This window comes from Tyto alba, unplaced genomic scaffold (genome assembly GCF_018691265.1).
Source record: "Tyto alba isolate M040663 unplaced genomic scaffold, T.alba_DEE_v4.0 Super-Scaffold_38, whole genome shotgun sequence".
Lineage (NCBI taxonomy): Eukaryota > Metazoa > Chordata > Aves > Strigiformes > Tytonidae > Tyto > Tyto alba.
This window is the reverse complement of record NW_024881313.1, coordinates 37,996,265-38,140,443: the sequence shown is the minus strand read 5'-3', so window position 1 is coordinate 38,140,443 and position 144,179 is coordinate 37,996,265. Positions and strand designations below refer to the sequence as shown.

Below are 144,179 nucleotides of genomic sequence, written 5' to 3'. Positions count from 1 at the left end.
TGCCTTGTGCCTGGGCTAAACAGACCTTTCCCAAAGAATTTATGGGGGGAGCTAGTGTGGCTCAATCCTGATGAAGAGTTTAGATGGACCCTCATATTTTGGGAACCAGGTGAGTTTAATAAAATATCAGTGGGTCATTCCAAGCCATCTGACCTAATACTAGAGAAGCATCCCAAACCCTTTTCACTTATGACAATAGCTGTAGCCTTATTGTTTGTTCCAAGTGTTTTCTGGGGCCCCTTTGCGCTGTCAGACCACACAAGGCATAAGGCTAGGCAGCATATTGCTTAGACAGCTGGATGGCATCAACAGCATCCCTGAGCTGTCTTCACAGTGTCTACAGTGCCACCAGAATAAGTCATGATGAAGAAGTCTAACCCTGCATGAAATAGAGCATCCCCTGCTCTCCATGGATTAAGACTTTTTTATTCACTGCCCAAGCTTTTCAGAAATGGGCAGAAAAATTCATGTATTGTCACGTGTAGGATTGAAGAACTGACTCCTGGATCTCATCCTGGTACAGCTTTGAATCTATATGATATTGATATCCATACAGTTTATTTATATCTATATATTCATAGCTACATTTATTTATATTTATATTTATGTTTATATTTATGTTTATGTTTATTTACATTTACATTTACATCTACATTTATACTTATATTCTATTTATACTTGTATATGTAACTTATATTTCAATTTAAATTTATATGTGTATTTATCTACTTTTAGCAGCAAATAGTTCACAGTCCCAGGGATCCCAGCTTTGTTCAGCCTTGCAGGCAGTGCAGTGAATCATTCTACCCTTCTGCAATGCCTCCTTTCTTTTAGGCTCTCCTCAAGGCAGAAAAAGCATGTAAATGAATGGGTCTGGTTTGTAGTTTGTTTATTTGTTTTGCACCTCTGAGGCAGCATGAGCAGGCAGATATGGGAGTATTTGTTCCTTAACCACCTTCTTGGGATTGTCAAACTCACGTTTTTTAACTCAGGGTTAAATCCAGCAAAATGGGCCGGAAGAGAGAGATGAAATGTTTATTCAGATCCTCCGAGTAATACCTGCAACTCAATCAAGGTCCTTGAGTTTGGAAATACTGGCCTGAGTACTTCCAAATTCCAGTTTCTCCTCTCCCTGCACCCTCCTGGTTCAGTGCATGGACAGACTGTGCTCCCAGCATCGTTGGGCAGCTCCTCAAATGTCCGTCTCCTTTTTGCACATACAAATGTGCAGTCCCAGCTCTTATTTATTGCATATTGGTCCAACAGAGACAGGTATCTTTCTAGCATTGCCTAACTTTTGTAGGTTTGACTTTGCAACTTGAAAAGCGGTTTTGAAAAGCAGTGATTGCAGTGGGTAATATCATAGCCTATAAAAAGAAGAAGATGGAGAAACCAGAACCACCATCCAGAGGCATCAATCACCCTTCAGGCTTTAATTCCTCTTCTGCAGCAGGGCTAGGAATCCCTCAAATAAACAGACTGCAAGATTAAGGAAGAAAAAGCTGCCCTTGTTATTGGAACTTGCCCAACCAGAGCAGAAACACGTTCTCTCAAAAAACATTAGTCTCAAGAGGAAAACTAGGATTGAAAATAATGTCTAGCCCACATTGTTCAATTTATGAGCAAAAGAGGAAAACGAGGTGAGTATAGTGTAAAGTAGTGATACCTGTTGTATTTTTATTAAAAGATTTGGGGCATATTTGCAGGCTTACACTTAGACAGCTTTATGGGACAACTATGTTAAGAGAAGAGTTTCTCAGCTTCATCTATATTAAGGGGAGAGAAAGAGCCATGCCCAAGCAGTGGTTCAGAACAAGAATAATTTAGGATCTCTGCAGTGTTTCCTGGTATTGTCCCTTTTCTGCTCTCAGCCTTACTTCCATGACCAAGATATTTTTTGGCAGTGGGGGAGAAATGGGATAACACACTGTGGTGGTGAACGTGGTATACTGGGTGCCGAGCGAAAGAGACTGGGAAGGCTTATTTTCTCCTGTGCTTTAAAAACCAGTCAGGCTTGACAGTCTCTGCTCCTGCCAAATACTGATGTGGATCTGTTTATGAGGTTTTCAGGTGGATTAGGTGCTAATCATTAATGAAGTATCATAAAACTGGCACAATCTAGTTATTTATAACTCCAAAAATCCTTTTTATGAAACTGCACTTCTCTCATGTATACACCTTAAAGCTTGTGTTAGCACTGTAAAAGCTTAATCCAGTAGTCAGAGAAATAAATTGAAAGACTTGTTTTGACCTCAGAAGGAGGTGTAGAAAGGTGGAGATGGATGAGGTGAAGCCTGGCACAAATAGAGACAACACTCATACCAGTGTCAAACAAAATGAGAAAGGTCTTCATGAGGTCTCTGTGTGTTCCTTCAGTGCTGGAAAATCCTTTCTCATGTCAACAGACCACCTCAGAAGTTCGTTGATTTAACCACAAAGCACTAAACTAGCGTTAGTCACAGCTGTAGACTCATCTGTAATAGTGACCTTTGGCCTGTCACAAGGGGATCCTTCCCAAGGCATAACAAGACTTTCCTCCTGGAGTGGTTGAAGGTCTAGCCCAAAGCCACTGGGGAAAATTTGCTGCTTTTTACTGTCACCAGCAAATGTTGGAACATGGATCAAAATGTTTGATTTGTCCAATAGCTGACCTTGGAGGGTTTGGATGACTTGCATCTTGAGGGCTGACATTTTCACCGAGATTCACTTCTCTTAATTTCAGGAGTTGACAGTATTGGTGATCACATCAGAGCTAATTACTTCAGGCTACCTTTATAATCACTGAGAGGAATAGGCCATGTTAACACATAGCTTATTGACCTTAAAATTAGATTAATTGCTCTAAAACTTCTTATTTCTCTCCACTTTCTGTGAAGGCAGCTTTGAGTGACTTGCTCAGATGTAGATCTTACTCCTGACTTCAATGACCTCTACTGCTCTTCCTCCCTTCCTGCCCAGAAGTCCTTGTACCCTCTTCCTACACAGAGCCCAACTCACCTAGGAGCAGTGGCTTCAATCCTTATGGATGTGTCATCAAGCTTGGCTTCTGACTGCCTGTCCCTTGGGCAGCAACCATCCCTCGTGGCTCCCTGGAAGTCTCAGATAACCTAGAACATCATGAATCCTACAGTTGGGACCAGAATAATGACAAGAATATTGAACTTTTTCAATCTCCACCAGTTATGGACTTACAGAAGTGTTACTGTGAAACTGGTGTCTGACACTGTGATGGTTCAGAGACATTGGCATGAAGATTCATGAGGGTGATTTTCTTAACTGTTGCAGGATCAGAGCCTGGACAGACTCCTTGGAGAGAAAACTCTTCCCAAAACTGGTCCTGCATTCCCAAATCTCTTGAAGCACCTACTCTTATTAAATCTTTCATGTGTGTAGTTGATGTGTCCTGGTTGAATGCTACAAAATGGATGTTACAAAAAGATGTTTCTCCTGGGCCATACTGACCAAGATCACTGGAGTTTCTGTCTCATCTTGAGGTGTGGGGTATGACTGGCTTCTGAGGATCATCTGCAAGTTTTTCAAAAATATTTCCCTGCCACTGTGAATGCTTCTTACTTTTTTTCCTATTAATGTTATAGTATTTTATTATCTTTTCCCAGAAGCCTTAAGTTAGTGACAGATTTTGGGAACTATCCATAGCATACAGCACGTGAGGACTTTGTGGAAAAGAACATGTATGTGATGGCTGTCCACGGTCATGGGAAACTAGACACCAGGCTACACACAATTGTCACTGATTTTAAATTCTCATACCCAAATGACACCTCTGATATTTTACAAAACAGTGCAGATCTCAGACACGTCTGTGCTCCTTGGTTCCAGAGCTTCCTGAAGGTGAAAGCCCAGCCCAACACGAAGTCTGGCAGGCTGGTGTGCAGCTGATGGTAAGCCCGTGTAGGTACTCTATGAGTAAGCACCTCTAAGGAGTGGCACTGGGTTGAGCTGGTCACGTATTACAGCCACTTCTAAGACAATCCCATTAAATTCCCAGCAAAAGCAGTAGACAGCAGCCCATTAACTTGTGACCGTCTATTTAAATTATAGATCAGCAGAATAAAAGTCATGGTCAATCTTGACAGATTTTATTGGCAGAAGTTAAATGCATTGGGACCCTGTCACTAACTCAGTGTGTAGACAATCAGTATCTACTGAATAATAATTGTGACAATGAATAAGTGTCATTCTTCAGATAACTTCACATTTATAATCATACACGACACTGGAGTTAGTAAGATCAGGCATACTATGAGACATCACCAACCCAGTAGGACCTTATTTGGGTATCAGATTTATCCCTGCTTGTAAATCCTTTGAAGTCCAGTATCACTTCATTAATGATGAACAGTCTGTCATTCACAAAGTGTGGAGGGGACATGAGGAAGAGCAGATGAAATAGCTCTGAGCTCCATACTCATACAAAATTCTGCTACAGGTTGAAGGGTTGAAAATGAGCAGAACACTCATCCAACTTAATATCTTATAATTGCAGATAACTAGATTTTAACGGTCTAGAGAGATGCCTGAATAACCTGAAAATATTATTTTTCTCCATAGTACACAGCCCAAATATGCTCTAATGTCATTCAACACACTCGAAGTATTCTCATGCTGCCTTTAAATGCAGTGAGTTGGTCTGTTTTAAATATGTATCTGAAAATGTCAGTCATCCTGGAGGAATTCCGTTTCTGTCATTTATGTCTTGTAGCAGAGGGATGGCTAAACTGACCTCTCCACATCTAATCCAACTCTGTTTTCAAAGACCCCAAACCACAGATGTGAACAAGCATTTCTGAGGCATTTTTCAAGGCAGAAATTTTCTTCTTGTATAGAGTACCAGGTATGATTTAAGGCATATTTTGAGGTTTCAAAAGAAGGGTACAAATTAGTGAGGCCTGCCAGTACCCAAACCTGAGCAATTTGCGAATCACTGCTGTCCTGTGAACTAATCCAGGAGAGGTGTTTATTGTCAGAAATAAAAAATTCATTAGGACAGAATCAGCTCTTAGTACCGGAAGGGAACTTTTCACAACTGCCTTGCTCTTTATTTGTTTATTGCTTTGCCTCACCCCGCATTAATAGCCTGGTTGCCTTTGTTTTAAGCTTCCCCTCTACCTGTTGGGAAACAGGTGCTGAGAGAAAAAGAATTTTACCTGAAAGATTCAGGGTGATTTTTCACCCAGGGCAATATTTCTGTTGTCATTTTCTCTTTAGGAATCAGTGCAAAATGTCTGTTTGTTGTTGCATGTATTAGGAAAGGAGGAAAGTTCCCAGCATTAGGGGAAAGCTTAGACTTCAACAGCCTTCAAACAGAGAAGGCCAAAAGACTTAATATAAATGTGTCATTCTGAGATTTCTCTCTTTTTTTTTTTTTTTTTTTTTTTTTTTTTTTTTTTTTTTTTTCTGTTAAAAGTTTCTACACTATAGCTTATGCATTCTAAGGGATATTATAAAAATGTAGATTCATTCTGCCACTTGTCATCTAGGCTGTCATTCATCTCCCAAACCAAAGATATAAAAAGTTGATGGTTCCCATATAGCTGAAAACTCCTTGACTTACTGGGATAGCTGATGCACAGGAATATCAGTTCAAGGAGTTTTGTCCAAAGTGACTGAAGGTTGGAGAAAGTTTCTGAAAGGAAAATATTTTTTTTTTTTTAATTAATATTTGCTATTGTTGCTGGGGTTTGTAAGTCAAGGTGTCCAAAGCTCACTTTGAGGTTAGGAGAGGACGTTGGTTACCCAGCCTAGTAAGAAGCTAGAGGTACCATGAAAACAAATAGGCATATGAAAAAGCAAATGTGGAAAAAACACTTATTGTCCATTGTACCTACTTACTTACCTGATAAAAGAGGAAAACTAACAAGAATGATGGATCTAATTTATTAACATTTTACTAAAGAAATAACACTTTGGTGGGGTGGTACCAACATGAAAGATACCTCTCCTTGCTCTAGAAAATAGGCTAAACCTGGTTCTACCAGGACTATTGACAGTTGAGAAGAGCTAGAAAGGACTGTCATGTGCAAGATCTCAACTCAACTTGTGTAACACAGAGTTACAGAGAAAACAAAATTACAGTGGTAAGAGTGAGAATGACTCCTCCATTGAAAAGGAACAGGTGAATTTCAATAATAAAGTTTTTAGATCCCAAAAGGTACTTGGAGAAGTGCAACATTTATTCTGAGGGGATGAAGAACAGGAGGAGGACTTGTATGTTTCTAATGTTGTTTTCTGGAACCCATAAGGTGTGTCTGCCTCTTTGAGAAAGTAAATTGAAATGCACATCTTTGGGAAAGTCAGGAATCAGCATGTTGATGTGTACATGCTGCTTAGCATGAATGCTACAGCATTATAGAGGCCTAATATAACTGACATACCCATGTGTGGAGTGAAAAATCCTTTTGGTGTGGTGCCATAAAATGGAGTGGTAGGGCTTATCGCAACAGAGCTGATTCTCTGCTTGTCATGATCTCTTTCTTCACCTTAATTTGCCTTCTAGTCAGGAAAAATCTGCTATTGAATGCTTTATTTCAATAAAACTCTCCCATTCTGTCCAATTAAGTAACCTAAAAATGATGGCTTTGCATGTCCCTATGTGCCTAGATCATTCTAGTCTCTGTGGATCAGAAGGCCTTATTATTAATGGATATAAACTCAATTAATAACAAAGCCTTCAAATGCACCTTTACAACTGTCCCAGGAGTAGTAACACTTTGTTTCTCAGTCTGAACCAGGTATTGCATAGGGTTCAGGGAAATTAAAAAAAAAAAAACAAACAAAACAAAACAAAACCCAAAACACACCCTATAAAAAGCTATCTGATATGTTTGCACATTAGGTCATATTTATGCAAGCTGCCATGACTTAGACAAATGGTCTCATTTGTCCAGGTGTTTGCACAGAAAACAACGTTGGTCTGGACAGCCAGCAGAAATGTTCCTTTATGTTGGTGACTGAAACAGAAAAAATAAAAATAGCTTTTTGCTGCAAACACACACCCACTCTTGGTTATCTCAGAGGTGAATGGTGATCTATGAACGGCTATTTACAGACCCTGTATTTTTGCTTGGTAGACAAATATCTAACATTTCCAAAGATGCTGTGAAAGGGTGAAACATGGTTGACCTTTTACAACTTTGATTGGGAGCATGCTCTATATTTGGAGTGTCTTGTAATTCTTTTTTTCCATTAGATTTCAAGCTTAGCGTTACTAGCAGCTATGATTCAACCACTGCTTGCTACCACTGGGTCAAGACTTCAACAGCAGCACTCTTTGGATTTCTGCATGATCTAGAAGTTGATCTATATGCCACCAGTCACCAGGAAACTGGAAAGAATGTAATCTCAAGTGTTTGACTTCCAATTTTTTTTTTTGGGTGTGTGTTTGTGGAAATGTTCTTGGAAGGCAGTATGGAAGAACTTCCTCTTGCAAAATCAGAAAGTTTATCCGTAAGGACACAAGGTGTCCTGGGCCATTTCTCTTAGGGGTAGGGAATGAGTCCTTGACCCTTCGATTTAGTAGCACAGACTCAAGCATGATGATGATGGCACTGGTAAGGTTGCACACTCAGCTTCTTCCTCAGCAGGAGTACATTTCCCCATATGTTCTTCCCTCTTTGGCATCCCACAGCTTTGTGGACACCATGCAGTTACACCTTGTGGTGTTTTATTGGAGTCCAGAGATGGTTTGGAGAAACGTCATCAGCACTGACGTGGGCTGCTGAGAGGAGAAAGGGCAGCAGGGATAGGCAAAGCAGGACGATGGCCTTTGTTGTTATCTAAGGACATCTGCTGCTTAAGGTGATTGACTCTTTTGCACACTGTGTTCCTGAGCCAGGAGAAAAACTCCCAGCAACAAATCCTTCTATAGAAGGAAGTCCTCATCTGGCTTTGGTATTTTGAGCGTGATGACTTGACTATGCAAAGTCCCAATGTCTGAGAGCAGCCACTTCCCTCCCTCTCACACTGTCTTTTGTGATTATGGGCAGTGATGTAATGTGCAAGAGTGTTTGCATCCTCCTTAAGAGTAACACTATTGAAAACAGAACATGGGAAAAAATACAATTCTAGTGCTGTCACTTAAGTTATTTGATAACAATAAGCAAGGAAAGAAAATTAATACATTCCTAGGTTACCAGCTGCAGATATCACAGTCCAACTCAAACTGAAGGGGATGAGAGGGGCTCTGAAAACTGTGACAAAAAAGCAGTTGGTAGTGGTTAACTATTCCCTGTCCCATCAGGAGCAAGTAGCACTTGTTATTAGTTACTTTTTCAACACAGTCTTTCAGAAGAAGCAAAAAAAAAATGGTTTTAGACTTAGTGAAGAAACTAAAGGCTGTTCCTTCATGTCTAGGAAGAAGGAGGCAGTGGAAAATGTGGATGGAATCTGTAGCTGTGTGAACGTCCTAAAAGCCATAGGTCTTGGCTATATCTTGGCTATGGCCCTGTTTCTCCCAGATTGGCAGCTTTATCCAGAGTTTGAGGTATGTTTTTTCTCTTTGCGAGCTTGGAAACCATAGTGTTTCCCTTGGACTGTACTGACTTGTCCCTTGTCACTACCAATAAATTATGATTCAGACCAACATATTCTGCACCCACAGAAAAAAGACTCCTTGTTATGTGGGTCTTGTAGTCATGATAAATCAAGATATACACCAGTGGATGAATTTCCCTGTCCTAGTATTAGACATTGCCACTGCTGACATTGCCAGCTGAAATAGTCCCAGTAAACCCTTTATATTCAAGGCAAGAAAGAGGAACTTCAGGTTAGATTTTCAGCTGTGTAAACACAGTCTTGAAGAGTAGATGCTGCGGGATTTTCTTCCAGGAGTACAGTTGTCCTTACAAAGCGATTGGTATGTGATGTAAGTCCTGTGTTACATCTGTTCTCATGTAGATGTCTACAACACTGTGAGGGCCTCATGAGCATCAGACACCACAGAGTCCTGCTAATGTGTAATTAATCTGATGTAATTTAGCTGTCTACTTGAGATGAAATTATTATATTGCTGGTGCATTGCTTATATTGACCAAATCTCCAGTGACTATAAAGAGAGCTTTGCTATAAAATTGCAATCCAGGAAATCAAAACAACATTATTTCAGCTTCAATAGATTAATAGTAAAGTTGGAATTTGGGTCTGGGAAGTTTGCTATTCTTAACCAGTTTCACAGACCCTGAGGTAAGCTGCTTCAGTTTTTGGTGGCCATGAAATTAATACATGAAAAAGTGCCCCAATATAACTACATTTGAGAGTAAGCAGAGAGAAACACAGATCTCTTACCACACGTGCAGAAGGAAAAACAAAGCAAAGGTCTGATCTGTTGTTTGTTCCATCCTGCTCAGAAGAGGGAGACAAATGACTTAGATTTGTAAATCCCCAACAGAGTGGACAACAGAGAGATGAGTCTCAAAGTCCATACATAAACATTTTCTGGTTTCCCACAATGTATTAATTTGATACATGATAATTGATTAAGTATATAACAAATTATGGCAAGCGGTATGATATGTCTTGTGTTACTTAATGATAACGAGGAAAGGGGGGAAAAGAGAAGTCAGAGATAGAGATGGGGTTAGAAATAGAGATCACCAGTCTGAGTTTCTGCATTGGTCCCACCAATGAGGGTGCGAGGATGCACCCATCTTCCTTATGTCACTTCACTTACCCTTGTCCCTCCTCAATTTATGCTCACTTTCCTTGGGTCCCTCCCATAAGTCAACCTACATATATATCTATTACAGGTATGGGAAGGAGTAAGGCGCTTCATGGGATGATATAATTAGCATGATCTTGTTAATCTTCATTAGCAGAGTCAAGGGTGTCAACTTTAATATGCATTTTGTGGATAATGAAGCAAAGGTCATTCACCAGACAGGTGGCCCTTGAGACTTCTTCACAAGATGCACCAGAGCAGAGCCGTCCTGCCTTCACGGGACTCCCTCCCCCAGCCCCATCCTGTGCCAATCAGGCTGCCTTATCAGCTCCAGACTCCACATTATTCACCCCGTGACTATAGTTTCATTACTTGCGAGTGTTTGAGACATTCCTCATCTCCCCATCTCGGAGAGCTTCCTACCCCCCATCTCTTACCATTGTTTATGCTTCCCTCAGGCTGCTCCTCTCAGTCCTTGTTTTGGGGAGTTACAAGTCGCCCCTTACAGTTGTTCCTCTCATCTGGAGGGTAAACCTGACATTTCTATCTGCCAATAGCAATTTATTGTGAAGCAGACCCTCAGGGAAGGTTTCTCCATGCTAAATCAACTAGAAAAAGAAATGAACCTTGTGTTACAACCAAATAAGAAACTTAATCACAGTCTACATGTCAGGGTGCATAAATAATTTAAGTATATGCAGCTGCAATTTCAATATATTAAGCCAAAACCTCCCAAATAGCCCCATGAAAAACAAAAATTAATACTCTGTTAGTAAAGAAACATTATATTCTAGTGCAGGTTTGTTCTCGTTTGATCTTTGGGGAGAGAAAGAACTTTTTATGACCTACAAAGAAAATTACTGTCTTAACAATTATTCGGTGGTTATTCTATCCCAGCTAATATCTCTTTACTGTAGTCATGGTCAAATTCACTCTCTGCTGAACCCACATTGTCCAAAAAATTATTCTAAAGAGTATTGTCAGTGAGCAAAGGCCAGAAGTTTTAGGCACATTACTGGAGATAGATAGAAAATATTTTCTCTACTTTTTTTTTAAAAAAAAAAAAAAACTCTGGATTTGTATTTTATTTAAAAATAGTGAGCTTCACTAAGTGCTAATGTAGGAAGGGTAATTATGTTCTTAACAACAGCAATGTCCTTTCTAGCCATAAGTATATTTTAGTATTATAATACTCAAGGTTTCCATAGGCAGTGGTCACCAAAAGATTATTACAAGAACTTGTATTCAATATTAATATAGAACAGAAACAAAAAACAATTATATTTATATTTTTAAGGAAAGAATATTGGATATACTGCGAGGCGTACAGGTGCGTATTTCAAGCAAAATGATAATTGTTACTACTTTCTTCCTCTAGCTTTGAACTGAAATGTGTTTGTGTAGCACCTTCCTCTTCATCATCATATAATTTTATTGGAATTTCCTCCCAAAATACACATTTTTCTTCACAAGAGCTTGTTACTAATTTTTGTATTCAATGATTTGACAGGAACCAGAACACCTGTGTCTCAGAAGGTCAAGGACAGCTTTGGATGCTGGTGATCCATCCATTCATTGAACGTCCAGGTTCCCCTTGGCAATGCCTCTCTAGTCATCACCTTAGACCTTTGCAGAGCAGTTCACATCCATCGGGAATATCGAAGTCCTTTCTTTGGAGTTTGTATGCAATGCATTCTGGGAGAGAAAGTCTTTGCATGGTAGACATTTTATCCATTTCAAACAGAAGAATTGGTAATTTCAATGTCTGTTCTGTCTTTTAGCTTCCAAAGTCCTACATCAGACAATCTGGGGTTATTTGAGTGTATTATGTCTCAGTTGCCTCATTTAATCTGCTGCACCTGGACAGATGAATTTCCCCCTAAACTGAATTAAATGCATTGACAGGAGCTCCCTAGAAAGGAGTTCAAATGGGTGGGTCTGACATTAACAATTACATAATAGACACATAAAACCAAGTGAGAGGAATTTCACCCAGAAAGTCAATACTACAATAACAATTGCTTTTTGCTTTCTGTTTACAAAGCTGACAATAGTTTTTCACACTCTGGCCCACTTAACAGAGAGAAAACAGTGATGCTCTATGTGCAATGAAATGTAGTTTTTTAACTTTTTGTCTCCACAGGGAGGTGGGTTTTGTGGAGGGAGATGTTGAAGGGAAAGTTTTTCCACATTTGATGGTTAAATTCAACCTGCAGTTGAATGGAGTCTGTCAAATGCATTCTCCTGGATGATGCTAGGAATTTGTACCTGCCCTGTTAAGATTATATAAAGAAAGCAAACCGACTTAACTGAAGTGCTCACATCTGAGGAGGTCAGAACAGCTTTAAATAGGAGTTCAAAATAAATGGGAGTTCAGAGTAATGGGAATCTGCATTGTCCACCTCACCAAGTTGCACTGTATTATTTTTAATTTACTTTTATTTTGGTTCCCAAGAAGAAAAAACTTCGATAATGAGTTTTTGCGGCCAGATTCTCTGTACAATAGTGAGGACTCTGCCCATTTATCTTCATTGCTGAAATGCTTCATACCTGTGTGTCATACTACACTTCACCAGCACTTTGCAAGTCTTTTGCTTTTTCAAGTACTTGTTTTTCTTCTGACAAGAGATATGTTCTAGCTGAGTGTGTGTGATTCACTTGGAACCTGTCTCAAATCCTCCCTAGAAATTTCTCCTCTGCTGGAATAATTACTACTTTACTCTTTGACTTAGTAATACCTAAAAAGCTTTTCCACTGTGAACAGGCCATAGCACTTCTGATAATATTGAATCTGAAGAATTTAACCCTTGTTCAAGGCTTGAGCAACTTCCAGAATGAGAATATTACTGTGGATCTGAGCAGCTCTCAAAAGAATTTTCCACTAATTTACATTCTGCAGTGTAATGAGATTGGCATTTGAATCATGAGAGTTGCTGAATTATATATATCTTCTGATGATGTTAGGAAAGGTGCCATTTGACTCATATCACTGCTTAGTTCCACAGATGCAACCCTTGTGCTTCTAATCTGACACAAAAATTATGTGTGTTACAAACTATATACAAATTAATCATCATGTACACAGAAGAAGTGAATTGATGGAGTAGGATATTGCAGCAACCAGAATTAATTTTGAGCAACAGTTTGGAACCGTTGCCCATGTAGAAAGATCATTGTAATAAACTAACTCTGCTAAGCCTTCCAATAAGTTTAATTTTACTTACAGGTTGCCACCTTAGACAGTTGAGGTTACTAACCTAGCCCATACAATATTCTGAGAGTTTGGCCCAGACTCCAGCTCTTTGGGTTGTGCTGTTTTGTATTACATTATGCTTTGTTTCAATTTCTTAAGTTTTTCCTAGTTTGAATAAATGTCTAATTTGAGTTGTGAATTAGACAAACCTCTTATGTCCTACATAAGGAAAGAATACTGTACATCTAAAAGATATACTATTCGCAAAATCTGCCGAAACAGAACCCAAGTCTTCAGGCTGGTGGTTAGAACTGACCAGGCTAGGAAAAGGATGGGAGAACATGAGCACATAACCCTCATTTTCTTCCAATTTTAGAAAGTCATAACAGTGCAACTGGAAAGAACTGAGGGATTTAAAATTATTCTGTTTAATACTTTAGTAAATAAATTAGTCTCGTTCAACTATACTCGGTGTAAAAGGACACGATCTTGAAGATCCAAGCTCTTATTCTCACTCTACCTAGTTGCTCTGGCTGTAAAGTGAGTTAGTGAAAGGGAGGCTGTTCTGTCTTTTCTTCTTTATTTGTGAGTGCATTTGAGTTTATCGTTTATTTATTTATTTATTTATTTATTTACAAATAATTTCAAATGACAGAAATGAAATGATCCATTTCATATCACAGTTTACATTTTTTTTTTTTTTTTAATGGTATTTTTATCTTTCTCTTTTCGGGGGAAAAATGCATAGCAAGTTTGTTTTAACATTTTGTTTAAAATAAACTACAGTTGTTTGTTTTTTTTTTCTTCAAAATAAACCATGGATTTTTTTTTCCTTCCCTTCACTCCTCAACAGCCAAAAAAATGCAATCAGTTATTCATACAAGCCCTGATAACCAATCCAACTGATGAATGCCAAAGCTTTCCTCTGAGATAGGGGGAGCTGGTGAGAGCCCAGAATTGAGGTGTACTCTATAATTTTGACTCCAAGCTTTATCGCTGTCCAGCTCTGGCCACAACAACAGTAATCCTCTCAGAAACTGCTGGTGCCTGGCCAGTAATGGAAGCAAGAAAGGTAAAAAACGCCCAGTCTTCTTCCACAGGTCAGATAAATGACTGTGATTATAAATAACCTTCTAATTTACAAACAGATCCTTGGAAATGTGACCATCATGAACCAAGAGAGGGGTGAGGTCAGACTCAGGCAAGAGGACAAGGCCAGCCAGGGTCTGGCAGCCGGAGGACCAGGCTGAGTAACTTCAACTCGTGCTTATTGCTGCCTCAGGGAGAGTTCTGCGAGCTGTGAGATGTGTGCCGACCTCCTCCCGTCACAGACCAACACATTTGGCATTTTTCTGGAAAGCTGGAACTGCTCCCAAGGAACCTTCTGTTTAGACTCCTATCTATGAGCTAAATGGGGCATAAGGAGAGAGGGACGGAGTTTAGCAGAGAACTCGATCACACAGGCACTGACTTGATGGGAAATACAGGATGGGATGCAACGAAATGCAGCACCCAGTCCAAACCAGAAACTGCATTACAAGCATAAATTTATTACACATAATAAATTTCTTCATCACTCCAGACTGAAGCCATGTTTCTATCAGTTCCCCCTATTTTTTAGATCAGAACAGATAAGATGTAATGTAATATTATGTCTTCTAACTGCTTTATGCCAATGAGCTCAGAGTTAAGCAGCTGATAAGAAACAGCCATTGGTTAGGCATCCCAGGGAAGTAAATCTGTAAGGGTTGGAGGAGGCAGATTCTTGGCAGCAGTGGCCAACTCAGTATGTGGGTCTTGTTGCTGGTATTTCCCTTCCTTTGTAAAATAAGATTCACATGTAGATTCAGGTAAAAAATGACAATGGGGTGCAACCAGTTATCAGGACCTGCCAGAAGGAAGGGGAAGATGTACAAATATGTGGGTGTTGGTATGACATGGTTCTACCTTAGCTTTCTTCACATCGCGTATTGGCATCACTGTTCTTTAAAATCCACTGCCCAGCTCCCACCCACACTGCTCAATTTTAAGGAATTTTGTGTCACCTGCTGGAAAGGTGGAGAATGCTTCAGAGCCAATGACATGCTTGCAGAGCTCAATCATGTGACATCTTGGCTAGAGACCCTGCTTTGAATCTCCTTTCTTCTTGATTTGGAGCTGATATTACGTAACAGGACTCCTGTTTGTCACATCTAACTATCAAGGTATTTAAGTTTTGGGTTGAAGTAATGGTCCTCTTAGTTTGGACAATGAAGTGTGCTTTAGAGTGTCTTGGTCTTGGTTCCCCAACAAGCACACCAACCCTCAGGCTTACAAGTCAGACGTTGTTTTCCTTTCTTTCCCTCCTTCTGTCCCAGTCAATGTGCAATAATTAGGTAGAGTTGCTCTGAAAACCAAAAGCAGGTTTCAGCATGTTCTCTTAGGCTGTGTGTGATAAGGGTTCAAGGAACAGTGGAGATATTTCCAAGAGGAGAGGTTCAATCAATAGTGTGATGGGGCAGGGATGGGCTCTAGGAGAGGGGTCATCACTGAGCACCATAAAGGGGGACCTAATGCCATATACACAAAACTCTTGCCTTCTCTGATCTTTGTCTGCAAGGCCAATTTGGTTCTGAGAATGCTACTACGTGGGAAATAGCTGTTTTGAGATCACGTTTGAACTCACCTGGTGCTGTTCATATGATCCAACAAAATGTTAAACATATAGGGAGTTATGGCAGAAGGAATGATTCCTCTGCAAGCGTCTGTCAGCATCGGCAGAGGTTTTAAGGCTTTAACAGTGTATGGTATTACAGCAGTGATGCAGTGACTAGGCTCTTTGTGCTGCACTCCTTTGTGATCCTTTGGACAATCCAGAGTCTTTCTGAGCTTGTCTGAGAGCATCCGGACTCTTTCTGCTGATTGCATTGAGTCACAGTTCAAACTTTATATCCCCAGTGGGAGGGAGAGAATGCAACTGGTTGCATGTGGAGTGAAGATAATTTAACTCCTAACATTGATGCACTACATGGGAAATTGCTTTAATACCACGGAGATCACAAAAGTCCTCATCCTGGTATTTTGTCATGGAAACCACAAGGGATCAATGGAAAAGGATGCCATTAACCATTTTTAACCATGACTCTTTCTTGCAGAGAATGATGTTTTTTCAATCTTAAAAAGTCCCTTCACCAGTGAATTTACACAAAGAAGCTCTAAAAGCCAAACTCAAAAATTTGTAGATATATGTGTTCACATGTTCTATCTAATTCAGAATAATGGCGTGTGTCTAAGGAAAGCAGTGATATGCTCATTGTAAACCAAGAGGGATGGCTCTTGCACAGAGGACACAGAGTAGGGATTGGAAACGGTTGGGTTGATTTTTGATTCAGACCTCTTAGGCAGCCTTCATCAAAGCCACTTACACTAATTAATTTCTGGGCAGTGATTGGTGTTCCTCATATGGAAGACATTTTTTTGGCAGTATGTGATTGTCATCACCTCTATAGACACAGAATAAATGCAATTGGTTGATATTCCCTTTCCCTAGCCTTTGTAACCTGTTTTTCTTATTTCTGATTTAATCCACAGAGGGATCCAGTGAAAGTCAGTATGCAACAGCTCTGTTTCTCAGAATGGCTCAGAGCATTAGATCCTTTTATTTTAAATGAAAATGTTTAATCCATGCAGAAAAGAGTGACATATATAGAATAGTAATCCCGAGCTGTTGGTATGGCCTGCATCAGTAGTGTGAACTGTGGGAGTAAATCAGTTTGAAAAGGGGGTGAGCTGTGGAACTGGCCCTATGGACAAGAAAAATCTCGTTGACCTCTCACTGCCATCTATTCTCATCGCCTAATATTCATGTACATTAAATAATGAGTCTTTTACGTGAATAATTACTGTTCACTTGTAGTTGCCTGCTGGGCATTTCTCCAACACAGAGGCAGGCTCATGCTTAGTTCTGAGCCATAAAGACCTGAAAAGACAGCTCTACTGAACTGGGCACACAGACATGGTGCAGGGACAGATGCAGCACCCATGGGAAAGCTGCAAAACTAAGGTCACCGTGTGAGGCTCAGGAGGTATCTGGTCACCTGGCAGGGTGGGAGAGCTGCCAGGGATGAGCACACAGTCCCCGCAGGCTGAGCACGACTGCTGTGTCTGCTGCTCCAGGGACCAGCGTGCAAGATGCCAGCACTTGGCACACATGGTGTGTCCAGGAGGCAGAGACGGACCCGAGCTTTGCCGCACCACCAGCTCCATGCTGGGCAGTGGGAATGGAAATGAAGAGTGTTAAGTCTCATCAGCCCTATTGAGCAATTCTGTGCCTGAAAGAAGTATTAATTTAAATGGCTGGTTAATGATTTGGAAATCAACTAGCAGAGATTTGTAGGCTTTGCAAAATCCATGTGCAAACATGAGCCCATTTCTTTCCATGGAGAGAGTTACTTTCAGCCCAGAGAGTATGTGAAGAGATTTAAATAGTCAATTTTGTACTCCACATTGAAAAGATCCAATGAACTCTGCATTTCTGAAAACCAAGGCATTCCTTTTGAGCTGGATAAACACACTCAGAGGACTACCTTAACCTATGTCGCAAGGCAAATTAAAGTAACAACCAAGCAGCAGGCTGCTTAACCCCAGACCCATCTGTTGTGCTTCCTTTTACACCTGCAAGTCGTTAATTACCCACCCACATAATTATTGCTACAGTCAGCTATAACATGGCATGTACAGTGACGGTGTGCACGTACACTACTGAGGTGGCTGGGTCGATGGTCTAGCTGTAAGAGCTGCAGGCAGGATGTTCTCACGATGCTCAGATTATTAATTTACACCACCAGTGCTGCAGAATCATCTGGCTGTGACAAGTCCAAGTCAAACCACTGCCTTGAGCTGGAAACTACACTGTAAGATGCCCTTGGTCATTATATGTGCCAGAAGTTGCAGAGAGCACTGGATGGCAGCTGTCTTGGGCATCTCATGGGTAAAGCATTTTCGTTTCTCGTAGCACGGTGGGATTTCTGCAGGTGAAATGGACCCATTGCGTCTGCTCTCGAAAACCTGCTCACAGGTTCTCCTACCACATGGCCTGGACGACTGGCAGTCTGAGTGTATTCAGTCCTGAAGGGAATGAGAACAAACATGGGTTTTCATATATTTTGGGGTTTTCCTGTTCTTGGAGGGTGGTTATGAACTGCTACGGTCTGTGATGTAAAAGACAGACCTTAACTTTGGTCTGTCCATCCAGGGTTCTGGGGGCATTCTCACGAGGATAAATTTGAATGGCACAGTATAGTGAGACAGTTGGAAGATATTCCAGCATCCAACCCCACATGCAACAATCAACACATGCATATGTGTGTGCATGGCTGTATGTACCTACAAATACAGGTAGCATTTAACATCTCTTGATCATGGCGAAAGAACCACAGTGTGTTTGTAATTGCATGATTAATACCTCCATGCACAAGCTCTACCTCCAAAAAAACATTGCATCCAGCCACCTTGCTCATGCACTGGTGTTGCCTTCATTGTGGAGGTTTTGGGTCTTGTACTGATTCTTCTGCTGGCACAGATGTTCTCAAAGGAAGTCTCCCATTTTGAGAGCAATTTCGTCTATCTGGCTAACATTACAAAGTCTGAGATCATTATGCCTAACTCTAGACAACCACCTTACCAGCTCACTACCTCCTTCTTAGCCTTTCCTCCTCTGTCTGTGTCTTCTTCAGGACTGAGAAAAATAAATTAAAATATCAGGTGGAACATCTTAGACACAATGTCTTCACAATGGTTTTATTGCTTGTTTTCAGCATTGTCAACCACAGAGAAGAAACTCCCCTGACACAAGGAGATGAACCAAATACAAAGGAAAAAAATAGCCAATTCATTGCATATGTACAGTCAGAACAAAATAAATAACATCAGGCAAAAGGCCAAGAAACAAGGCGGAGAGTTCACCTGTGCTGAGCAAGCAGGCCTGTTCTCACTGGCATGAAGAATACAACACAAGCACCTAGGTACACAAAAGTCCACAGAGACAGTGATTCTCTGTTTACAGCCAGTTTTCATCACTCTTTGCTATCAAAGTCTATTTACAGGAGGGTAGAGCAGAGGTGCTTACAGTTTGAGTGAAAAGAGTCAGTTGGCACCAGCTACTGAACTACAGCTTGAGGTGTTTGAAACAGAGTCTGAAAAATGCACTTTTAAATTCAAAAGTGCCTTTTCAAACTTGAGGATCAAAAATGTTGCTTTTTTTAAAAAAAAAAAAAAAAGTGCTATTCAGATCTTCTCTACATACAAATGTACAATATCCACAGAACCAGGGTATAAAACACTAGTGCTCTGCTGATGTCCATCTGTGTGTCCTAAAGGCCTGGCCTTTAGAACCCATATGGGCATTATTTCCCTTACAGACCTGTTATGTAGTTTCCAGTCCCAATGTTTGTTGTCTTCACTGTGATTTCACAGTATGCTAGAAGTAACCAGGGTCTCAAACCCAGGGTTCTTCAGTAGATAGCGCAACACCATGCAAGCAAACAAGGAGTTAGGACATTCAGATGGTAGGACGTGGAAGAGATAGTTGGTGGACCCAGGAAATTCTTAATTCCTAAAAGCCATAGTTTACAACTGTACAGATCGCCAGGGGAAATAACAAGATCAGTCATTGTAATATACCTCATTAGACTGGTAAGTAAATACTGGGTTTGGAGACAGGGTGAAAAGTTGACTGACTGAAAGAAAATAGATGGAAATCTATGCTGTTGTGGATTTGGGGACATTTGACTCCATGTACTGGTTTGGGACTTAATTATTTTCCCTAGTATACCAGTTTAGTTCCAGAATGATACCAGCAGAGTCATGCCAGACTGATATGGGTATATATGAGGCCAAGAGCTTGGCCTCCTGCTCTTCAAGGGTCATCTACAAGCATTACCGTCCTTGCCACCATAAGAATTGGGGTGTGAAAAGCGCGGAGTTGCATCGCGAGTCAGGGAGCTCAGGACCACAGTCCCGGTCTCCAAGAGTTTGGCACATTCACTGGTGCAGAGATGCCTCGGGAGGAAGCAGAGGGCTGTGCTTGGGCTGTGTCAACACCCCCGTCGAGATCCTTTCTTCAGCCGAACGCCCCACCTGAGAGCAGAGAGGTTGGGACACAGCAGGGAGGAAGCATGCTTTACGTGGGCTTTGGTGTTAAACCGAGATTTATCTTCCAGAGAAGAAACGTTGCTTCTCAGTCTCCTTGCTCCCGACACCGCGTGGATCTCCATGGGCCATTTATCAAACCAGGTTGAATTTGTGCGGACAGAATAAAATAAGCTTCACAAAGACACATATTGGCATTTCCAAGTTTGGGAGATTCCCTTTTCGTCTGCAAATATTTCATATTCCCTGCAGAAACCCACTGGGTTTTGCCTTGTTTAAACACTGTGGTGAAGGTGGAAGGAATAGAGAGAAAATAATCCCACCAAACCCCTCTAATCCCTGACATGGAGCCAAGTGATGTTCACTCCTGAGCTTCATTTGGAACTTCATTTTGCTTTTTAAAAACCACTGGCAGTATTTTGTGAATCAGCAGGTGCATCTCTCTTTGAAAGAATTTCCATCAGATTGGAGCAGAGATTTGGTTTTAATTCCTTTGCTCGCACAGAGCTGTGACACACACACCACCCTGCCTCATTGCTTCTGAGCTGAACAGGAACCAACTGGGATACTGAGAAAGAAGTAAATCTGCTGATTAGTTAATGCACAAAACATTAATTCTCCAGTAACATCTTCCTTGAGAAAAATACAACTGCTTCCTATGCAAAAAGATTAAAATAAAATGAAATAAAATGAAATAAAATAAAATAAAATAAAATAAAATAAAATAAAATAAAATAAAATAAAATAAAATAAAATAAAATAAAATAAAATAAAATAAAATAAAATAAAATAAAATAAAATAAAATAAAATAAAATAAAATAATTCAGGTGATTTTTCTCCCAGGCTTTTTTGGAATCCCTTTTTCATGCCCTAACTACAGTAGCAATGCTGCTACATATGTAACTCTGATTTTAAAAACTAATTTCAAGTTAATGCCCTGAAATCCTGAAACAGTCTAGAATTTCTTTACTGCTCATTTTAAACCCTAAACATGGTCATATTCTAATTTCTTGCTGCTTATGAGAGCGCCTCAGAGCAACATAGGTCCCAGCTGAATAGAAATAACTATAGTCTAATGTTAGAATTGAACTTTGTACCTCCAGACCTTCAGAAAATAATTTAATTTTTATATTTTAATTGTTCTATATTTATTAATAATTGTTTAATAGTTTAATCACTGAAATATAGAGTGACTAATTAACAGGAGGGGTTTGATGTCTCACTGGTATAAAAAGGGAGTAAACAGTTTCAGGCTGAAGATAAAGAAATCATTCAAAAGGCAAATTCCAGTTTCATGCTGGTGCAATTCAGGAGTCACTGAAGTGAACTGATCGGTGCAAGCGGGATCAGAATTTGGCCTCATTTCTGTATAAAGTTTTGGAATCTAAATTTGTGATCCTCAAGCATATCTAAAAGCCTAACACATCCAGGTATGCCTCGCAATCTCATTTTGCAGAAAATTAACGCCGTTGCCTTCACTGGCGTCATTCCTGTCTTACACCGGGGTTGAGGGGGCCAGAGTGATGCTTTGTGAGCAACAGTGGCAGGCCTGAGCGCTGCCCTGTGTGTCGGCACAACGCAGCCTGGGTGGTCATCTGAGGTCCTTGAACTCCGTTTTATTGATGAGCAGGATGAAAAACAGAGTAGAGGAGGCCGTTACCGGGTTAAATTCCTGCACTAAGCCACTTAAACAAGGGCCTGACCCCAATGTCATCGTTCACTCGATTGCTCATGCCCCCAGAGTGAAGAGCTCTGATTTCACCACTGACTCCTCTGTTCTGAAATATGAGGCCAACGCAGCTGGGCTGGCAGCTCTGCACTGCCTGCATCACTAATACTGCCATGCCTGTCACTGCAGGTATATTCAGCACATTCATTTAATCTCTCAAACACCCTTGACAGCATAATGGCAGTGTGGCTGCACGTTCAGTGATGAAATAATTGCAAGTAGGATGCCTGGGGGCACTGTTCCTGGCATGCTAACGTAGTCAACATTTTTTGAAGGAGCCCCTCAGTTTAAGTCGCATCCTATCTTCAAGTTCCCATGCAGAATAGCCTGGTGGCACATCTCAAGGGTACACAGAAGCCCCTGTGGCATCAGTAAATAACCAGCCAAATTTTTCCCTGTCATGTCTCTAAAAGGCAAGCCTATTCCTGCTGCCTTTGGCATATGGTTGATGCTGGCACAGGTTAGAAGAGGGCTGAAATGGAAAAGAAGCTGTAAATACAAAGCAGAAGGTCCCTCCTGCAAATAGAATTACAAGCATAGGGAAGAACAACAGTGAAAATACACAGGGTTCCTCACTGCTCATGGTTCAGACACAGATCTTCTACCCCAGCAAGGCTGCCTGAAACAGATGGGAAGGTTCTTCCTCACATCTCACAAAGGAGGTTGCTAGCAATGGTGCTCCACTGGTGCTCAGCAACTCTGTGTTCAAATTCCTCCTTCACTCGTCTGGGACCTGGGATGTGAGTTCATACCTTAGGCACCTCGGTGGATGCATTAACAAGATCAGGCAGCGCTCCTCTGCAGCCCACCAGTTTTGTTGGGCATAAATAGCTACCATGATCGATCCCCAGGAATCAGCTCTTTAGCTGAATTTAGCTCTTTAACACCTCTTCAGGTTGAATGACTTCACAGCCTGATGAATCAAACCTTTCCCAGGCTGACGTTGCTTCCAAACTGAACCAGTGAGAGGAAGCATTCTTCACCAAGTGGAACAACTTGTAAGCCGAGAGAGAGATTTCCCCTGCTTCTTCTGGGCTCCCTTGCAGCTAGCCATTCACCCGGTGAAACGCAGACCTAGGTCAGATCCTTGCTTTGAACCCGGCCCAGGAGAAGAATTGGTGGTACTGGTGGGACTTCTCCAGTATCTTGTGTGTGAGTCCTAATCCAGGTCTGAAAGCACTCACCAGAGCAGCACCAACATCAAACACAAAGAGGGTCCTTGCCTCCGAGAACCTCATGGAGATTTCAATGAGGACCTTGTTCCTGGGGTGTCAGAGCATAGGGGCTGCAGTGCAAGCAACACTGGGACATTTTAAACATCCTCTTGGTTTCTCTGGATTTTGGGAAATTGGAGAGCTGCTAAGGGAGGATTTTGATGATCATATGGTACGTCAGTGTTGGATTCTAAGTGCTAATGGTATGGTTTCCATGTCGTGTAGCCATAACAAAGATGCCTTGCACCTGGATAGCCTGAGGTCTCATCAGCACTTTAATTCCAGGACCATGGAGTTCATTATGACTATCTTCACAATATCTACTTATCCTCTTAGGTTTTGCAAGCTAGGTAGCCATGGCTACACTGTGACAGTGTCTGAGCTAGCTCACTGACAATGCATGTCTGCATGTCTACCCTTCATGGCAGTTATATCAGATAATCTCATGCCCCTGAGTGACTTCATCCCTCTATACGCTGTCCTCAGTCCTACAAGTGGGGAAATACTGTGGAAGCATCAAGCTCAGATGATACCAGGTATAGCTCTGGGGAGGGTTATGGCATGGAAAAACCACACTCTCGGAACTAGAGAAAGGAACTGGATGTCCAGATCTGCACCTTCTCCTCCTGGGCTCAGTGTGGTTTGTTGGCAGTGAATCACTGATGCTTAAGGCAGGCAAACAAGCAAGCAAAACAAACCCCAAACCTAGCAAGTTAAAGATGAACTACATTTCATTATGAAGAAAAAGAAGTCCAGGTGCTGTCAGTACCTGGTGGATAAGTTGAGGTCTCTGAACTCTGAAAGATGAGCCCACCTTCCTTTCCACGTACGTGCCTTGGTGACCCAGCCTCCTTCATGAGGACAGTGCTGTGACATGTTACAGCAGGATGACAGCAGCCCAACTGCCAAGTGTACACATGAACTGGGCAGGCATTTCCCACCCCCAGTCTAAAACTGGTGCAAACCCCTTTGATGAGGTTGGGTGGGACACAAACACGAGCATCCCCATCCTTCTGCTGTCTGTCTTCTGACTGAGGTTGGGGCTGTGGGGATTGCCTTAAATGCAGTGCCTGGGAGCGTGAGCTGAATGGAGTGCCCTGCGAGCCACCAGCCTGGCATGTTTGGGCAGGATTTGGTTTCACGCCTCTTCTTCACTCCTCCACCAAGAAAAGTAAAGAAAAAAATAACTAGTCCTTTGGTTTTAACAGGATCTATGTGTGTTCTTCAAATAGGGATTGCCCCTATATGGAAGTTAATAGGCCTTCAGGAAATAAGTAAAATACACATGCACATCTTAAAGATCTAACAATGCCTTCATCATAGGATGAAAGCTCCCTGCAAAAGCTGAGGAAGAAATCAATTTAATAGCTCCTTCACTCCTTCCTGACTCCCGGAGTGCCAGTTACGTGCTGAGACAACCTTGTTCTGATGAAAGCAATTTTGCTTGCTGCTGTGACGCTAATTTTTTCATCTGGAGAGTGGCTCCTTATGGCAGGTCTGATTCAATTAAGAATTACAGGATTCTACATCTCCCTTTCTTGGCAGTGCATGCTAAGCAAGTGCAAACGAATTACAGACCAATTGTTTTCCCCTGATCCTTAATGATCCTGGGTGCGTTAATGCACCAAGATCTATGGGTGAACTTAAAAAGAATGAAAAACACAGCCATGCTCTGCTTTTGGCATCTGTACCTGTTTTTTATACATGAAAATCGAGTTTCCTGTTCATTGAAAACAACCAAACAAAACACACTGTCGTGAATGCAGCGCGTATTCCTTCTCAGCGACCTGCTTTTCCAGAGGGCACCCAAGGGTGCTTGGAAAGCTTTTGCTAACCAGGATGGTGGGCAATTATCAGTGGGGCACCCTCCGAGGGGCCTTCCTGGTGCTGCAGCTTCATCTTCACACGTGTAAAATGCAGAGGCATGGGCCGTGTGCTGGCCTCTCCCCTTCCTGCTCATGTTCCTCCTGTCCCTTCTCCCTGACTGTCTTTGGTGCCTTATCACCACCTCTTACCAACAGGACTTTTGGCACATTCATATGGTTGGCATTTTTTTTTCCTGCTTTTTGCCTCTCTCTCTCTCCTTTACTGGCTCATTTTTTTTTAAAAAGTGCAATTTATCTGTTTCAGAGATGCCGGTTCTGGTAAAGCCACCAGGGACTCAGGCTCTCCCCTCCCTTACCCCCCATACTTCATTATTTATGACACATCAGGATCTCCCAGTCTCTCCTCAAGTGACTGGGACCTTTACTCATAGTTATCACCCCTGAGGGCTTGAAACTTAAGAGTGAAAGGTCTGAAAAGAGGGAGAGGAAAAGTATTTCTCTGCCTCTTGGCTTGTCTGATCTTGTTCTGGATGCCAGTGGCTTTTCCAGTTTTGTGTCCTCTGTTGGCTCATGCGGAGCATGTAATTTCACAAGGATTTGCCATCACATTGCCGATTCCTGGAGATCCTTCTGTGTCTCAGTTTCTCTCTTGGATGCTCAGTGCTTGGAGAGCCTCTCCCCATCACACCAGAGAGAATTCGGCCTGGAAGCCAGAGCACCGGCGTGTCTTTGGTGAGCACTTGGTCAGCATGGAGATCTGGGTGCTGAAGTTAGTGCCGTTGCTGCCTAAGGAAGGGTGGTGATATTTCATGTCCGAGCCCAGGAACCGCTCCAGATGCCACCTCCGCCACTTTCGCTTGAGCTCAGCTTGGACCTAGGTGGTGGAAAGACAAGCAATTCAGCAGAGGGGAGCGTTTTCTATTGCTCTGACTTGATTGTGTGAGCAGCCATGGGCAACCCACCTACCGAGGGGCCAAGAATTATTTTATAAAGGTCACTAAACTCAACCTGGCCAGAACAGAACTCTTAAGCCACAGAGAAGAGAGGTGACACTCCAGAAAGTAAACTACTAGAGCAAAAATCCATGAGCTTCAGCAGAAAGGTGAGCATAGGGAATTTCTTATCTGACACAGTGAAGGTGCCAGACAACTTTAATGGCAACATTTTCTACACTGTGTGAATATAATTAAAGTTTTTTTTCGCTGGCTTGTTCTTGTCCAAATACAAATGATTTAACTATATCTTGTTTGTAAAGCTGTCAATACAGCTGTGCTTTTTTGATAGAAGCTACTTGTTCCACCTCAGGGAGTTCACAGACAACTCTGGTTTACACTGTCCAGATTCAAACATGAACAAATCTGGCCACCATCCCTGTCCCCTCCTGCAGCCTTCCAGTCCAAATTTTTAGATAACAGTATGAATTAGAGAAAGCAGCTGTGTCTGAGGGTCTCTGGGATCAGAAAGCACAGGAACAGCACAACACCAGGATGCAAACCCCAGGACTGGAAACGTGTGAAGATCAATGCCTGTAAGGTAGCAACATGTTTACCTGGCACTGATTTGTGCCCAGCAAGTCATGTCAATGCCTATGTAAGTTTTGGATCATTAATAAGTTTGTGTGGTACTGCCTTGCTCCATGAAGGCTTATTGGCAAAGGTCTCTGCTGGAACCGGGCTATCTGCCCTGCATGCCACTGCATGATGTACACATGGCATCAGCATGGCTGAAAGCAGCATCAGAGCTGTAAGAGAGCAAATTGTGATTCTGGACACTCTTCCTCTCCCTTGGAAGCTGGAACACAAACCCAGATCACAGCTGCTTCTTTCCTGTCCGTGCTGAGTTTATTGAGCTGAAAGTGCTCCAGCTGACAGCAGCGCCAAGTTTTTAGCTGCTCACACCTACTTGGTAGCCTTCAAGATATGGGTTTAATCAGTCTCTGTTGAATTTCTTATGGGTAGATGGAGCATGGTACAAAAATATCACTGCACTAACAAGCCTCCATCTTGGCAGCGGGCCTGATTCTGTGGAGGATTCACTGAGTCACTAAGCATGAGTAGGGCTTAGAAGATGGGCTTTATCCTTCTCTGCTGAAGGTAGTCCTTTTGAACTAGGGTTTATTAAAGGTCACATGGGAGTTCTGCTGATGCTGTCTCATGAGTAAAGGAAAGATTCAGCAGCAGCAATACTACAGTGCTCACAAAAGTCCTACTATGTTTATTAATTGTGATGGAAACTGTCAGGAAAATGGTTGAGTTGTTTTTGAGCGAGCGATTTGACTTGGATGCTTCCCCCCCCAATATGGTAACATCAGGAATGGGACACTTCTCAAGCCACTCTCCACAAGCATTCAATTTGTCTTAGTTGTAAACATTAACCAAACAATACTGTTGATCTTACCTCCCCATTCAGAAAACAGTACAGAACAGCCACCACAAATCCCTAGGAGAAAGGACAGAACAGGTTTTTAGCACCTCTCAAACTCACTGCAGTCTTGGAGAAAGGGAGCACTACTGGGGGACTGCTTAGTGCCCCTTAGAAACCACTTGATTGCATTTTCCCTATAAAAGGAGCAGGAGAAGATTGGTTAAGGTACCTTGCAGTAGATGTATGACTGTGAGTTCAAAGATTGCTCCAGAGTGGTGTTTAAAGCCATCAGCAGTCAGCTCAGCTCTAAGGGGCACCTGGTCATTCAAACTGGGGCATTAGAGGCAACTGGATGGGATAGACCCAACTTTCCTGCTTGGTCTTATCAGCTGAAACTGGGGAGATCTAAACAAGCTCACTAGAACATCATCAGGGTCAGTATGACCGCAGTATAGGGCTAAACTATTCATTTCCCATCCTCCCTGCAGCGACACCTAATTTTTGAGAATCTCAGCTTCCACTGAAAAAAAAGTAAACCAAACTTATCTCTAGCCCTTATGGTTGCACACACTAAAGGAGTGAGTGTAGATCCACTTATCTCTCAAAGGAGAGACGCCAGATGTGATGATGATGTAGACAGGGATGTTAACTCATTCACCACTGAACAAAGCATGCCACTGATGCATGTACGGTACATGGTGATGGACAGATCCTGCTTGCAGGCTGTGAGAACACAAAGTGGCTAGAGCTGATTAATGGACGGATGCAATTGGATGAAATATATAAATAAGTGCTTCTTTTAATGCAACAGCAGGGTCAAGGTTAACAGCCCAGCACTGGAACTGACTGAAGTGAAGTGTGTGGGAGGGTCTAAAAAGCAAACTTCATCAGGGCTTCCTAAAGATTAACGTGGAGGACAGCCCCCTTTTCCATCCTCGTGGGAAACCTGCCTCCTATGCCAATGAACAGGAATCCTGTTTGCGCAAGATCTACAGGCAGGACTTGGCTTATTAACAGAGGGGAAAGTTCATGCAAGTCAGCTGGTTGAAGTCAGGCTAGGCTCCTGTTAGTGGCCAGAAAGACACTCCTCCCAAAGGTGATTTATCTCATCTTACACCATGTCAATAATATATAAACTGAACTCAGGTGCTCATTTTTCTTCTTTACGTACAAAAACCCCAGGGCCACTAACTTACAGAGGTACATTTTCTTTTCAGGTGCTTAAAATGAGGAGAGAGGATCTCCTGCTGGAATTCCAGGTGGCAAAATGCAAAATTATCTTCCATCCTGACGGAGTGAATTGCTTTTTCCCCAAAGGTGTAACAGCATTATTGGGCACGACCAGGAAAACCCCAAGTCCCACGTTTGCTTATTCTCTTGTTAAGCTTGTTATACCTCTCCCTGTTGACAGACTTGGTGACCGACTGGTGGCCCAAAGGGTGGCTTACCTGGAATGACCCAACCACAAGCTCAAAGACCAGCTTAACTTCTGCTTTGAAATTGTCAGGGAAGAAAGCAAACATGATGTAGTGAATTCCAAAGAGAGGGATCAGCAGCAAGGTGGACTTGGCCAGCCTCCTGTTGGAAAGACAACCATGAATCAGGAGAGAGGGAAGAGGAGCTAAAGGGTTGGTTGATGGGGAATCCTGCATCTGAGCCCTATGCAACCCTGAAAATTTTAATTTGCTGCAGTACATATTTGCTGATTACCTGGATCATGATGGTGTAACCTGTATCATGCATGTTACGTGCCTTTGTTTGCCCTTAGGAGATGTGATATGGACCACTTACCTTGAGGTCCTGGGAACATCCAGCCTTTCAACAGAAGCCTTGAGCGAGGCAGCATCAGGAGGCTGCCTTCACCCAGAGGGAAGAAGTGTCTGGGGTACAGAAAAAAGGAGGGTGTTGAGATAGCTCCTGACAGCCCACCCTCCTCAGGATCCCTCTGACAACCTGGGCTGGGATGCAGTGACACGTGGAGGTGGACCCTCAGCTGGGCACAGTCATGTGGAGGCAGCTCTAACCAAGGACCGTGCTGAGAGCACTTCCACAGGCTTGCTTTCCTCCTCATTAGCAGCTCTCATATAAATATATATGTGCCTTCAGCTAAGGGAGAGTGATCAGCCCCAGATTTTTTTCTCCTTGGCCTGCAGATGGCTGGTGATTTCAGATGTGGTGACAACATAAAATGTGACATCTTTATTCCTAGAAACTTCAATGGAGGTATTTCTTTCTCCCTTCCCTCTTCTTCCCCTCCCACCAGAGATCTTTTTTCATCTCCACAAGCTAAATCATCATCTAGCTCTGACTTTGTTTGCTTGGGATTTCTGAAAATTACAGCTTCTGGGAGACAAATGGTATGTTTAGCTCAGAATAATGACAGGCTATCGCACAATGAATATCTCCAAAGGAGGGGGATGAACAGTATTAGTGCTTAATGGCATCAGGCTGGGTAATCAGAGGTCTAATTAGGAAGAGATGATAATTTATTAAATATAATCACTATTAAAATATAGCTGATGGAAATAAAATGGATTCAAGGGCCTAAGGATGCTTATGGCGGTTTTAGCTTCCTTGGTCACCCATACCCTCCTGTGTCCTCTCAGAAGCTTCTGGACGAATTGAAGCTACAGCTGGGATGTTGGAAATACTTGTTCTTCCATCTGCAAACCCTTCATCTCCAAAGTCTCATCAGGCTCAGTCCCCTCAGACCATCTTCATTTATTTGCCATCTGCATAAACCCACTGGGAGGGCTAACATGCCAGCTTTATGCAGATGATGCTCATCACTGTACCTCCCAGCAGACCTTTCTGGCTTTCTTGGGGCCGAGCCCTAAACCAGTTTGACATTAAGGCTGTGGTTGGAGGCTATGGTTCCTCAGGGAATACATTCTGGCTGAAAGGTAGATGGGTGCGACTCATTCCAGGCAAAATGAGTGCCTGTAGGAAGCCAAGGAACTTTCCAGGAATTTGCCTTTCCCACCACATCCCTCACTAGCAAGGCATATCCCTGCTCAGAGGGAGCAGATACAAAATCTGAGTCCTCTTGGATGTCTTGCTCTGCCACTGCCACTGGTGACCATCAGGGCACCATGTTACTTGCTCTTAGAAGCAGCTCTGGCCAGCGTGTGCCACACTAGTATGACCCCGTCCTAATTCCCCTAGCTCCTGATACATGAGAGAGAAACTCATTTCCTAAGTAGATCACAGTTCAGTGAATATCAACACTGGCTTTGCAGAAATTTCTTCTCTCTCCCCAGTCTTTCAGGAACAGTCAACTTAGAGGAGATCGATGCAATGCTATCTTCGTGTACCTTATTCATAGAGACACTGTTGGCAACCTCCCACAGATTAGAAAATTTTATCTTATCATTACAGACAACAGCAGTGCATCGGTTATAGCATTTTCCTTCCTGGCTGGAGTGTGGCAATGAAAAGGGCATAAACGCCAAGCCTTAGGAGCCCCCTCCTCCAGTTTGCACAGCACCCCAAACCAGTCTCTTGCTCCCAGCACTGAGCTTCCCCAGAATACTGAGCGACGTTTTAGATCTCAGTTTGGCTTCAAGGCAAGGGCCCTATGGTCTAGCCCTGTGATATTTAAAAGACTTCCCCCCTAAACACTGCAATGGGGAACATAATCTTCACCAGTCATGGTGTAATTTCTCCCAGGAAGCTAAAACCTGGCTGTGCAGGAGGGAAGAACTGCTTGGGAGATTGTCCAAAGCTGGTTAAAGCTACCTGCTGGAGGCCATGGCTTCTCCAAAAACCCAATTACTTCCACTCCCAGCACAGGGTGCCCTTCTTACACCTACCCTCTCTGACAGATACACATGGTGGCAGGTAATTTAGGGAAACCACATCTCCACCAGCCTGCACTGAACCTACTACTCTCCTTGGGAGAGAATAAGAGTGAACCAACATTTTAGTCATACTCCTTAAATGCATCATGGAAAAGTTACCCAGAAAACTTTGATGATAATATTGATCTGTGAACATGTACAGAATAGAAAGGCATGAATTTTGCTCAAGATTTCTGTTGCAGAAAACAACTTCTATCTGCCTGAACTATTGCTGTGCCACTCTTGCATATGTCTCTCTCATTTCCAGAAAACTGTTTTGGGAGACTTGTCTTCACAATTTCCAATACATTAAAGCCCAGTTCACTGTCTGTAGCATTAATGAGTGAGTCAGCAGTGCACCTGAACTTCCAGCCTGCAGCTAAACTGAAACCAGCTAGAATTGAACAATACTGTCAACTGTTTTTTATCAGATAAACAAGAGAAGGAGGGAGAAATGCAAATGAGGGATCCCTGATGTTAGTTTAAAACATTTTTCTCAGAATTTGGCAGGAGGAACCCACACATATCATTAGCAGCATTTTTTTGCTAAGACCTCTCACGTCCTACAGTCAAAACCCCTGAAGCCAGCAGCAGCATTTCAGGTAATGAGAATGATATGTAAAAGGATCCAGGTACCTACAATTGCAGATCACATGCTTAATGGCATTTATAAAAGGGTCTGGACCCCAGATGTCTCGACAGATAACTAACCATTAAAAACTTAAGACCACACCGAGAACTGCCCTTGGTGGGATTCAGGCTTCAGGCTGGGACACTTAATAATAATTTTCATAGGAAAGTGTGGTGCCTCATGTCCCACTTCAGTCAGTTCAGTCAGCGGAGATTTCCAGATGCCCCAGAGAATCTGGCTGGTGGACAGCTGCCACTGTATAAGGCCACAAGTCTCCCATAGTCCTGGGTCCTATGTGCTAGGTCCAGGCAAGTATCTCAAATGTCAGAAAGCATCTTATATGGTTTGGACACCTGTAAGTGAGCAACTGATTCATGCCCTAATGGAACTGAGATGTTTTTCTAGGTGAGGAACTGTAGATGTGAAGATCATTTGTACTTCAGCAGTACCTCTCATGTGACAGGCCAATGTGGGGAAGTCCATGTTACTGTCTGGCTGTGCTATGTTTGTTTACAAGGCAAAGAGAGCTTTCCTGGAAGCTCCTACTTCACTGGAAAATGTGAAATAAAAATCCCTGAACCCAAAGCTCAGCATGACCTCTGAGGTAGTCTGGGCATAACCCTTCCGATGCGTGTTGGCAGAACTTCTACTGAGATGAATGGGAGCCAACTGCTCCAGGCTGCCACTTAGTACTAGAACATATTTCAATATGCTGATTTAATCTATGTACCTGGCCAAAGCTGTTGCAATCCTGGGGGTAAAAAGATACAATGCCCAATTGGAAATATATAAAGAGAGGTGATAAAAAGCATGGGGTCTGGTAATGTTGATGTGCTATGATGAAAGAAAAAAAGGTAATTGGCTTTGGCTGCTGCAGGGAGAAGTTAAGGTCAAATACGGGATCTTCCTTTCATAAATCTGAGAATCTCTTGAGGCAGATGAAATGCATAATTTACCATCACTAGAGAGAAAGACTCGGAGTCACGGCTGATCAGTATTTAATGACCATATTGATATTGTCCTCTATCTTGCAGAAGGATGAACTGAGTTCAGATTCTTCAAGGTACCTAAGTGCACCTCTTACAAAGACAAAGATTTATGAGCAGTGACTATGTAGACACTGGATATTTTCCTTTTCTGTTCTTTTCTAGGAATCATTTAATAAATATCTAGGATAGGTGATGTGCTGAGCCAGAACAGTGGCAAGAGTCAAAAATAAGCCAGTCTGAACTTTTATTTTATTTGCTTTGAAGCCAGAATAAATCCATGCAGACAGGAAGATTTCTTGCAGTCAGAATACTGCAACTAAGACTAGTTTTGTCCACTGAGAGAGATGCTGATCACACTTGCATGTTGTTCGTTATAAAAACCTCATTAATGTCAACTTTATATTCCTGGAATAAAAGCATTGCTTCGAGCAAAACTTCTCAGACAGTGCTACTTCTCAACAGTGAAGAGAAATGCATTGACTAAATCCAGTATAGTTTAGGGGTCTTCTTTAAGACAAGGAAAACCTGCCATAGATTCTACTTGAATGCACTAATTTTCTAGGTGTCTCCTTTGAAAACAGGAACTGAAAGTAACTAGGTCAGAAAAAAAAGCCCAAATACTGTGGAAAGGTACTCTTTGTTATCAGGGTCTCTCTGCCTTCAGAATCAAATAAATATTGAACATACAAAGAAAAAGCCTATTTTGTTTCATAATCATTACTGTTGCTCTCACTTGATGGTTAATCCCAGGAGAGAACCTTCTCACTTGTCTGTTCAAACTGACGTAAAACATGCCCAGCTGTTTTAGCAAAGGCCCCATTTCCTGATTTCTGATCAGTTTTAATTGATTAACAAATACTTGATGCTAATCAGTGCAGACAGATGCAATAACGAAACTAACAGCCAAACAGGTTTCCCAAAAAACTTACAATATGGTTGAAAAAGTCTTGAACTTACGAATATTGGCTGGTTTCATTGTGTCCAACATCTGGGGAATGCAACTTCTGGACTAAGATACGGATGATGCAAATGAAGAGAATGAAGTTCACCTGTTGGGTTGAGGAGAAAGGAAACAGAGAGAGAAATAAAAAATTAGCATTTTTCTCTGGTGAAAAGAGCTGATCATTAGAGGGGAATTCCTTTCACTGCAATATTTTTGTCATGGAGCAAGCTGTCGTTAAAAAGGCATGAGCAGAGAACCCCACTCTGGGAGCACATAGTAAACCGACACAGGATGGCAGCCATCTTGGGCCTGACATCAGCCTGCTTGGGACTTTGTGTCATACATCCCAAGTATGATGATGTCAAACCCATAGAGCACAGCTATGCACGACGTCCTGCTGCGCGGGGGAGTGCCGACGACAGGGTGGGAAAAGAGCCTTGGGAGTTAGCGGAGCGACGGACGTCAAAGCCCTCGGGAGACGGTGACATGGGACCGGCTGCTGAGCATGTCAAAGACTGAGGCGGTGAGCCAAGGAAACCAAAACAAAACACAAAGCAGTATCCACTCAAGCAGGCCCCTACTCAATGCTATCGGGCATGTCTTCTCTGTAGAGAAGCTGGAGACCTTGTATAGCAAGGGATAGACCTCACTGACACAGTAGAAAACATTCTCTGCTAGGATGTTAGACCAGAGGAGTCTAGCTAATACCTACATTTTAGATGGTGCTTTTCGCTCAAAAAATCTCAAAGTGCTCCACCAACACACTCAAGCAATGTTAACCTTTTTTAATTGCAAAGGTGTAGCGATAGGCACGGCAATTTCTTAAAGGCATGTAGTAGATAGCATGAGTAGAATGCAAATCTACTTGCTTCTGAGGTCCTATCCATGGAATCACACTGTTATTCATGCAGTATATACAACAGAAAAGCGATGACAGATTTCTGTGGACTTAGTTTAGATTTAGTTTGGCACACAACCTCCTTTCATGGCCAGCAAATTCACAGATGATTCTGAATTTTAGGGACTCGATGGCTGGAAGGGATTGTGTTAACCAGCCAATATGATTTCCTGCAAAAACAGATTGTAACACTTCCTCCAACAATACCTACATTTATCTCAACAACAGGTGAGTAAAGTAGACTGAAGCACACCTCTCAATTAGACAGTCTTTTTTCAGAAGCTATCAGTGTGTGGAAATGAATTGTATTTCTTGGTTATGATGCATCGCTTAATCACTTTTTATCTATTCCATGCCATTTATCATAGTTTCTGCTGACATTTATTTGCTTATAAAAATGGTTTGCGTCTGACTTAGTGGCAAGTAAAATTTATCAGTTCAAAACAGTATTATCTAGATCAATTACTCTAATGAGCATTGATGGCGCACAAGTTGCAGCACTGGAGGTAAGATTAGAGCAGATAAATACTGACTGTGTTGGCTTGTAGTGGTCAAGAGCAAATATGGACACAGGGCAGTGATGAGTCAGGTGGAGTATGACTTACATGCTTAACACAGTCTTAGCATTCCACGGTAGAAGATATGGCTATCAGGTTATTGGAGAAGTTGTTTAGTTTATTTATCATCCTAGAGTATATTAAAAGGCACTTGATCTGTCCTCAGTGCTTAATATCTTATAATCTTGTATAAGTATTTCTTCCTTCCACTGAGAACTATGCTTTATTCCCATAGACTGAAGAAAATGTTACATTCCTCCCTGAAGAAACCTGTTGTTCATCAGATAGTGATTATCATGCCCTTCCTTTGTGCCAGATTTATATGATATCTACAGAAGGAAAATCAGAAATTGCTGGGTAAATTTTCTTTGGCATTGAGGAAATTTATTGGCCAAAAGAAAATACAGACTCACTGATCCGAGGAGAACAGGGTGTATTTCTTTACCAAAAGGTTATCTTGGGAATGGAAAATACTATCTATAGCTTTATATGATGATATAAATATTTTGAGATGTGTCATCTAAGCATTGCATTTCTTTTCAGTGAGGTGAATAGAGTAAGATGTAATTATTCAAACTGTTTCAGTTTGAAATCCCTGTATGACAAATTCTGCAGAAAAAAAAGGCTTCTTGTAAAGGTCATAATGTATGTGAAATAAGAAGAATGTATGTCTAAGAAAAGATTTCTGTTTAAAAAAGATATATTTGGTTTGATTTCTGTTGCATTATTTTTCTTCCTTTCCCACATACGTGCCTTCAGTTAAGAAAACTCAAAGCTAAGTTTAACTCAAGTTCATTTTATTTCAAGTTTTGGCTTGATACCTGACAGAGAAAACACGTAATATGAAAATCCAAAGAAAGAAGTCAAGCACTTCTGTTGGTTTATCTGGAAATTAGCTAGGCTTCTCAAGAACTTAATTTCAAAACACATAGCTGGAATCCAACTTTGTACTGGATGCTATAATAAGAGGCAAGTATCTGGGGGAATTCATCTAACTTCTTTGCATCTAGGTAGAAATTTATGGTAGGACTCATCCCATTTTACTTTATAGTGCTGACATCCAGAACTGAACAAGTCATCCTGGGCTCTGCATATGGTCAGCTCAGAGAAGCAAAAACATCCATGGAACAATTAATCTGATTGAATTTAGATATCCACTGATTCATTAGACAAGATGAGCCTTTCCTGGATCTCTAACCATGTTTCTCAACCTCTTCTGGCTACACACACCCATGGCTACTGCACCAGAGTGCCCAGGGTGACTTGCCAAGATGAAGGAGGTGGTCAGAGTTAAATCAAATGAGCTCCACCATGTTTGTTTAGACACTCAAGCTCTTCCCATGGTCAATGCTTAACGGTAAAGATGTTTATCCAGGGGGTGAGCTTCCTCATCCCAAGACAGACATTCAATATACAGCGGGATTTTACCTGTCAATGCATTCTCCATGGACATTTACAGAACACTTCTCAACGCCCCTTCACCCCCCACACTTAGTATTAAAGATGGCTTTGCAGCCAGCAGAATGTGATGATACTTTACCAAAATAGACACCAAAATAGGAGTTTTAATGATCCACCAGAATGGGGATTCCACTATTTCCTCCCAGCACCTACAAAGAAACAAAACCAGACTTAAAACATCAAGCAAAGCAAACAAGCAGCTATGTAACCTTCTCAGATGCTTGGTTTCCCTGAGTGTTAGTGACGGCTATGCTAGGTTATATGAAGAGAACTAAACCTGGTGTGCATGAACTGGGAAGGGCTGAAGACTTGCTTTGCAGCAGCTCTGAGCACTGGTAGGTAGCAGTTACCACAGATATAGTGATGTGAGCTCTTTTCCCCTTGGGAATGGAATGGGCTGGAGGATGTTATCTCAGCGTTAATGTGGGGGAGGATGGTGACTCACTTTTTTTCTCCTATGCTGAGGTCTGCTACAATGAAATGTGATCAAACACCACAGATTCAAGAGGCCTCCAATGTCATCCACCATCATGGATGGGGTTCTGTTAAGCACAGAGCAATTGGCAGCATCAGAAGAATAAAACCCACGTGCCCATCTTAACAAAATGATAACCTAGGGTGGGATTAGTCCGACTAAATGTAGGCAGCTGCATCTGAGCTACGGATCTAGCCAGACAAGTCCATAGGGTCCAGGGTGATGATTTATTTCATCCTGAAGTCAGAATTCTCTGCAAACCACACCACTCACCTAGGTCACCTGGAACTATATTTTAAAACCAACAAGGAAATGACAGAATAGGAATGATGTGGAGATGAATAACGCTGCTTGGGGCACATTTATCTGCAGACCTACACAAAAGTCAGGTGATCGAAAGTGCATTTTTAGGAAAGATTTCATGGAAATTGGTCTGCATTGATGTCTGAAATAGATTAGTGGAAGCCATCGTAGACAATTTCACATGGATTTGGTTCATCTCATTCAAAATGTTGACAGCGCAAGTAATGGTAGATGAAGAAAGGCACTTTTAGGGCACAGTTCCTGAGAACTATTTTAGGATGAAAAGAATTGCATTCCAAGGATTACACTGACTAAATCTCCACCAACTATAAAAGCAGACTAGAGCGAATTGCTCAGATACAGATGCTTATACTTAGGTGCATGCTGCCCTTTCATTTAGAATTAAAGTGTCCCTAATTATGTCTAGTGCACTTCATTTTTAAAATAAATTCAGGCAATCTGAATGAAGGTCACTTTAATTTGGAGTTAGAATGTTTAAATAGAGGCTTAATGTTGTTTAACCAATCTTACATAATTAGGTTTTATTTAATCTGGATTAATTACCTGTAATTTTTCTCTGCAGGTAATTTTAGTATGCCCAAAAAATCTATGTTAGGTATTAGCATATCCTGTAAATTCACACTGTTTCACTTGGCACAAAAATGTAAAGCTTTAAAGCCTCCAGAAAATGCAAAGAAGCCTGTATTTTTATTAAGAATTGCTGGAGCTGAGTGTGAATATATAGTAAGAAGAATTGGTATTCAGACTGGTTAAATGCTTTGGTCTCTACCTCATTGTAGAGGCTATTTATTAACAGAGTAAATAAGGTCAGTTTTATGCAGATAGAGTAAAACCGTAAAAGAAGTCAGTAGCCCTCAGGAAATGTGTTAGCATGACTATAAATCAAAAATGCAATGAGAAATCTGAGCTGCTTTTCTTACTGAAATAAGGACAAATAAGGACACATTTGGAGTGGGAGAATGCATGGGACAAAATTGAGTTAACCATACACTGCAAATGCGAAAAGCGAGGGCATGCACAGTGAGTACATAATAAGCACCTGTTTCCGTAACTCTCTGGAGTGTTTTCTCATATAAGCCTTTCCAATTACCATAGTTTGACTCCTTGAGTATAAACATGAAGGAGGATTGCAGGATCAGATCCTGTTTACTTGCATATATCCTTGGATAGCTGATATCTGCCTCATTTATTTAGCTGCATTCTATCTGCTTCTTATATAAAATATCAAAGGGCTACTAGGTTAAAGAGGATGAAGAACAGATCCTAAGATCTGCCTGAGGAAAAGAAAAGAAAAGAGTTTTTAGACTTTTTCTGTGAGAGAGCTAATGGGTGTGCTTGTTAACTATCTGCTGCATGAGCATATTTAGAGTCAATTCTGCAGGATGAAAAACTCTGCTCTGAGCACGGGGCAGCTGCTCAGCTGGTATTTTTGTTACATGTAGGATCACACGGCCAAATGTGACCATCAGGGGCTGTCACAAATCCCCTGCAAATATGCTGACCAAGGGATTGGGAAACAAAGAGGGTGAGTGACTGGCCTAAGTTGACATAAACCGCGTGTCTTCAAGGAGACCCTGGAGCGTCTCCTGGTTCATGGTGGCAGGGGAAATCCCCGCTCTGCTCTGACTGCTGTTGGGATTTGGGCAGGATGGCTGGGTTACCAAAACTGCAGGGTTTTCCTCGGTCTTCCTTGGAGACAAAGGAAGGAAGAATTATAAAGGAAAGGTAATCGAGTCCACAGGCTTACCCAACATCAAAAAAGTAAATCCTGACAATAGTCCAAGCAGTGATGAACACAGAGGGGGCACCTGGCAAGAGAAGAGACGGTATTACTGTCAGAAATCATTACCAATGTTTTCGGGGCTGTTCTCCCCCACTCTTCATCCCTCCTGAGTGACTGAGGTGATGCCTTTCCTCAAGAGTGTGCAAATGCTTCCCATTTCCAATGCTCACGTGCCAAACAAGCAAAACATTGCCTTTCTCTCCCACTGGCCATGTAAGATGACTTTCCTGCAACTGCTCCCTAGCAGATTTATCATCCTGTTGTAGTGCTTACAAAAAGACTTCTGATGGTGAAATGTAAGGAATAGGAATCACTTAAGACATTTACAGTGTGGACACCTGTATCTAAGCCTGTCACCACAGGGTCTCTATAACATAAGTGGAGAGAAATATGTACTTGTAACACACAGCTCATCTGAACTACTTTATATGTTTGCTCTAGGACAAGAAATATACTCTTGGATGCCCTTGACTGTATTTCCTGGATCTCCACTGACTACAAAGGGAGCCCGGAGTCACAAGTTCACATGTAGATGTCTGGCCAGATGAACCTGCCTCTGCTCCTCACTGCATGATCTTCTGCCTGACTAGGGTGGTCTTGTTCCATCCTTGTGGTGCCCCTTTTCTGTCTCTTGTCTTTGATTAGCTTTAGATTGGCAATACTCCAGGAACGACAGACATGTCGCTTTGTTCTGTGTTAGTCGCAGTATTGCGTATTCTTTGTTACTGGTGATTTCAGAGTGCAATGGTAATAAAACCAGTAAGAACCGTAATGAGTGTGTCCAAATTATTAATTCCTGCATGATTCACTTCAGTTCCATCACTGATGCTCTTGCAAGTGATGGATGGCTGAAAGGCCAAAAGATCCTTCAAGCACCTGTCATTTTCTTCAATTGCCCTTCCTCACCCAAGCAACCTCAGAATACATTACAAGTGCATAAGATTTCCTTTGATTTAAAATAATTTGCTTTATACATTTTTCTTTAAGAGCTGCCAGCTCTACTGTGATGAAAGAAAGGGTACCTATGCACAAGGCAGGTTTAAAGAATCTGACTTGATTAACTGCATCTGAAACAAGGCCTGCTAACATCATCTCTTCTTATTCTTATAGAGCAGAGAACTGTCTGTTCTGCAGTGTGAACCCAAGCGTAACTCCTGTCACTTTCAATGGAAGTTACTCTATGGCTAACTGATCAAATTCTGAGTACAGGCATACCCCTGTACATGACACAGTTTTATTTTTTATTGCTTTTCAAGATTCTTCCCCGCTCTAATTATTTCTCAGTTTCAGCTATTGAGAGGATGCAGTAGAAAGCTGTTTTGCTTACTTACACATAACTCTTCAGCTAAATGGCTTAAAGGAGAAAAGAGATCTCTCCTCTTTGGAGAAGGAAAAGAAGTTGATCTGATAGGATTAATTTGCATAAGTCAACAATTCAGCTCTGAGTTACGTTGTGAAGAGTTTAATTCTGTTTTCCTTGGCATCTTCTTATTTATTTTATTTTATTTTATTTTATTTTATTTTATTTTATTTTATTTTATTTTATTTTATTTTATTTTATTTTATTTTATTTTATTTTATTTTATTTTATTTTATTTTATTTTAATTTATTTTAATTTAATTTAATTTAATTTAATTTAATTTAATTTAATTTTATGTATTTGGGACTAGATCCACATTAAAGCAGGAGAAATTACAAGTGCAGTAAACAGAAGGTTATCAGCATTAGCACACGGGTGATGGGACCCCAGGGTAGTTAGCTGGCCTGAGTTCAGTAAGACAAGGAGAGAGTGACAGACTGCAGTGTTTGGTTCAGTCCAGGAGTTCTAATTTGTTGGGATCCATCCTTACAAGTTAAGGTCAGTGCATGATATCCACTTTGGAACCCCAGTCAGGATCAAAGGACTAAATGACTGTAAAGGTGATGAGGAGTTTCAGGCCCACAGTCCTTAAAGACACTGAGGTGCTCAACTACCAATTAACTTACCACAAAGTTCTTCAATACCTTTAAAGATTGAGGCCAATGCTGTTAAACTCCTCTGGCCATCACTTGATCTTGCTCATAACTGCACTAATAATTCTTGGCATCCAGGTAACATGCATACTACATCTCTGCCCTATCTGAGCCCCTAGGTTTGTGGATTAAATTGTTAAAAATGCCTGCCAGCATCACGTCCTGGCATTCAGTTTTGAGAAGATGCGTACCCCAGCCGATCAAGATGTACCACCAAAAGTACTTCCTCTCTGAAAAGAAGGAGATGACCAGCAGGGTGTGAAGATACAGCCCCTCCACCAGAAGCCAGAAGAAGTTGGCCATGACGCAGTACTGGAAGAAAACCATCATGGCTTTGCAGCCTACCTGGAAGAGAAGAAACGAACAGTGGTGAACTGCAGCATGTTTCCATAGTAAAACACACTGAATTACCAGTAAACCTTGCTCTGCATGTATCTTTTTTTTTGCAGCAGCTGAAGCCCTTATGGAATGAGCTCTATGGTAAAAAGCTGAAAGCCTGACCAAGCTTGCTTGGGGTGGACATGCTTGACACATTAACCCTTGCATGGAGACTACAGTGGTCATCCTTGAGAGAGCTGGCTCAGGTCTGGATGCTGTCTGTGAGCCTGGAGATGCACTTCAGCTTGGAAACTCTGCTGAGCAGTGACAAACTGATAGGCTGGACCATGATCCCTACCAGCATGGTGCTGCTCTCTGTAGGTTTGAGATGTACTTCTGTGGGAAGTTGGCTTAGTGGCAGAGTGGATTCCAGAAGGTCCTGGCCCGATGTGCAGTCACCAGCCTCTCTGCTCTGCCAGGTGTGGGTTCGTGGGGCTGAGCTGTGAAGCAAACCATTGCACTGGTTCAGAAGAACCCTCTAAAAAGGCACTACTTTGAACTGAGACCAACTCAGTGACTGGTTTGTGGTGTCATCCAACAAACACTTGGTTCAGCAGTATGGAAGTGATCTGCACTAGAGAGTAAACAGGAAGGCGTGGGAATTTCTTATGCTGTTTTTGACACTAAAGTCAGTATCTTGAGGAAAAACACTCTGAGTGACATGGCATCATGGTGCCCCCCACCATACTCTGTGGGGCTGCCTGTTAGTATTACCTGGTTCCCTAAACCCGAAGAAATGAAGCCTCTGACTTGAACAAACTTATTCCCTAGGATTAAAAAAAAAATAATAATAAAAAAAATCTGTGTTAATTAGCTCTTGAAAGCAAAGTGCTGTTGTAATCACTCCATGGCCTGGTAGGCATTGCAAAAGCTGAAGGAGTTTGAGATGGGTTTGAAGAAAGGCAAGTCTATGAAGAATTGTGAATACTGAGTTAGGAAAATACGGACTGGGATAGATATTTTTAAAATAAAGTATACGGAAGAGAAGCAGGGTAAACTAATGAGGATAGATAGATTTGATTGCATTGGAAGGGAAGAGATTTGAAAAGCAAAGAGGATTGGTTTTCTTCAGGAAATGAATGATTAAACACAGTAACTTGCTGTGTGAAGATTTTAGTGCAGTACAGGTAATCAGAACAGTCACCTTACAAAAGAAACAAAATGGGAAATTTCTCTCTGACACTTAGGGGCCAAACACACTGCAAAACACCTGAAGGTAGAAATCAGTTGCCTAAAGAAGTATGTCAGCCTTGGCCACTTTCCCAGGATGTGATGGAGCCATGTCCAGCTGCACCTTTACAAGAGGTCATTGGTTGCATCAGTACACACATTTATGCCGTCTAAGCATCCTACAAATGTTGATTTAGCAATAGCCTCATTGCCTTCAGTGAGTCTGCTTGGGTAATACCCTGCAAGAGCATGAGAATCTGGCTGCTAGCACTTTCTGGTTAGCTACTCCTCCCTGGTGCTCTGCACATGCAATGTGTTGAATTTAGGGCAATAATTGATTTTCATGAGTGACAAGCTCACACTTCCCCCCTCTGTTCCCCTCTCCTGCTGAAAACAGTAGCTATGAAACACACTGGTTAAAACGAGAAGTGTGGAAAGTGTTTTCTTGATGTTTTGGAGAGAGACTTGTCCCCATCGATTGCTCAAAATTAATTCAATCCTTCCCTAGCACCCACCAGAATATCACACTGGGGTCCTTCATGGGCTCCTGCTAATCAATTTATATGCACATCAGCTCCCTCCTGTGAGGCAGATGGCACAAGCAGAGACTTGCTGCAGGGTGATGATGGGGGAAAGGTGGGGGCAGAGCAGAATTAACTCCCAGGGAGGGAAGGTGACACGGAGCTGAGCTGACAAGGGCTGGGGATGCAGCAGCGTCCTCCCTACAGCATCCCTATGCTCTTTGTTCCTCCCTGCTATTGTGTGCATATGGCTGTGTGACACTGCCACACCTCATTGCTTCTGCCCAAAGCCTGAGTGCCTGCTTGGTGTGTCTACGGCCAGTGGGTATTTGCTGGTGTGAGTGTACTCAGCCCTACGGGGGCTACTGAGTTCTTTTATGGTTTCACTCTGTCAGTATTTGGCCCTAATTCAGCAGCTCGCAGGCGAGACACGAGGTTTAAGGGAGCAGTTTTGATGCACCTCAACCACATCCTCCTCAAACGTGGTTTTTCTTTGGGGACTGAACATTGGGGAATCCTTTCTGGATGGTTGCACTGAAGTTATGGCAGAGGCATGAGGGAAGAGCACATCACAAGGAACTGCAATACTTTACGGGAACAGGGAAGGCTGCTCACAGAAAGTGCATGTTGACTTCTGCTTAAGAGAGGGTCACAGGCAGGGATCCCCAGCCTGAGTTTGCAGAGCTACTGCTGTCACAGAGGGGAAGCTGTGCTGAGCTAAGGCTCTGGCAGCAGAAGGACCAGGTCTGGGTCAATCACTTTTTCCCCCAGTAGTGGCAACTAATGATTTTGTGGTAGTCTCTGGCCCTCCCTCCTTCCCTCCCATGGTTGTGGCCTTGAGGTGGATCACGTACATGGGCAGCAGCTGGGTTTTGGCAACTTCTCTGAAGGACCTGTAGCAAATTGATTCTTTGCTCCATGCTGAGGGATATTTGGCTATTTGAGCCGTTACTACCACCCCAGGCATTTCTTGTTTTACCTGGAGAAAAGGTATTTTTATGCATCATTTTGAGCAGATAGTAATAACACATTGCAGCCAGGGATCCCCTGCAGCATGGGGATGTCCTGCACTGGAACAGATCTGGATGCACTGTTCTGTCTTACAAATTAAATCATGGCATATACTCACTGCCTGGGTTTCTTGCTACTGCTGCCTAAGCCTGGTAAGTTTAAACCAGACCAGATATTTTTATGAGAGATGCAGTTTCGCTGTTGAATTAAGTGTTGTTCTTCCACCGAATCCTCTTGGTCAGCCAACTCAGTGACACATTTGGAAAACAGCCCTTCCTGGCTTTTGAGAGACCTTATTACACGCAGCACTTCGTAATGGGTCTCTTACCTTCATGATCGATCGGATTCAGCCTCAGAACGGCTGTTATAGTGCTGGGAAATAAAATCCACGTTTATATGAGATGCTTTACTCTTTAGATGACAGATACTAGGCAGAGATGAGCTATTATATCTCACAGAAGACTTTTTTCATAAAGAGCAGACCTCACGATGTGTCAATGTTGAAAGAATAATACAGGCTATGTTTAGAAAAGACATTTTCAGCAGGAAAAGCAGCATTACAGCACTGCTTTTTCTATTCTCTCCCCTTCCACTGTCTCATTTACAACAGTTTATTTCCCCACCTTCCTTCAGGGATCTTGCCCTGCGCATGTCCACACGAGATGTTGCAGTGAGCTGGCTTCCTTGGCTTTGCGGATGGCACATCTACCCAAGAGGCTCCTCTCCTTCTCCTCTTTGGGACTGTATTAGACATGGGTTATTTGCTTTTCCCGCGAAGGTCCCCTCCCTTTCCACATGTGCTGCCGATGACTAACCACTGACATGGATTCTGCCTGCAGCCAGTGAGGGATATAAATCTCTTTGACGCAAACAAAAACTTCCGTGATTCTCTTTAAATTTCTCATAGTCAATAAGAAAATTTAATTTTGATTGTTGTAGAAGTTTACTTGAGGATGAGATGAAGGATGTCTTCGACCTCCTGTATGGGCCAACCTTCCCTTGCTTCAGTGCGCCCTACCACCTATGCTGTAAGCATCTACATTTATGACTGTTTAATCTGAAAAGAAGACACTGCACAAGATTCACCTGCTCAGAAGTAGACTGCTAGTGTCATCTTGGGCACTGTCAGGTATTGTGTTGAGCTTTCAGCTGTTGCTACAGAAGGATGTGGATTTCCTGTGCAGAACTTTGGGATATTCACAGGCATTTTAAGGAGTATGAGATGCCCGTGGTCAGATGGTAGAAGTTTGCCCTTTATGGAGAATCACTGTTGAGCTAGCAAGACAGGGAAAAAATGTACATATTGCATTGTACTACTGTCCTCAAGGGCTGTTTTCCTCAAATGTTTAAAATAATTCCTGTTATTTTTTACTTTAGGTGGATATTCACACCTGCACCAAGTGGATGAAAAATACTGTCTTGCTGGTCATGGAGTATTTATCATTCCCTGAACACAGTGTGAATGTCTACTTTCTGGATATGAACCAGGACTATGGCTCACAAGGAAATTACTTCATTTCAAAATGAGAGGCATTTATTGCCCTCAGAGACAGATCTGTCCTGAGCATACACCTATTTATTGTCTAACAAGGCAATAGAGTAGGCAGAAGACACTGCATTTGCTTTGAAAGAGAAGGGGGCTCCTTGTAGTCATTTTAGGGCAAATATTTAACGAGCTGTTGATACTAAGGAATGTATGCCGTCCTTTTAAAAAGGAGATGGGTGAGTAGGGATGAAGCACATTGCTGGTTAGAAAGCTGGTGTGATGTTGAAATGTGATTAGTTGAGAAGCTGGGAAAAAATTTTAGGGTGTCAATAGTAGGTCAAGTTCAGAGCATTATGGAATGGGGGTAAAAGCAATGGAGCTGCCCACAGCCAGCATGCAGCACACATACATGTGCTAGGGCTGCTGTGAAAACACAGCCCGCTTTATCAGATCATGGGAAGAATGCACTCAAGATGCAACCAGACTTTCTGAGAGAGAAATAAGAAGGGACATAAGGGTGGGAAAAAACAAGACTGAGCAATAATCCTACTAGGCTTCTGCCCGTGCTTAGTACTTTATACTTTCAAATAATGTTAGACTTGAGAAAAACATCTTTCCCACAAAACTGAGGTAGTGACCAGGTGACCCACCTAGAAAAATTCAGTTCAGATGCTGGAGGCAGTAATTAAGTCAGAGCTGAATCTGTTATTGCATTAAATACACATATGTCATACTCCTCAGTGATAATAACTCTGCTTGAGGTATCCCTGTTCATTAATAACTGCTAAGGATTGTCAGTCTTGACCAGCTGCTGAATTTCTCTAGCTCATTATAAGCAGCTTAGTTGGACAGGAGTTGGTCTGAGGTTTTGAGGGAGGTAGACACACACAACTAGCCCATGAGCATCCATGTGAATGCAACAAAAGTCTACAAAAAAAGGTCAGTCAACTCCACAGAAATGCTGTGGTGCGTCGCAGAGTATCGCTGCACTAACACAAGTCTCCCTTGTTTTTTTTTTTTTTTTTTTTTTTTTTTTTTTTTTTATTGGGGATGTGGTGTTACAGGTTTAGAACTTGGGTCAAAGAAGGATTTAGATCAAAGAATTATAAAGGGGCACTTGAGTAATTGATCATGCTCCCACCCTACCCATCATAGCTGTCCTGGGAGTACATTGTGATGTAAACAGTCTGCCTGAGTCTTATTGCCCCAATCACAGGAATCCCCATCATGAGTCCTGACCTGCCCCTCCCCATGTATGACCTCTCCTGTACATGGACGCAAGTCCTGTGCAGACCCTGTGTCCCCCCTTGAACCCTTAGACTCTGCGGCTTTCTGTGTTGTGGAAGGTTTGTGGCAGGGCACCAGGACGTATTTAAGTCACCTTAAAGATATATTTAAGACATCACATGCAATCCTGGGCAATGCTGCAGCTCCTGGCATTATTTATGAAGTTGGGACAGTGCCTTCAGCCCAGAACCCAGTGCTTTTGTAAAAAGTATGGGCTCAGATTTGCCTCAATAAATTATGAAACCTGGAGGCCTCAAACTCCCCGTCAAGGTACGTAGGTCCTTTTATCTGGGCTACCATCACTGATGAAGGAGGAAGAGATTTACACAGAGATTTCTGCAGGCCTCTTCAACAGAAGACAGATGAAAGCTCATTTTCTCAGTGACAGATTTATCCAGCACTTTTATTTTATGTTGCCCAGAAGACATGACCTATCTGAAGGGCTAGATGCTGAGTGACTTGTGCTGAATTTGCCCACAGCAAGAGCTGCTCTTCTCCCCATCTCTGTTAAGAAGGCTTCCTCAATCTTATTTAAAAGCTTTTTCTAGATCCCACCCATAATCTTGTTGATGGGGCACACCTGGAAGATGGGGTAACAATCACTGCCTGCTTTGGAGATGACAAAATTAAGGTCATAAAGCTAAGGGACTGGCCAAACCCTACATCTCCATAATTATAATGACATTTTAGACATTCATCTCATAACCATAACTGAATTCAGGAGTCTCACTCGAGCTGATTCCCACTTGACATGTCTAAATCAGACTGAATCTCATCCCAGCTTTTTTTCTGTTGAGATGCCCATCTTAGCCAAAGTATAATTAATTTGTAATGATGATGCAATAACCAAATAATTACTCTGCTTGTAAGATTACACAGTATGATTTCTTTCCCATCTCACTATCGTGGCACTGGAATTCATACAACTGACAAATTCCCAATAATTTTATAACCTAAATATTGTACAACACTGTTCATAGCTATGCACTGTCCATTAATTTCTGTGCATGTTGTATGGAGATGACAGGATAGATTTAGTTTCCAAATACATGGTTTTGTTTTTCATAGGGTATTTCTCTCTGCTTTTAACTTTCCTTTTATTATATAGAATTGTTTAGGTTGGAAAAGACCTTTAAGATCATCCACTCCAACCATTAACCTAGCACAGCCAAATCCACCACTAAATCATGTCCCTAAGCACCACATCTACATATCTTTTAAATATCTCCAGGGACGGTGACTCAACCACTTCTATAGGCAGCTTTTTCCAGTACTTGACAACCCTTTTGGTGAAGAAATTTTTCCCAATATTCAATCTAAACCTCTCCTGGAGTAACTTGAGGACATTTCTTCTTGTCTTATTACTTGTTACCTGGGAGAAGAGACCAACACCCACCTCACTACAACTTCCTTTCAGGCACTTGTAGAGTGATGAGATCTCCTGTCAGCCTCCTTTTCTCCAGGCTAAACAACCCCAGTTTCCTCAGCTGCTCCTCCTAAGACTTGTGCTTTAGACCCTTCACCAGCTTTGCTGCCCTTCTTTGGACACGCTCCAGCACTTCAATGCCTTTCTTAAGACTTATTCTTATAAGGAGTAAGACTTATTTATTATAAGGTTGGTTACTCTCTAAGAGAGAAAAAAAACGTTGACGGGAGGATTGGATATACTGTACTTGCTCAGGTATTACTGCCTGTTTTAAGAAAGGAAGGGTGAGGGTATTCAATGAGCTTTTCCCTAGAAAGATGTTGCCCAAGCCAGTATTGTTTAATGGAAACAAAAAAAAAAATCTTCTCTTGTCCACTTAAATGGGGATTTTTGTTCCAACTAGAGACTATAACAGCTTTTTTTTTACAAGTCACCTTCAAAGGGAGAAGAGAGGTAGTTTTTTAGTAGTGTTTTGATCCTGGCTTGGACCTCTCTTGAGGAGGTGGCTTAGATACAAGGTTGTACCTTTACAGCCTCAGGCTATTTCTTGTCTCATTTCCATGCTCAAGGCTATTTGCTTTAATGTATCATCTTTTCAATACTTAGTTGGCTTTGACAGATGAGTGGAAAAGTTTGCCATATCCATGCTCCTGCAAGAGAAACTGAAGTAGAGAAGACATTTCCAGAAGTTCACTTGTCAAACTGAAAATGTGAATATCGGTTTGTTATCTCAGCCTTCTGCTACTGTGTCTAGTCTTCTTCAGAAACAATTTGGCTACACAGTGTAAAGGTTTGACCCTACAGAGGCCAATGGCAAAGCCCCTGCTGACTTCAACATGGCTTTGTGCTGGAGGCTTAATTTGCAGAAATTCGGCACCATGTTAATGGAAATTGTTGACAGAAATAAAACAGCTTTTTACTGGGTGATTCTGTTCCTCCAAAAATGAGCCCTTAGGTCAAACCAATTTGCTGAGCCACCAAAAAAAGAAAAAAAGAAAAAAGGGAAAGACAGAGAAAAAGTGTTAACTTCCCCTTAGCACATTCAACCTTTTGTGTAACAACAGAAAAAAAAAAATAAAAACAAAGAAACAAGACTGCCTGGCAAAAGGCCATCACTTTTATTTCTTCCCTCATTTTAATTGCAGCTGTAGACTAAATTCAAACAGGTTACCAATAAAAAAGCCCCACAAGGTTTATGTTCTACCATGAAAGGGAACTAAGGTCTAGTTAAACAAGAAATCTCCTAAAACAACGGGTGCCTTTGACTTTTTCCTTCCTTTTCTATCATGGAGTCTGACAAGCAAATAATTTAAAATGATAAATTGCTACACTAATGGGTGACTTCAAATTTTCCTGGAAAATGCATGGAAATTTTGGATGTTGAGGACGTAACACTATCTATGAATAAAGAAATTTGACTAAAGAAACTCTTAAAATGCCATCGTGATAGAAACAAGGAGGCTTATGATTGAGGCACGTAGTCTTCAGTTTGTGAGGGCCTAAGTTGTCAAGTTCAAAGCCTTTGTTAAAGCAATTTCTCATCTAGCAGGAATTATAACAAAGAAAAGACCTTCATGGGAATAATAATCTTATGTCTTGATGATGAACCCTTCAGCTCCTGCTGTCCTTAGTGGCTTCAACTGTAAATCGACCCTATAGAAAGTATGGCAGATAGATCAACGTAACTGAATTCACGGTCACCATCTATCTCAGGCACAAGGATAAGAGGCCTCAAACACACATCTTCCCTGTTAACATGCTGCTCTGCATCAATGGTGCCCCAGAAATATTATGCAAGAGTGCTCTTAAGCCTTGGCAATAGCAAATTAATTCAATTTATCTTAACTCGCTGTCCTCTAGGTCACAATGCATTACATTTTCATGTGCCCATCATTGCCTAAGAGCACACACTGGAATACTTACTCCATGTCAGCTGTCACTGGGCAATCTATTAAGCCATTATAACCTGGATTTGTGTCTGAGCTTGTTGATTTGTTACCGCTTCCGTAAAGCAGAAATGGTATTTCTACACTGATGAACTGTGCTGTACAGCCATTCCCACATACACATACACTACTCCAGCAAGCTAATTCTTGCCTGCTCCCATCAAGACTGTGGAAGGATGAAGACATTAGGAAGCAGCTATTTGGCTCAATCTACATCTCTTTTTCCTGCGCCACCACGTCCACTTGCACCAAGGCTGGACCACTACTAAACTTGGATAGGGTATTATTTCTCTGGTTAGAGCATCATTTCTCTAGCAATAGCTCAATCTATATGGACCTCAAAGTCCCATGAGATAACCTTGGCCTTTCTTTGTGCTTTCACCTCTTTAATGCCAACTGAAAGCCAGTTGAAAATGGCAAGACATTTAAAAGTCTCTCTCTGCTAAGTTACATGAGACAACTTCTATTTTATGTACATGCAACACAGCAAAACATGGCAAGGTCAGACCCTGCACTTGCAGAAACCTTGCGAACTCTATTAAAATAAATGGAGCTGTACCAGTTTACAACAACAAAAAAATGTGGCCCACATGACTGCACTTTCTGCCTTGCCCACTTCCTAAGCAAGCTTCCTCAAATACAATGGTATCTGTTGAATTCATCAGGAAGCTCGTATGTATGCTTTTCCTCACAAGAAAAGAAGCAAGTTTAAGCCCCGTAACTGTGATCCTCAAGGCTATTTAAGCGTTTCTCTTCTGCTGATTTTAACAGGGGTTATGTAACTGTCAGTCTTTGAGGGACTTGGACTTTCTATTTTGTCTCTTAGGAATACTCGTTTGATTTTTGGGGGCAGTCTTGTAAGTATTTCTAAGATGGTGATTAGCTCTAGCTGGTCTAGCCGCTGAGTCAGATGACTCAGAGTTGAGTTTAGATGTAAAAATAGAACATCCCAAACCTCTTATTTATAGCCTCTCATTACTTCACACACCCTTCATTCACTGAACTTGCTTCGAAATCCTTAATATAACTCTGACACTGATTTTTGAAAGCTGAGGCTTTTTTTTTTATTATTTTATTTTTTACTTTTTGGTAATATTTTCACTGTTAGGGCCTCTGCTAATTAAGGAATGTAGCTGTAGCCTCTTTGTCTCTTCTTGTCTCCCCATTCTCTCTCCATTTTTTGGTCCTTTCTAGAAGTGTCTCAATACCTTCAGTGAAGAGAATCTTAAAGTTCTGGTGTGATATTTGAAAGAGAATTGGCAAACATACAATACCTCCATTCCTTCCTCTTGTTTTTTTTTCTGTTGTTTTTTTTTTTACTTCTTTGTATCATTTATGGGAGATTTCTCTAGTTGCTTTTTTTTTCCTTCCCCTCTGTCATTTGTTTTGCTGTAAAATTTATATTGTAGCAGTGATTGGCAGATATGGGTATATCAGCAGATATGGGGATAATATTCCATAGCAGTTGTTTGGCAGATGCAAATCTCTTTATCTAACCTGATGGTAAAAATGTAGACCAAGGAGATGGGTGTGTTATATTTGTGTTGTGACAGCAACATCATAGAGAACTTCAGAGGAATCGTAAGTAGAAACCAAACACTGTCAGAAATCTCAGAAAGAAGAACTGAAGCCAGTCCATTGCAACACCCTTCTTTTGAAGCCAACAGGAACCATTTGGCTGGGTTTCACAGGAATTTGTGGACAGGGTGAGGTGGTGCAGCTCAGACATGAGTGGAGGAGCACAGTGAGAAACTTACACTTCACGTGAGCAGTGATTTTCTCTTGTGATACTTCTTGGGATGAAGAACAAATCTGGCTACTACCTTTTAGGTGGGAAGAGTGAGGGTCTCCTTCACTCTACATAGATGATCAAAACAAGGTGAATCTCATTTCACATTGGGCCTCATTTCCATGGCAAGACAGGCTGTAAAGCATTTCCTTATCTCAGACCTTTGTTCCTGGCTGGTCCCATTGAACTCAGTGGATGGGGTACAATTCTTCAGGAATGGGCTGAGCTACTGAAAAAGTGTCAGTTGATGTATTTACACTTTTTGGGGACTGACCCAACTCCAATCACAGTCAAGGGAAAGATTCACATTGTCTTCAGACAGAGTTCTGCCAGGCTCTTCCCCTCAAGCCAGTCAGCCAAAGTTCAGGAGATGCTGGTCTGTGCTGCTGAGAAGAGCTCACCCTTCCTCTGTGTAGGTGGGAATAGACGTCTTTCCCAGAGGATGTGACCCAATGAAAGGGCTGAGTCTCTAATATTTGTTTCACTTTTACACAAGTGCATAGAAAGGCTTCTAGCCTTCCATTTCTTCAGCAACCTGCATATCTGGGGACTCCCACATGAGGCAGAGAATACGGGTCCGAGCAGCCTCAGTGCAGGGTGCACTGTACGAGAAAATGTGTTTGTCTTCAACTTCTATATATAAAATTCATTTAGAGGCCTGTAGCTGTTATCAAATTGCCCTGAGGAAGGTCATATAAAAACCCACAATTTTTCACACTGAAACTATAAGGTACGTGTGTATGTTCACAGTTGCGGAAAGTCCCACCCTCCTTTGAAAAGAATAATTTTTTGTTGGAATTTGATTGTCTTACTGGAATGCAAAAGGAAAAAGATAAATGATCTAGTCTCCCTTGGCAGAATTATCTGCAAAAGCAAATTTGCAGAGCTCAGAAAAAGTCAGCCTGAATTCAGTCTGTAGAACCTGATCTTTGTTTATATCAAACTGTCAAATTCTTTGTCTTCAGCTAGGCTGAAAATGTAAGTGGTTCGTCATTATGCTATTACATGATATTACAGTAATGAAACTATATCAAAACCTATCCATAAAACCACAAAAAAATCAAACGGAACGACAATTGAAGTGTTCAGTTCAATCCTTCTACCAGGTTTGCTGTTCTGGCTACTGTGTTTCACCGAGTGTTCTCCAGGGACAGAAGGAAAGGGGTAGATAAAGCGTGGGAATGCAAGGACAGAAGGTCACAATGCCTAAGAAAACTAATGTGAAAAACTAAAACTTGTAAGGAGGTCTCTTGTGTCTGGCAGTGAAAAAAATCCCCAGAAGAAGAACCTATTCTGAACAAATCAAAATGAATAGTTAATGAAGTCAGAGTGGGTGATTTCACAGACCCCTCGTGGCCTGATCATCTCTACACCTGAGTGCTTAAAGCCCAGATTGACTAACACACTTGAGTATGTGCCTATTTTTAAGCAATTTAAGCCAACATGATGATTCAGTTACACATAATTACAGACATACTTTATGACTGAAGGCATGAAAGAGAGAGAAAGTGGTTTTCGTCTACTAATGACTGTAGGCACTGTGGCTATGTGGCTATCAGACTCCTCTGCTACCCCGCTAGAAAATTCAAGGTCCCTTCAGTGCTTTGCTTCCCACTGGAAAATCCCACAGTGGGCTTTTGGAGGGTCAGTCCTCTCTGAAGGTCAGTCTACGTGCTTTTACGTGAGCCAAGGGACCCCATCATGCCTAAGAATAAGGCTAATTAATTTGGGCAGATGGGGAGAGGAGAAGGGTGCGAGGGACATTTGTAAAGCTACTGCTGCTGAGTTACCTTGGTGTGGAACAAAGGGCTTGGGCCCCCTTGCACAGGTCCTGGGATCAATGATCATTTAAGCTTGCTACATTTAATTATGAAAACAAGCATTTCTTGCCAACTCAGCCATGAAAACAGGCTGAATTTTTCACCCAAGCAGCAAGACTTTTCATTCCCTCAGGAGTGGGTTTATCAAGAAAGGACCAGGGAATTCAAGGAGGTTATGGGTGCCACACATCACTCTGTAAACATCACCCAGTGCATGGTGCATGTTCTGGCTCACAGAGCGGCTCAGTGATGCTCATCACATGTATTTTGGCTGCATTGGCCCTGAAATGCTTACTGCTGCATTCTCAGGCTCTGTGAGCTATAGAAACATGCAACAAACTTAATTTTTCAGGGTGTTCATGTTGAACAAAATGGTAATCCAAAACTATTTGAGTTTAAAACAGCATAGAGTTAACACTGCAACTGAGGTTTCCCACACTAGGTAAAATGAAGGAAAAATGCTATTGTGGCAAAATCTATGAATATTTTTTTTTCAATTACATATACACTTACATGTAGTGGAGTTCCTACTTGATGGGACCACTGACACGTTGGTGGAGAGCTTAAAATATTTTTCTGTGGATGGTGCATAAAACATAATTTTAAGTCTTCTTACTGCAACAGGTAATGCCAATTCAGGAATTTGATCCCTTCATCAGAAATTCTGGGGGGGACACGTCTCTGTTCATTTGGATTTTATAGGCCTGAATTTGTTCTGGAAGTGGGGGTGCCTTTATCCTTTCTTTCCTTAAAGGACCTAAGTACAGTACTTTCTCTTCTAATAGAACACTGTTACTGCTTTGGTTTTACCCTCTCCTAAAACAGCATAGTGGTGAGAGCATTCAGTAAATTGAACTGTTTGTTCAAATCTCGCCTCAGACTGAATAAGCTCAAGGCCCTCTCTAGCCATTATACACAAAACAGTAAATTGTGTATGAACTAGTACTCAGGTCTCCCAAGCCAAAACTTTATCCTGCAATTTCAAACCACAAACAAACCAATTAATTAACCTAAATCAAGTCAACCTAACCCACATAAACAGAATGGATTTTATAACTATTTTTGCAAACAGAATAATATTAGGAGAGGCATTTAGACTGCATTTCATGTAGATATTTTTTCCCTATGACCTAAAGTGTTGTCCAAAATGCTGAGTCAAGATGGGTGCAGATTTTGCAAGGGGTATGCTTAGCCTGGTGTGGTGAAGACAGATTGGTTCCACATATTTTTATAACCCTTGTGTATCATCCAGCCATTCAGCCTGAGCTGGCCTTTAATAGGTAAATCTTCTGATGGGAAGAAACACACACAATGGTGGTAGCCATGGGTCTGCTTGAAAGCACATTGGCTTCCAGAAGCTGCAGATTCTGCAGGACAAAGTCCTGTATTTATACACCAAAGTGTTTCTGGATGGATGGTTGAAGCAAACGCTTCTCACACAGCTTTCTGCAGTCGTGCCTCAGTCACAACCCAGTGTTGAGTCCCCCAGGGGAAAGAGGTTAGTTCAAACTCCATGGAACATTGGGTTCTTGGCTCCTCTGCCAGTTAGCACCAGCAGTTATCTGTGGCAGCAGACACCAGGCAATAGTTTATTCCAGTTTATACATCATTCCAACCATTCACGGACCTTCACAATAAAACCCCCTTGCTAAAGAACCACAGAGGGGAAAAAAAACCCAGAGGGTCACTGCAACAGGAACGTGTCGTGCTACAGACAGTTCTTGGGAAAAAGCTGGTATCAACTGAGAGATGTTTAAGCAGAAAGGTCATTATAACAGCAGGGACAGGACTCAGGGTAAGGACACAGAAAAGCCAGAAGTCAAGGAAGAAATTGGGTGGATGGAAGAGAAGAGAGTCCTTTTCTGGTGCTGTATGACATAAAAAAACAGGTCCAGAAGCTATCTGCTGGACTGTTGTGCCCAGTCCCCTGCTATTACCAGCAAGCAGTTCACCTAACATTATGAATTTATTATGGAGGGTTGCTTTTTGGGTTCTTTTTTTTTTTTTTTTTTTTTTTTTGGATGACTTCTGGTTGCATCTCTTTAATTTGGTGATTTCAATTACCTGCCTAAATTTATTCATGACTAGTGTCCTCTTACGTCAATATGGCCTTTAGATAAACAGCTCTTTTCTCTCCTTACTGTTTGATCCAGATGATAACACAGAGTTTGAAAGTGAAAAAAAAAATATCCCAACTCCTTTATTCCCCTAATTTTTCATCTCAGTGAGGAAATCTTACAGTTGAAGACAGCTAGCATGGGATACAGATCCAGACGAAAAATAGACAATGATGCCTACACAGAGATTTCCTGCCTAAACTCCTGCAGAGATCTGGTCACTGCAATCAGTGGAGCCCAGAGAGTCATCCAAATGCAGGTGCCCTCTTCAAAGCAAAGTGAGCAGCTCTCCAGACTCCAGTGACTGTATTAATTAGAGCTCAACTGACTATGGTTGCCCTTTACTCACGTGGCTCATGTATAGGTCCTTACCCCATAGATACCAAAAGTTAGTTACATGAATCTGGATCTGACTCCCACCCTCACTGAAGGGACAGTTTTTTTTGATCATTAAACACAGGACTGCAAGTCTCCTTTGACCAGGATATCCAATAAATTAGAATGGGACTGAGAGATGGACACAGGACTGACAGGAGCCCAGTTCTTGTAGAGCCCCAGTTATGGGTTTGACCTTAGAAGGGACCAGATGCCTCTAAACTTTTGACCCTGCTAATTTATTTTATGCCTTTTCCATACAAATTAAACTGGAGTAATCATTTTTTTTTTTGTTTTTGTTTTTGTTTTTTTCAAATTAGAAAAAAAATCTAAATTGTCCCAAAGTACTGTCTTACATGCATTTGCAAGGTAATTTTTGGCTCATTGTTTAAGAGGGGAAACAGAATAAGGTGGAATCTTCAATGTGCATGGCTACTTACTGAACTCACGAAGCAGTGTTCAGATTCTCCGCTTTCAAAAAGGATAACATCTTTTATGAAGACTGCGATGGCTCTCATTATGAAGGACATGAAGAGGTGCATATGAATATAATTCCGAGTACAGTGTAGTTTTCTGTTGGGAAAAATGAAACAACATTTCTGAATATCAAGCCTTCTCTAAAACATTATTTATCTATTTGCATGTTTCTTCTGTCAAGATATAAACTTACAATTAAACATCAGAAATCCTGAGACAGACTATGTTCTGATGTAAATCACCGCAAATCCACATAAGCCTTTTTAAATCCACAAAACATGTGGCACTCCATACATCTGCAGCAGTGTTGCTGCTTTTCCAATTCTCAGAAAAAAAGGTCAAATACAAAATGACAGAAAACAGGTCCATCACACTGCTCTCCACTGGAAAAGAAATGCTTTTGACTGAGCAAACTGTGCTCATGATAAAGGTCTGTTTTCTACAAAATGTTTGTACTGCAATAATTCCTTTCAAAGTGAAATGTTTCTTCAGGAAGAGAAATAAATTAGCAGTTGATTAAAAATTAACACATATTACAGGCTTTCTGGAGCAATATGATCTACATTTTCACTTACAAATGACTAGTTATCAATGATATGGAGAAGAACACCAGGGTTTTTCTGTGCCTTGCCTTCTAATATTTTGAAGATGAATTCTGATCAAGTAGGTCTTTTTTTCGAGTGCGACTATACATCAGCTAAAGTGAAAGGCCTAACACTCTGGAAATGGGTACTTTGTACAGTCATCAGAACCACAACAGACCTCACTCAGCAACGTGATCAAATTACCACCTCTTAATGAGTCACTGTGCATTGGCAAAATTTATGCGCTTAATCTCTGATGACAGCAAGCTAATGTGACCGAGCTGAGTCCTCTGTACTTGCAAGCAAAGGCAAGTCAAATTACGCTGCTTCCGACAAATGAAGAGCGTGAAACCCGACGGTTTCACCAGCTTGGCTGGCACCTTGTACCTTGCTGAGATGAGATAATTCGCATGTGTGTCTGATTCACTCTTTCCTTATAAGAGGAGTGGAGAGAGCGTGTGCTGAGAAGTGCAAAGATCCTGAAGGGTGAGGCCAGTCTTGGTATAAGTGTGAGAGTTACCCTAGAACATATGCTGCTTCCTACAGCTTTCTTTGGGGGTGATGTCTGGATCAGACTGTCATAAATTGGGCAATGATGTAATACATTTCAGGGATGCCACTGAAGAGTGGCATGAGAAGATGGAATCACATCTAGAAGATTTTTCCATCTCACGGAGGTTTGCTTTTCACTGTTCTCCCTATACATAAACAATATTATAGTAGAAGATTACCTTATATGCAAACTTCTTCATTGGAGGTACCTAAATTTAGATGACTGAATCTATTATAAACAATAAAGACTGAGGATTAATTAATTTGCTGCAATCTAGGCATCTAATGTCATCTGATATTCTGTAATCTGCCCATAAATCCATAAGGGCCTCGGTCTCCTGAAGGTCCTGCATTGTATCTGCTACCCTTGTGCCCACCTCAGAAGCTCCAGCAAGTCTAAAATGGCTCTGGGTGTCTATGTCTTCCCATAGAGCTAGAGCAGGAAGAGTTTCTGGAATAGAATTTGGGAGGTAGTTTTGGGGTATGATTCACATGTATCATTTTGAATACCTACTTTAGTAGAAATGTATCATTCCATAGCATCCATATATATCATGCTGACTAGGTCTCTGTGAACTATATTATGGGATAATGGAATTTAATACAGAGATCCGTTATGTAACAATCTATATTTAGCATGATGACTACCACCTAAATAATTGGATTGGAGTTATAACTCTCACACAGAGGCCAAAAATCACATACCAGTGGTACCCAAAGACGGAGGAACTTTCCTCCCCTGTCCAACTGAGCCTCAGCAAAAGTCTTTTGCATCCATCTGTAACACTCGTAGCCTATAACTTAAACAGCCACTATGTCCTTTGAGTCATCCCTTGCCTGTGCCATTTTTGTTCATGGTCTTACCTGAAAAGACATAAAATGATCATAGCAGCCGTGAGAGCAATGAGCGACAAGGTATGTCCAATGGTGTAGCCGGTCTTGACTGTGCCATAGAATGCCGTTTGCTAATGTGAAGGAAAGAAACAAAACAGGTCTTTCAAAGAGCTGCCACATGCATTCCTAAATACACCACCACTGAGCTTTTACTGACTTCCTTAGTGAGACAAGGAAATCATCCTACTCCATTCTCTTAAAATAATCTCCAACTCCTTCACCCTTTAAATTCACATCCAGTAGAGCAAATGACTCAAATACCACTGGTGTGAATAAGAGCAATGTGTCCGATTGCAGTAGAGCTTGGACCACTCCAAACCCAGGTTAAAATTACACAAGAGAAAAGTTCATGCAGGAAGGAGTCTGATTTGACACTTGCAGCAACAGTTGCACATTCTTTGGAACAAGAATGACTAATGGTCAGTTAAACAGCGCATTGACTTGTTAGCTCTGAAGTGCTGAATATGATGAGCTTCGTCTTATTAAGGAAGTTTGACAACAGAACTGGTCTGGAAATCAGTTTGCTTTTGTGGAACCTAGATATTGTGTTTCAGCAAGCAAAAACTTAAAACGTTCTCATTGACATCACAGATATGTTAATTCAGGAATATGTATTAAGCTGGAAATTAGTTCACAGCTTTTCTCTTTTACAGCATACAGAGGGAATATCTGAGCATAGGGCATCATGGGACATAAATCCAACAGGGAATCCTGGTCTAAATAAAATGGGGAGGTAAGGCAACAAAAATCCAGCTCTCCTAAGGATCTCCAGCAACACACTAAATCAATGTTTTGATTTTCAGCTTAAAAAAAGGACAAAAGATCAGTTGGCATTTGGACATCTGTTTTATCAATGACAAATCCAAGTTTTTACAAGAATCTAACTCAGTTTGTGGACAATCTTATTTTTCCAGGCCTTGATTGACCCTCCTCTGCCCTTCTTATTGTCATTTTCTATAAAAAACCCAAGCAACCAAAACCGCAAAGAGCAGTTTAGGCAGAAAATCCAAACCCAACCTTGTTTGGGAAAACACTCTTTAATAACAGCAAGAGTTGACATTTTTATATGCTATTTTCATAGGCCTTGACAACTACTAGGTACTTTACAGAACCAGTGAGGCTGAGATGAGTAGTAATCCTCTAGCATTTGCACAAGCCAGCATGGAGGGATGTTAAAACAAGACAGAGCTTTCAGAGAGTGCAGAGGTTACACTGATTGTATCTATATTCCTTCTTAGACCACAGATCTCAGAGATGGCTAAAAGCACAGTGTCTTTACAGCCCATTCAATGAATCCAAGTGATCTAAGAGCTTTAGGTCATCAATTCTGAATATGTAATTCACAGCAAGGGTTTCAGGCCATTTTATCTACCCAATCTTGCCCATATGATGCCAGCAGGCTGATGTGGTGATGGGAGTCTACCCAGTACGGTATAGTCATACCTAAGCCTCGCTCATCTGTACTGCATGGAAGGACTTGCACTGAAGTAAGGAACAGTGAAGGTTCCACCTTTCTACCCCACTGCTGCAGATTCCACCCAAAGCTATCTAAATACAGCCTTGTCCCCAGTCTTGTTTGAATTTGGGCTCCCAAAGGCAGCTGAGACTTTTCCAATAAAAGCAGTCAACTTCCTTCACGCTGATTGCGTCTTTCTCTCATTATCTAGTTTCTTCCTTGGTGGCATCAGAGCAGAAGTGTTCCAAGAAAGACCTGGCTAGCAGAAGGAGGGAGCTTGTGGCAGGGGACTGAGTTTGAGGAAGAGGTTGTGCCACACTATATTTAGAGAGGCAGAGAAATGGGAGAAAGGAAATTAAGAGATATCATAGGAGATGTCAGTAGTGGAGTGGTGGATGGAAACTCTCCAGTGAAAATACAGGTATAGGTTTTTGCTTCTTAGAGTTATTGAGACAGTTATGCACAGAAAGATCTTGGTGATATTCAACAAGCAATTTCCTGCCCCTATATTTTACGATGACCTGTCTACAGAGATGGCTCTGCATTCAGCTTTAATGCAGCATGTGGGATCATCTCTGTTCTGGAAAGAGCACATAATGACTTCTCACTCTTCATTTGCACTTGCTAATGACAATCACTTCCTATTGTACCGATATCAAAACAGAGAATTTGACCCAAGATCATAAATGGAATTGGAATTTTACTCAGAGCTGATTACTAAAATATGCTTGTTAGAAAAAAAAGAGGGATTTAGAGAAGTGAAGGAAATGCATGCCAAGACCCCTGGGTTCTAACTATAGACCTAGACTGATTTACAGAATGAAATTAGGTGATTTTATCATTCTCTCTGATTTCTAAAAATCTCTGCTTAATTTCACAGAAATGTGATAAGAAATAGTACACAAGGTAGATGCTAAACTGAGATGATCTGTGAATTATCTTCCTCAGTTTCTGTTCAGTGACCTGTACATTTGTCCCTTGGTAACTGAGATTAGGATGTGAAACATCCACTTTTGTAAGAGAAAAAGAACAGAAATACTGATATCAAGTCTTTCAGTAGCCCTGCAACCAAACATGGTTTAGGTTCATGTCAACTAAAGTCATCTGTGCTCCCTCTAGAGTAAATGCAAAGAGGTCACTTTGGGGAGAAATGTGGGGTGAACTGACCTCTGGAGGTGTCTATTTTCTTCACCATCTTTAGACAGAGCCTGTGGGGACACCCCGGGTGGCCCCTCTCTGACCAGATGGAGGCACACAAGGGAGAAGTTTTGCAGCACGTCTGACAATGGGACAGCAAAGCAACCCTCCAAGTTGCTAACACCTGGGTTTTAAAGGTCAGATTGGAGAAAGGATCATTATCACTGCAAAGATCACGAGCGCACAGCTTTGGTGCCTACATCACCTGCTTCTTAAGGACTGACAGAATTTACAACTAAAATCTTACACACAGCTCTCATTTATTTTTCATATTTTTCTTGATGTTTCTGACTTGAGACCAGTAGGCATTAAAAAGTGCAAGAAATGCTTTAACCATGGAAGGTTATCAGTCTGTTCTGGATCTCATGTCCCATACAGTCTGATGTTCTTTTTTTTTCCATTCCCTTTACTTTTTCCTCCCCAAGCTGACAGCCAATTCAACAACAACAAAAATCTATTCTTCACAAGCTAGTACTGCATGTTCACTCCCCTTCAGCCACCTTTCACATAAATTAGACTTAAACAGCATGACAAAACTGCGGAAATTGAGAGAAAATAATTAAGAAAGAATTAAAAGAGCACAATACATGTTCTCTAGGTAACGCGGCACTCTGGCAACACGGCAATCCATTGGGTCACCAAAGCATGTCCCAGGAATTCCCAAATCCCCTTTGCAGCTAGAACATAAGCCAGAGCTCTCGATGGAGGACCTTCCCAGGGCAGACCCGTAACAATGACTTTCGCAATGTGCAACTGGTGCCACACAGCTCCATCTGAGAAACGGGACACTTGAGGATGTGAAGTGGTGGCTGACCTTAAAGGCAGACCAATACTCTCTTTAGTAGAGCCCTGAAATTATTTGTGCAACTTTCCCTTTGCTATTTTTTGTATTCTGTCACTATTAAGGCTGGCTCAGTTCTGTTCAGATTCTCTGTTAACACTTTGAGTGCCTTGGTAATGTGTGACCTTACACAAAAACCTCTCACCATATGTATTTATTCATTATTAAGATTCCTATGTCCAACATTCACAAACACTGACACGTGTCATAAACAGTAAAAACCCATGGGCATAGGTTTAATATAAATATATGATTGCAATGAAATATAATTATTTTATAGAATAAGCTCTTTCTTGTTGGCTATGGGACAGCTATAGGTGACTAGTTTAGATCAGATGTTGAACTTTTAGTTAGGTGAGGTGAACCTTGCTTCTAACAACATTTGTTACCCTTTTTAGACTTAACCCTTCATGTCTCAGCATGCAGCAAATCAATAACAAAGTCCTTCCTCTGTAATGATAATACTCTATAAAGCTAATTATAACTATGTCAGTGATTATTAATTTACATATAGGCAGTATCCCAGAACGTTAACAAAATTCATTGCATGAAAATTTGTTTGTTCCCTACAGTTTTTTAGATCTTTAGCTGGTTGAGATCAGCAGAGCAGCACTAATGGCAAGTGAGCTATATCCTTTTATCCCTTTTGATCTTTTGATGCTTATGCTGGCCTAGAAATACTGGAATCAACATATATACTTAAGGATAAATAAAAATACGGAGGGCTTGTTTCAAAGTTGAAAATGGAAAATCAAGCACCTAAAGTTGTATGTGGGCATCACAGAGACAATGGTCTGATCTCCTCGGGTGCTGATTTCCTGCCCTGCCCCTGGAAATCAAAGGGAGGACCGTCTCTTTTTCCAGATATTTGATCTCAGCTTCCAAGGATCCTCAGGAGGATCCTTCCTTCTTGAAGAATCAGAGTGAGAATGGAAAAAATTGAGCGTGGGAAAATCATGTGATTCTGATATGGATCTCTGGTAAATTTTGATGTCTACCCATCCAGGCTTACAAACCTCTTCCCCTGGAGTGCTGTTGGAATCATATCCACAAGCTACGGCATATGGCGCAGGGTACACATCTGTCCAGCCCTGGCTTGTACAATTCCTGGTCACGTTCCCTGGAAGAAAAGAGGAAACTATGATTTAAAAAGAAATGTTCAGATTGCTGTTAAAGAAAAGTCTGCCTTTTATTGATTCAAATGCCAGAGCACATTTCTTGTAACACTTAGAGTAAAATTCTCATACTTCTCTGTTATGAAGTGTTCATATTAAACAGAACACATAAATGGGAGAGACCCATTGGGTAAGAGCTCAGACCTCAAAACCAAGTACATTTTAATACTGAGGTGCTCAAAAAACACCTCTTCTAATGGTAGCATAATGGCAGTTGTACCCGCACTTTTGGTTGTTGGCACTGCACCAATATTGTTTGAGAGCGTTATTGTCATATTGCCTTTGTTCCTGGAAAATTTTTCATCTATACAGAGCAGTGTAGTTATGTCTTTCACTTCACTTGTGAGAAGTCAAAATAGGGATGAAGTGCTGACTTCACGTTATGCAGGTAAGGTCAGAGGTCTGGGAACTGAATGAAGACCTCAAAACTCAGACCTTGCCTACAGGATGAGCCCTGATCAAATGTGATTCCTGGGAAATCTACTGCACTCTTGTTTGAGAACCAAGCACCTCAGAATTTGGCTGTGAGGGGAGAAAAACCAGACACTGACAACCTGTATTGCCTGTTTTAACATGTATACTCAAAGGCAGGAAGATTTCCTGGACTCTTAAGCAAGTTGAATGCCTAGGGCCTCCAACTAGCTAAAAAAAGCCTTGATTAATATAAGGACGTCTTTCTCCTTCAGCCAAAACCAACAAAACTGTGAAGTTTTCATGCCTCTCTGGTACTTTGCATTTCCCAGTCCATCCGGGATTCTAAGGGGGCTGTCCAGTGCAAAGCATTTCCCACTTTGTAAGACATTGCTATTTTATGTCCCAGTTGGGCCTCAAACCCACACTGGCTAGGGGCTGTCCAGACATTAAACAAGCAAAAGAAGGACAGACCAATAATCTTTACTCTAAATGGTTCATAGTGTAAACGGCCAAGATGGATCTTTGTCAGAAGGAAATGACAAAGAAGCAATACATCCAACAGTACACTGCAAATTCCCCCATCACACACTCTGATACTGGTCCCTACCCTGTCCATCTCATGTGAATCCCATCACTGTGGCATTCCTTTAGGTGTCAAAGAATCATGGAATCATAGGAAGGTTTGGGTTGGAAGGGACCTTAAAGATCACCCAGTCCCAACCCCCCTGCCATGGGCAGGGCCCCCTTCCCCCAGCCCAGGGTGCTCCCAGCCCCGTCCAACCTGGCCTTGAACCCTTCCAGGGAGGGGGCACCCACAGCTTCTCTGGGCACCATGGGCCAGTTCCTCACAACCCACACAAGGAAGAGAATTTCTTCCTTATATCTAATCTAAATCTGCCCTCTTTCAGTTTAAAGCCATTACCGCTTGTCTTATCGCTACATGCCCTTGTAAAATGTCCCTCACTTATCACACAAAACTGTCTGCCATCCCCAACTGGAAAGCTGGTACAATAAACCATAATGAACAAACAGTAGTCAAAACTTGCTTCTTAGATGAAGAATTACATTAGTGAAACTCAAAAGCTTTGAAAAAATTTCCAACAATGGGGTTCTTTGCACACAGGAATAATACAACTTCTGCAAAAAGGATCAAATCAATTAAGCAGCTATGAGTCATGAAAATATTCAAGTATCACCTCCAGTAATTTCTGACAATTGAGTCATCTGAACATCTTCCTAACCATAGATCCGTCTTGCACTGAAATCAGCAGCAGTCTATACCATGGCTTAAGTCACTTCTTGAATCCCTGTGACAGGTGGATTTTGACACTAAAACATGCTCCTGTAATTTGTCTTTACAACAGATCTATACTCCATGGAGGCTCTGGTGCCTTTGTTCATTTTAACAGCTGCTCCAAAAGAAGTTAACTTTAGCACAGCTTGGTGGGTTGCTGTTCCCCAGGCTTTTCCTGCACAGTCATTGTTTGCATTTCTTTTTACCAGGGTTCATATTGGGATCATAAGAGATCTTGTGCAAACAAATCAAGGATATGATTGTTCAGTATTTTTTTTTTAGATGTTATTTAATTTCTGTTATTTCTTCCTCATTACAATGAATCCCATTATCTGAACTTCTCTGCTTCCTATTTCCTGCTCAAAACTCCTCCCCTCTGTTTGAAGATGCCTTTAGCTTTCACAGTGGTTTTGATTCTTTGCTTCTTATTCTCAGTGAACTATAGGGGTGCTTCTTTCATCTTAATTTTCTTATATTTCTCCTATCTCTTCTTTTTAAGTGCACTTCCTCACAATTGTTTGATTCGTTTGTAATTCTTCTCACTGCTCTCAAGAATACTTTCAAATGTTGTCTATAATGCTTTAGCAGATGTGGAATCTAAGATAGAGGGAAGCACAATGATATAGCATCACTGAGATTAAAAAATAATAAAAATGCCCCTGATTTTAGGGAAACTCACTTCCCAGAGAAGTTTTTCTACCACCCTTTGCTGCTCATGTCACTTCTTGATGTGCAAATTCACATACATGATGTGATACAACAAACCTTTCTAATAACTCTCATGTTCTGTACTAGATGTCTGGGAGGTGCAAAAAGTACAAGGGTAGAATATATAGATTTTACTACACTACAATTTTGGCTCAAGTGATGGATGATGTCCCCCCTTGGAGCAAACAACTTTTCTAATTACTATTACTTACCATATTACTTTCTGTACTGAAAATGAACATAAAATTTGGAAAAGCACCTCACAAGTTTAGTTCTTACTCAGAGGTTTACAGGCAGCAAACTTTAGACCGAAGTATTAAACTGAGATTTTTAGGCTACAAGGTTAAATCTCAGCTCTCCCACAGACCTCCAGTGAAACTACAGCCAGTTCTTGTGATCTTCCTGGACCTAAGTTTCCCTATCAGTAGTAGGACTCTGGTAATAAAGTCTGATCTTCTGTCAGTGAGGAGGCAAAGGTTCAAAGCACAGAAATGTTATATGCTGTTTTCCAGAACAGTTTCCCATTAACTTGTGTTTCTCACTACTTTGTGCAACACAAAGTCTCCCTAGAATGAAGTACACTGAAGCTGCAAAATATAAGTGGCAGTATCAGAGAAGACAGAGCTTCTGGACTTGGAAATGGTATCTCCAGCCTTTGAAAGCTCACAAGGGTTCCCAAACTTTCCCATTTCCTATCAGACTGAAGCTAAAACTTTTTAAATCATGTTGCTGGAGAATTAATGAGAATGGACACCAGGGGTTCATAACTCAGTAACACATAATTAGCAATGCACAGAGGAGGAGATTCACTGAGAGCTGGAAAGCGCCCTACTGACAGTAGGTTTGTGCTCTAGGTTCTCTATGTTGTGGAAAAAGGAGGTTCAAGTCCCTGCTATGAACAGTCCCCTCGATAGGGTGATATTAGTTAACAGCCATGAAATAATCAGTCTTTTGTGAGGTTTGTATTTAATTTTGATTGGAAATGTTACAACTGTCAAACTGGTGCGTCTACTCCTAAAAGCCACATCCGTTTTGATGAGTTGAGGTTTCTCATTAAAAAAAAAAACAACCAACCAGCCAACCAACCAACCAAAAAAAAACCAAAACAAAACAACAAAAAAAGTTTCATTTGAAAAAGCCACAATGAACTCTCATTTACGATAGCAATAACTTCATAACATGTCTTACCAGAACTCAACTTCCTGCTTTCTCAGGATCACAGAATGATTGAGTTTGGAAGGGACCTCTGGATATCATCTGATACAATTCTGCTGCTCAAGCAGGGCCACCTAGAGCTGGTTGCTCAGGAGCATGTCCAGATGGGTTTTGAATATCCTTGGAAACCTCCAAGGATAGAGACTGTACAACCTCTCTGGGCAATCTGCACAGTAAAAAAGTGTTTCCTTATGTTCAGACAGAGTCTCCTGTGTTTCAGTTTGGCCATGGTTAGAAAACGCAAAGGCAATTTGAAAGTGCAAGGGGAATCTCATTACTTCAGAAGTGCATTTGTGAGCAGGAGTCCTGAGTGTAACAGAAGTCCTCTCCTGGGTGCTGTCAGGAGCACAGAACAAAGTCCCTGGTTCCTATTTCAGGTGTGCACAACCCCTGCAGAAGCATCAGGTGTTTGGTCCTATGAAGACGGGATATTGTTTATGGGATGATGCTCCTGGTGCTGCAGTGACATACTGCTCTCCAGCTCATCCAAGGAGGCTGCGTATGGTGAAGAGGAGATAAGGTAACTAGGCTAATCCGTTTTCACTGTAGTGTAAAGTGAAATCTCTCAATGGCTGCCAAAGGTGTAAATCATGAATGTTGGGCGCTATCCTGGCTCAGTAGATGCCCAATAATTGCTAAGGTGCAATAACTTGATTGTGTATGTGAGTCCTGAGCAAAGCATCACAGGGAGACAATTAGAGGGATCTCAGCACCTCGCTCTTTCACTGCTCTCTTCTCTCTTTGCAGCTATCAGGACAAAGGAGTTTAAAGATGAGGCTTTAAAGGGAACAAGGTGGTGACCTTTTCATAAGGCTCCCTGCCAGGTAGGAGGGGATGGATGTACAAAGGGAGCAAAACAACAGTGCAGAAATTAAAGGAAAAAAAAAAAAGTCAGTTCTCTAGAGGTGGCAAATATAATGTGCAGAGGTAATCCTTACACAAGCTAAAGAAACTATAGCTATTGCTGGAAAACCAGGATGGGAAATTCAGCAGTCAGCCTTCCAAAAGTATGCTGTGGTATAAAAGCCACTGCTTACAGAAGGGAATTACAAGAGTAAATATGAGGCTAGACCTTTGGCTCATTTATATCAGTGTTTATGACAGTCAATACATAGAACACTATTGAAAGTCAAGGGGTGAAGCTGCAGGCCTGAATAACCAGTTTGCGGGAAGTTTTACTGCAACAGTGCCTTAAACGCTCCCACACAGCATGACAGGTCACAACTGTTTAACCAAAACACCACATTTCTTGGTCCAGCCCAAAACATGAGCTCTGCCTCTTTGCAGATGTACTGACCATGGAAGAGCAAAGGTGTTAGTGGCTTCAGGTCAAGCCCTGGTGAGATCAACAGGGTCTTTCCCGAGCTCAACACCAGCCAGTCTGCATCACGCTAAACGCTGCCCAACTGCAAAGTTAAGAAGACAGGATAGGCAAGGCAATTTAAACTGCTGTATGTATAATAAATATATGTATAATAAAACATGGCTCTTCCTCATGCGCTACCTCTGCCTGTATTCCTTGAAAATCTGCTTGCAGTGTGCCGTGGTGATTAATGATCAGGTACACGAAGCATGAGGAGAGACTGTATTCCTCCACACACTTTTGCATCTTTCTAGTATCATGTCTGCTGTAGGGCAGGACTTTGCCATCTGGCCCAACAGCTGCTCCTGGTTTAAGCAAATGCTTCTTTAGAGTTCATGAAGCCCTCTCTAATTTCCTAATCTGCATGGTTTGATGGCACGTCTATTATGGAAATGGAATTGATGGTTGGAAGCAATTACCCAAATGCTCGCATCTTTCCTTCTGATTAGCTTGTGCGGTTGTACAAAATCTGGTACATGGCTCTCACCTATCCTAAGCGGCTTTTTCTCACTTGCAGGGTGATTGTCTGCTCGGGGTAGAAAAGACAGAGGGAAGGAAATTCCTCTCAGCGACAACAAGCAGGACTGGCTAAATTCTGAGACAAGTTTTGGTTAAAAACCTTTTTAGCATTAGTAAATAAAATTAGTAAAATAAAAAAACCCTAAGACCTGTAAACTCATGATCGAAATGTCAAAGTATTCCTGGTTTTAATTCAGTTTTTACTAATTGTTTTAATTCGATTTCTTCTGAGGAAAGAAGCATTCTCCTCTTCTCTTCCTATCCCACACCACTTTTATCTTTTTTAGTTGGATTGACAAGTAACAATGAGTTGACAGTATTGATACAGATCAGGAGACAAGGAGGATGTTTTTGTCTTTACCCTCTGCCTTTTTTTCCCCCCTGTTGGGTGAAGAACTGTTGGTTAAGCAGCTTAATGACTTTATGGCTTTGCATCCTGTATATCCTGGTGATGGTGGAAATGACTTCTCATCTCCCTCAAATGGAGGTTGCATATGATCTAGTGTTCCACACATTTAACCATTAAATTTATCTTATTCCTATCCTCTGATTTTTTCTTACCTCTTTATAATAATTCTGATAGCTCTTTATACTTTTGGCTTTCACTTGTACCTTCCAGGTCTATCAGAGCTACCATTTCTTTATATGTTGTATAAAAACATACCTCCACGTGCTTATTTTAGACCTACTGATGGACAATTTCTTTTAGTACCCCTTGTCTAATACACCATGAAACAATCATTGCCCACCTACTTTCTCCACAACATTTGTGACTGTTTACCTCTGATTTACACTCTTTCAATTCACATTTTTCTAGATGGACGAGCATTCATCTAGCTACTCTAGTTGTACAATACCTTCATTCATACATTTTTGCAATTATAGTGGCCCTACTCTCCTTTGGATGTGAATCTCCCACTACCACCTGACGGACCTGCTCAGTCGCACCTTCCATGAGGTCTTCTGGCCTTGATCTTCGTGCCTCCACTGCCCAAATAACCCAGAGGGTTGACTCCAGGTCTTCTTCCTCTGCCTCCAGGATCCTCATAGACCTGTACAAGGTGTCTAACTCTGCTCTGCAGTGAATATTTATTTTCATCACTGTTCCTTGGGAGAAATGGAGAGACGTTGTTCTACAGCAAAACACTGCACACACAATTTATTAATTGGGATAGACTGTATGGAACAAGAACAAACATATGCAAAACTTCTAATTCAATTTCCTGGTTTATAAATGTATTTGGGAATGATGTGGAAGAGATATGCATCAAAATGACTTGCAGATTGGGTTATACCAACCAGTAAAGGGCCTAGTAGAGGAATGCCATGATTTATTCATGACATATTGAAAAAGAAGTGAGGAGTTAGTGGAACCAAGATAAAACCAGAACATTTTCTTTATAAAAGGTGTTTGATCTGGGTAGGAGTTAAACACTGAACAGGTGAACAGAATAAACGCAGAGATATAACTGTATTCCAAGCAATTTGTTGCCTATGTCTAGCTCTTAAAGGTTTTTCTGTTTCTTAATTTCTTTTTGCCTCTTATCTGTTTCAAATATACACTTCAGACTCAGAAACATGTCTGAAATTTTGTGTCACAGGTGAGGTTTTAGCTCTTTGATCTTAGTGGAGTAAAACCTCTTACTGGCTTTTAATGGGAGCCTGAATTCATACAAAGAGATGTAAGCTCAGTCACTGCTAAGAGGTGTTTGCTTTTGTCTCCCTCTTGCTTCTCTTGCCCTTTTCTGTAATAGCTTCTAAAGGAGAGGAAGGTCTGCTCTGAGTAGCAATCTGTCCTGATTCTCTGTCATCGTATTTCATGGTCAGAAATTGATTTTTTCAAGCAGAAGCTATTAAAGAAATGACAGGTCTTATCATTTACTCTTCTTGAGATGCTGCTGAGCCCACTGGAACATCTCTAGTTCCGTTTTTATTAGTGATCTGTCCTACTGTTACTGGGAAACACCCTGGACTTTCAGGCTGCTATAGCTTGCACTAAACTGGAAGCTTAAGTGGTTAGATCTGGGAGAAACTTGTGGGGTAAGTCATAACAAGGTATTTTCCAGACTTGCTTTATCTGCCTCAGTCATGATCTCACAAGATCATTCTTTCAGTACAATATCTGCTTAGTGTTTCATGCTATTTCATATTTTCAGTATTTCATAATTTCATGCCATAGTATAACCTGTGGCATGGTGTCAGCACATCACATCACAGACACAGCCTTCAGTTTCCTCATTTGTTCTTTTTCACTTCACTTGGTCTGCAGTTACTGCCGCCACATCTCTGGGGTCTTGAAGCTTACTGCATCCTGGATTTTGAGAAATACTCCATTTTCTCTTATCTTCCTTTCCCCTTCCTGCACATTACATTTCTAAGTGTGAAGATTGTGATCCTTAATAAATACAGATAATTTCTCCCTTCTTATCATCACATGTTCCCCTGAATTAGGCATCTTTTGTAAACTGTTTCCTCACAGTAGAAGAACTGTCAAACTCTAGGACAAATTTCTCAATAGATCTCTTGACACTGCAATCATAGTAAATCAGGAAATATTTACAATATCCACATTTCTGCATAAGCGGAGGTATAGCAACCCTACAAGCCATGGGCTGTTAGTGGGCTTTAAACCAAAGACCTCCACACAGTGTGCGCTGTTATTGCTGGAAATGCATGACCTGGAGAGTTTTGTAGGATGCCAGAGAGGTTCAGCTAGTGCTCACAAAACCTTCTCAGCACTAGACTTCCAGGGAAGTGGGGCACATGCATTGTGACACCTCCGTTGTAAACAAAACTCAAAGGTCTAAAGCAAAACCAAGGTTTAAATACGCTACATATCTGGAAAGCGACCTGTTTATTTACACCCACACACGTTGCTGGAGCTGGCTACCACGAAAGGTGCACTCTGAAATGTGAATGTAAAACCAACACTGATCTGTGGAAATGCGGTCACCCAACGCTGTTTTCTGCCTTGGACCTGCTGTTGTCCATGACAAATGAGAAAAATTAACAACAAACAGGGCTGGAGGATGCCTTGATAGGCACAATGAGGAGGAGCGTTGGCTGGCTTGTTTCATTTTCTGTAACTTCAGGGTGGGCTGGGGAAATAATTGACACAGTTCCATGTAAATAAGGAGGTTTCCTGGCAATTCTGCCTTTGTGATATGAAGACACATTTGGAGAGCAGAGCACCTGAGCAGGTGGAGGGGTCTCAGTGAACAAACCTCCATAACAGATGTACTCAACTTCTTGTTTCCCTTTAAATGAGCATTGCAGTAAATAAATAGTGGATCTGGTTCATTTTTGTGTTCTTGATGGTAGTGATAATGCCTTCTGCTTATCTATTGCTATCTGCTCATTCCTCTCCTCATTTTATTCATTTTTCATTCCAGTTTCAAAAGCAATATAGAATAAAGAAGGAAAAAAAATGAGGAAAAGAATGCTGGCTCAAGAGAGAGAGATTAAGATCTTTTTCAAGTAAATGAGAATAATTTTTGGAGCTAGGGGAAATAAATGTGATTCTGCATTTTTGTTTGTTTTCATCTACTCATTACATGTCTCTTTTGCATGAGCAAAGGGTTGGGATTCATCTCACCTAACTTTTGCCACGGAAATGTAGGAAGTGTAGTCTACACTGTCAGGTTCCCTGTAGAGGCTGTATCAGACATCCAAAGGTCATCTCATCCCTTCCTAAGAAATGTAATGGGATAACTCATGTCCAGAAAGTGCTTGAGGGAGAAATTAGACAAGGCGTTTAGATTAGATGCTTAATGTTAGGCGCCCACATTTCAGTGGAAGGAGTCTCATCCGTATTTTTAACTAACCAAAAAGAAAGGCAGAATACCAGCTCCCTGGAGCCCCTCTCCATGTCCTACTTACAAATTTCATTTGACTATGCCAGGACATGGCTATACACTGCTCCAGGACTCACTCTGAGCCAAGAGGGACTCAAGTGTGTTTGGAGAGTTCCACACAGAGCATGTGAGGACCCCGCAAGTTTCGCAGGTGGCATCAGTGGAGCTACTTGCAGTAGTCTATTTAACTACTTGCTTCAATGAGGGGCTCATTCGCATGTTATTTCATGGGGAGCTCTTCCTTTTGCTCTGTGCAGAGGTGTAGAGTTGTGTGTGTGTGCCAGAACTGGAAGGGGTGGGGGAGCAGTGATAGTTGGGTACTGCTTCAGCCTGAACCATTAGGACCTGGATGTTAACAGTAAATGACATTGATCCAATGAATTTGACTTGATTGCCCCCGTCCTAATGAAGTTGGATAATGCTACAAAGGATTAGTCAATGTCTTTCAAAGTGAATATATATAGAGAGGGTGTCATTTCCAAGTCTATCTTAAAAAAATTAGATGACAGAATTAGACCTTTGCTGCCCATCAAACTGAATTTGCCAAAAGGCCATCAGTCAGAGGCTAGGAATGACACGAACCATGTTTTGTGTGTATGTGCTCACAACAACTGAAATGTACGCAGGATCAAATGGTAGTTAAAATAGCTTTGGGCACAACATCAAAAAAGAGAATGACAAAAGTCAAAAGTCAAACAAAAGCTCTTGATTTATATTTGTTGAATTTAAATGTAACACAGAGAGAAAGATATCTTTAAAATTCAAAGAAAAAGCTATCTGACAGAAGAGAAGAGTATGAATGTGCAAGTTTAAAATGTTAAAGGGGACATAAAATAACGAAATAAATAGAAAGATGTCATCTTCATGATGGATTATGATTTAAAATATCCACAATAACATAACAAGATACATGTTTTCCCAGGTAAGTCTTAGGGTTCTGCTTATGCAGAAAAGGGCTTGTTTAATGATTTTAGGTCAGATTCTGAATGCTAATACTGGTACAAACTTCAGTTACTCCAGGTTTAAAAGACTGTAAACTCAGAGAAAAACTTGTCTTCAAGTTCTTTAGGTATCAGACAATATTTGCATATGATTTGCAATGATATTAAATGCACAAGTGATATAGATACATCTGAAAATTTTATCTATGTGTCTGTGGATAAGCAGATTTGGTCCACCTATAGCTGAGATCCTGAGCGTCTGTTCTGAATTACTCCACTGAATTCCCTCCACAAACAGTGGGGAAATCACAGGCTGATTCAAACCCCAGAGAAACACTTCCAGGACATATGGGATGTGCCTCTCTGTTTACTGCAGGAAAAAACCCATATATCTGGCTAGATTTAATATTGAGTTTTCATAAGGCTAACGTTAGATGATACTGACCTGATTACCTGAACAGTGTAGACAGAAAGGAGTAAAGCTGAAATCAATGGAAACTCCATCTTGATTAACAAACAATCTTGTTTATATTCAGGAGTTTATGAATCCCTTGAGCAGATTGAATCATCTTTCTCACAAAGCCAATCCTAGTTGCCATGTAGAAGAAGGAAAGCTTGCTGTTTTCATGAATCAATGCTGATAAATATCCCTATCATTTCAAAATTTATATTTAAGAGAAAAGACTGCAAACCTAAAGACCTAGTTTTGCTCTGCACAAATATGTACTTTAGAGGTGACACACAATCCACCTGCCAATTTTTGTAGCTGGCATTAGCCATGGGAGTCTGGTTACATGACTCTCATCCCACCCTAATTCCTGCCTGAAGAACTGCACAAAACCTTTCTGAATGAGCACCGTGGAAATCAGTTTAACAAACTGTGAGTGCATGTAAAAGCTGTCAACAAGAAGCACAGCTAGATCCATGCTCGTTCTAAGACTCCAGGTAGCCAGTAAAAGCACCACCTCCATGGATATCTAAAGCCAAATACGACTTGGTGGATTTACTTCTCAGCATGTAGGATTTGGGACTGCCAAACAGGACAAAGAGCAGCAGCTTGAAGACAGGAAATGTCCTAAGGCACACAGACAGCTTTCTTAGCAATGACATTCAAAGAAGGGGGCATAATTTTGCTGAGACAACTCAAGATTCACCTGAGATTGGTATTTAAAGTCTTGGTGTTTGTTGAGTATTGGCATAAATTACTAATTTCCCTCCTTGATTTCACTCTTGCAATGGGGACTCTCACATTTCATGTTACTAAACTATGCAAGTGTCACTAAGCCACAATCTTCCATCTTCTAGTCATCATATCTTCTAGTATAGTGAGCTTTTTATTTACCAGAATATCTATCTTCCAGAGCTTCAGTTTATCTTTGTCATTTACATGCAACAGGGGGAGACTAAAAAGCAGGAGTAATATATTTGGAAACTACTGTAGGAAGTGGCGAGTCATCTCCTACCCTCTTGTACTCTGGAGGAACAAGAGTATCCTTGGAGAAGCTGCCCTGCTCCAGTGGCTCAGTTTATCTCAGGGGCCTTCCAAGTACTAACGCTGACCCAAGGATCCGACTGGCACAAGGCATGATTGAGGAATGATCATGTCCAGTATTTGAAGACGTGGAAAATTAAATGCTTTAGGTGAGCAATCGAATTGGTATTGGCCCAATTTGTCATCTATGACATATTGGGCAAATTTCCATACAGGTTTCCTGACTGCTTCCTTGCATTACCTCTTTTTCTTTATTCGTGCATGAATGTCACAATAGCTCTGAGAATTTCTGCTGTCTTCTTGTGATATAGTTTTAGAATTTCAATCCATGGGAGCAGGTTATGTCTAAATGCAATAGGAGGATGGCAGGGCATGAACCAGGACTGGATGGTCATGCCAGCCAAACTCTCTGACAGCTTCCTGCCCACATAAAAATGCACTGATGACAACGCCTGTTCCAGATAGCACTGTCACAGTTTGACTACACCTGTGAAGTTGTGCACTCTCCACCCGTCTAGCAAAATTATAAATTCATAGTTCAGGATCCCTCAATGCCAACAAGTTCTAGTTCCTTGCATCACTCACGCCCAGTGTTTGGCAGAGTATTTCTAACACCAGGAAATTGTTGGTGCTTGGTGTGAAAATTATGAAGGCGAACGAAACAAGTAAGGGGATGAAGACATTATGCACTGGAGAATGGGGGGAAATCAGGAACTTGTGGAGTAGGGGAGGGAAGATACGGCTGAAGCTACAGTGCTATCTTATAACAGTGCTGGTATTGTTTCAATGCACTTGACCAAAACTGAAGGATTTTGAATTGAACAGGGAAGCTGCCATGCCTGGAAGTCCACTCTAGAAGTTGCACTATTCACTTGCAGAGGATTAGGATACAGATATCTCTGTTCTATATGGGTTGAAAATAGGACTATACCAGAATTAATGATGAATTGCAGTCCTTGCAGTCAGTAAGCCCACTAAGCATAAGGAAGAGAAGTGGAGCAGGAAAGAGAAGTAAAATGCATTTATGAGGGGAAAGGTAAACAGAAGTGAATTTAGAGCACCAGAGGAAAAAAGATGTTTGGCAAGTCTGAAACTCAGAAGGATCTCACCTCGTTGAGTGGGATTCCAGAGGTTGGTTATTCCCATCCCCGCCCCTTTAAGTCAATTAATTTCATAGTTGAAGCTTAAAACTTGTCAGTGCTAATTTTTACTGTTTAACTTGTACATGATGGACAACTTTTGGAGAAACTGCGGGAAACAAATCCATATTATTACAAATATAATCTTCCGCGTATTGAAAGCAAGTGGGAACGCTCTGGTCAAGCAATAGCAAGTAATGCACTTTAATAATGAAAGGTGCCAAAAATATTTTCATCTATCTCCTTCACACGGTACTGACGAATGTCATGAAATAATTAAAAACTTCTGGATATGTGAATGGCATAAAAATTTAATGTCATATGACATCAGGACTATGCTAGGCATTTTAAGGTTTCTAAATGCCACGATATTTTATCCTTTATTTACCATGAGATAGGATATTAGTCATTTCAAGAGCATATTCTCCATTAGGCAGGAAAATCACATTAACTCTTTGTTTCCCAGCATTTCACCCTTTTCCTGCTATAAATACAAAAAAGATTTTCTCCTGCTCACAACTTGGTATAAGCTTTCATGTTCCTGCAAAAGGATCAAAGAGTAAGACATAAACATTAACCAGATGATTGATTTCCTTGAAAGCTATTCAATGATACTCACTACTACAAAGGAGGAACTGCTTCACAAACTTTAACGGCATTAATTTTGCAACAAATCCTCTAACACAAGTGGCAATCTTATGCTCCCTTTATTTAAGCCCATATTTGCTTTTCACATTTGTATACGACTGTACAAAGTGCATAGCTCAGAGAAAATCAAAGACGTTGTTTCTGCTTTGGAAATGGCATTGGTTTCTCTGTTTACAGAAGGAGATGCTAGCATCTATGCTCTGAAAAGGTGGGGTTCACCATACTGTAAGACATTCACCTCTTCTTCCAGAGTCACTCTACAATCATTCTATTGTAAAAGGAGAGAAATATGTGGTTTATTGATATTATTCAACTCATGCTGAATACAAAGACTAAAAGTCAGCTGAGCTGCCCCTCTAAGGAGCCTATTTCTCAGCACTGATTTTAAAAGATGCTCAGAGACAGGTTTACATATGGAAAACTAAAATCCGTTGATAATAATGCCATTCCAGGTTAGAAACTGGTTTCCGAAATAGAGGTATCATAGCACCAATTCAGGAACCCTCATGGATTTCTTAGATTTCCCAGAGTATTTCAAACGGCTCTGGATGCTTCAGTTTAGGGAACTGAATGGAGCCCTCAGTGCTTACTGTGTAGGTGCCTACTGGCGAGCTTAGTGCCTGCATTTCTACTGCTCTCAACAGAAAATGCATCAATACAACAAATGGCATCCAAAGAGGTATTCAGGTTCCTACATACAATTGTCTGTTGATGGCACTGACTAGATTACTGTTGACATTAGTGGTTCCTAGACACCTATCTCATACAGACACACCTGCATTAGAAACAGCAGAAATTAAAAAGTGCTGAATCTACTTTCTCTGACAAAGCAATTCACTCTGTGCTTTAGCATACTAAGAGAGGAGAAATAGGTATTTTCACGGTGCTGTTCATCTGATCTCTTTAAGTGGCTGATTTATGAGGAGATGCATCACGCCCTAGCCATCACTGACCAAACCAGCCAGCTCTCCAGTGACTGGAATCCCTGGATGACAGATGCAGAAAACGACATTTAACCAGAAGTAATCACCAAAGCAATGTGAAATCCCCCTAGAAGGCTGCTGACATTGCCAGCTGCAAGGCTCGATGACATTTGCTGAGCTCACTGTTCGCTGAACAGCACAAATGCCAGCAGCCACGCTACAACATGGGCAAGCAGGGAAGGGTCATGGGTTGACTTGTGTTTGAGTCTCTTTCTTGGCCTGACACACTGAGATAAGTGCACAGAGAGCCCAAGTGATGCTCCGACTGCTCTTGGTGGAGTCTGAGCTTCTCCCAGAATAAGAACCATTCACGTGCCTAAGCATAAGTCTTTTGTGACATCCAATGACACATGAACTATGGAGGAACTGCACCTTTCTGCAGGTGAACCAGGAGACCAGCTGAGATGTCCTAGAACATCCCAGAGAGGAGCAGATGTCCTTGAATAGGCAAGTTTATTGAGACTCATAAGCCTAGCTTAGCACACAAGTAAAGACTTTCATTAGCTTAAGTTCAGCACAACCATAATGAGATAGATATATATGTATATATCATATATATACACAAACATATATATGTGTAGGTATATAATAATTTCCTCATTGCTCTGCTCTGGTGGGATGAAGTATTAGAAAAACTTTAAGAGTTTTGTTCTTCCTGTTTAACTAACTTTGCTGGGTTTTTAAAACCCAGCGAGCGAATGTTCTGCTCAGGACTGGAGAGGGCAGAAAGCATCAACAGCAGGTAATTATTTCATGTGGCTGGGCCAATGCGCAGGGGTCTTGTCCTGCAAGATGTGGTTTTACAGCAGCTTTTGCCTGCTTCCCCTGGGTACTGACACAGCAGTGATGAACTACTGGGAAGTTTTGGAAACCAGGAGTCAGCAGCAGTAGGATAGGACTCTGGGGATTTTGAACTCCCCTTCTGGGTCTGAAAAGACTTTTGGTGTGGCCTTGGACAAGTCATGTTATCAGCATGTCCTGGTTAATCAGTGTAGTGCCCTGGTCTGTTAAACAGGGACGAAATTGTATCCTTACTCCCATTCATAATCTATCATATGTGTTTAGACTGTAAGGCTGTATAAGTGGAGATTTATCAGCTTGGTGCACAATCTCCAGTGCAAAAGAGCTTAATTCTCTGTGGAGGCCTCCAGGGCTACTATAATAAAAATGGTAAATAATGACTATAAACTACCAGGAGACAAAGAGTTCTGTTGCTGCATGGCCCCTGAGACCTGAGTTTTAAATTAAAGCTTCCCAGAACACCCCAAACTGAGTTAAGCTACTTTCTCCATTAACCTTCCCTGCCCATTATTCGTCAGGTTAATTTCTTGGCCTGTGGCCAAATTTGTCATTTCAGCAGAAAAATAATTTATTACGTTCAGTTTCAGCTTGTTTATTTTATGTCAGAGACTTAATTAATTCTAGTGCTAAACTGTTCATTTTGTACAACAAACATACTATTACACAGGTTGATTCAATTTTCACTGCACAACATCCATATTAGTGTATTTCACAAGGAGTCATTTTTGCATCCCTATGATCCAGAGCAGCATGTGGTGCTGCAAAAAAGGGTAGGGAGGATGTTCTAATGGTTTGGGCATTCATGTATGGCTTGGAACCCTCCTTTACCTTGTGCATAAAGCTTGTTTCTCCCTCCGATTATACCAAGAAGTTTCCTCTGTGATATGATGTGAAGCCCCACAGGCAGTGAAGCCAAAAACCCATTTCAGTGAGATGAGGTGTCTGGTTTTGCTTACCGAGAAAAGTGGTGAGGAATCTGAAGTACTTTGGGCATGGCCGTACCACAACTTCTCCCACCTCCGCTTCAGGCCAGCACGTGATGTTGTCCCATTGCCTTCTGCAACCTGGGAAAAAGAGAAAAGCAGATGGTAGAAAAAGAGTGAGTGGTGTCTGCTGGATGGAGCAGAGGAACCAGGGCAGAGCAGAGCAGTTGGGCAAAGGCATGTAGAGCCTATCACCTTGGTGCAGGCACCTTTTGGAAGGAAAGGCACAGAAGTATTTTCTTTAAGCATGCAGCTTTCAGCTACCCCAGTTATGAAATTCAGCACTTGTGGTGTTTGTAATTTTCCAGAAATCAGTACAGAAAGAACAGCAGGTCGATGCAAGAACCGGGCAAAAGAGAGTTAATAGAAAAAAGTGCCTTTTTTCTCAGATGAAAAAGGCAGAAATGCCTAATTAAATATCTCTCCTCCTTGCCCTTATTGCTCTCTGTTGCATTAAAACACCTGGTCTGAACATGTGAGCCATGCCCCCCTTCCTCTTCTGCTTCCCCCAAACTTCTGTCACCAGCTTTTTTTTTCCCTTGAAATGAGATGATTGTGCAGGGGATGTGCTCAGCAGGGAGGGGACACTGATGACAGGAGTCAAATCCCTTCCCCAGAAGCAGTTTTTCTCCTTAAAAAGTGAGAAGGCACAAAACACTCCTGGATGCTGAGGAGGGACAGGGCTGTTGCCAGGAGATGCTCTCTATGGGAGGGTGGTGCAAGGTGGTACACTCTCAGCTATCCAAGCTTGGAATGAAGGTATAAGCAAGGGAACTAACTTCAGAGAGAAAACATAGGATATTGCTAAAATTAAGCATTTCTGAAGATTTTCTGGATGGAATAAAAACTTCCTGGGAGAAAAAAATCGCATATCCTTCCTACAGAGTTGTATTATTCTGATTTTGCCCATTTCTTTCTGCTTTCTCAAAAGACATTAATGATATCACATACATGCTGCACTGCTGAATAATGTAACATTAGCACTGAAGCCAAAAGGAGTTGGCAGACCTGAAATTAAAAAACAAACAAACAAAAATTCAGATGTGTTTTTGCCTCAATGTGTTACATATTTTGGAGTTCTTACTAGAATTTTGAAAACATTTTTTTTCCCTTTAAATTTCCAAGAGACAGGCTGTTGCGTTAGATAGATGGGTTGTCAACAGACCTAATTTTTTTATAGCACCTCTGCTCTCGGTTATTTATCATGCCCCATTGATTGCAACACTTCCCCAAATGTGACTAATGTGTTGCTGTTAAGGTCAACAGCCTAACAAGAGAAACTAGAATATGAAGAAGAAAGCTTTGAGAAAATACTTTTCACATGCAAGCAAAGGGAACTACGAAAACCACTGTCAAGTGGCATTTCTTGGTAATTATATCCCAATCTGAAATTCCTCCTTTAAATCATCTTTACTACTTGAGCTAAGAAAAAGGCTGGTATCACCCGTCTGCTCAGACTGAGGCAGCGTGCTGTCTCAGATCAATAAAGAGAGCACACAGAAATGCTTTGAAGCTGAAAAAGAACTCTCAGCTCTCTTTCAAAGTTATTTTACAGGTTTTTCCTTCCTTCTTTTATGAGGAAACAGAACTTTTCAAATGAAGTCCTGAGGTGAGTTTATCGGAGCCTGAAAAACAGAATAACTGACAGTATCTTCTTCGTGCATGCTCTGCTGTAGCATTCATTAAAATTCCGTTTTCAGGTTTCTCATATCAAGTGCAAAGCTCAGTTTCCACAGCGTCATACTTATCTGCCACCAAACAGCCAGCAGATCCAAACGTATTAAGATATTAGATAGTCTGTCCATGGAAAATAGATGATTTCATGACAGGATCTTTCACATTCTACAATCTTTTCCTCCATCAACCTCAATAAATTATAGCGCACTCATTACCTCAAGACAGGTTATGATGCAAAATAAAATACAAGGTGATAGTATCAGACGGCTTTTTAAATGTCCTGAATTATGCACTTTGAGAATTTTTGTGATCTGTATCTTTTTCTGTGTTAGCATTTTTCACCACCACCTGTGATGCATGAAAAAAGCTTTTAGGTGTTCACTTCTGTAACAAAAGCTCTCTTTGATTAAAAGAAAGTGAAGACACACAAGACTGGCCTTGCAAGACACACAAAGTGCTCTTTAAAAAATGATTGCCTCTGTAAAGACCTCACATATCTGCCTATTAGCTCTTGCAACACCATTCTTCCTTATTGTCCCTCCAGACACGCTGGAAATATTTGTGCAGCTGCCTGGAAGGGTCCAGGTTTTAAAGGTGGGATTCATATTCCTAAATTTATGCTTCTAAGAGTCAGATGTGTAAGCCTAAAGAAGCCAATGGAAACCATCGCTCTGGCTGGCAGTTCATGTCAATGTAGGATGGTTATCTGAAGTTCAGAAAATTAATCCTTTGGAGGTGTTCTCTTCTCTCCAATGACTGGAAGAGGGCCTGCATGCATAACTTGAGTTTAATGAATTGGAGCAATACAAAGATTGATACCTGCAAGGTGCTTTGCACTTGCAGCCTAGTGCTTGCCATCGCCCCGTAGTCATCCCATCACACCACCAGGTAAAAGTTTGTGCCTGTCCATCCAAACCAGGACACAGACAGCCTTTATCAAATAGCCTTCCAGAAAACGGTTTTCTTTCTACAAAACTGACAGACCTTGCCCTGGCAAAGTTCTGGGATCATGGGGTTGGCAGGCAATATTCAGTTATGTTGTCGTGACAGATCAATACCTGAGAAAACTACTTGAGGGCAGAAACAGGTGCAATAATGTGCCTTGGAAAAAGGAAATCCCTCTCTTCCCTGTGGCATCACTTGGCCTTTATGAATGTAATAAAGATGACAGTTTGTTTTGTCTGATAAAATCATGTTTGGTGATTGCTAAGTGCTTCTCCATTAGTTAATTATAAATGTTGTCTTCTCCCTTGCACTCAGTATCTGCAGGAAGGATGCAAAGGTATTTATCAATCCTTACCCAAGGCAGCAGGTGCAAATGAGCCATGAATACACCTATCCTTCAACTCCATTTGAGTCAAAAGAACTGCTCTGCTCATTTCCTTGTTATTAAAAGCCAAGGAATACACACTGCCAAGGGCTGTGCTTTTCTTTGGAAAGGATCACAAGTGAGTCTGGAGAAGGAGGGTAAAAATAAGCGTGTGGCTTCTTCAAGGCATTAGCATTTACCACATCCTTGGGTAATCAGATGCACTATTGAAACTCTTGTCATTATAAAAATATATATACGTATGTATATGTAAAAAAGAGTCTTTTCAATTATTTTAACTGTGACTTCCAGACACTCAGCTTTGTCCTGCCGTTGCCTGGTAGATCGTGAAGTGCACTCTGGAGCCAAGTATCTTCTTCTGGAGGGCTGAAGGGAGAAATCCTTCGTGACTAATGAAGCTGCCTTTTAACCTTCATTCAGATAAGCAGATCAAACTGCTCATCATTGCACTGTAAGCCATGCAATTACTGTAATTACTAGCAGCCAACTCTCTCCCTCTTGAAGTGGGCTCCTGAAGTCCTGCTGAAGGAATGGGCTGGAGGCTGTTGGCCACATACTGGAGCTCAGATCTTTACATCAGCAGCTCAGCCTCCCTCTTTTCAAGCCAAATGCCCCAAGCACAAGCCAAGGGCTGCACCAGCCTCAGCTGGGCTTTGGAGAGCTCTCCTCTAAGAGGTTCTGACTCAGAAGTGGCTGAAGGCCACTGACACAGTCCTGGCTGCAGTAGGTTAGGAAACCTCACCAGAAAGGAAACCCCAGCTGAACAAAGTGGTAACTGTTTCTGCTGTTTCCGCTAAATGTGAATCATAGAATCCTCGAAAGGTTTGGGTTGGAAGGGACCTTAAAGATCACCCAGTGCCACCCCCTGCCAAGGTCAGGGCCCCCTTCCCCCAGCCCAGGGGGCTCCCAGCCCCGTCCAACCTGGCCTTGAACCCTTCCAGGGAGGGGGCAGCCACAGCTGCTCTGGGCACCCTGGGCCAGCGCTTCACCCCCCGCACATGGAACAATTTCTGCTTTAGATCTCACCTAAATCTGTCCTCTTTAAGTTTAGAATTGTTACCCCTCATCCATCATCTTATCCCCACACCCCCTGATCCAGAGTCCCTCCCCACCTTTCCTGACCCCCCTTTAAGCCCTGGGAGGCCGCTCGAAGGGCTCCCCGGCCCCTTCTCTTCCCCAGGCTGAACCCCCCCAACTCTCTCAGCCTGGCCTCCCAGGGGAGCTGCTCCAGCCCCCCCAGCATCTTCGTGGCCTCCTCTGACCCCGCTCGAGCAGCTCCGTGTCCTTCTGCTGTTGGGGGCCCCCGAGCTGGCCCCAGCACTGCAGGTGGTGAATCAAAGCTCAGGCCCTCATTTCCCCTCCCCTTAAAAGGTTAATAAACAGAAAACAGGTCAATTGTCATGAGGCATAGGTATACAGTGCTTTGCAGAACCATTAGACTAGAGCACTAAAAGCATTTGTTTGAGTCATATCAACAGTTACAGCAAACATACGGTCAAAGCTTATCTAGGAAACAACAGAGAATAACTTTCCTTCATGAATAAACATGACTTCCAGAGCTCTGGCACAGCTCTGAGATGTAACTAGGTTTGGCTGAGGAAAGAAATGAATGGCAGCAGCCTGGTGCCAGGCACTCTCTCAACCCAGGTGAACTCCCAGCTCAGAAAAGAAACCTTTCAGCAAATCCTTCATTCACACCAAATTCACCCTAATGAATGGGGTAACTCCTGGTCTCTTCTGAAGGACATTCACACACAAGACTTTTGCTCTGAATCCATGTTTGGATGTAAAGATACCCATTTGATGCCTGGGGTATCTCAGGATCTCTGTATGCTTCTCACTACCCACAGGAAGATAAATAGCAAGGCAAAGGCACAGCTTGATTAAGCCAAGCTGAGATATCACTGGGTACCATTCACAAGCTGGTGTACTTGCAATGGAAACTCATTTTCACTCTAATTTGATATCAGCAGGCAGTTTCCAACCTCTCTGGAGTTAGGACTGTAAATAGCTATTGTGTGACATTTATTCTCCCACTGACAGGCTCACGCAGAAGTGCAGCCTAGGTGCTCGCCCATGGTTTGCCCTGTTTGGTCTCATTACGATCAATTATCATTGCACTAACCTCCTTGTCCCCACTAAGATTTTGCTTGACTGAAGGAAACAGGCCCCAAAAGATGGTCCCTGCAACAGTGTACTAACTCAATTCCGGACAGGCAGCTTGCGGTCAGTCGCAGTGGAGACTAGCAAAACCCACCATGAGCCTTGGGTTACAACTCCCACCCCAGACTCCAATGAGCAGAGACCTCCTGCATCAGGGCCAATATTCTATTTGCATCTTAAAAGTTGTATGTAACAATAAAAAATACCTTAGACTTTTTTTCTTCCATAAATCTTTTAAATTAAATCCAATTTGATTCTGCTTCTGAACACATGGAAAATTCTTAAAATCACAACCTCCTGGGCCAAGTTGCACAATTGCACAGTTTAAGTGTCCACTGAAATAAAAAATACACCCTTTTCTGAATTCACTTTGAAACTGCTCATTGCTGATTTCATTAGGAATTGCCTAGTTCTTTTACCAAGACAGAAATATTCATAACCTAACCACAGTATCCCTTTCCCTGGGGAGAAAAAACATAAAATCCTCTTTCATATCCCTATTCAGGCATCTCTTTTTCAAGCTGAAGTGTCCTAGTCTATTTAGTTGCTTTTAGCATGGAAGCAGTTCCCTATCATTTCTTCCTTGTATCTTTTGTGGTTTTAATTTTACCCCATCCTGCCCTGCCCTGGACTTGCAGAATAGGGTTTTACCTTATTTTTCTGTGACAGACTGGGTTTGACTGGGGCTATCTTGGCTCCAAGGTTTCAATACATGAGTCCTCCCACACTTTCCCTGCAAAGTTTAACCCTTTCTCTCCCATATTCACTGCTGTGCCCTACTCTCCTCCAGCCCCACTCACACTCAAGCATCTCCCCCCCCCCCCCCAGCTCCATTTCACCACCTTTTTATTTTTATCAACACCAACAGTCTGCTCTGAAGCAAACCCATCCCTCAGAGCTCCCCTTTCAACTTTCCATGGCTTTGCATTTAATTTGGATATTTTTTTGTCTGACATGCTGCCTGCTCGCACTCCAGCACTGTAGGCAGCATGTGACAGAGAAACCACTTAGAGGAAGGAAAACCACAATCCTGCCAGGGCATGCAAAGCCCTGACACTGTAGCATTTCCTTCCCACCACTGATGTGCTCTTTGTGGTACACTGATGCTCCTTTATTTATCCCTCAGTGAGGGATTTGCAGTCCCAGTTCAGCAGAAAATGGACTTGGGAAATCACAGAAAGCAAAAAGGATCCCCAGATTGAAAAGAGTGAAGTGAAAAGAGTTTGTCTTGGACTTTGACTCAATATCTGTGGAAAGACAGATTGATTTTGTTTTTTTCCACTCTGTGTACAAGCTGAAGAGTAACAAGAACACCGTTACTTGCTACAAAAACTGGTTTGCACATCTGCAGTGGCTTCCAATAGAAACCATCCAAGCAATCAACAGGAAATGTTAAAAGATATATCTTTCTTTCTAAATGTTTGCAGAAATTTGACTCAAAGACATATGAAGGAAACCTCACCTTAAGCCTCCAGACTGAGTCATTCTAAACAGTGTGAAAGAAATCACCAGAGACTATTTCTGGAGGATTATTTTTAAGCATGAAAATCCTATGAGTTTTTCCATTATCAACATCTACTAGGAAACAAGTCAAAAAAAAAAAAAAAAAAAAAGCTGCTAATCTTTCAGCCTCTCTTTAACCAACAAACTAAATAAATACTTGACTTCTTTCATTCCTTCAGATCACTCTTTTCATAAATAAAATTTGTGAGCTAAGCCCTTCTGCCTAATTCCGTAACATGTAAACTGAAACAAAGAATTAGAGACAAAGATTTATAAAGTGGGCTGCCAAAATCATAACTTATCTCCTCACCAGCATCTAAATACGAGATAGATCTCTAGTACTCTGACACAGAGAATGCTTAAAGGATTATTCCAGGGCTTCCTCATGCCTCGCTCAAATCCCCGTGCTCTTTCCGAAGTTGTAGAGAACTCGATTTATAGAGAATCAGAGTTTGAAATTAGGTACATCCTCGTCCTATACAGCTTTTCCCATGTTGGCACCTCCAGACAGCAATTCTTAGTGAAGATGACTAGGCTCAACCTCTAGCAAAGCTTTTTTGACTGTTGCGGAGGCAAGATTGACTACCTTGATAATGTCAGACCTAAAATGGGACTCGCCCAGGCTATAGCTCCTCTGTACCTCACTGTCCTGCCTACCACAAGGAGCCAGGGATGCTGTGAAGAGGAAAGCATTAGAGATTCTGTGGGTCTTCCTAATAAAACAGGACAAGCAAGGATAGGACATGAGTGCAGCAGCTCTCACTGATGGTTCAAGCGCTGTGAGAGTCAGGAGAGTTTTCCTCAACTTTCCAACATTTAGTCCAATATGTATTAATTCCTTGACTTGCTTAAATGTATATGGCAACTGGAATGGTAGTATAAGGATGAGAGCTCAGGAGACCTGGCCAATTGAAATGCAAACGCTCCCGTTGACCAACTCAGCTTGACTTGGTCATTAAAGGTGAACAGGCAAGTGAAAACCCCCTTGGCAATGTGCTCACAGCTTACCAATCAGGAATAAGCTGTGGAGAGGTCTCTCCTATAGAAGTTATGGCATGATTAAGAGGAATCTTACCCTGTTACTACTTTAAAGGATCATCCTGTGCCTTGAAGACCAAATGATGTGCTTTGCAATGGAGATTTTCAGCCAGTGCTGTGTTCCTCTTCTTCACAGTAAATATTGGGCTAAGATACGACACTCCACTGAAAAAAGGAAGGGTAAAATGGAAATTTCCTCTACAAACTGTAAGCCACAGAGTACCTGTCCTGCTACTAGAAAGATACTGCAGTCCTTACACAAAGCTGGAGAGACCTTCTCCATGTAAAATCTTCATAATCTGGTTCTTGCTTATTAAACGTTCTGGAGTTTGTACTGGAAATGTGCTTCTCACCCATAAATACAGAGGGACATCTGCAGAAGCAGGAAAGGTTGTGTGGAAGCCCTGTACCTTAGCTCTACAGAAAGGGACAAGAGGAACCAGAAAGCTTTGGTTTCATATGGAGGCAAAATTAATGGTTAAAAGGCAAGAAAAAAGAAAAGCTAAATTTGTGAGACACTGGTAATTTAAAATCTTTCCATAATAGAAACCTTGTTTAGGCCTGGTGGATGTAAAGTGTGATACCTCTGACCTCAGCTTCTCATGTCCTCCACAGTTTCACTTTCCTATGTTAAAAGGTCTGGGTATCAAGAAATAAAGGCATCTAGATTACAGAAAGTCCAGTGCATAGTAAAATCAGTGGAAAAATCCCCACCTACTGCAGCAGGTTTTGGATCTTGGTCATGTATCATAATGGGAATTCGATGTAATTTATGGCATATGTAACATTTTCCAATGTACTTATCTTATGTAAAAAGGGTGGATACCATCATGAAAATGCTCTGATGCAGTCATCAGGAAAAGAAAGATAAAAAAAATGGGGAAGGAGAGATTTCTCAACCAGAAATCTGATGGGATGTGAGGGCGACAAATACAAGCTGTTGTCAGACAAAAGCTCTGCATAGATGGATTTCATCTGAGCATTATTTAGAGCTTTGAAAATGCTTTGAATTTTCTTTCAATTTTTCCGCAGCAATGGCATTTTCTCCTTATTTTTATAATCTTTGCATAACTAAGGCTGTGTGCATTTCTCCATTATCCCATGCTTAAAAAAACGGAACTAAAATGTCTGTTGGTATTTAAAAATGTTACATATTCTCCGAACTAAAATGACTTTTTTAGTACAAGACTTATGTCAACTAAATGACTGTTAATTCTGACAAGCCACGAGACAGCTGTTCCCAAGTCAAATAAACACTGCTGTTTGTTAGAAAGCTTGCAGCCAGGACATGTCAGCAACAGGCAAAACAAAAGCAAAGCCTCCACTCTTATAGTATATTAAGGCAGAAAACAGATGTTGCAACATCTTTTCTTGTGATTGCATCTGTAGAAAGGTGAGGTCAAGGCAAAAATCAGCTCGTAGCTTGACAGGGTAGAACGATGAGGTGCTGTGTAGATCTGTGTTTGAATTTCATCCTGTTGCTGGTAGGTGTCTGGATTTCAGGTGATAGGGTACGCTCAGACAGTGACAAGCAACCGAGGAGGTATCACTATTCAACTGGGAATTAGCAGTCCTCAGTGTACCCTCCCTGAGGACTGGGTTACCAAGCCAAGGATGGACAGCCAAATAACAGCTTTGTAGAGAAAACACCTTTGGGTACTATTTCTTCAGAAAAAGATTCATGGCCTGGAAGAATGGCCATCACCTTTGGACCGGATCAAAGCAGCCAACACAAAAATCTGGGGGCTGCTCATATCTAAGGGTTGAATCTGGGTTTACCACCATGGCAACATGTGCCTTCTTCTCATGTTTCAGATGCCAGCTTTCCTAGCGTGGTCAAGGGAAGGTTATCCTCTGAAAAATACAGGGCAGATTTCTTTCTTTTGAATTTTCAGAGAGCAGGCTTCACCTCTGTAAGACTTGCAGCTTGAAGTGTTGGTGGCTGGGAAGAGTCCCAGAGCAGATGAGGAAAGTGTTAGTGAAGGAAGACCATTCTGGAGGTACCATGCAGTGGCTTATCCCAAATGCGTATCATGGACACTGCCCAATAACTGGAAGAAATATTTCTGTTAAATAAAAGGCAGCTTGACTCTGGTACTGATTCTTTAAAGGAGATAAAAGAGACTCTGGGGTTTAAGGTCTTGATGTTACTTGGCTGAGTTTTCTGCTGTTATAGGAGAGGCCACATTGTTCAGGAATGGAGAGGACTTATGTCATATCTCCAAGTTGCCTGATGATGATAGCCAGAGAAAGCCTGCAACCAAAAGGCCCTTTGTATCACCTAGACTAGAGTAATCAAGAACAATAAATGAAAAACTAAGGAACGACAACATGGAAAGAAGTCCCGCATGTCCATCTGCCTTTAAAGACATCATTAAGAACAAGGCTTCACTGAATACATTGACTAGATCCTCAAGGCTTGATTTAGCTGACCAGCAGCAGTCATTTAACGCCATTCCTGATGTCCCAGGATATATGAGATTTTTGGAGGGGCTCATGGACTTATGAGAGCCCTACACAATTCTGAAATTACAACAAGAGACCAACACTGACTATCCAAGAGCATCTGGTAAGAACTTTGATGTGCGGCTAAGGGCTAACAGTAGTCAAACCCTGTCCCAGGGTCTGATTATTTTTCTTGACTTTTTTCTTTGTCTGCTCTGAACCACAGGGCAAACCTGCCTGCCTCCCCTGCAAGCACGGCCTCTCTGCAGACCTTCTCAGCCTGGGGACAGGTCTCTCCTGGCTGCACCAGTGCCACCTTACAATATTACCCGGAGACCCCTCTTGGACCTCTGCCATTTGAATGTTCCCTCTGCTACTGAGTTTAAAAGAGTGGCTTTTTGCTAACAAAACCACCCATACTCACATACGTGAAGGTGTAAGGAGCACCAACATGGGCACCTGGCAGGTCTCAAGGATGTACCACCACTCTGACCCCAGCCTGGGGTGAGTGGTCCATCCCCCCCTTCTCCACCCTGCTGTGTGCACTACCTCGAGATCTTGAGCTGCACCCAGCCACGTAAGTGCCTGCTCTAGTGATGAAGCACTTGAAGAGCTGCTGATAACCAGACTGTCATGCAAATCCGACTGACACGTCATCTATCCCAGGAGGTCTTATGCAACTGGAAGGTGAGAATTCACTTGAACTTTTGCAAGCAAGGAACTATTAATTATTTCTTATCTTACTGCACTATAAACAGATGGTGATGAATAAACAGATTCCTAATTTAAGCTTCATTAATGTTTTTCCAGCTTGACTTTTAATTTCCATATGTTCACTGCCTCTTCTCCCATCAAACACGCCTTGACTTCTTCAAGGGAGACTGACAAAGAACCCTAAGCTCCAAATTTTCAAGCCAGCCTCTGCTCTAGGCCTGTGGAACAGAAAAAGCAGTATTCGTAGTTTAAACAACATGGGACATTTCCCACTGGGATTTCTTTGCATGTGACAACGCTGATGATGAGCTTGCACAACTCAGCTCTATTGCTCACAACAAGTGTGAAGCATGAACAAGTTAAGCAGATGTGAACAGGCACTGGGAGGGGGATTGGCACTATATTCTTTCATATTTTCTACTTTTTGGACTTTCTGATCACGTTTCAAATTCTGCTTGCAAGACAGGTCTAGATTGCAAATATAAAGTGCAACACTGAACTACTTGAGGTATCAGAGGCAGCTCAACTGGAGCAGCTCCTTGATGGCTATCGGCAATTTTCACTGACACTCAGAAAATCATCTCTGCTATCTCCATAATATTGAAATATAGGGAACAGACAGGCAAAATGCTGCTCTGACTCTGTGAGATGCTGACATCCTCTAGCTGTGAAGTTCTGAGCTTCTTCACTTGCCCTTGACTTCAAGAATTTAGGATCCAAATCAAGCTGAAGGTCTTCCCTTTTGGAGAAAAAAAACCCCATGAAGTGATAGAAGTTCAACAAAGGGAAATGCAAAGTCCTGCACTTGGGAAGCAATAATGCCATGCACCCATACAGGCTGGAGAGCAGCTCTGCAGAGAAGGACCTGGGGGTCCTGGTGGACACCAATTTGACCAAGAGCCAGCAATATGCCTCTGCCACAGAGGAGGTGAATGCTATCTTGGGCTGAATTAGGAGAAGGTCAAGAGAGGTGATTCTTCTCCTCTGCTCAGTGTTGGTGAGACTCTTCCGGGGTGCTGGGTCCAGGTCTGGGCTCCCCAGTACATGAACATACTGGAGAGAGTCCAGCAAAGGGCTGCCAAAAAGATTAAGGTACTGGAGTATCTCACACCCAATGGAAAGCTGAGAGAGCTGGGACTGTTCAGCCTAGAGAAGAGAAGGCTCAGGAGGGATCTTATCAATGTGTAAAAATATTCGATGGTATTCAGGGCAAAGCAAATTAAGCAGAGAGGCAAGGGACACAAACTGAAAAACAGGAAATTCCATTTAAACATAAGATTTTGTTTTCCCTTGTTAACATACTTAAACACTGGAACAGGTTTTCTAGAGAGGTTGTGGAGTCTCTATCCCTGGAGGTATTCAAAACCCAGCTAGACACGGCCCTGAGCAACCTGATTTGGTTGACTGTACTTTAATCAGGGGTTTGGACTAGATGATTATATAAAGGTCCCTGCCAACCTCAGTGATTTTGTGACATGAAGCCACGGAACTATGTTAATGCAGAAAACTGCATCCCACCTGCTCAGGTCATCAGAGTCTGGTGGAAGGAGTCTTCTGTGATTTAAAGCTTTCTGTTCTTTAATAGTTTCCCTCATGCTCAAACTTTGATGCCACTTAAGTAAACTCCCAAACTGGGACAGGAATCCTGTGCCCAAGTGCTGCCTGATATTCCCACCACTCTCCATGAAGGCTGTTTACTGTACTATGCCGTGCTTCTGGCACAGCAGCATGGTCTCCAGAGCTGCTCAGCCCATCCAAATAGGAGTCACAGCACCTTGTTGAACTGCCACCCTTAAATGACTCTCCTGCATCTGAAAGAATATCTGATTGCAGTGTGAATTGATTTGCAATAATGGGATAAACAGATAATGAGCTGAGCCAACCGACTGAGGCCTGATTGCTATTCTTGGCTTTTTAACAAAAAAGAGAGGGTTCCTTTTTTTAATTACATATGGGTGCTTCAGGTTAAGCTGAACTGTTTGTAAACTATAGCCACGGAGAGGTGAAACTTTCTCAAAAACAAAAACAACCCCCCCTCTGTGCTCCAGGATCATTAACTAAAAAAAAAACCCAAGCGGAAGTCAGCAAGAAGCAACACAGTGGTGAGACCTGCCTTGCAGGAAGCCTTAGGAGCTCAGCAGCACTTCACATAGAGACTTGCCACCATCTGTGAGTCTGGAAAGCAAAACCCCCTTCATCCATCCTCTCCTCCTAACCCTTGGGAGAGCTTCATTACTGCTGTTAACTGTATTATCAGCTAAGCAGACACTGTATTGCAGACATCCTGGCTGAAAATGTAGCTACAGTAAAAGCTTGGTTTTCAGTGGTGCTGGGATTGCGTTATTCACTTTGGAAATATGTTTCTTAACATTTTCAAAATAATGCAGAGAATTGAGGGACTCTAAATAAGCTCCTAAGACTACCAAGTGCCTTGGAGAACACCAGGCTGTGGAATTGCCTTTTTTATTTATTTATTTTACATTGCAATGGTGGGAGATGCCACCAGAGAAGCAGCCCTGTACAGACAGCGAGCAAAGAGAGGTGGAAAGAAGACAGCCCGAGCAGCTACCAGGCAGCTCACAGCCTGCTATCGCAGCGGCTGCTGGCAGCGTGCAAACTCCTTCCTGCAAAGCAATTCTCAAAAACTTCTCACGGCGCTTGTCCAGCGGGGTGGCAGAGAGAGCTCTCACTGAACACGTTCAAGTCCTGGGCCTGACTTGGCCGAACTGACCCTGGAGTTGCCCGGGCAGGACTCCCACAGCCACCGGCTGCTGAAAATTTGGGATGACCTGGGAACCTTTTGAATGATGCAGCTGAAGCCCCAGGCCTGACCTGCTACTGGTTGCTTCCAGTACACAGATCTTGCAGGGTAAGCAGCGCTGCAGGACCGCTGGTGGTGTAACCACACCGAGATGTTGCTGAGCCAAATGTCCCAGCTCTTCTGGATGCTGGAGCACTGTCAGGACTTCAGCTCCTGCCTCTCCACTGCTTTGCTTGGCACTGGAATAGAGAGCAGTGTGGCTTTGTTAGATATAACTTGAGCATCCCCAAGGAACAACCTAAGCAGCTCCTGGGAAAACATCATGCACGCAAATCTGCACCCGCAGGCATTGCAGATTAATGTATGATACTACGTACAGATTTATTTGGGAGCAGAGGTGGAGAAAGAGAAGAGGCTACCTAACCTGGATGACATGAATTTTCTCTTTTGGGATGTTATTTCTCCCCAGATACACAGAATCCTGTGAATTTAAATTGTGGGTGCTGCCAAAATACTGCATTTCCTATTCCTCTGTCAAACCACAGCACTTTTATAAGTCCCAATCGTAAAACAGCTGGACACTTTTCAATTTGTCTGTCCCTACCTTACCCCTGCCAGACAGTAAAATATTAACATTTCTATTTTAAAGGAGGAAAACTAAGGCCAAGAGACCCACAATTCACCTTAACTGCTGCAACAGTGCTGCTGTAGCTGCAATAACCTATGGATATCAAGTAAGGCAAAGTTTGCAGGGAGACCAACTGTAAGACTAGAAAGGAGTGGGATTAAAACATGCTTAAAGTGGAAAATTAAGGCATCCACAGCTAATGATTCACATTTGCATGACATCATTACAAGGAGACTAGATCTGTGTCATTCACGGTATGTTATCTAGTGCATCCCAGCCGTGCCTGCCATGAGAATGGCCCATTTCTGGCAAGGAAAGCCAGATACCTCACACATAACAAAACTACAGATTTCACTAGTCCAACACCCAGGTATGTCTGTGTGTGATGCAATCCAGCAGCACTTTCTCCTTAGCTGTGTGACAAGGGCAGGAATAACCAAAACTCCTTTCCCAACATGTCAAAACCCAGCAAAAAATTTTCTATATCACTTCACAGAAATGGTGCAGGCAATCTCACCAAGTTGAGTTTTAGGTCCTTTAGGAACACAGTCTGCCCTGAGATTGAGATGAGGAATTTTGTACATCGTCTCCTGCATTGAACAGGGAAGAATTCTGTCACTTTTCAAAAGATTTTTTAAATTACATTATGAGCACTCTTTGGGTGCCAAAGGCCTGGAAAGATCATCTAACAGATACCCAAGTGAAAGTTTAGCTTCCTGAAATGCAATTCTGTATGTGAACAAACAGGTTCATCACTCCTAATGATGGAATTGGGACTTCACCACATTTGGCCAGATCCCCTCCAAGCCAGTGAATACCAAGACAGGAATCATCTGCGGAGTGTGGTTATTTCCAACACAGCTGAGCTGATCACTAAGAATCCCCTCACAGTAAATGAAGATCTCATCAGAAGGCAAGACAATCTGAACATGATCCATCACATCCTCGAAGAGATACCTGTACTTGGCCAAAATAAACGAGAGCTAGATAAAATAAAGTGAAAGAAATCCTTCACCAAAAGTCATTCCCACGTAATGGCTATTGGCCCATGTGAAATAAACTGCTCTCAGTCTACTTAGTCTTGATTTTAATGGTAAAGAATCCACTTCTGTATTGAATCACAATTGTCACTTTATATCTTTACTAGTTATTTCAGCATGGAGGTAAAAGGATAACAGGGCAGAGGACTGCAAGAGCAATCCTGCTCATGAAATCCCACCCTGTGCTACAGCATGCAACTGCATCCTACACACCCCTTCATAAACTGGGCAAGCTCTGCCATGAAGTCAATAAAACACTCCTTCCTGCAGACCTCCAGAATGGCTGCTCGGTATCCTCTGATGGTTACAAACTTCCTTTAAAGTCCAGACTTTGATCTCACAGCCATTTTGTTCTCCTCTGTATGCACCGCCAGCTTAAACTGGTCTTCCCTGCTGTTTTCTCCCTAGCTGCATCTTCTGCAGCTCCTCCCGTGCTGAAAAGCTAACCTCATCAGAGGTTTTGTGACCCCTGTGTCCTAAAGTCTCCTCAAATGTGGGTAACTTCACGGACACTGAATCACTCTCCTAATAAAGAATAGAGAGACCCCCATTAATAATAAACAGGAGTCCTGTGATCCATGACTGCTGACACCAGGAACAGCAATCAGCACCTACTACCCATACTGAAAACAGAGGTTTAACTTGAAAAGAAAGCACCGATTTCACATGTGCTTATACACGCACTAAAAGGAATGGGTGTTCAAAGACAAAATAGCATTAAGACAGGCATTACTGTTTATCAGTGGAAATCTACCTGCTCATCCTGAGCCGGTGATCAATCTCAGCACTACTATCAGGTGTTCTTAATAAGTGACTAATCTAGCTGACACATCAAATTACATCTGTGATTAAACCCCTCTGATCAATACAATTGATAATGGCTTCTAAACAAAGCTTATTTCCAGACTGTACTGAAATGGTCTGTTTCCTTATTTCCACTCATTTAATTAGAAAGGATAACAAATAGGTTGTTAAACCTCAAGTGATTTTCTTTTTGCTGAAAGGATGCGGAATGTGCAGCAGGCAACACACCTACCTGGCCATAAATCAAGGTATTACATTATGGATGGCAGGGAATCTCAATTGCTTTCCATTCTCTTTCTCTGGGGGACTGAACTGTGTTAAAATTACATTTTTCCTGGGAGTTTTTACTAGGATTTTTTCTTTCCAACAACACTGAGATTAAACAGTCATCACCTTCGTATGATCTCATATCATCACCTTCATAAGACCCTCCCAACAAACCTCCCCCTCACCCCCAACTGTCAAAGTCCAAAGTTTTATTTTGCAGGTATGCTTAGCAACATTTACTGAGCTATGGAGCTCCACTCCAGAGAAACATCTTTTTGACCTACTTGTGCTCACACACTGTACCTTGAACACTCCAAGGGGGAAACACATCCCATTTAGGCACTTTGAAGCTACGTCTCTACACCACTTTCAAAACAGACTTCTCCATAAGATCATTCACCCACAGTCTCCCATTTGAGAGCCAATGCTTTAGAGATGCTGGCTTCTTTCTATTGATTGCAAGGGCAGCCACGACTGTCTAGATAAGAGCCAGGTATTGAGCCCTTAAATAGCTGCTGATGTTCTGGGGCAAATGGATACCAACTGCTTTCCACACAGTTTGCATTGCAAAATTTGGTTGAACACATGCTGTGTCCGTACACACGTGTTCCACACCGATGTCATCAATGACCATTTCTACCCAGGACATGAAGACATACACAAATGACATCTGACATTAACTCAGGAGTAGTAGGTACTGTCTCCATGGACAAAGACACATTTTAGAGTGGTCACAATTGCAATTTCTGAGTCAATCCAGTTTAATGAAAATGGGTAGTGATTGGTGAAAATGAAGAATTATCTCAGTCCAAAATGTCAGCATTCCATTATGTAAAACAAACTCCAAAGGATTTGTATGTCCTTGATAGTGCTTGGGCATTAAAGGCTTGCAACATGACTAAGTGTGTTTTTACATCAGAATCAGGGAGAGTGTTTTCAATGGTTTAATTCAGTGGAGAGAAAAATCATTTTGAAAAAGAAGAAAAAAAAAACCACTTCAAGTATTTATTCTTCTATTTTGAATGTACTGTATTTAATTGAATTTCTTTAAATATCCATGAAAATTAAATGAAGCATTTAGTTGGCTTTCAGATTAATGTTTTTAACTACCCTGACTTTTCCCTTTACTGGATTCCAGAAGAACATTTCTTCAAACGGCTCCATTTAACCGTACGGGGACATTTGAAATAGTTTCCGAATCAAAGAAAACCATATCTTAGTAGATAAAAGCAGGAGTCAAAAGCCATCCTTGCATTCAGTAAAGCTCCTCCAGGGATCAGCTTGTCCCCAGGGTGCTATTCTATAGTTAAGTAGCATTGTGCAGAACAGTCCTTCAATCTGTAGCCTAACTGCAAGCAGTGCCAAGGCAGAGAGGATGAGAAGATATCCTCTTCTACTTTTTCCTCTTTGAGGAGGTGGGATGCAAATATCAAGCAGGATATACATCTTCCCACCCATTCCCCCAGGAATATGACCCCTTGTTTTCAGAGCCTGACAGCCTCCCACTGGTCCCCACACCTCCTTTACTCACAAAACCAGGGCTTGTAATTTAAGAGAGGCACTTGGAGGGGGAGAGGTCCAACTGGGTGCTTCACCTTGGGGCTTTGACAGCACTGCTGCGGGATGGGATAGGACAGCACCAAATCCAAGAGCTCTCTTTCTCTGCCACACTGATCTCTACAATTTAGGATTGAGCATGGGCCGCTGTGTCGATATTTCCCAAGCTCTCTGCAGGCTGTCCATGGGGGAACTGTGTTAGCATAGACTCTTTCAACTTCACCCACCCGTGTCCTGTCTTGCAGGTTGGTTTGTGGCTCCTCTGCTCACAGGAACATCCCATGGCCTCTCTCCTGCTCTGGAACCCCATGTGCCCGATGCGCAGCGTGCCGCGCCTGCTCCTCAGGGGAAGCACAGCTCCACGGCTGCTGCCTGAGGCTGGGATGGAGAAACCTTGGGAGGCTGGAGAGCAAAGGCGGCATCACTGACCTGGCCCTCCTCTCCTGATCACTGCAGCAGGGAGTGGGTTAAGGGGACTGGCGAGCCTTCAAGGAGACTGCCCAATGTAGCATGTGCTCCACATCATGTGAACCTTGCAGCCTTGGAGCTCGCCCTTCCTTCCTCTGCTTCGCCACCAGGACAGGAGCAATTTTGGCATGGGGATGGGAGGGCAGTTCAACGGGAAGAGAAGGTCGCCATGACTTCCCTTGAAGCAAACCAAGGCCTATGAGAACTTCAGGTTTTCAGACCCCAGGGAAAAATTGCTTAAGGCACTTCCAGTTCTGAGAGGTGGATGACTGTGATTAAATACAGAGCCACTTAAGCTAGGCTTACCCAGCTGGGAGGCAGCAAGGGATCCCAGTGAGCTATTAAAACTCTCAGTTGATGAATTGCACTTTGGAATTACCTATTTCTCTCCTTCCTAATGTAGGAGCTCAACATCAGCTGGAGCGACTGCCCTGCTGCAGCAGTAGGAGGGGTGAGAAATGGCATGGGCAAGGCAACTGTGAGGCTGGGTGATGCTGGCTTGCAGGACAGGGAGAGAAGAAAGCATCCCCATACCTGAAGTCTGGTTTTCCCCAACAAGCTCTGCCAAGCACTGGCTGCGCTCCTCTTCAATCTCCTGCATGATGCTGCACTCTGGACGTGTGCTGGATGCCTGCAGAAAGGGCAGAGAGGAAGAGAGTGAGCAAAACCCATCTATCCTCAGAGATGTATTCCTGGGGATTCATGGCCATCTGAGCTCTCCTGGGCCACTGCAGAATGGGGATATACATCCAGCCTTATTTTTATGTTTGCTGGAGAGAAGGGAGTGTAACGCATAGCCTGCTGAAAAAACAGCATTTGCCTCCATTAAAAAAAAAAGCAACCTATTTTTTTTTCTGATGATCAGGAGCAATTCTGCTTCTTTATGCTCCAGGAACCCTGCCTGACTAACCTAACACCAGCAGCTATCTAGGGCAGGAAGATGGCAGTTTTAATATTCATGCCAAGAGCAGTGGGATCTGTGCTCATGCAGTTTATTCCCTCCGCTCTCACACAGCCTGCCTCCTGCCTCGTGCTAATTCAAAGCAAAACAAAAACCAAATCAAGTAAGAACAAAATCTGATGCAGATTAGGAGATCAAGGAGCTAAAAACCAGGAAATTCCCAATGACAAGACTTTTTCCCCCAAGTGGTTTCTCCTCAGTCAGACCTAATTATATTGTGTTTGCAGTAGAACAGTGGCTATAAATGTTCAGGTAATTAATTGATCATGGACTCCTTAAAACATGTAATTTATGAACTGACTCAATCATAAAATGTGCAAATGACTATCTGCATTCCAAAAAAGGAAGAAGGAACTGGACAATGGGTCATGAAACAGTGTCCCCTTGTCACCAACAGACTCTCAGCTTGGAGAGAACACCTTGCTTCATTGCTACGGCAATTGCAAGCAGAAATTGAGGTCACATTACACATGGCGCTGCACAAAACCCCATCACTTTCAAAGGGATTGGAAGCAGCATTCAGCAGGGAGAAACCTGTTCAGAAACTCAGCTGCAAAGAGACAGTGATGGGGAGTGATGTGGAGAGAGAAGTCTCGAGTTTTTACTGTCACCATAAATTCAATGCATGAAAAACCTTGAGTTGGGTGAGCTTCAGGGACAGATTCTGAGGACGTGGCATGAGCCTTTGCCTGTAAAAAGTCATCGATTCAGTGTTCACTCTTGATGAATTTTGGAAAAAACGTATCTTTAATCAGAAATAGGGAGAGAAAGGAAAGAAAAAGATCTTTTCATGTCTCATTTCAAAACGTGTAAGCTGTTTCTCTATCCATATATTTGCCAGACAAGGTTGTAACACAGAAGGCCAGTCCTTCAAAGGAACATTTGTTTGTTGTAAATTGCCCTTTGGATTAAAATTATAAAATAATTTAACTGGTAAATTTATTCTCACCATTTCTTATTAGGCCAACATGCTCTCTTCCCTGTTTCATCCCATGTCTTGTTTAGACTGTCATTTCCTTTAGGTTAAGAATGGGCCTTGATTAGTAGTGTATAAACAATTAATTATGGAGTTTTCTAGTAAAATTAAAAATAATTAAAAATACACACATGAGAAGGGGGGGGGGGAATTATTTGGAGTTGTCTCAGTACTCAAATGTTTCTTTTTCCCAAAGGGAAACAGATCTTTTGAATTTTATCTTGGCTCATCTAAAATACCATAGATTCATTTTGTTTTGATTTGTGGTGCTTCTTGCCTTTTTATTTTAACCTTAAAAAAGCGTGAAGGGAAGCGTGAGAGATTTGCAGAACACTTGTGTAAAAATAAAGACTGAAATGTTTTCAAAACATTCTGACTTTTTCAAAGGCAAGTTTTAACTCTCTGGACTTAAACTATTGCCAAATTCATCTCGTGTCTATAAATAACTCAAGTTTTCACTTTATAAATTAATTCATACAGCTCTAACTTTGATCAGGGTTGGCAAAGCACTGTGTACTTCTACAACATATTTTAAACTTTTTTTTTATGCAGTAACTTTTCTAACAAGCCCATTAACAAATACTTGACTGCCGCATCTTCCCTTCACTAAAAATGCATGCCTAAATTGGTTGATTGCATATTTACCCCAGCAGCCTGGTATTTATTTTTGAGTAAATATTTTATCACCTTTCAAAAAAAAAAAAAAAAGAGGCCAATTCATCGTTAGTACTCTGAAAACAGAAGGCTGAGGTTCTCAATGACTTTTTTGCCTCAGTCTTCACTGGCAAGGGCATCAGCCACACAGCCCAAGATGAAGAAGGCAAAGGCAGGGGCTGGAAGAATGAACCACCCAGTGTAGGAGAAGATCAGGTTCAAGACCATCTAAGGAACCTGAAGGTGCACAAGTCCACAGGACCTGATGAGATGCATCCACAGGTCCTGAGGGAAGTGCCAGATGAGGTTAATCCACTATCCATCATATTTGAGAAGTTTTGGCAGTGTGGTGAAGTTCCCACTGGAAAAGGGGAAGCATAATCCCCTTTATTAAAAAGAGAGAAAAGGAAGACCTGGGGAACCACGGGCAAGTCAGTCTCACCCCTGTGTCCGGCAAGATCACGGAGCAGATCCTCCTGGAAACTATGCTAGGGCACATGGAAAATAAGGAGGTGATTGGTGACAGCCAATGTGGCTTCACTAAGGGCAAATTGTGCCTGACAAATGTGGTGGCCTTCTGTGATGGGGTTACAGTGCTGGTAGATAAGAAAAGAGTAACTGATGTCATCCACCTGGACTTGTGCAAAGCATGTGACAATGTCCCACACAACATCCTTGTCTCTAAATTGGAGAGACATGGATTTGATGGATGGATCACTCGGTGGCTAAGGAATTGGCTGGATGGTCACACTCAAAGAGTTGTGGTCAACGACTCAATGTCCAAGTGGAGAGCAGTGATGAGTGACGTTCCTCAGGGGTTGGTGTTGGGACCAGCGCTATTTAACATCTTTGTCGGTGACATGGACATTGGGATTGAGGGCACCCTCAGCAAGATTGCCAACGACACTGAGCTGTGTGGTGTGGTCAACACACTGGAGGGAGGGGATGCCATCCATAGGGAGATATTTAAAAGACATGTAGATGTGGTATTTAGGGACATGGTTTAGTGGTGGACTTGGCAGTACTAGGTTAATGGTTGGACTCAACAATCTCAGGACTATTTTCCAATCTAAATGATGCTATGATGCTAAAAAACAAGCAAACAAACAAAGTGCAGGATATATCTCACCTTTTCTTTCAGTGGTACACATCTTCTTTCATTTTAGCTGGGTAAGAGCTATATGTTTAGTCTGAACTGATTTTTACCATTCCTTCTAGCCCATGGAGAGCTAGTGAGCATCAGCCCTGAAGGCTTTCATCCCACTTCACCGATGGTAGTTGGACCAGTTCAAACTAAAATGCCTACTATTTAGCTGGAGAAGGTCAGTGATGTGTGAATTTAATGTCTAAAGACCTTTAACTGAATCATCAAGGTCAACAGACTCACACTGGAGGCCTTCTAGTTTATGGCTCATTTTCCACATTAACTAAACAAGTAAATAAATAACCCAAACAATCACAGCAACCCTCTTTCTATCTCCCTAGTGGTAACACTAATAACCCTCACATATCACAGCTGTCATTGCTATAGGCTAACAAAGGCAGCTGGAATAAAAAAAAAAAAAAAAAAAAAAAAAAATCACAGTTTTGGGCATCATTAGGAAACAGAAGTGTGTCTTTTTTTGTTGGTAGGTCATTAGTTCAGTTGGCATGATGGTGAGCAGGACAACAAGTTTAGCTGCCTTAATTCACCTTCTAGTTGACAAAATGCTCGTGCCTGAAAAGACTCCACAAGACCTGCGAGTCTTGCCATCCAAGGGGGAACTTCCCTGGGATGAGAGGCTAAATAAATCTCCTTCCTTGATGTATTCCTCCCAGAAAAGCTTAAAGTAGACTTTATAGACACCTTGGTACAAACTCACTTCTTTCCCAGCTCTGGGGTTTCTTTTGTTTGTTTGTTTGTTTTCTGTGTTGTTTTGTTTTGTTTGTATTTTCCTGTGGAAAAGGCAGAGATTTTGGGCTTTGGCATCTTTCACTGCAGAAGACAAGTGGCCATGCAGACATGGGATGAAGACTACACTAATTCACATTTCCCATCCAAAAAGTGTAGATAAAGGAAAAGCATGACCAGCTTTGGTTAGCTCACATTAACATCAGTCAGTGAACAGTAATCCTGTTTCCCAGGCATATCCATTGTGGGTGAAGCTGAAATTAAATACACCCTCCTTCTCTAAGTCCTCCTGGCATGCCCAAGATACCATGTAAAAATTGTGGTGAGCTTGTCTGGAGTCGTTTTTCCTGCACACACTCTGAAACCCTGAGCAGAAAGACGAAGGGAATGCTTTTCTGGATGTGATTTCCTGCAGCTCTGAATTCTGCAGCAACTCTTGTGTGGAATTATCCCCAAAGTCTTTATTAATGAGAGTTTTCCTTCCCGCCGGATCCCAACAATTGTTAGAGGATTACCGCACAGTCTGCGGCTGCAAAGAAAGCCATTGTGTACACTCTTTAATTAAATACAAGTCAAAGGATTGTCACAGACTGAAGGAGCCACAGAAATGTTTAGTCTCATCTATACTGTCTGCCATTAACAGGGCTGGGCTAACCGTGGGCCAGCTGCTTTGCTCACACAGCAACTCCTCAAAAGCATTTGGGATTCACAGCGAAGCCACAGCTGCAGGTAAGCAGGAGTACGGGCCCCCCCCAAAGTGATGTGAGCCTCAGTATCTCCCTTTCTCCTGATCCCAGGGTGCTCCTGGGCTCGCCTGGAGCTCACCATATGGAGACTCCAGCAGAGACGGGGACTAGGGTGATCACAGTGACAAAAGGATTTGGAGTCAAACAAGGAAGGAGTACAACTGAAAAGCCTACAGATGATGAAATCACATCCCTCACCCATTTCTGTTCAGCTACCAGAGCCTACTCAGTAGTGACCCGGGGACACTTTGTGTTATCTGAATGAAACTTTCTTATACTTTCTTATACCACTGCTACTTTCCCATAGATTCTGTGAAGGTAGTAACGTTGTAAGACAAGAGCATCAGTTGCCTTCCTACGGTTTTCTGTAACTTGACTTCAGTCACTGCTCTAGGTGGTTTCTTAACCCCCTTTTCATGTGGACAGCAAAGGAAATTAAAAATTTTAGCAGGCAGCTCTTACTTCAAGCCTCAGTAGCATAACGTGAAGGATCTACTTTCTGGCTAGTTGCCAGAAGAGCTCACCATAAATTTCAGGCCAGAGGCTTTAATTTGTGCTCATTATTTGTAGGAACACAGGACTGAAGGAACTTCTTATGCAACAATCTTGGCTCTGATTTCTTCCATAACTTCATTCAGCTCTGTCTTAAAACTAGATTTTCAGCTTCTTTTTAGATCCTTCCTTTGGAACATCCTCAGGAAAATGCAGTTTTATTCCTAAAATCCCTTTGAGTGAGCCAAAATAACACTGTGAACAAGTGCAAGAATGAGCAAAGAGAGTGGACCAAAGGACGACACTGACACAGTATTTTTATCTATAATGATGGGTAACGCAGTTTCCAATGATAACACTGTCAAACTTAAAACCTGCAAAAGCTCTGGTGGTCTTGAGAAAAAAAAGAAAAAGTATTTATGGAGCATTATAATTGTTTGGTCTTCCAAAGGACCTTTGTCTAATATTCCAAAATCATGTTACAAGTATGTCATGACAGCACGGGGAAGTAAATGTTGGATAGCAGTAGTACAGAATATAGACATAAACTGAGAGATAAGACCAAGTTCAAAACATAACAAACACCCTGTGTGGCCTTTCTAGGATCAATAAAGAAGGACTTGCAAAACCAGTGTTTTTTAAGGAGAGGCAAGCTATATTCTGCTGTGACCTCTACTCATATTTTAAACACACTGCTTTGCAACCAGCCATCAGCAAGGGACTCTCAGAGCACAGGTAGCAGCAGGTGTCCCTGGGAGAATTTTCCAAATAAGAGGTCCAGGCAAATACTCAAGTATCCCAACTCTCACTTTTCTGTTCAAACCACTCCACTTTACGCTTCTGCCAAATATAATCATGCCAATAACAGATCTATCATTTGATGAGGAAAGCAGATGTTTTTTTTCGGCTCATCTAAGCAGGCCCTGTTAAACAAAGACAACTTGGCCAAACCAACCCAGCAGCTTGGAGGCACGGAGACTTCATTTAGTCTGATTGTCCCCTTTCTGTGTGAGGGGTTGGAAGATCAAGGAAACATGTGCGGAGTGTTTTGCAAAGAGCTTGGAGAACCAGAAGGAAAGGGAAGCCGAGCAGCTGTGCTGTTTAACTCCTGAGTGACAAGCTTGTATATGCCTCTCAGAAAGCAGAGTTGAATTACAGTTTTAAGGAAGAAGTGACACCTTGGCACTGAAGTAATGGCACGCAGCAATTAAAAGAGAGGCAGCACTTGTGTAAATTCTCACAACTCAGTAGCGGACAGCTCTGATGCTGGGTAAGCCCATTTAGCTCCTTAGTTTAAATTATCATCTGGAGTAGGTAAGTATGAATTGTATTTCCAGGAAGCTCAGATGAATGATTTGAATTCAGGCTATTGCAGAAAGAGGGGCACTGCAACATTAAGATCAGCAATGTTTACATCTACAATTCAGAGTAAAGAGCAAAGTGTTATAATATCTCCCTTATGGTTGAGAAAAAATAAGCAAGGAAAAATAGTTATTATCCCAAAAGTACAGAGGGACAGCAAAGGAAAGAAGTGGACTCAACTGCTTGACTTCTGTAGAAATTGGAGGGCAGCAAAGTAACTTGCAGCTTTCCCTGAACTACTGGTCACTGACTGCTTTTAATTTCCTTTTACCTTGGTGTCTATGGAGCAGAGCCTGGTTGAGGAAAATTCTGTTCCTTTTCTTAAAGATTGTTCAAAAATGTAACTACTAAACAGATCAAACCTTCTGGAGGAAATTCACCTCCAAATCTCTGCTCAGTTAATTACAAGAACAGCAGAAATACAAAGGAAATGCAGATCCAGAACTGTTTGACCCTCAGGACTCAGAAACATGATTTGAGGATCCATGAGCAAAAAGTATGTGTCTATAATGTGAATGCCTACATCTGTCTACTTCACATTGATCATCCTTCCTCACCTGAGGAGAGAAGCAGTCACTTTTAGGGCATGAGTCACTCCAAACTAAAGGAACTGTCTAAAATAGGTTAGAGGAAACTTGCCCTATACAGATTCATCCAGGGAGCCCTAGGCAGCTGGCTGAGGGCTGGATGTCTACACTGCAAATATCTGAAGTTAAATGAGATAAAATCCATTCCTGTCCAGACAGCCCCATCCTTCCCCAGTGTACTCCAAGAGCAGATGTGAGATGGTACCTGACAGGATCCCGATAGAGAAGTTGAGTGAAAGACTAGTAAGTGCTCTCATTTGTTCACAGGTTGCGTTGTTTTCAAGAGATAACAACTTTCAAATATTGCTGTTCAAAAAAGGTACTTCACTTCAGGAGAATGTGCAGGTAACCTGTTAATACTGTTCTGAATTGCTGCTCATTCAGCACTGAGTCATCTCCTGAGTAGCCAGTTCTTGACTGCTTTGCACAGAAGAAATGGTCCCTACTCCATTTCCAGGCTCAGAAGGGACTAGAAAGCCTTAAGTGAATGTCTCAGCAAAACCCGTGAATTGCTTGTGCTCATTTCCATCTCCTCTGTCCTGGGCCAGACCCTAACTCCTGACAAAGCTTCCATCTGTCCAGCTCTGATTCCTACCCTGGGCAACCACACAGGGCCCCCACCCAGTCCTGCCTGCTCTCCACTGCACCTCCACTTTACTCCAATTGTGGCACTGGAGTCCTGTTCTCCTCCTGAAACCAACCCAGATGTTATCATCCACCAGGTCCACCTGCCACAACACTGAAGACTTGGACTGAACTCAGATCTGCTCAGATGGCCCCAGAAAGCTGTAAGGCTTTGTGTGGGATGTAGAGCAGAAGGGGTTTCCAAATCCAGAACAGTGGAGACTGGCAGTTTGAGAAACATCCTAGAGAGTCCACGGGCACGTAAGTGGGTGGTTTAGTGCAGAGGCTGTGACAAAATAAGAGCTTGATCGCAATCGCGGTGAAGTCCCTGTGGTTTCTTCCCTGCCTTTCACGTTCTCAATCATCCCCCAAACCTCTCCCATTGCCTGGGAGCTGTGTACACACATCATGTACACAAAACCTTCGGCAAACAGGACCCCACCAGCCTCCTGCAAGGCTATTGGATATTATTTATAACCAGGGAACTGGATAAATAAAGCTGGACGTTCTCTAGTTCTCAGAAATATTGCAGTGGTCTGGTTTGAGGAACAATAGTTTTGGTTAGCAACACGGGCAGCTCTTTTTATCTTTTAGGGGAACTGAAAGCTCTGAGAATGTCTAGAAATCCAGTGTTACTGCACCATCAGAAAATCAAGGGCTGGAGAGGCTGACACCAGGCTTGCCCACCATTCAAACTGGAAACCCTCACAGCTGCAATAAGCAGCAACTTTACCTGGAGCTCTGGGGCTGTCTGGAGAGGACACGTTCCCCGTGCACAACTCCTCATTGCAAACTCAGGTTCCTTTTTTTTTTTTTTTTTTTTTTTTTTTTTTTTTTTTTTTTTCCATGCACTCAGGGAAGGACTGTGAGCAGCAAAGTGGTAATGTTACAGGGTAGTCTAGCAGCCAGTGTCCCCAGCACGGCTTCTCCTAGGCAGATCAGGCACTCTGAAGCTCAGTGGCAGCTAGCAATGTGGACGAAAGAAGGTGTTTGGCAGTTACTGGGTGCCCTCTCCTTCCTTTAGCATGGCAGCTTTAGCATCTCCAGCTGAACAGTCAAAACTGGACACATTCAGCATTTGGAGCACTGGGTACTTGAAGCTTTCCCGAGGTCACCAAACAGTAAATGACTTTAGGACACGGATCTTCCAACCTGGTGATCCAGCAACCATAAGAAAAAGCAAATAGGGACAGAGTACAGGTTTGTCAAGGTCAGTACCACTTTCCCAAGGGCAACCAGGAGGACAGAAAGGAAAAAGAAACAAAGAAAACATAAGAAAAAAGACTGGCATGTAATAATTCCTCCTATGGCATATATCTTCCAGCAGTCACCACAGTGCCTTTCTATAATACAGTTGGTGATATGGTTTTAACCTTCTTGGCTATCAATACCTTCAGCATCTTTTATTAAACCAACATTAGGACCAATTCCAGGATGATCTTACTATTCACACATCACTTCACATCCTGAAAAATGACACTAACAAGGCTTGTTTGTGCTACTACTCAAAGCTTTCTACTGAAATCCAGTTACATGCCTGGAACAATCCACAAATACATCTCATTTCAAAGAGTTCACTTCAGAAGACTGATTACCTATCAAAGGAGAGTACAAAAAAATACAAAGATGTTGGCAAAAGATGAGTTTGGTTCATTCAGAGATCAGGAAGAAATGAATCTTTCCTATTTTAAATGAAGCAGAAATGATTCAGTCAACAAGGCTCTGGGTGAGAGTGTTACTTATGGATTTATAAAGCATCCTTTATAAAGCATCAGAGGTCTCTATAGAAAGATTCTTCACGACAGTCTGAAGCCTCCCAGGCATGTTGTCCGGGAAGAAGAGCCTACTGAGATGAGCTTTTCCCCTAGGCTGTGTTCCAGAACAAAGGATCAAGTCACTGGTGTTAATGAGGGAGTCAAGAGTACCCCAGTGATTTGGAGCCACTCCAAGCACAAGAGCTGCCACCTTCAACAAATCAGGACAGGACCATCCTTCCCTTCTTTGGCTGAGGATGGAAGGAAGAAAAAGGGCAAGTCACTTGCTAAAATGTGTGAGGAAGAACAAGGTTAGGACAACCACAGGGAACATTGCTGTCATGAAGAACAGGTTCCCAAGAATGTAGAAAAACGTGCAGAGAGCAGCTGAAGAGATCCTTACTCAATGGGAGCACAGGATGGATGCATGGACACAGCCTTGATTCAGAAGAATAGAACATGCTGGAGATAACTGGTTGTCCAGAGCTTTCCTAGAGGAAAGCTGCTGATTACATTTATATTTGGGAGCTTTGGATTCAGAGGTTGTTTTTTGATAACCTTCACTGCGCCCAATGGCTAGTCTACATAGAGAATGTATATTTGAGCCATTGATAAAGAGGAACATATTCTCATCAGGACTTAGTGGACTGACTAAAAATGGAGATTTTAAGAGGGACTTACAGTCCTGGAAGACAGTAAACAAGAGGTGAAACTATCAGCATTCATCCTGCACAGTTTTGAGTGGTTTGTGTGAAGGGTCAGTATGAACATAGGGGAGTAATTCAAAACATGGTCCACTCTTCCTGGCTGAAAGGGACTTAAAGCTACAGGTTGAACGGGTTGTAACATGAACCTAGGATCCTTAGACACACATGAAAATTTAACAAATACAACATGACACCCACTCACACACTCTGTCTAAACCAAGAATGCATATAGCACTTCCACTTGAAGAGAGCATTGATGTCTTCCCAGGAGCCTGAAGACCACATGTAATTTCTCTGACAGCCCCAATCGCTTTCCTCTTAATAACGCTCAGAAAGGACTCAAGATCCCAGAATACAGGGATGCTGTGACAGGGCTGCATCCCAACTATCATCACTTCTGCTGAGTACGCAGCTGAGTGTCAAGCAAAACAGATGATCAAAGTGAAGTGTCAGATGCTACAAATATCTGCATTACAAATCAAAGCAACCTGCCAGCAATTTCCATGTTTTGGACATGACAAGACTTGGACAGGAAAGGGTTTACCAACGGCTTTAAGGAAGCAAGGATCTCACCCTCATGCTTTCTGCAGGGCCTCACCACCCCAGCTTGGCTGTTAGCTAGAGCTTTGCTTCCCATCAGTCCCTGACGCAAAGTCAACTTGCAGCTGCCTTCCACTGTGCAACTAGATTGTGATGAACTGGCTATTCGGGCAGATAATTAATTCTACTTTATTGCACTAGGCATTTTCTTTTGTCATTCCTTACCTGCTAACAAAACAGATGGGGGAAAAAGCCTAAAGGAAAGATGTTTATGTTTTGTCTATTTAAAAGGGAAGGTATACAAGGGCACAAATGACAGAAAATGAATGCTTAGATGGCAAATCCAAATCTTAGCAGTATAGAATCAGCAGACGTCACTCAGGTGATGCCACTGGCTGTAGACCCCAAAATGTTTTATAAAGGTAGTATCTCTAGCTTCTTTTCACAGATGGAGAAACCAAGGCAGAAAGCCCAAGATCACCCAGCAAGTTAGTAGTTAGGGAAAAAACAACAACAACAACAACAACAAAAAAACAAACAAACAAACAAACAAAAACCCAAAAACCCCAAACAAAAAAACCCGACACCAAAAAAACCCCAACCCACAAAAAACCCCCATAACAAAAATGCTAAGTTGTTCTGTCTGCCTCCCAAAGCTCCTTCCTTATACCAAAGATAGACAAAAACAGTCATAAAAAAACCCTAAGTACTTCACATTCTGTGTTACCATTATTTGCATATCTCTAAAAGACCTTTCCATATGCCAGTGTATGTTGATGTCCACCTTTGTTAGAGGTGTTCTGCTTTCTATGAAATATTTAAATGTTTTTCTCAAAATAACCTGGTCAGCCAGCAAAGAGCCGACAGAGAAAAAGAGAATTTAGGTGGAAAAAAGAGTGGGAAAGAAGTCAATCCTTGCTCTATGGGAACAAGATGACTTCAAATTTCACTTTAGGAATACTGGATAAGAGGAAAATAATAGATTAGATGGTTAGGAAGAAAAAACCTGGGATGGACATTAGAAGTGATCAAAACACTTGGGCAGAGCAGCTGATGGCTCTGGAAAGAAAGCAATGATTAGAACAATGATTAGAGCAGTACAAGGAGCAGCAAACTTCTGAGCACTGGTAGAGGTCTAGTCTTCGTTGTCAAGACCAACTCAGCTAAGCAGGAAAAGTCTTTCAGCAATATGAATAAAAAGAGAACAAGAACAGGGAAAAAAAAATGGGATTGCTATGCAAAGTGCTGAAATTCAAGACAAAACTAAACATAGGTCCAAAAAAGTCACATGCAGCCCCAACCCCCACTTCTGTTCACTGGCTTCTCCAAAGAATTGGAGGTTAAAATAAAATTTTACTAATACAAAGCAGAATGGTTACACATGGTGAAAATGAGTTAGCTTTGAATAATTGAGAACAACAACAGGGCTGACTATGAAAGCAAACAAGGGTATGGAAACTGTTGTATATGAGGTGAAAGCCACTCAAAAGAGAACAACATGCTCAGATTGGATGGTGGGAGTGGTACCATCTGGCTGAAAGTCAACAAATGTATTGCTTTTTTATATGTAGGAAGGAGGGGGGAAAAAAAAAGATCCAGACAGCTATCAGCAAGTTAATCTGAACACGAAAGTACACAAGACTTTTGAACACCACTTGAAGAAAAGAGTAGTTGAAAGCATGGCAGCAAATGGAGATTTGGATAAAATACCAAATGTGGTTTATCAAAAGTAAACTGTGGCAATGTAACAGATAGCTTTTTTTGATAAGGTTCCTGGGGGATTTTTTGGCAAGAGGAAAATCAATGGATCTAATCTTTCCCAGCTTCAGTAAATAGCCTGATGGCATGCCAAAAAGAATGACTGCCTTAAAAACAGATATGGAGATTAGTACAACAACTGGAAGGAAACTAAGTGGCTAGTGTGAAGTCTGAAGGCTGGGATGAAGGCAGAAACACAGAGCCACAGGAAGGTCTGCAGTGGTATTAGCTAAGGATCCACTGGCTTTATTAAAGATTAAATGAAATGCAGTGAGAAAAAGAGAATAGCAAATGGGAATAGGAAAGAGGGAGAGACTAACAAAGGTCCATGAGAACCTGAAACCTCTGCTGGAGGGATGCTGGACCACATACACCAAAGCTGCCTGACTGAAATATTACAGGCAACTTACTCTTTTCCACACAGTCTCTGTCTCCAGCAAACACCTCTTGGGGCATTTTCTGAACGTCCCCAGAGAGGGCAATGCTTCTCGGTGGCCTCAGTGAGCAGGGTGGTGCAGAATCCATCACACGTGTACACACATGCCTGCAAATGGCTGATGCAGATCTCCCTACAACTCAACGGTGGGGGTAAGGACCCTTAAAAAAAGAGGCAGAGGGATAATTTAAAGCATGACGATGGTGCCTCAATCAGGATTAATCAGCCCTTTACAGCCACCTCCTCCATGCCTTAGCAGCCCCTACCTGCCTGGCAACTTCTCATCCAGAGCCTGATTTTTCCTGGCTCCTCTCCAGCATCCCTTGATGCTGTATGCTTTGTCACATCAAATCAATAGACAGCAATGATACCAGACGGCTGCCCCAGAAACTGCAGTACTGCAGGTTAGCTACAATAATGCTGGAAAACCAGGGAGAAAAAAAAAAAAAAAAAAAAAAAAAAAAAATGAAAAGGAAAGCAGAGAGGGGAAAAAAAAAAAAAAAAAGTAAGAGAAAAAAAGATAGCAACTAAACCCAGCTTTAGTTCCGGGGAAGAAAGTATGAAATCAAGCCAAAAAAACCATTTTGCTGACTCCCCAAAAATCCTCCAAGTATGTAAACTGAATTAGCTGAGAGACAGGCAGCATCATGCTGAGCTGCAAGAGTATCAGTGAGAAGCACAGGGAACATCTACTTCCCCAGCATTCACCTCCAGAAGGGTGAAAGAGGGGGGAAAAGGAAAACGGCTGTGAAGAAATCAGCCCTACCTGTTGCTCATTCAGCCTTTGTCTTGTGTGCCTTTCAAACACTGAATATAATATGGGATAACGGCAGAGGCTTTCAGGTGTCCCTTTGATTTCACTGGGATTTCAGTTCTCAAATGACCTTATGAAGTGGGGTGATTTCAGACCGACCCTCAGATCTTCTGTGCATGCATAAACAAACACAGCTCTGCACAAAGCCAATAACAAGAGTGGTCATTTTTGATAATATAGCCTAGGAATCTGCTAATACTCTCTCAGTGGTACTGAGCAATGATTTCTGGTTTTGACAAAACAAATCTGACACAGTCAGAGATGCTCTGGCGAGCTGATTGCAAGAGCCTGAGCCCAAGGAACAGCTCATTCCTGTATTAGTGACAATGGTATTATGCCTCCAGCTATAACATAATTATGACCTGATTAACTAATTCTCTCCACCTGTAAGATGGTGGAAGGGCATCCAACATAATAGCAAAGTAATACAGGTGTGAGTTATCCCTTATAATTATTGTTTTAACAACCTGTTCAGTAGTAATTTTGGCCAAAGGAGCATCCCACTACTGCTCAGTGCAAGGATTCAGCAGAGTCCTCCAGAGTCCTACAGGAGATAAGGTAGTGCCTAGTGCTACCTAATCACTGAACTACAGAAATTTTGGCTGGAAGGGATCTTTGGAGTACCCCGGTCCAGCCTTCAGCGTGGACTAGCACCAATGCTACCCTTGCTCAGCCACAAATTTCTCTAGCCGAGTCTTAAAAACCTCCAAGCATGGAGACTGCACAACCTTCCTGGGTGACTGTTTCATCACTGCACAACCCTTGTAGTATAGAAATGTCTTATTTGTAAGTGCTTTTCAAATACCTTTTGAATACAACCTTGGGGACAACAGAACTTGAACTCAAAGAAGAGCCATACGACCACCTCTTATACATCTAAAAAACAGCTACCTAGCTAGGTGTCCATTTTTTCCCCTTTAAAAATAATAACCAAGAAATTTGCATTGGAAGGCGGTAGCCTTTCTGCAGGGTAAATTGTAAGACACAAACTTCAGTCAAAGAGATTTCTATTGACTTGGAAACAGCCAAGATTTTATCTAGTTTCCAGGTAGCTGGCACAATATATACCCTGGCTAACTGACTCAGCAAACATTGAGAATGGCATTATAAGAATGATTAAAGGTCTGGAAAACGTGCTGGTGCCAAAACAAAACATCCCAGATAAACTGGGAGAGAGAGAAAAAAAAGTCTAATCAATCACAATCAGCAAGTGCCTAAACCATAAGATTTCCTGTCAAGGAATTTTTATTTATTGGGGGGAAAAAAAAAAGCTTAACAAATTCCTATGACTCAATTCTCTAATGAAACAAATGAGGAGAAGTAAAGCATTGCTTGGGAATGGTTTAACACTGACTGGCATGACTTAACAGTAGAGACTTTCAGGACTGTCTCTTCAAAACATTTGGGTCTGTTTGTAGTGCAGGTCCATATCAGAAACTAATGGTTGAGGCTATTGCGGATGGTCAAACTAAATTTCACACAGTCAAACAGATAAGCTCCAGAGGTCCCTTCCAACCTCACCCACCCTGAGAGTCTGCATGAAAATTATGTCAAGCTGGTCAAGAGAAAAGGGACCAGGTGCAATTCTTGGGATTCTTCTTTTAACAGACTAGGTATGTTCACAGATCAAGGGCAAAGAAAAATAAACAAAGATTAGGAGGGTCCATAAGGAACTGACTATTTTATCCATGTGTGATATGTAAGAAGTCCCATGGATTTTGACAAGCTTTTGTCCCATCCTTTGCCAAGTCTCCCCAGTGATAGAGACTCCATGTTGTCCTTACAGACCCTAATCAATTCCTAGGCTTCTCTCTGCTGACCATCAGAAAGATTTTGTCTATTTTGTGAAACACTAGATTTCTGTGGCTGCAATTTAAGGTCCAAATATCTAGTTCTACCCAGGCCAGTTAAGGAGAAATACCGCTTCGTATTTGCAGCAGCTTTTTCACATACTTAAAGACAAGTTGTGATTTCTCCCTGCACTGTTTTGTTTTTCAGAATAAACACCCCCTGTTCTTTCAATTTCCTGGCCCCAGAGCATTTTTCAGACTTTTTATCATTTTTCTGTCCGTGTCTAAGACAGACTCCAGCTTCTTCAAGGGCCTTTATCCCAAAACGGACACATCTGCTCCAGTTACAAGTCCATCAGGGATCACATGCCTCTTCCTTTAATGAAAATAAAAGTTTGGTTCCAGTTTACTGTTTATGTTACTTGCAGCCTAACATAATCAATAGCCAAACATAAGAGAGGTTATCTACTTGTTCAGCCCTCCTCTGAACCCTCGACATGGAAAATAGATTAAAACAGGCAAAAAAAGACTAAGAAATTCTGATTTTGCAGGTGGAGAAGAGAAGCTCACAAAGTTGAGGAGCACAAACATTTCATCAGGAGAAAGAACAAAGAGTAACTCTTCCAGAGCTCTTATGTAAGTCTTAGCAACAAAATCACCTTCCAGCAAATTCCTGTAGTATCAGAGCAGCAGGTGAATGCCACACTCCAACGAACTTTGTCTTGCAGAGTCACAGCTGAACAGGAAAAACAACCTGCAAGCAATGACATCGTACTGGAGGAGAAGCAGAAAAGCCATCAGAAGAGGGCATCCCCCTTCACACCCTCCAAATCCTTAAGTGCTACAACAGGTTCCAATATCTCTTGGGTAGATGCATTCATGTTTAAATAGAAGGGTAAAAATACAGCTTTGCCTTGCAAAATCAACAGCAATTGATTTAAAAAGGTTTCTTAAAAAAAACCAGCACTTCCTCATTTTAGTTCCTCTCCATTTACACAGCCCAGCAGCTCGCACGCAGACACGTGAACCTCACTGAGAGCTCCCCAGACAGGCGGGCTTCACACCATACCTGGGACTTTCCTTATTATAAATAAGGATTGTATTGCCTGCGGAAGCTTGAACGTTGAAGGAATGGAGACAACCAGGGAAGTGATTCTGCAGAGGAGGCATCTCCATCTGCTGTGGTTTCACTTTTTTCCCGGGGTTTGTACAGCTGACCAGGACCAGTCATCCAACAGACCTTGACATCATCCCCTAGACACTAACCCTCGACATTTGAACCCCTCTGTCCCTGAACACAGCAGCTGTCTGAGGAGGGCACTGTTAGCACAGTACATTACTTGAAAATGCTGGTTTCCACCCTGACCGTCCTCTGAGATTTCAGCGTCACCAAGCATCGATGTGAGAGGTGCAGGTCTCTAGAGAGCTGTGGCCAAAGCCATGTGAGATCTCCTTGGAGCCGCCACGGTGCACCTACCACCCCAAGACATTGCACCCCTTGCTCAAACACAGGCGCTCGCCGGGCAGGCACCAGCTCTGGCAACACTCGCACAGCCTCAACGCTTGCTCTTCTTCTCAGATTGCTGATGGCTTCCCCAAGCATCTGCCTCCATCAGAGATGGCTGCAGCTCCTCACTCTGTGTCCCTCCTGCCCATCTGCCTGGACCCTTTCAGTTCATTTGTGATCCATGATATTCCTTCACCTTTTGCCTACGACAGATTCACATGTTAGTGATGTCTTGCCTGGTACTTTAACAGCAGCCAGTGCAAGACCTTTGCCTGCAATCCCCAGCCGACATCACGGTCTTGTTAGGGTATTAATTCAGGAAATTAGAAACTGGAAATAAGATGTCATCTGCTGGGCCATGCATATGCACAATGGATAACTAACAACGAGTCCAGCCAAGTGTATCCATCCAAGGAGGATAAATCTCATGGCTCCAAGAAGCTCTGGATGTAGGTAGAGATGAAACTATACAAGCAGATTTTAAACTCTGTTAAAGGTTCCTCTGCAGTAGTTTAAGGTGTTGTCAAAGTTTCTAGACACAAAATGCTGTAGGGGGAAATAATCTCAAAACCCAAGCCATCTAAAGTAATTAATGTGCATCATTAAAAAATAAAAAAAATCCAGTCTCTCTTCCCTCCAAAGTTTTATCTTGAGCAGAGGTTTCTTGGCCATATTACAAACGGTTGGAAGTCACAGGTTTCCTGCAGAAGGCATTCACCACAGTAACAATTCAAGCATGGACACACGGCAAACATATTCCAATAATTTTCTGAAAACATTAACTGGCAAAACCCAGCCAACTTCTTAAACTTGCCATCCAAGTCACATGAATAGGAATATATTCTCTAAACACAGACGTATCTCTAGAAACAATGATAACAAACAGGAGATCTCCATTTGCAAGTATTCTACTTACAGAAAGCTGAGTTTAATATAAGGCCCATTTCTTTTTCTTCTCTGGTATTATTAATTGTACTAACCATAAAACTGTTAATGAAACACCACTTAAATTGTTCATAACAATGTTAAAACTATCTCCCTGTGAAATGCATGAATTTCCCCTCTCAGATCCTCCCTGTGAACTGTGGGAAATTTCACTGCACTGATTATAATGTTTATTAGAAGTTGATTTTTGAGTAAACACTTGCTGTAGCAAATTGATCGCTGCACTTATGTGCACTTCTCTGTTGATCCTTCATACCTCTTCAGGGAACGTATGCCTACACTTTGAGAATGATGTCATTAAGATGATGTTATCTTTTTCCCACCTCCAACTTCTGATCTATGTCTTCTAGAAAGCAACTCCAGCATGTTGTGGTGCCCTCTTAAAATATCCCCACTGTCTCCCAAATTATGCTTCTGAAATAAAACCTGTCTTCGCTGCTCTTGTGATCCATGTTTCCACCTGACACATAGCCTTCTCCTCCCAATGGCCAGACCCCAGCTCGATCCCGGGGTACCTCCTTCACCACCCACCCCTGGTTGCCCCATCTGCACACAATGCTGCGAGACAGGTCACGGCTCTTCTGGAAGGATGGGCCAGGCAGCCAGAGACATAATGATCCAAGCCAAGCATCATTTCCCAATGCAAATGGTTAACTTTGAGTAAAACCTAATCTCAGTTCAACTATGAATTAAAAAGGGGAATCAGAAGTGAAAATTAATAAGTAAGCCAACAACCCAAACCCAGCAATATTTACTAAATGGAAGAGAAATACAGATGAGTAAATATAAATGATATCTCATGAAGCTTAGAATCATTATATGGGAACTGCAAGACATCAGAAAAGATCTGCAGCTGGTAAGAATAAGACATTAATGACAAGTTAGTTTCGGTTTTCAGGGCTTTTTTTGCTTGTTTGATTGCTTTGGGGTTTTGTTTTGTTGAGTTTTTTTGGTAGGGTTCTTTTTAGTTGTGTTTTTTTTTGTTTGTTTTGTTGTTTTTTTTTTTTTAAAGAAAAGCATTACAACAAGCAAAATCTTACAGATGGTACAGCCCAGTAGAGAAAAGTTCAACGTGTGATTCAGATCTGTATTTGGAAAGCAGCAGGGCAACGTGCATGTCTCTGATGACGATGAAGAAGCTTTTTCCAGTCCATTAGTAACAAAGGCAGATGTTAAACAACATCGACGAGACATAAACATTTAAAATCAGCAGGCCTGGATAACTTGCACCTAAGAGCACTTATAATAGCTCTCTGAGAAGGTCTATTTGAATACAGCCAAATGCAAAAGCTGCACTCAAGAAAGAACAGATTCAGCACAGACCTCCAGTATGGCATCTTGAATTCTGGAAAAGAAGGAATGTGGTGGATTTGGAGACTAAAAGAGGTAAATAATTCAGTGTGAATTCCGAGTACGTGCTGCTGAGAAAAGACCAACACAATTGTTTGCTGCATAAACTGAACAGCAAGGAAGAACAAGAAGATAATACTTTTCTGTGTCATATTGGGAAGACCTGGGCTGTGACACTAGTGTTAGGCATTTTAAAATGGCAACAAAAACCTAGGGAGGGTGTAGAGAAGAAGCATAAAAGAAATTAGAGGAGCTCTGAGTCTTTCTGGAGGGAGACCTGGATGCCCTCACTATCTCAGCAGAGACTGGGCACCTATGTTTAGGCAACTCAATCAAATGTTGAATGTCTTCAGAGGTACTCTGCTATAAGGCAATTCAATTTAGCAGAGAAAGGCATAACGGGATGCAGAGTGGAAACCTATGCAAATTCATAACTCCTGGGTATCTAGATTAACAGGTAGGGCAAGGGGTAAGAGATGTGCCAAGTTGTCCAACTCAGCTCCTGGAAAGAAGCGTTCAACCAAGTGCCAGTTATGCTTATCAGAAACAGCTTGTTGGACTCAATTTACTGTAGGTAACTGGTGAAAATTAATTGCTTTCAATAACTAGCCAGATAAAATAATCCACCCTTCCATCAAGGATTACTCTAATCTTAATATAGATGCACACACTTCCTAGGTTTCTGATGTCAGATCTTGGCCCAGGCACTGAGATGTTACATTCCACTTGGATTTTCTCAAACAGCTTCAGGTCTCTATTCATGGAAGCCCACTTACTATTGCTGATGTATGTTTGGGAAAAAAACACATTCAAATAATGAAGTTTCAGTAATGCTCTGAACTTCAGGAGGTGGAAATGCTGCATGGAAATCCTTACAAACTGCACTTCAGGGGCTCTCCTGTTTGATTAACACCTTTTTGTTAGAAAAAGCCTGACCAAGGTCTAAATATCAACATCATGAGGCAAGAAAAGACAAAGCAAAGTCATATTGATATTGCTGCAGCCACCAGGTGCTGCCAATCCACAAGGTTTCATCAGGAAACTTGCAGTATTTTCCCTTCCTCTTGGCATGGTTAGTGCATCCCAGCCAACAAACCAACAACAGCAGCAGGCTTCTAGTCATCTTGACTGCACAGAAAAGAAAGATACCAAACATCTGCAATCCAGGAGATGAATAAATAAGAAATTCAACTTTTTCAGAATAGTTTCATGATTTTTTCTGCTGGTTTTACTTCTTTAGCTTTTGGGGTTGCCAAAAGTGATTAGCAGCTATTGGTATTTCTCCAGTGCAGACTGGTGATACTGAGCTGGTCTCTGTACCCACACAAATAGACACAGACATATTGCAACTCAAGGCAGAATTCATTTGCCTGAAGTTTGCTGCCCAGTCCCACAGGAAATACTCAAGCAGAGCTGGGACAGCATATGGCCTGGATGATATGAGAAAGGGTGGATGGGAGACCTGTGCCCTCTGCACAGCCACCTGGGAACCCTAAGCTATCTGAAATGGCGCAAAGTCCTACCCATGGGCTGCTAAATCAAACCTCAAAGCTGCAGTGACCATAATGAAATGACTAGAGTTAGATGCCTTAATCCTCAAACCGGTTCCACCTTTGGGACATTTTCACAGGACAGAAGGAGGGTCTGCATCCAGTTCTTAACTAAGGGATGAAGGATGCTGGGAGTCTAGTTGTCCTTTGCATCATGTCTTCTTCTGTTCCAAGTGTATGGGAGAAAGAAATCCATCTTGAATGAAGGACCTGCCCTGCAGTTCCAGGGAAGAGACACCATTCTTCCTTTTCTTTGCTATCTTCTGGTCTTCAAAGCCAGAACACCCGTGTCATCAGCTCTGGGTTTGCTGGACCCTACAAGCCCAGGCTTGTGGTACTGAGCCAGGGACGCAGTGAACTCTGACTGCATCTGCCAATTACAAACTATTTGGATGTACTTCACCTAATGAAAACAAACGGATTGTGCAATTCCTGTGACTGCAGATGTGCCGTGGGACAGCATTTCAACCCACTTGCTATCTTAGGTGCCCCATCCATATGTCACGTCCCGCAGGAGGGTTGTGCTGTGCGTGGCTTATCAAACTCATCTGGGTGTTAATCTGGGAACACAGACCCAGAACACATCTGCAGTGCTGGGATTTCACAATCCAACTGCTTTACTCCTTTCTGTGAAGAATTTAACCTTTTCCCTGAGAATCATCTATGGTCAGAGTTGAAGATGCATCTCAGTGCCACCAGCTCATACTGCCATGGCAGAGGTTGCTTCACCTAGGGAAGATCTTCCAGACAAGGCAGAGCACACTCTTGCCAACAGGCATCATGTTTGAGGACAGGGCTCCTTAAGAATCTCTTCCCAGCTCCAGAGCCTACTAGCTAGACAAGTGAAAAATGAGTATATTCTGTTCAGCAGCCCTTGCCTGCCCACTGCAATGAAAAACTGTGTTCACCATCATCTGGTTCTCGCCATTAACAACCTTTAACTGGGTTTCCTGCCTCAAGGGGTTGCTTCCTGCCCAGAACATCCCAATCCCAGCCCTGCAGACGTTACTGGGGACTGGTAATTGCAGATGAGAATTTATGGCACTTTGACACAGCACAAAGTTGGAATGTTTTTAAATCACAGAGAAACTGGCCCTGGAATATGACTGTGTCTTTTGCATCCCTCTCAGGTTTATCAAGCTATGAGTATTTCTCAGAGAAAGTGGCTTTGTTAAGTGTGGAAATGTGGCTTTATCTCTTAATTTCATTCTTAAATTCCCAGGCTCAGGATCAAGGGAATCACACAGAAGACACAGGGGTGGCACAGAGTGAGGAAAGAGAAGAAGCAACAGAGCCTAAAATCAAATCTTAGTGCCTTATTATGAGGCATGCATTTTAATATAAAGCTTATTATCTCAGTAATCATAGCTGTGTTTACTGTCACTCGTAACTGATGTGCTTCACATGCTCACAGGACTGCAGGCGATCAGGGAGCGCTCTTCCTCCACGGTTTTCCCAACCTGGGCAAGGAGCCATCCACTGCTGCACGCTCCCAGCACGCCAGGCCAGCAACACATCCAAAACCGAGCCTGGCAAAGTGCTTTGGGAAAATGAAACTCAGCGATCCTGCCCCATGTATTTACAGCAAAACTCCAGACTACAATTGTGATTATGTAGACTGGAAATACTCTTGTGGGTGAATAAATTAAATAAAATAATAAAAAAAAAATACCTTAAAAAAATTAATCTACAAGACCTTTGAGAGTTCTGGATGGTGCTTATCACCTTGCTGCATTGCTGGTCCAGCTGCTCTTCTTGTACATCAGCTTTTGGGAAAGACACGTGTCATTCATATCCTCGGTGATACAAGTTGCTATCAGACAGCTATTACTAGAGTTATTTGACAGCAGCATCTCATTCCACAGCTAAACAGCATGACCAGATAAGACCAAACAACGTAAGTGAACAGAACTTCTTCATCTTCTTCTAAGTGTACACCCATTTGCTATAAACATGGCTAAATGTCCCCTAGATTTAGCCCAGCATCAGCTCCAGGCTTTGCTCCACAAAATTAAATACAACATATGAAAAGGACAGCAAATATAGGGAAGTGCTTTCCTCAGCATCAGAATACATCAAAACATACAGCTCTTCTCTGAAAAGCCATTGTTTAAAAGGCAACAAAGGTCAAGGTTGGCTCCTCGAGTGCAGCAGCTCCCTGGGATGGCACAATTAACTCCTTAATATGTGGAGTCAAAGCAGGGAGATCTTACTGGTCCTTCTGCTGCAGAGAAGTGAGATAAAAAATCCCAACACTTCTTGTGAAGATTAGGGAAATTACCCCTGACCTGGGATCCAAGCCACTGTGGATTAAAACTCTTTGGAATGAGAAGACCAGCATTTTTTTTTTTTTTTCTCTTTATATCCACAGTAATTTGCCTCTTCAATGGCATAAAAATTAAATCCAGCTGGAATGGCTATTTAATTAAAATCATACGTTGCTTATCAGAATGAGAATACTTAACTGATTACAGAAGAAACATGGAAACCTCTGGCATTCTCTTTCCCGTTCGCCAGCCAGGCTGTGCAGCAAACTCACTCTGCTAAACCATGTGTAACCCTTCAGAGACTGCCCCATATGAGCTCTCCTCACCCCATTTATGGACCATAAAAAGCCATATAGAGTTTCTATGAAAGGCATATATAAAAGCTCGCTCTCTCTGTCTGAACCTGCTGGAGTTCACTCTTGTTTTAATTTGCTGACTGCTGGAATTCCCTATGGAAGCAGACAATCTCTATACATTTAATTTCAACTCCTTGGTTGTGCTGTTATTTATCTTCATGAACGACTGAAAGGTTTCCCACTGTCTCGAAAGCGGCCAAAGGCTGAAACCATACACCTGACCCATTCCTAGCAGAAGTACCCCAGCACCCCATTCCAATGGCTAAGGACCTCTTTTTCCCCCAAATGCTATCATCCAAGATTGTTGCCAGAGTCCTCTTATTTAGCCGGAGGCTTCTTTACATGGTGACAACAAAATGCATGGGTCACGATACGGGCAAGGGTGGCTCACACAAGCTGTACCACCCACCCACCTTGAGGTGTTCCCCGAGGAACATCTCATGTGCCACAGCCTCTGGGTCCTGGGGGACGACTTCTGCTGTCTGTGCCACATTTGGGTTTCAGCCTTCCAGGGTTGCTCCCGTCACATTTTTCATGAGCACTAATCTCACAGTCAGATCCTCAGACGGCATGGCACATCAATATTAACGTCAGCGAAACTAAGCTGATTTATTCTGGCTGAGGATGGTAACTGCAGGGTAGGGTTTTCCCAAGCACAACTATTAGTTAAATTCCTAGGGCCAAATGAGTATGTGACTGAGTGCCTGCATGCTTTCATCTGTTTTCAGTGTCTGCTCATGCTAGGGAAAGGGATGTTGAGGCAGATGCTGAAACTAAGGTCTTGAACCCATGCTGTTTGCAATGATCCTATGGGACTTTACATCAGAACAGCACTGTCACAGGAACTCAGTGGCATTTTCCTTACGGACAGGAAGGAGATCAGATGCAACTTCAGTTGGGAAAGTTACTTTATTTTTAGCTCCACTAAGACCGTTGCAGACACAAGGTGCTGGATTTCAGAGGCTGAAACAACCATCTCCTGGACAAACCCAAGAACAGACACGTTGATCTTTAAGTCTCTCCCACATAATGAAGAAAATGTAGTTTTTCCCTTACAGCTCCTCCTGCCCTTTCCCTCCTGACACCCTGATGTGCTGCCTTCAGTCACACCATTTAAATGCCACCTTTTTGCAGGAAAACATAATTTGGGGTTAACCCACCGATACACTCCACTGGAGACACCAAAGCCCTGCTCTCGTTGGTCAGTACTGTCTCAGATTCTTAAATACTTTTAAACTCTGGGCTTAGTCCAATATTATATTTCCAGGCCTGGAAATTTTCTTTCCCAATTACATCTGCTGCTGTTGAAGTGAGTTAATAGATCCCCAGACTCCTAAGACTGAATCTGTTTCAAACTAATAGCTCTGACCAAACAGCATTCAAAACAAAAACTATTCCACTGTCTGATCTTTGATCTAAAATAAAGGTCACTATCCCTTCTCAGAGTGTGTCAGTCTTCCAACCTGCAAATCAGGAAAGTGGTATTTTCCTCCCTCCCAGAAATGGCTCTGCCATCATTTAAAGGTGTGGCACATTCTGGCCATTCTGGCTTGAAAAAGTTTTAAAACAATCCATCAAAAGCAAGGTTTTTTTCTTTGATCACTCTCCTGTCAATAAAAATAACTCGGAACTTGTGAACTTTTCCAGTTTCTTGATAAGAATAAGAAAGGGAAAACCTACGCTATTTTTTCTCCCCCATCAATCAAGAATTAAAATCCCCAAGGATAAATATCTCCCTCATCCTTTGCAACTTTACAGGCAAAAAAACCTCACCTTCCTGAAGACATTCCTCAAGTAAAAGGTTACAGTTTTTTGTTAAGGAAAATACATTTGGAAGACAAATGGTCAGCAAGGTCTAACGTGAAGAGATTGGTCAAGGTTCTTTCTATCTTGGCCTTAAGATTAATTAAATCTCATTTCACAGTAACCATGCACCCCCACACTCGGAGGTCAGATGCAGCCACTAATTGGGTGAGCTGTGCAGAAGTATAAAGATTTTCCCACTGGAGACCTCACTGTCATTGTACAATGTCGATTTTAAATTTCTTTCCCTCTCACCCAATTGCTCACCCCTTGTAAGCAGCTCACGTCCCTGTGCATGTGCAGTTGGAGATGTCTGACTGCATCTTTTCTGGAGAGAAGCACCAGTTTTAAACTTGCTGTTGTTATTTTAGTACACTGTGAAGGATCTGGAAGAGACTCCCTGTTGATCGTATGGGAGCAATACAAAAATACTAATCTTCCTCTCCCTCCTGTCTGAAACAAAGGATTTACAAGAAACAGAGCTCTGCTGCTCTCTGAAGCACCGTGCTGGGACTGTCAACCCACCCCCTGGCTGAACGCTGCGCTTATGGCCAGGGTCATCCTGATTAAAACCTTTCCCTATCTCTGCTCCCTAGCAGAAGACTTCTTTCCCTTCATGGCCATGACCTCCAGGACAGCCTGAATGATGACACTGTTGGCTGGCACGGGAAGGCCCAAGTCCACTGTGGATGGATCCCTCAAAACAAGGGGTAACAGTGGGTGAGAGCAATGACCCCTGTCACATGCAGAGCAAAGTCCTCCAGTTGGCTTTGGGTTTCCTGCGATAGGAACATGTCCTGCCCAAACGCATGCACTCATACCTTAAAAAAAATCCAAAAGAGACCAAGGGGAAGATTGCCAAAAGAGACATCATCAATCAGTAGGACCTTCCCACTGAAGAACTGGCAAAGCTGCAATACTAGGGGGAAAAAACCCAGAGAGATCCTGCCCACCTCTCAACAAACCAGTAGCTTTTCAAGATGACCTGTTTCCATCTCCTACTCTCACCAGTCTCAAAGCCAAACAGAGATGTGTCTCCAAGTCTGGCCAACATGCTGTTCCTGCAGTGACAGGTAGATCCATGCTGCAAATAATGCCTTGCTCCTGCTAGAGATGGTTTTGCCTTGCTAAGTTGTTCCTTAAGCAGGATGGCAAGTACTGCACTGCAAACAGTATCACACCAATTGCTCTCCCTGTACTGCAGCTGAACAACATATGCATCATATAGAGAGGCTCCTTCTGAGGCAGCCCCTGTGACAGTCAACACATCCCTTTCAGAACTGGGCCAACCTCCATCATAAAAGAAGTTGGCTTTCTGGCTCCGAGTGCTGCTCGTGGCATCACATCTCGCTCCCCTCACTGCTACAACCCTTCCCCACACCCAGCTAAATCCAAGCCCACTGAGCGGACAGACACTCCTGCACCAGCACCAGCCCTTTACTTCAGAAGATGTTTCCATTCCCCGACATTATCACGAGTGCACATGTAGGGGGGTAACCACATCATCCCCACGGCATCGATTTGCAAGGCTAATCTAGCCAAATGCTAGCTACAAAGTCCTTATGACTGTAGGCAGGCAACAGTGAAAAGAAGTAAGTGAAAGGCCAGTAAATGAAGTCCATGTTTCTCATTTCCAGACTGGGTTTTAGGTTTTCAGCCACAAGACTGCCCCTAGCAGAGCCTGGAACTGAACTAAGAGCTTCTCAGCTTCGTCCTGTGCCTGAACCATGGCCCCTCTCCAGCTGCAGCTGAATTTATTGGTTCATCTCCTACTCGTGATTACCTCTGTGGACACTGTTCCTTGCCTGTACTTCTCCCCAGGCTACTCTGCAAGGGAAATAAGCATTTATTTTTAGGTGCATTGTACTCTGACTGGTTGGGCTTTCCTCCCAGGGATGCAATATATATTTAATACTTGTTTCCAGAGCTGACAGCCCAGGAAGCTTGAGTGGTGAACTGGCAGAGAAGAAATAATTACAAAGTGGAGGGGCACCAACCTGCCAAGCATTTTAATACTCCTTCTAGAAACAGAGACCTGACTTTTCAGAAGTCCTATAGTGGGGAAGAAAGCAAGCCTGAATCAAAGACACAGTTGCTCTTTGATTATGATGATGATTTCAGTTGTGCAATAACAAATCCAGCCAGATCTGCAGCAGAGAGGAACGGGAGGAGAAATACATTATTAGAGCTATATGCAGAAAAAAAAAAAAAAAAAACAAAAACATGCTGGAAAAAGGCAGTACAGGAGAGACAACAGCACCTACGCTGCTCAGCGTTGCCATCACGGGCTGTCCCTAGGAGTGCTACAGCTCTGGGATGCTTCTACACAGCGGTGTGGGATCAGCAGAGCCAGCGATGAACCCTCACGCGAGATTCAGCTCAAACGTGGGATCGATCCACAGTGGGTTTACCCAGAGGCTGTGGTTCCTAACCCCTCCGCAGCTGGACTTCATGACCACTGCCCTCACATTTCTCTCGCCGATTGCTCCCAGCTGCCCTTCCGCACAGTACCATAACCTCCTCCTCTCCCTCAGCCCAGCCCTCACCGCATCCCCCAGCAAATCCCATGCTGGGATCACAGGTCCTGGCCGGTCCCAGAGGCCTCCATCACAGCTTGCAACAGATGCTTGGACTCTTTTCCCTCCTCCATCTCTTCTTTCCAAAGAGTAAATACAGCGCTATCGAGCACATTAGGTGTCTTTCCTTTAGAAAACTGCAACCTTTACTCAGCCCTTTACTTCGCTGTTCTTCCATAACTGAATTTAGTGTTTCTGGAAGATGCCCCTTCAATAAATCTTGGCTTTGTTTTATCTCCCTGTAACAACAATATGTAGCAAAAAGATTTGAACAGACAAGCAAAGCTTCAGCTTTATAGCTACGTTTAAAAATATTTCCAGATGCTTATTGGTCCCGGAAGACATTTCTGAGGCCCAGGTCAAGTAGACCCAAGGCAGCAAGCTCCAACTTTTAATTTTTTTTCCATCTACAGAACCACCAGGGCTTGGCTAACACAGTTTAACCACCAGAGCTGTCTGGTTCTGGGAACAGCTTCCTAGTCAAAGGAGCCCAGCAAAAAAAGTGAACTTTAAGAAGCAGAAGGTAAATAGCTGTATGAACACAATAAGAGCCTTACATTGGCAGAGACAGCAAGAAGACAGCCTTATATCCCCAAGCTTGTAAGATCCAAATCAAAACAACAGTCAAGGCGGAAAGGCACAAATACACACCCCAACATTAGGAGTCTCTTCCTCATGGTGTGTAAATTTAATTATAGTGTAAATCATGCGTTTCCAGCGCAACTTCAGCCACTGACAGACATCCAACCTAGCATCTCTGAAAGAATTAGGGACCAAGATGAATGGATCTCTAAAAGTAACATTTCACACCACAGTTTTATTAAGTGCTATTATAGCTGTGATTGACTACTGATATATGGGACATCATAATTTTTTATTAGACCAACTGATACAGCTAAAGATAGAAAAATAGCTTTGAAGCTCTTTAACTCAGGAAACTTCAGGCTATGCATAGCTCTGAAATAACTGTTTTGAGTTTGGTCAAGTTTGTTAATTATGAAAAAAAAAAAAAAAAAAGAGTAATTAGCACCTGCAGAGTAGACAAGTTGCTTAGCCAGGGGGGAGCGGGTAAGAGCACCAGACCTTGTAGGATTGCAGGGGTGGACGAGAGTTATCACCTCTGTGACAGCAAGAAACTAGCAGGTGGTGAGATGTGAACAAAGCTGTGGCATGTCATAGACTAAATTCAAGGTTTTTAATGCCCAGCAGAACCACGAATGTAAATCTGTGATCTTGGCTTTCGGAGATATATTGTAAGTCTATAACACAGAAGTCGGGTAGCGATGGTTTTGCAACAAGCCACTGTCTCCAACCAGCACACTTTTCTTTCATGTTGTCCCACTGATAAACATCTTCAGGCTAAACCCAGAGCAATTGATACTCAGCTTGGTTTCTCTTTCAGACCTCAGGAAGTATTGCTATGCCTAGAAGTATGTATTTTTATTTTATATTTATAAATATATATATTTATTTCAGTTGTTCCAATATAAGCTGTTATTTCTCTTGACAAAACTCGCCTCATCTGCATTGTACACAAACAGCCTGAAGATAACCCTTTGACATACTGTTTGCTGAAACGTGTGTGACTTCCCAGGGGAGGGAGAAGAAGAGAGGGAGGCAAGGAGGAACGTTTAATTTTGCTGAAAATGGTGCTGCAAAAGAAACTCTGTGGAGAAGATGAAAGAACAAGAATTGCTGTGCCCAAAACCACAGCCTATGCCCCAACTGCAAAATACTGGCCCCAGCAGGCAAAAAAAAAAACTTTGCACAGAGAAACTGCAAAAAGGAAACTGTACAACAACAGTCAACGAGTAGAGCAAAACAAAAGGGGTGGAAAAATTCTTTGAAAGGAATCATTGCAGCACTGGAACTAAGTGCATGGCATAGCTGAGATCCACATGGCTCTGCAACCGTGTTTAATGTTATTCCCTCCAAAATATCAAGCAGCCTCATAGTTGACACTTGAGCATCTCAAGCAATTCTTCACGTAGTGTTTGGCCTCCTTTTGGTGCCCTCTGAAGCTGGGAACCATCTCAGCAGCAGCATTTTTCTCTGCCTTTGAGTATGTCAAACAAAAAGAAAACCTGGTTCTATTGCAAAAAAAAAAAAAAAAAAAGCTGAAAAAGCCGAATTATGCTTAAGAGCCAGGATGAAAATTAAAAATAACCAAATAGATGGATGCAGACATCGCAGGAAACAAGTGGCTTGTTTCAGTCTTAGCTCTTCCACGCTTGCACCTTGCTTTGAAATGACCCCGGGGCAATAGGAAAACCCTGTAACCTCCCCAGGGAGGGAGTCCCAAAGGGGTCCCCATCCAGTGCTAGGCTGGGGGGCTCCATCACCCCTCCATGTAGCTCCCAGCACACGGCAGGACTCAGCAAAGGGAAGAAAGCCGCCGCATCCCTTTGCATTCCTTGCTGGATCATGCCTAATTACCAGCCCCAAATTGCAGGGAAAAAAGCAGCCAAGAAATACTGGGCACAGCTCAGGAGTGAGCCCAGTCACTGATGGCGAGGAGGATGAAGTGGCTTTAGGAGCAGGATACATGCAGCCACATCAGCCAGCGCCGCTGCAGCTCCGCGGCCAAGCAGTTTTCTTTCGAGGGCTGAAGGGTCCTGGGGAGGATCTCGTTCACTCCCTCCCTCTGCAAGAAAGCACATCTGCCAGGGCAGTTTAATCTCTGCTCAGCAAACTCCCGAGGGCAGTGAAAGGGGACTTAAAAATTAAAAAAAAAAAAAACAAAACAGCAAACACGTAAGTCCCATATAGCCATGAACAGGATGAACTTTCTAAAGGGGGTCACCCCTCCCCGACAAACAACTTGGGGTCTGTAATGGGAAAGAAGCTATAAAAAATAATCACTACATTCACTTAAAATAAGAGTTGAATTTAGCTAAGGCAAAATACAGGTGGAAGAGGTATAATCTCCAGCAGGATTTGGATTCTGGCTATTTCCAAGCTGAGTGCATAAAAATGCTGAGTGTCAGCACCGAAACAGTTTCTCATTTTGTTGCAAATGTATAGACTTGTAAGGGAATTTTTTTTTGGGGGGGTGGTGGTGGGCATCACATTAGTGTAATTAATTTTGTTACCTTTTTGCCTTGCAAAGGGATGTGTTCCTTAAAGCTTGAACTGCAGCAGTCTGGCCACTTAGGAAAGATGAAATAAAAGCTGCTTTTCAGTAACGAATAAAGCAGGCTGCAGGGAAAACCTCAGCATGAGCAGGTTTTCTTCTTTTTTTTTTTTTCATTCTTACACACCACAAGAGAAACCTGGGGAGGGATTCAGCTTGCAGGTTAAGATCTCCAAATGTAGGTGCCTACCTGAGGACTGAACTGCCACTGCAGTCAGTAAGGGTTCAAAAAGATGCATAACGGAGGCACACGGTGCCCTCTGAGATAACTTTATTTTCAGTGTCCACAGCATTCACGCGGGGCTGGTAGGCAACACGGCACGTCCAAGGGCTTCGCTCTCCAGAAAGGGGATGATGTGGGACAAGGGGATGTCCTCCTGCATCTCAGATGGCCCGAGGGCGAGCAGCCGAACCGAACCCGACAGCGCTGCCGGCCACCCGGGTCACGCGTGGACGCCTACACAGAAATGCCAAAACGTAGGTGTCCTAATCTGCAAGGTGAATCCCACCCCGAGGTCACCCACAAGGAAGCTCACGGACTGATTAGCTGTGATAGACAATGACATTTATAAAGGCCCTGGAGACACTCGCTGCTCAGATGTTGGTTGTGATGTTACAGATCACCAGGTATTAATTGAAACATCTGTTAAACACAGAATCAAGGTTGGAACCTCCAAAGAAACATCGTTTTAAAAGACACCCAATAGATTTCAGCTTTACAAAGGAGACACAAAGTATTGATATTTGCCTTCCAGAATTGTATTTAAATAGATTTTTTTTTCCCCTTTCCCTCCTGATGAGATGCAATTTCACAGGGATGAAGATTTAAAAAAATGTGGAGTTCATACTCAACTTTCCAAATATCAGGAGTAGAAACATCCCTGAGTCTGCTGCAAAAGCAAGAAGGGGACCATGGGGATGGGGGTTTAGCAGAGTTGAGGTCTCCATATTCAGTTCTTTTGGTCTCTTGTCAATTTTAAAATCAATGGAGCCCAGGCGTGACATCCAGAAGAGTTTATCAAAGCAGCGTCACCGAGTCCGTTGTCCAGCCCACTGATGAAATGTATCAGAAAATAATTCCAATTTGGTTTTGAATTAGAAAATAATCCCAATTCAGTTCTAATACTTGAATTTAAATGCAAACAACAGAAGTGCAAATTTTCATCTCCCAGCAGTGCAAACACTGTAATGAATGGTTAGGGACTGCCCTGGAGGTAAGAAATCTACCTAATCTGACTAATGGAGGAGTTTAACACTGTAAACATCCACTGTTTCAGCTGCCTGGAAAAGTGACTTTGTTAATGTAAAGTACATCGGGGTCTCTAAAATTCATGTACAGCTCAGAAGCTAAAATAGGTCTTTAAATCCTGGAAATACTATATGTAACAGTGCTGTAGATAAAATCTGGAACAATAAACCATCAGTAAAGCAGCACTAATGTGTGTTTTCCAGCCTTGAGCAACCCACAACACATACCCCTGAGCACAAAAATGTCCCTAAATTCACTTTATAAACCAATCATCTAAAAATCACTGAGCTGGGTTCTGATGTCACCTGCACTAACTTCATACCAGGGCTGCACTGACTTCAGGGCACAGCATCTGCTTTGCACCCGCACGACTGACAGAGGAGGGGGGGTAAGAACATCGGAAACAAGGACCATAACAGTAAAGAAATATCACACCTGCTTCCTCCTCTTAACCTTACCTGCTCGCTTCCAGCAGGTCAAGCTGTGTTCTCGTAGGCTATTTATATTTGTGCAGATTGGCAATTATTAAACATAAGTGCTCTTGCTATTATAGCCGTTCCCTCATTAGGGTTTATGCATGAGGCTAAAGCAGTTTAAAAATGATTTGTAGCAAAACTAATAGGCAGTAGATGCTTCTAATAAAGCTGAAGTTTCAGAATTGAAAATCTTGGTACTTTATTAACAACATCCTTATCAGAAGGAAACTTTGCACTTTTATTTACATCTTCAGAGGCCTTTAGGTATTTTCAAAATCCAGTGCTGAAGAAGTCTGGTGTCACCTCATTCCATAAATAAAAGGGGGTTATAATGATGCAAGGAGCATCCAGCAACCAGATTCAGGGAGCCCATCTTCTTCTCAAGCCTTCCCCAAGGCACGTTCTGAGCACTAATGAATGAACTCTCCTTGCGTTACAGGTCTTGGAATGTGAAAGGTGAAGCTCGTGCTCAGAGAAATGAATCATCCCAGAGAAATCTCTGGTGGTCAGGCATGAAGCCAAGCAAGCTTCAGGTCATTCCAAAAGGGAACGGCGACAAGAAGACGGCTCAGCTGGTAAGCAGCCTTCCCCAGCCATGCACAGGACCTCCCTGCCATGGTGTTAGCTGTGTCAGCTCTGGACAGGGGCCAGTCTGATGGTTGGCATCACCTCCCTGCCCCTCTCATACCTCAACTCAAAGGGTCTGATTTTTCTTCCACTGCAGTCCTCTGGGATGTCATTTTTCAGAGGCAAAGGCATCTCCCCTCTTGGCCCGGTTCCCACCCAAATGAAGCTGTAAGTGCTTGTGACTTCTGGAAAACATCTGGGAGCATGGAAGGGAGAGGGCAGTGAAACTGCAAGTGCTCAGCACTCATTAAAGGAAACCCTGACCGGCTACACAGGGCAGGAGGAAAAATCAGTGCCACAGCACAGGCAGGCTTGGCAAGTCTCACGGAGGGAGCGGAAGCTTCTGACCTACCTGCCTGTCTGTCTGTCCATACTCTCCATCCCAACTGCTTGGCCAGAACTCCAGTCGCCTCCTGCTCTGGAGTCTCCAGACATCCCTGACCCAGTTTGTCTATGTTTTTGGCCCATGACTGAGGATTTTTCTTGGTTGCATTTCCTAGATTTTGGTTCTTAGGAAAGATTTTCCTTTTCTTTCCAATACAGAAGAGAGAAAGTTGATGAGACCAGAGAATGGAGCTATAATCATACAACCTTTCCTAGGCATTGGAAAACCACAGATCCATTTTCACTGAGCCAGCATGATGCAGCAATTGTCCCATTCGCAGCAGTGAAATGACACTGCCACACTTGTGCTGACTTGGTCCAAGGGCAGGATGCAACCTACCGTGTTCACAAAACCAAGAGAAGTTATGCTCCTCATCAAAACTTGAGCAATAGTTTTTATGTCACACAGATAATTTGACTCCTTTCCTGAATGTGAGCCACAGATGCCATGCAGAGTGTGACAAATCTCCTCCAAGTATCCTCAGGTCTGATTTAAAAAAAAAAAAAAAAAAAAAAAAAATCATCTTGTCTTGGGTCTCATTGATCTACACAGTGTTGGGTGCCCTTCCTCAAACTGCCAATAAATGGCACACAATGCTGAACAGGGAGATATCCTTCCTGTCCCTCTTCCCTCTTCTCTCCATCTCCAACCAAGATTTGTGTCTATAAGCTATCCCAAATACCATGTAACTTCCCAGTCCTACCAGACTAAGTCAGCATATGATGTGGCAAGTGGAAGATTGATTGCGACAAGGACACGGAGCTGCTCGAGCGGGGCCAGAGGAGGCCACGGAGATGCTGGGGGGGCTGGAGCAGCTCCCCTGGGAGGCCGGGCTGAGAGAGTTGGGGGGGTTCAGCCTGGAGAAGAGAAGGCTCCGGGGAGCCCTTCGAGCGGCCTCCCAGGGCTTAAAGGGGGGACAGGAGAGGGGGGGAGGGACTCTGGATCAGGGGGTGGGGGTAGGACAAGGGGGGATGGGTTTAAGCTGAAAGAGGGGAGATTTAGGTGAGATCTAAGGCAGAAATTGTTCCCTGTGAAGGGGATGAGGCGCTGGCCCAGGGTGCCCAGAGCAGCTGTGGCTGCCCCCTCCCTGGAAGGGTTCAAGGCCAGGTTGGATGGGGCTGGGAGCCCCCTGGGCTGGGGGAAGGGGGACCTGCCCGGGGCAGGGGGTTGGGACTGGGTGCTCTATAAGGTGCCTTCCAGCCCAAACCATTCTATTCTAAGATACCAGTCTTTCCAGTTGTTTCTGCTGGAGATCATGTGGTAAAGGGAAAAAGCTATTTTTTTTTTTTTTTTTGTCACCCTTCCCCCCCCCCCCAACAAAAAATAATAGAAATGCTGTACGTTTGCCTTTTCAAAGGCAGCCTCTCAGCCAGTGCGTTGGGAGAGCTGAAACACCTCTTCCATGACACAGGTCCCATCAGCTACTCATGCCCCAGTTGCCCATTTGCAAAATGGGCAGAGCACCTCCCTGATTTGCATCCACCAGCTACCACAACCCCTCCTTGGCTATTCAAGTGAGAAGCGGCAAATACCACTCAGCAAAGTCACGCCACTATGAAACGCTGAAAACAAGAACAAAATGTCACGGCAGCCTCACAAGTCAGCACTGGATGGGCTTAGCACAAAACACAGCACACCCTACTTTGCATCTTTATCTGGTGCAGCCCTCTGGCTGTCACACCACTGCTGATATTACAACGGGAAGGAGTTTGCACTGGACTATTTTTAAAGCACTGTGAAAAGGGGGAAATACGCACAAACACCCAAATTCAGAAGCCAGGCAGCTTTCTCTGTCCATGGTCCCATCTGCCTCCTGATGCTGAATATTTGGCAACTATTCCTCTTTTCAAAAAATACCCTGCTGGGCTCACCTCCTTTTACCATACATCACGATTCCTCTCCTGTCTGGTTCTCCAGAGTTTTCCTGTTGGAGACAGACCCCTCAGCTGTGGGGAGGGTGTGATAATTACAGTGTGAATCCCCCTGCTGACATGCTGGTGGGCTGGAGCAACATGCTGCTGGAAACAGCCTTAAATTTTCCACACAGGATTTTTTTTTTTTTCCCCTCAGATACAGTGTTTTTGCCTATTTTGCTCTTTTGCCTTGTTATGCCCTAAATAAGAGCTTCTAAAATACATGTACTGCTGAAAATATGTACTCTGAAAACTTTCTGCATTTGAAGCCAAGAATTATACATTATAGAGAGGTAATGAGCCCTTCTGAGCTACCCAGATAGAGGGTTGGGTGACTGGTTCTCCCAGCTGGCTTTAAATAAAGTCAGTCATGCATTTATATATGTATAAATTTAATAAATCGTACACTCAGTAACACATTGAGGTTTTGTGGCAAGGCCTTTGTTAAACACAAGTTGTCACTGCCAAAGGATCTTTGTGTCGGATGCAAGAATTAGGCTACAGGATTCTAGTGAGTACCTTGCCTCTTTGCCAAAAACATTTATTATTTTGGTTTAAAAGTATTTACCTAGCTTCTCAGTCAAATACAGGATAAAAGAGATGCAGATATGGCCGGAGTGGTTGTTATGTGAGATTAAATTTAACTGAACTTTTACAGTGATCCTGTTTCCAGCATTTACACTCAGACTGCTAAAGGATCAGATGTGACTTTTTATTCCTCTCCATCATGTATCTACTTCATGGATGGAGCAGAATAAAACTCTGAAAAAAAAAAAAAAAAAGCACAAATTATACCAGCTGGACTTATTTGGCTAATTCAACAAGCTTGAAGTCTGAAGGCATGTGGAATCCACCAACTGCTTTGAATTATCCACATCTCATTTACTATACACACACTGAAAAAAAAAAAAAAAACCAAAAAAAACACAAAACAAAAAAACAGTCCAACTTTTAGCTCTCCAGGCCAGATTACTGTAATTGCACCTCTAAAAATGGCAAACCAACCCACTAGAACCTAATCGGGATTATTCTGGATTTACATCATGATACACCCCACACACACACTTTTAGCACTTTTCTGTAAAATGTTAAAAGCTGACCATTGCAGGAGGCAGGTCTCTGGTGAGCATGGTCTGATGAACTACAGCAAATGAGATTTGCCCAGGTTCCCTTCTTCCACATTTGTAGGTCAGGGGAGGCTGAGGTGAAAGTTTATAACAGCAATTAGAAACCACATGGCTGCAACAGTTTTATAGCACTGAACTTCTTGATCAGCCAATGGTTCTCGTTCAGAGTTTCTCCAAGGACATACTAATAAAAATTATCACAATATATTATAAGAAAAAAAATTCTGCTGAGCCATCATAGGTCCCAGAGCCAGGTTGTTACAATCGCAGAGTTACTTTTGCTTTAAAAATGAGTACAGAATCACAGGCTCAAACTGAGAAACAGAAACAACAGGGATTTTCTCTAGCATTGAGACAATTATTAGTCACCTTGCAGATCAGTGCTGATAAGGAGCATGCCAATCTCTAACCCACTAGTATGAACCAGGTCTCAGGAACCTTAACACAACAAAAGAATGAGAAAGCAACCAGCGGTTCCATTAAACCAAGGGCAAAGAAGTGAGATAAAGCATGAAACAAGTTAATAAAAGGGTTGAAAAAGGAACCAGTGCAGGATTGCACCTCGGCTGTGCCCTGCTGCTGTCCCAAAGCTTTTGGGGTTTGGGTTTCTTGATAGCAATGATCAACTCGAGAGTGCCAGCGTAAGGACCTGATCCTGCCACTGCTTGCATGTTGAACTTCAGCAGACTACGTGACTTAACTCTCTGCAGAATCTGGCCCCAGAGGACCTCTTCATGCCAACAATGCTTAAAGAAATGGGATTTTTGCCATGGGCTTCAGTGGAAGCGGGAGTTGGAGCAGCTCCAGCAGCTGATGGGAGCGCTGCCCCCTTTTATTCCCCAGCACCAGACCCAGACATGAGCTTATTTTGGATCCTCCCTAAAGCAAAGCCTGTAGAATTCCAGGAACTAATTGCCTGGTCATTCTTTTAATACTTTAATCCATTTTCCCACCTTGTTCTTCCTCAAAGAAAGTCTTTGGCGATGCAGATGCCCAAGTGGCTCGTGGTGACAGCCAAAAAATTTGAAATAAGTCCATTTCTTAAGGGACTAGGGGAGAAGAAAGGAGAGACGAGTGATGCAGTGCCAAATCTGGGTTACCTTCCAATCCCTGACTGTTTGCTGGGGATCAGAGCAGCTTCGAGTGAACCATCATCACCAGCCGGGCAAAGCGAACAGAAGTGATTTGCAACCAAGTACCCGTGGCACAACCCAGCTCCTGTGGGCATCCTCCCCCCACCCAACAGGAGGCTGGTGAGGCAAGCCCACCTTCCGAAGAGATAAAACGACAGTGGGAGAAGATTAGAAGTAAGAGGGAAACTCTGTCACTGCCAGCACCCAACCTCCCTCCCCATGGTCTCACAAGAAATCGCACGCCGCAAGGAAAGAAGCCACAAAGAACCAAGCTCCAGCGAAACGTGCAAGAACCCCGTGTCTTGCGCTGTTCCCGCAGAGAATTATTAGCTTTTTGCAGGCACGTGTGTGCGCGCACGGCCACATTGCCAGGAGAAACAATCCCGTTTCTTAATTCTACGCTGTGCTACGAGCCATCTGCGGCGGGGGAAGGAAGCAGCGCTGCCCCAATCGGGGACCTGCAAGCGTGGAAATTATAAGCAGAAAGGACGCAGCAGCCAGAAAACACATCCTTAGCTCCCAGCTTCTGCTCTTCCCTCAAACAGGGCATCCACATGAGGTTTTAGAGTCAGAGAGCGGCACTTTGCTGAACTTCTCGTGGGCAGTTGTTCTTCAACGGGAGGAAGGTCCCATCCGAGAGCCCCCCCCGCCCTGGCGCTGAGCCCCCCCTCGGGGAAATTTCACCCCGTTCTCCCCACTTTTATGAGTGGGAGGGGGGAGCTTTGCACGAAACGATCCAGATCCTGACCAGAACCCAAAGCAAACCGAAAGCCAGGCTGCAAACCTGAATGACAACAAAACCAAGAGCCAGAAATAAAAGCCTAACACTTCCCCCCCCCCCCCCACCCACCCCAGAGGGAGTTCCTCTAGTTCAAGGGATCCCCTCACTCTTGGAGAAGGAGAAAAACGAACAAAAAAAAAATGAAGTGACGGCGATCTTTTCGGTTATCGGGGTGGGGGGGGGAGGAAGGAACCCCGGCAAAGATACACCTGCCTTAAACCGACCGCACTTGCAAAGTTGCCCAAAGTTTGCCCGAGGCTGAAGCGCTGAAGCCCGCGGGGAAGGCTCAGCCCCTCGCCGCCCCCTCCCCGAGCACTCACCGCGGCGAGGAGGCAGCCGAGCAGCGGCACCACGACCCCCAGACCCGCGGGCTCCATGCTGCCCGCGCACGGAGCCGCGCACCTTTCCGCCGCTGGCAGCGCAACGTTCCGCTCGGCTCCGCTCCCGGGCGCCGGGCTGAGCGAACCCAGGGCGGGCGGGTGGGAGGGGAGGAAAGAGGGAGGGAGGGAGGGAGGGAGGGAGGGATGGAGGGAGGGAGGGAGGAGGCACCGCCCGCCCCCGCGCCCGCTCCGCGCCCCTCCGCGCCCGCTCCGCCGGCGCCAGCCCCGCCCCAGGTGCGGCCGGGGGGGGGGGGGGGGGGGGGGGGGGGGCTGGGGGGGTGTGCGCTGCCCAGGGCTCCCCTCGGCCCCGCGCCGTGCCCCCCTTTCTGATCGAGCCTATCTGCTACCCCCCCTCCCCGCCACCCCTTCTTCTTTTTCTCTTTATTAATTTTCCCTTCTTTTGCCTGTTACTCATTTTTCTCTTCTCTTTTTCTTTTTTTTTTTTTTTTCCTTCTTTCCCCTTCCTTTCTCCCCTTTTCCTCTTTAGCTTCTTTTTCCCCTCCTTTTCACCCCTTTTCATTTTTTCCTTTTTTTTTTTCCCCTCATTCTTTCCCTTTTTCCATTCTTGCTCTTTTTCCATGCTTTTCCTTTTCCCCTTTTCCTCTTTTTCCTCTCTTCCCCCTTTCCTCCCCCTTTCTCTCCTACTTCCAGTGTTTCCTTTTCACTAATTCCCCTTTCCTCCCTCTTCCTATTTTTTCCTTTGTTTCCCTGTTTCCATCTTTATGTTTCCTTTTCCCCTTCTATCCCCTTTTTATTTTCCTTTCCTCCTTTTTCCCCATTTTCCCCTTTTTATCCCTTGTCCACTTTTTATACATCTTCACCCTTCCCCTCCCATTTCTGCTACCTCCTTCACCCTTTTTTATTTTCCTCTTTTCCTTCCTTTCCTTTTTACTTCCTTTGTAATTTCTCACCTTTCACCTTTATTTTTTTTTTTTTTTTTTTTTTTTAAAGCACTGCAATGGGGTGAAGACAAACCAAGGTTGAGGAAATCAGCAAAGCTTGATTTTCCATTCTCACCCCCCCCCCCCCCCCCCCCCCCCCAGCTGATGCAGTCGCTCTGGGATTCCTCCAGCTCCAGAGTGAGAAGCTTGCAGATCCACAGCCTGCAGTGCAAAGTCATCTCACCTTTTTGCAGAGCCTGGGGCTCCCTGCTGGGTTCAGCCCTGGGAAATGCTGAGGAGGGTGATGGGCAACGGTCTTGTTAGTAGGGGTAGTAGAGGCACAGGAGATGTCCCAGTATTGCTGTGAGCTCTACAAGTGGGTTAAGTTTTGCTGGGAAAGTAGAGGAACAGTTGGTTGAGGCATTTGGCTTCCTTTGAAATAGCTGCTTGGTTAGAAGGGGTTAGGTGGACCAAAGTTTGCAAATCCCAACCCGACTCAGTGAATCTGTATGTCCTCTCTCTGTCCTCCCCAGAAAAAGAGGAAAAACTTCCAAAGTGCAGGTCAGTGACATGACATTTCTGGATTTCTCATTTTGGAAGAACAGCTCAAGACCAGATTGACCTGCATTTTTCATGCAATTCTGGAAATCCCTCCCCCTCTCCAGCATGATGTGGAGCATTTCATTTAATATTAAGGACAATGCTCTTTTTAACTCAAGAGAAATCACATGTATAGGCTTACTTTATTATGAAAACCCAAATAAGTCCCATAAATAAAGGTAATAATAAAAAATAGAATATCCACCTTGCTGCTCTTTTCTCCCCAATCCTGCTAAATTTTCAAGCTCAAACAGATGGACAGATTTGTTGCCTTTTAAACCACCTGCCAAGGAGAAAAAACAAAATCCTCATATTTGGGAGGCCCTGGAGACAGCTCCTTAATTCCAAGCCGTTAAACTTACTGATGCAACCAGGAAACTTGGGTTTTTTGGGGGGAAAGGGCTTAATGGGTAAAAACTTAAAGTTATATCCAGTCTCTAGCTCTTGTTAACAAATCACTAAACCATTCACTTTTTAAAGATTACACACAAAGAATGAGAAAAAACAGTTTAGTATCCTTTCCCCATCCCCCCTTTTACCCTTTATGGAAAGACCCATGCTTTTGTTGGTATCTGAAAGACTTTTTTCTCTTTTCTTTTGCATCTGATATGAAAAATCCCAGTTCTGCCTCTTGTTTTTCATCCTAGGCCTGATGGTGGCTTATAATTGCCAGTGTAAAAAGAAGTACAAGACGTTAATTACATCAATTAGTTGTACAACGATTTGAACATGCAGCAAAGCTATATAAAGCTCAGTCTGGATGGTAAAATGACAGAGGATTGGCTGATTGGCTGGTCACTGAAACTCAATACTAATAATAGCCACTTTGTGTTTGCTTATGTCATTTATTCACGCAGCCTGAACGCTTCCAAGCAGCCTGTTAAAGACATGTTTCCTCAGGGGGTGAAGAAGTGAAGGTCTTGGCGGGTGTCGCTCTTTAGTTTCTTTGTAGAGAGTGAATCCGAAGCTTCTGTGTCTCGTGACAGTGATTTTACATGAAAAGTCATACATCTTGCCCTGCGGACTGCACTGGATGGAGGCCCAGGTAAGTCTGGTGGTCTGGAGGCATCAAGTGAGCTCCACGGTGCCGGGAGCAGCTTTCAGGTTTGCTTTGACCCCACCTCCTACTCATTTCATCCCATGAACCCAAATCTTATGCTGCCAGTACCAGTGAACACACATTCCCTTCTCCATGTGGCTTAATATTTTGTGTAATTGCCTCTTTTGCAGACCAAAACCCCCCATGCTCTCTGGTCTGGAGCCTGTGCCATACCTTTGGCATCTGTTTTGCCCTCCTCTGTACCCATTCTCATCCCTGTGTATTCTCTCTGGGACAAGAACAGGAGCCAGAAGGATTCAAAACGTTGGTGCACTGTGGTTTTATGGAGTGGCATAGTGATGGTCATGGTTTTAACCTTTATTTTTTGCTTGAGTGCGTGGGAACAGGAGCATTCCTAAGTATAAGCTGACTTACTGATGTATTATAATACCAAAATGTATTTCCTGCAAAGGATGGTTCTGTTTTGAGCCTACCTCTGTGTAAATCGATCAGATATGTTGTGGTAGATTTTGCTCATTTGCTTCACTTCCCATTAAACCATGCTGAAGGCCAGCTTCCATTTTGCTGTGCTGCTGGGAGGTTGGTACTTGCCTTGTTGTGTTTCCACTCCACATATCTCCTTAAAAGGTTTTACTCAGCTTCAGGACTGTGATGTGAGGTTGGGAGGGTAGTAGGTGCTTGGTGTTAAACAGGCTCTCCGTTCATAGATTGATGTAGTAGACTAGAAGGCATTTTCTTCTCATCCCAGTCATGAACAATTCAAAAAAGTCTTGATCTAATTCCTCTTCACATCGATAGCAGCACAGTTACTTCAGTGATCATTAGTGCATCTTCTCTGTGGTTGTCTTACCTCATTACCATTATTTAACCCTATTCCTTAAAGGTAATTAACATCTGAGCTGAGGCATCCATCATAAAATAGTTTATCTTTCTGGATATTGCTTGGGAAAATATCATACGACAGTAAGAAATTTTGGTGGAGAGTAATAGTAGAGGTAAATAAAAGCAACTGGGTTGTTTCCTGTCTGTGTTTTTTCTCTCTCTGCCCCTGGAAATCAGAAATACAAAGACTATTAACAGTAGTGTCTAGAAGGACAATATTTGAGAGCTGATTCATGTGTCTGTTCGCTAAAGGCTGGATTTGCTGTTCTGTGCCCTTGGGGTTATGTTCCCCGTTTAGCTTTCTCTCCAAACCCAACACAGTGCATCTGTTCTGCTTTCCACTTTGTGACTTTATTTAAATAAAATAATAGCATCACATTCCATAAACAAACTGTGAAATGTATTTCTATGTATTATTTGCATTGGGATTAGAGGCAAGAAAACATTCACTGTGCTGTTTTTCAAACATGACAATTACATCCACCTACAAGACTTCATTATTTGTAAAATGTAGCATAAACAATGGGTTGCTTCCTGTGTTTTTATTGCCTTATTTATCAATCAGTAGAGGAAGACTTTCAGGTCAGGTTTGGTAGACCTAAGGTGTTTTTTTATTCCAGATCTCCTCCTGAATTTCTTTTTGCAAATCAGGTCTCCCCTGATTTATTATGAGTGCCTTGGACCAGGCCTTGGGCTGGTTTAACAAGCATCCCAGCTATACAGAGAAATCTCTCAATTTACTCCAAATATTTATCCAGTGCAGTCTCTTACTCCAATGCCATAACGAATATATAAATTTAGCAGCCTTAATTTTCAAAATTAAGTTCTGTTGATCTGTGTACCCATTTCTGCCAAGAAGTACAGGTGTCCACAGATATGAGTGACTGATCAGATCTAGCAGGACATCTTGTCTGTAAACCTGATGGGACACTTAATCAAAGTTACTTTCCAAGTCTTTCATTGCAACAAGAGAGATTTTAATTCCTTTCTTACATCAGAGCAAAATCCAGACCACAGAACAACACCAGGAAAGGAAAATGTGAAATACATCATTCTCCAATTTATTAATGAGATTTGGCAGGTGACTTATTTAAATTTAAGCAGCTTCACGAAAGATGTGGGATACTAAATGACACTTCAGTAGGAAAAAAAAAAAAAAAAGAGGATAGCATAAGGCAATGGCTGTTAGTTAAAAGCAGGAAAATTTGAAAGAAGAATGAGGCCTGCAACTCCCTCAAATTAATGGAGGTGATTAATGATCCTGGCAAACTCCACTCAGTTTAGTTCTCTCCATCTCTCTGTGTTTTTGCACAATGACTGAATGCCTTTCAGGGAAGATGGGCTCAGGACAGGGCAGCTGAAAGAAATTTGATAACCTGAGAGATACACCAGTATGGGCTTTATAAATCCCTTCTCATCTTAGCAAATGGATGCAGTTTATTTAATTGGGGATGTTTAGAGTTTAAATATTGCCACCTGAGCACATTTTATCTAATCTGTTTTGCATCCTTTGGGATGAAGTGGCTTGTGTCCTGGACTCTGTTGACTACATTGACTAGATCTCTACTAACTAAAGGAATTTCTTATGACAAGCATGAAATGTAGGTGTTCATAGGTAGACATGTACAGTCATCACTTGAAGTCAACCTATATCCCTAAAATCTCTTCGCTGAATGATTTTCTTGACAGATGTAAACAGATGACGAGGAGTCTTTCAGTGTAGCTAAGGCTTCAAACATCCAACCGAAACTGAATTATCTTTGTCCTCACCGTTCACAATTCAGATTACTCTGTACCAAGCCCAGCAGAAAGAGTTAAGAATCAAGGCCATGGCACTTCAATGAAAAATATTTCATGTGTGTACAGGGAGATATTATGTTAGGGTGAAAAAGCTTTCAAAAGTGAAGAAAGATAAATAAGGTGCTAAAACTGAAATGAACTGTCTAATGTATTTGTATACAGCTGTCAGCTTTATGAACAGTCCATAAAATATATACTGTGAACTCCTTTTATAGCTTACATATAACTATCAAAACCAGAGAAGTTAAAACAATTGAAACACTAACCAGTTGTTTCAGTGAATGAATGATGAGACTGAACATAGGAAAAACACTTTTGATTTGATGGTTCCACAAGAGAAATTGCACAAACCAAAAATACTGGGATGGGCCAGATTTTCTGTTGATGTAAAAGAGTCGTGTCATGTCATGTCATGTCATGTCATGTCACGTCATGTCATGTCATATAATATCCATGGAATTTTCTTGTTTTTTTTACCACCTGGAAGTCTAATGCTCTGAATATATATAATATTTACCTTTTACTCAGGCAGTATTACACTATGAGATTTGTAACAATTATTATTACTTTTTACATCTGCATTTTTTTAGTGCCTTCAGCCTCCAGTTGTGGGTCAGGATCATACTGTACTAATGTTGTAGTTCTAACTGTACTAATGTTAAAAAAAAAAAAAGGTTTTACTCTGTCAAGCTTGTGGTATTAGTGAAATACAAGATACAGAAGGTAGACTCAGTCTCAGTGAGGAAGTACTGTCAGTGTGACACATTGTAGGTTACAACACTGTTTCCTGACCTGTTCTCAGTATTTTCTGGATGAAGAATATACAAACAGGGTATTGTCCTTTTAAAAGTTAGGAGCTTTTAGTGGTACTAACCCCATTTTGGCTAGAAGCATTGTGGGCATAAGCATAGGTGCAGCTAAGTCCTCTAGTGGGTTGTATAAATGCTTATTGAGGTCTTCACCATGTCACTGTGATTTATTTACCTTTTTTTTTTTTTGTGTATGTGTAG

General features: G+C 42.4%; 1 protein-coding gene across 1 annotated transcript; it reads right to left on the bottom strand.

Moving 5' to 3' along the window:
* Nucleotides 1-24,617: 24,617 nt before the first annotated feature.
* On the bottom strand, nucleotides 24,618-138,029 carry LOC104367953 (vasoactive intestinal polypeptide receptor). The gene is made up of 13 exons (XM_042802156.1): nucleotides 137,887-138,029; nucleotides 98,831-98,927; nucleotides 79,875-79,982; nucleotides 63,389-63,492; nucleotides 58,849-58,949; nucleotides 56,812-56,944; nucleotides 41,237-41,390; nucleotides 38,996-39,056; nucleotides 36,529-36,598; nucleotides 33,548-33,639; nucleotides 28,580-28,709; nucleotides 27,165-27,206; nucleotides 24,618-25,641 (listed from the first exon to the last, which is right to left on the bottom strand). Exons 1-13 carry the CDS (start codon nucleotides 137,941-137,943, stop codon nucleotides 25,450-25,452), a joined length of 1,341 nt encoding a protein of 446 aa, XP_042658090.1. The 5' UTR covers nucleotides 137,944-138,029; the 3' UTR covers nucleotides 24,618-25,449.
* Between the last annotated feature and the right edge of the window lie 6,150 nt (nucleotides 138,030-144,179).

What these genes read in the sequence shown, in the direction of transcription:
- LOC104367953 (XM_042802156.1), bottom strand. Translation starts at nt 137,943, where the DNA reads ATGGAGCCCGCGGGTCTGGGGGTCGTGGTGCCGCTGCTCGGCTGCCTC. An exon ending in ACAGCACTCCAGGGGAAGAG is followed by an intron (nt 58,950 to 63,388) that starts GTTTGTAAGCCT and finishes CCTTCACATTAG; the next exon opens with CAAACGGCATTCTATGGCAC. An exon ending in GTACATCTTGATCGGCTGGG is followed by an intron (nt 39,057 to 41,236) that starts GTACGCATCTTC and finishes TTCTCTTGCCAG; the next exon opens with GTGCCCCCTCTGTGTTCATC.